General features: G+C 35.4%; 7 protein-coding genes and 2 pseudogenes across 14 annotated transcripts; 5 read left to right on the plus strand and 4 right to left on the minus strand.

The window, feature by feature from the left end:
- Positions 1-6,007: 6,007 nt before the first annotated feature.
- LOC140887661 (lecithin-cholesterol acyltransferase-like 4) lies at positions 6,008-11,384 on the plus strand. Its single transcript, XM_073295065.1, has 11 exons — positions 6,008-6,487; positions 7,285-7,376; positions 7,629-7,747; positions 8,339-8,474; positions 8,577-8,628; positions 9,061-9,161; positions 9,468-9,650; positions 9,940-10,097; positions 10,185-10,239; positions 10,433-10,486; positions 10,797-11,384. Exons 1-11 carry the CDS (start codon positions 6,238-6,240, stop codon positions 11,211-11,213), a joined length of 1,617 nt encoding a protein of 538 aa, XP_073151166.1. The 5' UTR covers positions 6,008-6,237; the 3' UTR covers positions 11,214-11,384.
- A 540-nt stretch (positions 11,385-11,924) lies between these two features.
- Positions 11,925-16,511, minus strand: LOC140886634 (protein NARROW LEAF 1-like). 5 transcript variants are annotated; one of them, XM_073293322.1, is made up of 9 exons: positions 16,352-16,511; positions 16,042-16,254; positions 15,396-15,436; positions 14,802-14,931; positions 14,128-14,634; positions 13,857-14,000; positions 13,385-13,625; positions 12,734-13,234; positions 11,925-12,615 (listed from the first exon to the last, which is right to left on the minus strand). In XM_073293322.1, exons 5-9 carry the CDS (start codon positions 14,620-14,622, stop codon positions 12,188-12,190), a joined length of 1,809 nt encoding a protein of 602 aa, XP_073149423.1. In that variant the 5' UTR covers positions 14,623-14,634; positions 14,802-14,931; positions 15,396-15,436; positions 16,042-16,254; positions 16,352-16,511; the 3' UTR covers positions 11,925-12,187. The 5 variants fall into 5 exon arrangements, with proteins under 5 accessions (XP_073149423.1, XP_073149427.1, XP_073149422.1 ...); XM_073293326.1 differs by lacking the exons at positions 14,802-14,931; positions 16,042-16,254; positions 16,352-16,511 and adding an exon at positions 15,866-15,985; XM_073293321.1 differs by lacking the exons at positions 16,042-16,254; positions 16,352-16,511 and having other exon boundaries at positions 15,396-15,761.
- A 6,877-nt stretch (positions 16,512-23,388) lies between these two features.
- LOC140890346 (uncharacterized) lies at positions 23,389-23,965 on the plus strand. The gene is made up of 3 exons (XM_073298102.1): positions 23,389-23,463; positions 23,550-23,633; positions 23,709-23,965. Exons 1-3 carry the CDS (start codon positions 23,409-23,411, stop codon positions 23,963-23,965), a joined length of 396 nt encoding a protein of 131 aa, XP_073154203.1. The 5' UTR covers positions 23,389-23,408.
- Positions 23,966-39,009: 15,044 nt separating this feature from the next.
- Positions 39,010-46,524, minus strand: LOC140890347 (uncharacterized). Its single transcript, XM_073298103.1, has 4 exons — positions 46,455-46,524; positions 44,547-46,207; positions 43,538-44,446; positions 39,010-39,723 (listed from the first exon to the last, which is right to left on the minus strand). The coding sequence occupies exons 1-4, from the start codon at positions 46,522-46,524 to the stop codon at positions 39,010-39,012; spliced, it is 3,354 nt and encodes a 1,117-aa protein (XP_073154204.1).
- An 8,156-nt stretch (positions 46,525-54,680) lies between these two features.
- LOC140890349 (heparanase-like protein 2) lies at positions 54,681-66,442 on the minus strand (annotated as a pseudogene).
- Positions 66,443-70,694: 4,252 nt separating this feature from the next.
- LOC140893345 (UPF0496 protein At3g49070) lies at positions 70,695-73,263 on the minus strand. Its single transcript, XM_073302400.1, has 2 exons — positions 73,110-73,263; positions 70,695-71,695 (listed from the first exon to the last, which is right to left on the minus strand). The coding sequence occupies exons 1-2, from the start codon at positions 73,156-73,158 to the stop codon at positions 70,695-70,697; spliced, it is 1,050 nt and encodes a 349-aa protein (XP_073158501.1). The 5' UTR covers positions 73,159-73,263.
- A 2,112-nt stretch (positions 73,264-75,375) lies between these two features.
- LOC140886187 (protein NAP1) lies at positions 75,376-87,337 on the plus strand. 4 transcript variants are annotated; one of them, XM_073292687.1, is made up of 24 exons: positions 75,376-75,652; positions 76,160-76,602; positions 76,701-76,775; positions 77,194-77,274; positions 77,460-77,540; positions 77,644-77,726; positions 78,528-78,615; positions 79,207-79,332; positions 79,511-79,618; positions 79,704-79,748; positions 80,045-80,187; positions 80,576-80,708; positions 81,436-81,546; positions 81,714-81,792; positions 82,213-82,406; positions 82,987-83,132; positions 83,472-83,553; positions 83,633-83,743; positions 84,172-84,297; positions 84,380-84,510; positions 84,597-84,693; positions 84,937-85,928; positions 86,157-86,369; positions 86,637-87,337. In XM_073292687.1, exons 2-24 carry the CDS (start codon positions 76,198-76,200, stop codon positions 87,115-87,117), a joined length of 4,131 nt encoding a protein of 1,376 aa, XP_073148788.1. In that variant the 5' UTR covers positions 75,376-75,652; positions 76,160-76,197; the 3' UTR covers positions 87,118-87,337. The 4 variants fall into 4 exon arrangements, with proteins under 4 accessions (XP_073148788.1, XP_073148787.1, XP_073148789.1 ...); XM_073292686.1 differs by having other exon boundaries at positions 75,377-75,652; positions 76,196-76,602; XM_073292688.1 differs by having other exon boundaries at positions 75,377-75,652; positions 76,196-76,602; positions 78,531-78,615.
- A 12,109-nt stretch (positions 87,338-99,446) lies between these two features.
- On the plus strand, positions 99,447-103,148 carry LOC140891180 (protein NAP1-like; annotated as a pseudogene).
- Positions 103,149-138,510: 35,362 nt separating this feature from the next.
- LOC140890789 (uncharacterized) lies at positions 138,511-142,062 on the plus strand. The gene is made up of 2 exons (XM_073298839.1): positions 138,511-141,325; positions 141,417-142,062. Exon 1 carries the CDS (start codon positions 139,661-139,663, stop codon positions 140,612-140,614), a length of 954 nt encoding a protein of 317 aa, XP_073154940.1. The 5' UTR covers positions 138,511-139,660; the 3' UTR covers positions 140,615-141,325; positions 141,417-142,062.
- The last annotated feature ends 2,117 nt before the right edge of the window (positions 142,063-144,179 follow it).

Here is a 144,179-nt window from a genome sequence, read left to right on the forward strand (position 1 = left end):
GTCTTGCAATATGATCGAACTTCAAAGGACGTATGAGTGAAAATAAATTGAAAGATTTATGTAATTATGTAGTATGATAAATTATACTGGTTTGGTGTTTTGAGTAAGTGTGAGTTGTGCACCATCAACAACCCTCTTATAGCCGCGCTCGCACACTTGGAATTTGGTAAAATTATATATTATTTATATTGTAATTTGTATGTTTTTTTTTTTTTTTTTCATTTTTGATTTTGTTATCGATCAATTCACTATCTTAGACCATTAAATTGCATATTTTTTTTTCTTCTTGACGGTTAGATGTAGACGTACGCAATTAATTATCAACCAGGACCAAGCTTAATTAATCATTATAAAATTTGATATATTACTTAAATACAACAAGTCTTTTTCAATGAGCTGATGATTTCTAGGTCTTTTGTCCAGTTTTAGTTTATTTTCTCTAAATTATTGGCGTAGACACATATGCATAAACAATGTTCATCGACGTCCGTATCAACATTGTTTCAATGACACGCAATCATTATGGTGCATGCATGGACTAAATTATAGGGAATTGGTGTTTGGAGTAAGTGCGAATTAATGGTAAGATCTTAAATTGACCGATAACAAGATTTAAAATATAATGTTAATTTCTTAGCAAACTTACATAAAATTGTGAATCGAATTTATTACATATTGTGAACGCGTAGAACAAAGGGAGGTTAACTTAATTATAATTATAATGCATTGTTTAAGACAAATTCAATTAAAAAGTGGTCATTATTTTTATTAATATTAAATTATAAATGTGAGTAGCATTTGATAATTACGGTTGCTTCTTCTTCTTCTTCCATGTGGACTTTTGTTAGTTTGTTTTTTTAAAAGAAAAACAAATGTGAAGTTGAACAAACCATCTAAGAACCTGTTATGTTTACATACATACACAGATACACACGCAGTACGTATTTGCACCTAAACACAATTATATCCACGGGAAAAATGCAAATTTGATCAGGTATATTTGTCACTTTGCGATTTTAGTCCTCTATATTTTCATATTTCAGTTTTAGTCATGCATGTTCCGATTTTTGGCAATTTCGGTCTTTTTTTATTCGAAAATGCTTACGTGGCACTGTACATGTCAGCTCCACATCATCACTGAATTGGTGCCACGTCGAAAAAATGACTAAAATTGCCAAAAAAAGTAAAGATAACGAATTAAAACTGATCAAATCTGAAAATATAAAGGACTGAAATCGCAAAATGACAAACATACAGGACCAAAAAAACAATTTTCCCTTATATCCGCTATATCTTGCATTCCAAAGTTTTTTTGCCCCACACAATCACTCAATCGAATAAATAAATCAATTCCACAACTCTCAAAGTTTTCGAATGGGTACGTACGTAGAATTACATTTATCTCAGACTGTGCATACTTAATTTATGTAATAATTCGACACTCTTGTCAAAAAAAATTTATGTATTCGACACTCATATCTCTTGACATACATATTATAATTTTTATGTTTGATAAAAGAGATAAATGTCGTGAAATACCGAGAAAGCTAAGTGAAGGTAAAGAACCCGTTTCTGAATAGATCATGGATGCTCCTTAATCAGCTCTCGCTGGCCAACTTAATTAATTGTGTTTTCAGTATGATATTCCTTCCAAAATTTACTTAATTACATATCTTAAAATGTACACGTCTTCGAAATCTTGTGAATTTTCGTGATGGATGGATACCATTTCAAATTGTGAAATGTGATGCGATTGACCATTAAAAATATTCATTGACTTTTAAGACCGAATCACGTGCGTATGCAAGCAATTAAACCCTAATTAACCCATCAAAAAACATTAATACTGGACCCTCTTAATTGGTAAAATAAATGCTGGTTTTTATTAATCACTAATAATTGATTGCATAAAGATGGGCAAATTACATGTCACAGACTCACAGATTCTGTTCTAGGAGAAAGTTAATTAACGAGGAATTAATTTAAACCAGATGATTCATATATATATAGAGTTTTGATCACATGGCAACCATCATGGACAACTACGTGAGCAAGAGCTGACGTGACACCTTGTACATCCAATGAGTGATTGTCACGTCAGTTGTTGCTCACATAGTTGCCCATGGTGGTTGCCCATGTGATCGAAACTCTATATATATATATATATATATACTTTCAAATTTACTTATGTAGAGTGTGCAATGGACAAAGATATATTTAGCAGTATATAGTACTATATATATATTTCTATCTAAAGATCAACAAAGAACTCAGATGATCAGCATGCAAATGAAACACAAACCGGGCCAAAAAAAGGAATTTATTTTGAATATATAATTTATGGAGTTGTGACTCAAGCCTGAAGGGATATAATATTCAGAGAACTTACAGCCGATGGCTATCAAAATATGCACAACTTCAGCCTACATCCGGCCGGTATCGTTGGAGAGTCGCTGAAGCTGCCAGATGACCTGATCGATCTCCGTAAAAAAAATGTCCCAAAAATATTTTTGAAACCTAAAACTTCTAGCTAGCTAATCATCGGATCTATATGTGTGTGTGTCATGTTTTTGACGAAGCTAAATTGGAGAATATATATTAGGCCAAACAAGAAAATGCCGCATCACAAAAATAACGCGAATCCCTCCAATTGAAACTTAATAATTGTACACATGATATGCGTAACAAGATGATCGATCTCGCAGGTTTGTGGGAACGACGACATGAATCGGAAAAAATGGGACCTTTTTACTAACCAGATCATGCTGGCAGCTTCAGCCTCTCATACCAACAACATATATATGTACATGGAGTAGCTAGAAGAACTATCATGTATAATTACCATGGTTTTATGCATGTCACCGTACACACTATACAATATATATAATTATATATATATATATATATATATGTATATGCGTGTATATAATACACGCATGCACGATGTTATATATATATATATATATGTGTGTGTGTGTTTGTATGTGTGCGCGCTGAGAATTTAAATATAATGGCTGTTATGCTGGGACTTGTGGTCTACTCTTAAAACTGACAGGTTGTGTCTATTAAAACCCTAGTATTTCCCCTTTAATTTCATAGCAAGAAAATGAGTGGGATCAGTCACGTATGGAACCACCGACAATATCATGATAATGTCAACTATTTTTGTTATCTGTCATTTTTTGTTTGTTAAGGGTAGTCATCGGGATCATATAATGTATTATACACTTTAAAATATAAATTAACTTAGAATGCGGCTCTGAATAAATATCCACTGTGAAAAAATTAATCTAACCACAAGTTTAAACCCACAAAAAAAGAAAAAAAAAAAGCCTGCCTGCAAACCAAATATATAAAGTATAACTTTCATATCTTGATTCTTCCGCCCTGTATATTATTAGCATATGTGTTTAATGTTTTCGATAATTTTTTTTTTCCTTTCGTAATTTAAATACCTTTCTTTAACATGAGTGTTTACATGACAATGGCACATCAGCGTCACGTAGAAAAAAACTAAAATTGAATAAAAAAATAAAAGACATTGATCTAAAATTGAATTTAAAAAGCGTAAAGGACCAATCTCCAAAAAAACAAATATGAAAAAACCAAACTTGTGATTTTTCCTTGATTAAAATTCGTGTGCGCAGAGAGTATTTGGAACGATGCGTCACATGGGCTATGTCTTTGGTCAAGACAAATTGCAGGGACCTTTTATAGGAACTGGTCGAACATATTGCCTTCTAACATGTTGTTTTCAAAACTGTTCAATTTGTACATAAAGTCGAACATTTCAAAAGCATAATACATAATCGCAAAGTCTCACTGTCTCGTTGAATAATTTTGTAAGACGCATTTTTTATTCGATTCGACAAGTAAAAAAATATTAATCTTATGTCAAAAACATTATTTTTCATTTTTTGTAAGTCTGTCTCAAACGAAACATACACACCTTATCCATATATAATGTATAACATTTTGTAATCAACCCACTCAAGGGTTATTTATTAGGACATGGTCCAAAACTGAGCCCATAATCAGTGGCGGACCTACATGGTCCCGAAAGGGTGCGACTGTCCCCCCTGAAATTATAAATTTTTTTAGTACTATATACATAATATATCTTTTAAATATAAATTTAATTTTGCGACCGTCCCTTTGAATATTTTTTAAAAAACTTAGTTCTATATATAATATATATTTTAGAATGTTGATTTAATTTTATATTGATTGGAATGATATTTGATTAATAAGATAAGAATGAATTTATTTTAGACTATAATAGTATGATTTGTATTGGCTCATATTTGTTTTGAGAAAATGAAATGCCTTTTATGCTTGAATGTGACATGGAAAATTTGATTCAGTTTACTCAATTTTATCCACCTGATTTCTTCTTGATGAATTTAATGCATCTAGAGTATCAACTTCATAGCTTTATTTTTGACATGCGAAGTAACAATCAATTCTCTAAGGCTGGGAGGGGGGATTAGCGAGCTTGCTAAAATGATGTTCCAATCGACTAAAGATCGATTATATCATTTGAGATATTTGCTTTTAAAGTTAACAATGTTATTACTTGTTGCAATTGCTACCGTAGAGAGAGTGTTTTCAACAATAAAAATAATCAAAATATCACCTCGTAATCGGTTGGGAGATGATGTGTTAGATGATGGTTTGATATCATATATTGAGCGTGATGTGTTTGATACAATTGATATTGAAATTATTATTCAACATTTTCAAACTATGAAATTCTGGAGTGTATTGTAAAATCATATGAAGTACTTAATATATGAATTTTTATTATATACTTTGTGGTGTAATATTTTTTTTAATTTATTGAATTCGCCCCTCTGGTTGAAAATCCTGGGTACGCCACTGCCCATAATAGTAGTTGATTTAGCTAATTAATTGGCCGATTAGCAAGTGAAATCTGAGTATTAATTAATGATGAATGAAATTGTGGGAAGAATATGTAATTTTGTCTTTAGGTTTAGGTTTGGCATTTTGTTCTTGTGCCCATGTTTGACAAAACAATGACATGGAGACAGACAAGGCTGGCATATATAATTAACACCAAGGACCACTATATACAGTGCCCTCATCTTTTATTTTTTTTTTCTTTTTATAATATAATTTGATGAATGTATCACATGCTTCTATTTGTTATTTTGCTTAAAAGAGTTGAAATCTTCATGTGATTATGGCCGGTGGTTGTAAATAAAGATATCTGTCCCCGTCGGATAAGCTTTTCAATTCAAATTATTATGCGTGGTATATTAATTATATTATTAAACTTGATGCATTTATACTAATCGATTTTGATATCGTGGTTCGTCTAATATCAAATATAACCTCTTTTTATCTGACCTTTTTTATTCAAGAATTTTTTTTATTATATTATAAATTTATCAGCACTCAAATCTATTTGAATCTTATCTAAATGTTATCCAAATTCAAATGATCATCGTGTCATCTTTCATTTAAAGTTATTATTAAAAAAAACCAAATTCATATACATAAAATAATATATGTAATTTTTTTTGACGAAATAATATACGTAATTTTTAATTTAAAATATTATGCATAAGAATTTTTTGTGTATGTATAATGCGTTGCAAGTGATATTTAATGCTTGCAACGATAAAATTAAAGTTAATATTATGCATAAGAATTTTTTTTTGTATGTAAAATGCGTTGTGTATGTATAAAGTTAATATTATGCATAAGAATTTTTTTGTGCATAGAGATGTACTTTGAAGCCCAAAAGGAAACAGGCCGGAATCTAGTAGTACATCGGTAGGATGATTTTTTTTGAAGGCCTGACTGCGTATATTTCCTGAATATTCAAATGGCCCAATGAAACAGGCCGGATTTTTTTTATTTTTGGGCTTTTAGGCCCAATAAAACTGGTACATGACAGCCCATGTTAAACGGTGTAGCCGACAAAGCCCACAAATAAGAGTGAAATCATAATCGTATATTCGTATTCAAGAACGCCACCAATTATGAAATATTGAATGAATATTGATGTGCTTACGTATGGTCTCCGCTTGCCTCCGCCACAAAATCCCTCTCCGATCGCCGTTTGACCTAACGACTTTGAAGAAAAAATTGCAGGAATTTTAGTAATTCTTCAAAATCTGTTCGAGATCTCGTAATAAATCGAGTCACGGTTGTTTTGTTCTTAATAAATTAGGGGGCGAGAGAAAACATCAGGAATTATTTTGACCGGCGATGGCCTTGTTGTTGGAGGACATAGTGAAGTCTGTGGAGCTGTTGCTGAAGCTGATCAGTAAAAAGAGCCAGGAACAGTCCTACGTAGACCCCGATCTCGACCCTGTTCTGCTTGTTCCCGGCATAGCCGGTTCGATTCTCAACTCCGTCAATGATAAGACCGGCAAAAAAGAGCGGATCTGGGTCCGGATTCTGGCGGCCGATCACGAGTTCCGGGAGAAGCTCTGGTCTAAATTTGATCCTGCCACAGGTCCACTTTTCAATAACTTGCTCATTTTGCATCAACTCTTGAATATTCATCACGTTTAATGAAATGTATACATTGATTGTTATCCTTTCATTATCTAGGTTGGTTTCCTATTCTTTGCTCTTTTTTTTTTTTGCTGGGTATTTGTTGGTATTATTGCTATTGCTTGATAATTCATTTCTATGGTCGAAACTTTTGTCCCGCATGTTTTTATTTCACCCGGTTTATTAATTTTTTAAGAACATATACGACCTGAATATATATTTGCGAGCAAAAGGTTAGAACAACAAGAATCCTGCAAACTTACTTGTGAGCGTAGTAAACTGTCTTTGTATTTAATTGCCTGTGTTTGATCTCTTCTTACTGTAATGAAATAAACCAAAAAAGTACCGAACTTAATCCTTCTGAGACCCAATGGTTTAGAATTCCTGAAATAACATTTTTGGGCTCGGTATTTGAGCTCGTTCGCCCATTTAACTAGAGTCCAGACAGGGATGTGCTAAATTTCTTTGACGAGGTGAGATGTGTCCAAAAAGGTAATTGAGATTGGAGGTTGATTAACATTAGATGAGCCATCGGTTATTATGTTCACCATTCCAGTTTGCTGTTTGCAAACTTAGATTATTTCCTGCCTGCCATGTAATCTGTTAATCTTGTGTGGGATGTTTGATGGATTTTTCGAAAACATATTTTCCAGTCTGCGTATATGATGCACTTTTTCAAAGCCTGATAAAGATGTGCTCTTTATTAAACACTTGGGCTTGGAATATTTTTGAGTGCTAAGGTAATATTTGATACAGGTAGAGCTGTAACAATGGATCCTGACACCCATATTGAGGTTCCCGAAGACAGATATGGGCTGTATGCAATTGACTCGTTAGACCCTGATATGGTGAGTCCTGCCTTGACTTTGTTCATCCTGTAGATTCATGTTTTCATGAATTCTCCTATTGGAATATTGTACCAAGTTTCTGCAATCATTCAGTGACTCCTTCGTTAACTTTGTTTATCCGGTGCATTCATATTTACATAGATTCTCCTATTTAAATATTTTACCAAGTTTCTGCAATAGTTCATTTTTCTCATACATGCTGATTGCGTTGCTGCATTGGACCTCTATTTGGTTTGTGCATTCTTTTTGCAGGTTATTGGTGGTGATTGTGTATATTATTTTCACGACATGATTGTTGAAATGCTCAAATGGGGCTACCAAGAGGGAACAACACTTTTTGGGTTTGGATATGATTTCCGCCAAAGCAATCGGTAACTACCTGATTTTTTGGCTAAAGTTTTTGGACGGATATTGGATTTCTTGTAATGTTGTTAAAATGTGGAATTCTAATCTATCTTACTATCATTGTTGACACAATGTTACATACTAAAATCTTTTGTTTCTCAGTAATTAAGATCCATATCGAGACATGCAATTCGCTAGAGAAAGTGCTGCTCCGGCCTCCGATTTCTGTTTTTGATGTAACTGTTGGTCAGATGTTCACTAAATTGTCAATTTACTAGGAAAATGAGTGAAAGATAAGTCTGAGACTCTTAATCTGCGAGATATTTCATATGCCAGTTGGCTGATCAACCATAACCATTTAGAGTTTTAGACCTATTTAGCTGGTTGGTTGTAAATGGGTAGGTGATGTTTCTATCACTACTGATTTAAGAACCTAGCATTATTTTTTACTTCATTCTCAGGAAACCATGTAAATTTAATCTAAATTCCCTATTAGATACGCGCATTCTTTTCAGGAACGATGACTTCTACCTGTTTGTAAATACATGTGTGCTGTACATCTTCAATAATTTTGATACTTTGACATAACTTTCTACATTCTGTTTCCATCGATCCAGGTTTCAGGGAACTCTTGAGCGACTGGCAGCTAAACTTGAGTCAATTTATACTGCATCTGGTGGAAGAAAAATAAACATAATAACCCATTCAATGGGTGGTCTTTTGATGAAGTGTTTTATGAGCCTGCATGCTGATGTAATACCCCCACTCTTCTTGCCCTCTAAAAGTTAGCTCGCCTGTATTTGTTCTGCTATCGTCTCTGCGACACAATCTCTGACTAAGATGTCTGCATTGCAGATCTTTGAGAAGTATGTGAAAAATTGGATTGCAATAGCTGCACCATTTCGAGGTATGCCATGGCTTTGGTGCATCACTGGGATAATGTTGTTTTCTGCAGTTATCACTTGTATGCGAAGTAAACCTTTGTCGTAAGGGTATAGGGAAAATTTTTAATTACCTTTGTTGTAAGGGGATAAGTTTTAATTTTCACAAGTTCAGAAATGCGCGAGGTATTTGTTTCCTACGTATAAAGAAAGAGGATTGTGCATCCTCATAGTATGTGTTTTTTTCTGCTTTGAAATCTATGAAAATTATGCATCTATGTGTGCTATTGAATTTCTATATTGTTTTAAAGAGATCATAGTGCGTGTTGTCTAATTTTTCTACCAGTTTGGTCTGCATATGGACTTCTTGAAGCAAGAATTCTTGATCGTTTAACCGATCTCAATATTGGACCTCCCAATTAATGTTTTCTGAGAACATGCCCTTTATGTTTTAACAGGTGCACCTGGATATATAGGCTCCGCATTAATGAATGGAACTTCATTTGTTGAAGGATGGGAACAGAATTTTTTTATTTCAAAGTGGAGTATGCAGCAATTGGTAAACTCTTATGTGCTAACTCCGTCAATTTCTGTTTGTTGTGTTTCCTCTGATACTTTCAAGTTTCAACCCCTTCTGTGAGTATGTCCATTGATATCCAGTTGTATTTTACACCCTAACAATTAGGGAACCTCCTTGTCATGCCTAATCCTAAAACTTAGTGTTAAAAACAAAGAATTTCAGTGTGTTTAATCCCACTACTTGAAATACTGAAAGGACTGCCTGAATTTGTTATCATAACTATTAAGGTTTTTCTTCTTTTCTTTCCTCCTCTTCAGACGATTAACTACTGTTGATTTGTTTCAGCTGCTTGAATGCCCATCAATATATGAATTGATGGCCTGTTTAGATTTTAAATGGGAACACGTTCCACTTCTTCAAATATGGAGGCAGATATGTGGTAGTGATGGAAATTCTACTGTGAAGCTGGAGTCATTTCCTCCAGTAGAAGCTGCGTCTGTCTTTTTGGAAGCACTTTCTAGCAACAAGGTGAGCCATAAATCTTATGCCATATATACGAGGGACTGGAGGAATAGATGTGTCTTCAGTCATAACGCATAAGTAGTGAATTCCTGGGTAATATATATCATGCAATGAGTATTTTTGTTTGATGACTTGGGGAATTAATCTAGAGCTTCAATTGCTTGATAGTTTGTGTGTGTGATTACTTTTATCATCGTTGATGAAGTATATCAAACTGCTACTTTGGCATTTTTTTAAGGAACGGCACTATTTTTGATGTAATTGGTTTTATATAATGGATTATTTTTCTGCGCAGGTAAATTACGAAGGTGCTGATATTTCTTTAACTTTTAACACCGAGATTCTAAAATGGGCTAATAAGACACGCGAACTGTTGAGTTGTGCTGAGGTTCCTGATCAGATTAAGTTCTACAATATTTATGGCACAAACTATGAGACCCCACATTGCGTTTGGTACTTGAAACTTTTTCATTTTTCATTCTTGTTCTTTTGTCTCGAACATGATAGGAGGTAATATTTTACCTTATAATGATGTTGCAGTTATGGAAGTGAAGATGTCCCCGTCTCTGATCTGCGGCAGTTACCAACTCTCCAGGTAAAATTCTTACCGGTCTTGTGACATGCTAGGCATGAAGAAGCACTTGGTTATCTTTTATTTTATTTTCCAGTCTTCAGTATACTTGATTTAAAACCAACTATATGTGTGTTTGATGTATGATGCGGAACACCCTTGTGAAGATTTTGATTCTTAGAGATTCAGATACTCAAACATTTATGTAAACTTGCAGGCAAAGTATATCAATGTTGATGGTGATGGAACTGTTCCAATGGAATCTGCGAAGGTAAAAGTTTTTGCATGCAAGATTTGATTTAGAAACTACTGCATAATGGTGTAAAATTCGTATGAGTGATATCGAGCAAAGAACCGCCGCAAAATTGCGTGGAGAATTTGGTCATTCATAGACTTTAAAATTTTAACCACGCTTGGGCAGGAAACAATTCATGTTATTCTTACTGTAGAGATTTATTTCTGCTTTTTCCTTGGTGGTTTATTCGTTCATTGAGTATGTTCAACGTTCACTGTTGTTTCTTCAACTATGTAAATCTGACATCGCGATAACTTGGTGTTGCCTGTGACCCCCCTACTTACAGGCAGACGGGCTTCGGGCAGAAGCAAGAATTGGAGTCCAAGCTGACCACCGAGGAATCATTTGCGATCGTCATGTGTTCAGAATTGTGAAACATTGGCTGAAAGCAGACCACGATCCTTTCTACAATCCAATTAATGATTATGTAATTCTACCAACTGCATTGGACATGGAATGCCACAAAATTAAAGGGTTGCAAGTTACTTCTCTCAAAGAGGAATGGGAAATCATAGGTGACGACCAAAATCTTAAAGAAGAATCGGCGGAGAGAAAGCCTTTGGTGGGTTCGGTCTGCGTCTCGCGTACGGGAGGTGATGAATCTTTGCACGAAGAGGCTTGTGCCACCATTATAGTTCAAAACCAACAGGGTGGTAAAAAGCATGTAAAACTCAACGCTGTTTCTATCTCCACGAATGCATAAAAACCTTGTGTAATTCGATGGCACCGTAAATATGTTTGTGCCATTCATGCGCCGATTGTCTGTATATAAAAATACATTGTGCCATGGTAACATGGTGTACAAGAATGGTGTATATATTGTAAATACGAAACAGTAATGTTGAAATTAAGCGTGCAAATTTTTTATTACTAATTAATTATGTTTTTTTTTTATCAATTTAAATTAAAATATAAGATTATCATTGTTACAATTAAGTTTGACAATTTATCTATTTTGGTAACAAAATAAGCATTCTAACACCTGGTTTAAGCTTACTATTTTATATAAATAATTTAAGTAAAACTATATCCCATTTACTAACTACATTTAAAATCAAATTGATGAAATCTTAAGATTCTTAACTAATTTTACATCGATATAACCAAATCTCATTTTCTCAAATTTATCACAAAAAATATCTCATCACTTATTCACTATTATAATATTTTATCCACTTATAAAATTTTTTAAATTACTAGATGTTTTTTTTAATTATCTTAATCTAAACTTTTGAACATTTATTTAATAATGTTAATATTGAAAATAACATTAAAATTAACTGCCAAAAAAATAATTATGTTTACGTATGCAAGGGACATTGGTTACAAATAATAATTGTATATGTAATAATCAATACTCGTATAAACTAACAAATTAATCCTTCTTATTAACTAATTTTTATACTGAAACAGATGAAGAATATAACTGATCATAATATATATTTATATGGACCAAAACGAATAACAAATGCATAACACGTTCAATATTCATTATTCTTACTGATACAAACGCATCCTTTTTAGATTGGCTTGGTGGTACAATAATACTTGGTAATAAGGTAAAAGAATAACATTAATTCAAACAATAGGCATGGTTCCAAATGCCCACCAAATGCCATGAAATAAAGAAAGACTTGAATGATATCAGATGGAATGGAGCGCTTTTAACTTGAAATTTTAGTGCCCACCCACAGAATTTGATTGCTTCCTTCTCTTTGGTTCTGGTTCCTCTAACTTCAAAGAAACAGAAATTTCACCTCCAGACTTGTTTTTCAACACAGAAAGGTTCCCCATTCCAACCTCGTTTTCTCTTCCGAGATTTGGATATACCAAAGATTTACATGAAAAGCTCGGCATGAACTGGTGCTCTATACTGGGAGGAGGTACATCACAACCACACTCTATACGAAACTCATCCTGGCTGCTAGGTGGCAGTAACTCCAAACCAGAACAGATATCAGCCGAGGCTCGTTGCACAAAACTTGGAACGAAGTTCTCTTCTGATTTATCTTTTGAGGTATTAGTAATCCACTCAAGTGAAGCAGATTCTCTGAAAGCAGAATGAAGTCCTGTTGCAGAGGCATTTCTCTGCTTCTGTAATGCAGCTATTTAAGGGGAAAAAAGAGCAAATTGGCTAAGAAGCACAGTGAAGATATTAGAAACAGAATAAAACTACATTTTGATGAGAGTGGATTGAATTTTACTTCAATTTAAAACACGAACCTTGAAGCCCTTCTGGGCTTGTGATGAGATCAAGTTCAAGAAGATCGAGAAGGCGTCCTAAATCAACTCCACTGGTCCAATTCTCCGGAGGTTGGCCAGCCTTCAGTTTCAACCGGCCTCTATTGGCTGTCCCGCCCCAAATTATTCCTACAGGCTGGTGTTTCTCCCCATTCTGGCCTGTCAATAAGATTAGGCTTCCACTGTCACCTTCGAGGTCAAAAGACTGTTGATTCTCGCCTACAATGAGAAAATCTGTGAAGAAACACATTCCTTTTTCATCATTGTATTCTAAAGCATAAGCCATTATAGTCCCAGTCGTCAAGCCCGAGCTTCTTCCAACTTTCACCACCTGCTTCCCAACCACACTATCTATGGGGGACTGCAAATCTATTATGTGAACATCAGCAATTTCACCTGCACCTTTAACTAGTGTCGTAATGTTTGCCATGTTAAAATCCTCGGCAAAAGGAATAAAAGCACCGTCCGCTCGAACAAATGTTTCTGCATGGGGTCACAAGGTTGTGTTCAGGATGTACAAGGATCATAATGTGATTACAAATCCAATATCATGATTATTTGAACTAGTTCCTTTGGTATTATTACGGCTCATTAGTAAATTGAAATTACAATCCAAGGCTGGGATAAGTATACCTGGATTTGTTCCAGCAAAAGTGCCGTACCAGAGATCATCCGCCACAAATGACGTAGCCCTTTCCACAGCACCTAAATACACCCCAGGACCAAGACTAGGTGGCAATGGATGAAACATTTTCTGGCTTGGGTAATCAAGATCAACAGCCACGTGCCGATTAGTGAGAAAACCAACCTCCCTATTTCCTGTCCGACTTTTGACAATAGCTCCTAATGTTCCGTAAGTTTCTTGGCTTGCAACCTAAAATGCATACAAGATGAGATTATTGAGAACTAAAAATAAGATTGAGAAAGAAAACCAAGAATTATAATGAGGAAGAGGACAGTCTACCCAATATGATACAACATGTTTAGAATTTCACATCTGTGCTGATATTGACCCAAAAAAGTACCATATTTGAACCCAGTAGCATAAGCAAGATTTGACATTATTTTGACGAACAAAGAATAATAGGATAGTAAAAATTATTGCCTGGGAACCAGATCCAATCAATGGATCACTTCCACCGAAGCCATCTACAAGTTCTGTGCAGAGTTGTTCCTTTGGAGCGGCTGCTGGTGCTCCATAGTAAGAGAATTCAACAACATCAACATCACACCAAACACCTCCAGGTCCCTGCAAATTGAATTCACTGGAGATAATTTTTACAGATAAAACAGGATAGCTCAACCAAGCGGATTCACCAAAAAGTAATATCCAGAAATACCAAAGATTGACAAAAAGAAGCAGTTAAGTGTAAAACCTCCAGAGCAGCAGGTAGACAGTGGGCAGGGCTTAGCCACTGCCTGTGAACTTTTCTGGCAACAAAGACGAGTATAGCCGGTATATCAGTCAATGCACCCCTTCTAATCCGAAAACCAATCGCTGTTCCAAGACTAAAGCATCGCAAAAGTTTGCTATGAAATGCCCTGATTGTCATCAGTTCAAGCAAGGTGGTAGCCCGCAAGCCAGTTGGCCATCGACCATGAGTTTCAGGTAGAACCCCCTTTTGAAGATTCCCGAAGTAGAGCAATCTAACTTCAGCAGCATCGGTTAACCTGTTGGGAGCCGGCCATGAAAAGTAAGCAGCATTGTTCTCAGATAGCTGACAACCTGTTGCAAAGGCTTGCGACCGAGTTGGACTCGCTTCAGGAACATTGAGATTGTCGCAGTAATTCCTTTCCAAATCCAAAGCTGATTCCTCAGATTTTGCAGAACTAGAGTGATGAGTTCTCAAAACCATTCTAGCCCCATCCATGCCTCAGCTTTCCTATTGGCAGCATACAGAAAATTCAATCAGAAACTACCTCCAAAAAAATAAAAAATCAATCAGAAAAAAAGTCAGAAAGTATACAAGTCAACCATAAATGAATGAGAAAACAACAGGAATACAGGATAATCAAAATTTCAAAAACGAGAATATAGAAATAGCCAAACCCTTTAGCCAAGCCCAGAGCTTGATAGTTCATGAAGAAGGTGTGCTGCAATTAAATGAGTTTCCCATTGCCTCCAAGTGGGAACTACAGTCTACACAACTCCGTCTCTTCAAGAAATCAAATAGAACCTCCTGCAAGGTAACTAGTGATCAGTAAAGCAGGGGAAAGGGTTAGCAGATTCACTTTAAAAGCAATTTCCCACTTCTTCCCATATAAAGAACTCATATTTATGACCGAAAATAACAACTGGAAACTGATAAGCAAAGGGTATTTTGTCTATGAAACCATGAACAAACTGTTATTTCACTAACCCCATAATTCCAAGGAACGTAAACATAACAGCAAAGATTGAAACAGATAAAGAAATTACGAACAAAAAAAGGGCAACTTATCCATTGAAAAACTGTAGAACAAGAACCTAGTTCAAAACACCGGGAGAAATCTTTAATAGAATGAGGATTTGCAGGCTCAACATCACTAGACTCCTGGAAGCCACACGCCCACACCCGTCTCTTAAGCAACTCAATACTCGGGCTGAAATTCGACTCGACTAATAAAAAACTGTATCATTTACTCAAAGTAAATCAACGCTAACCTGTCAGCAACTCTAACATAGATTTCCTTCACAAGCACAATCTGCCAAAAACAATCAATTTATTAAAAGAATGACTGAGTACTCATTGAAAAGTCAATACGGACATCCTTCTAGGCGATCATGAGGAAGCTAATATGTCCGCCAGAGAGTTCGTTTTCAATGTCAATATGTGAAAGAGATGGATGGCAGGGAAATACCGCTTCCCTATTTGTGATAGGAGGCTGATATTAGAAAATTATTAATACAGTAAACAATTATCAGCAACATATCAATATTGGTGGCCTATGATTTTCAATCATTTGAGTCCATTCACAGACGGTGCCAGAGATCAATCGGATGGAATGGCAATTGACGAGATTAATAATTCAAGAAAGAGACTTATTACATGATAAAACATGTAGCTGTTAATTTTTATTAGTATTATATACAAAATTTCCCGTTCTCCCACTGCTCTTTTTAGCAGTCCCTACCTCTAAACATTATTATATACAGTTCTTTCCCCACCATTATCATTTGACGGAGAGATCAAATGATGGGCGCACGCTTCTTTCTTTCAATTAAAAAAATCGAAAACTGGGACATGTATACAAATACGATAGAAGCTCCATTGGTGAGTGAAAAAAGGGTGACGCTAAAAAGACACTACCTTTTTTTTTCTTGGACTCCATTGATATAGTTATAGGTATCTGGGGGATTAGGGACCCATGGGAATTTTCTCCCGATCGAAAAGCCGCACTTTTGCCCAATAAAGAACTCATTTTCTGAACTGTCGGTTCCTCCCAGCTTTATACACAACACGCCCTCTTTTCAAGCATTTTATTTGTGCACGAAAATGGTGCCCGAGCAAGGAGATTTGATCCTTGAAAAAACGAAGAGAGAACGTGATTTGAATAGTGGAGATGATGATGTGAGATCTTTGACTGCAAGAGAATGGACATAAAGCGCTGTAAGTTCACCATAAATTTTTCAATGCATGATGATTCGAGTGTTAATGATTGTGGTTCTTGGAAGCAATAATTTTTCTTGACGCCATTCTGAATCTCAAGAAAAAATTAAAAGGCACAAAGCAAACTGTGCTTGTTTTGGTGTGTGTGAGGGACTGGACTGGAGACAGTGGGGGGCTGCTGCTGTCATTGTCTTTTCATTTCATTATCTTCACAGACTTTTGTCACAACGATACAAATTATGCATCTCATTTTGTCAATTTATCACATCATCATTGGTGTGGAAATTTCAATATTACTTTGCTTTCAAAAATAAAATTTTAATATATATATATTTATTATTTTTTTTGAAAAAAGTATTATTTTGAATCTAAATATGAATTGGATCGACAAGTTTCAAATGTATAAATCCGTCACACCGTTTTAGGTATCTGATTTCATATATAAATTCGTGATACTGTCTTATAGAAAACCTACTCTTGACTTAACTGGTTTGATTATAATTTATATCATGAATTGTGTCGCTGATTTTTGTTTTTAGGTATCTGATTTCATATATAAATTCGTGATACTGTCTTATAGAAAACCTACTCTTGACTTAACTAGTTTGATTATAATTTATATCATGAATTGTGTCGTTGATTTTTGTTTTTTTTTAAAATATTTAGAACAAACTAGGGTGAAAAAGATTTAAACCATAATCGTCTAAGGACCGAAATCGGAGCCATCGGTTTTTGAATCATGTAAGACCTACTTTTAAAACATCATATTTATTATCAACAAATTTTTTCTCACTTTGGTAGAAAGTCATGCAAACAAATATACAATTCAAATTCGGGATGATACAAACAAAAAATAAAATAAAACAGAGTGCAAAAATTCAATATTATACATCATATTACATATATAAACTAATCACTTGGTCTTCTAACTTATACCTTGTAATAAATTTGTTTTACTTTATATTTTTTAAAAAAATTAAATACTACATGAAAAGAAATATATATTTTTAGTTTAAAAAATTAAAATGATAATTTTTCCCTATATGCTTCCATTATTTTATTGTTTATGACTAAAAATTTTTTAATTATACACCTAATACACTTAAAAAAAATTCCAGTAAATTTTTTTAACTCCAATTGAAAAATAAGTAATCCTAAAAATAGTAGGGGTTTAAAAATATTGTTAGGAAAATAGAAGAAAATCAAATGTATATACTATTTTCAACAATTTATTTATGAGTAATATTCATTTTGGTACAAGAACTATTGAAAAAATATCAGATTGATACATGAATTATTGTAAATAATTTAATGGGAAAATTGCAAATTTAGTCATATATGTTTGTCACTTTGCGATTTTGGTCCTCTATGTTTTCACATTTCAGTTTTAGTCCTGCATGTTCTAGTTTTGGCAATTTCAGTCTTTTTTATTTGAAAATGCATACGTGGCACTGTACACATCATCTCCACATCAGCACTGAATTGGTGCCACGTCAGCGCCACGTTGGAAAAAGAACTAAAATTTCCAAAAAAATAAAGATAGCGAACTAAAACTGAAATCTGAAAATATAAAGGACTGAAATCGCAAAGTGACAAACATACAGTACCAAAAAAACAATTTTTCCTAATTTAATTGATATATGATTAAATTTAAAAATCAAGTTTATCCTTAATCTAAATTGTTTCCAATTATAACTAATAAAATTTGATTATAGATACGTAAATTTATTTTCAATATTATTTATTGATTAATTTTAAAAAGATCATATTTATTTAAAATTATATAATAATAAAAATTTGTAACTCAAATTATACAACAATAAATATTGTAATATATTGATGAAAATATAATAAAATATATGTCATCGGAGTTCGTTGATCTAGTTTTTAAATTGTTGAAGTAAACATAATCATCATTTTAGTTTTTCCAAATTGTCATGTTGAGAATTCAAAAAAATGTTTAACATTAAATATTTAGATCATGAAAACAAATCTTATAAAAAAAACATCACTAATTATCTCAATTTACGCGATTTTATTGACTAAAATGTCTTTACTTGATTTAATAATTTGTAAAATATTATTTTATTATATATTTATTAATATTTTAAAAACATATTATGTTTAAATAAATAATTTATTAATGAGTAGAAATATAAGTATATTATAAAAATAGTAAGATACTTATTTATTATAATTTTCAAATTAATATAAATTTATTTGTACGCTTTTAATGAATAAAAATTACTGTGAAAAATAGAATGTGTACTTAGTTGAATTAATAAAAATAATTGGACTTAAAATCAATTTTTCTAAGAGATCAAATCGATTTTGTGGTTAAATCATGCACCAATTAAGAAGTCATCACAATAATTCATGTACAAATTTAATATTTATGAATAATTTTTATACCAAAATGAATTTTATTCGTTTAACGTGGATCTCACGTATGATTTGAGGTCACTTGGAGCCCTTGGATCAGATAAATTATATAAGGCCTAAGGGTAGCCACGAAATCGTTTTCTAGAATTAGCATGTTGGATGAATGGACGGGGCAGGGGAAATGTTGGGGTGGGCTGCGTTTAGTGGGGACTGTACGGATCGGACTGTGGAGATAAGATTAGGTGGGCCCAAAATCCCATACCAATTCGTCAATTATTGGGCCATGAGGCCCACTATTGCTGGATTTCAATTCAGACAATACGTGACAACAATTTAGCCAATCATTTCAGGTGCCGTTGGTTACCATGTTAATGAATGACATTATTTAATTTTATCGATTATTATATCGATATAATTTATAGTTTATTGTTTATTTTTAACGACATGGCTTATATCATCATCTATACAAAGTAAAAAGTCAATTTGGTAAGCTAACTATTTATAAAATTGATATATGAACTATTGCAAATTACTTAGCCAATATATGATAAACGGATGTTGTAAAAAAAATAAAACTAAAAAATAGCTAATATGATATTTAAGGGATGCTCGCAACTGCTAAAAATTCTTATTACTTATATCCTAAGAAAATATCTAAATTATTTTTTAGAGATTGCAAATAATCTTATATGATTGACCAAAGTGTTACCTCAAATAAAAATCATGTTTCCGTCTTCAATTTCTCGAATCACTAGATTTCTAACCATGTTGATAGTCATGACTCATGAAACCCAAGTATAAATGTTCTTCCAATTCATCCATTTGCTCGATGAAAATCTTTTCATTTTTATGTAGCTGTGTAGTGACCTTGCATTGAATCACCTATTAACTGGCAAATAATAACAAGCATTAAGCTTAATACAACAAAATACTTAACAAAAAAAAAAACGTGCGAAAACATAACCCATAATTTACATATCAGCTTAGTACAAAAGTTTCAAGCTTATTTATTAGTAGTGATACAACCATATCGAAACAACTAGAAAGTAAACATTTACATAGCTATATCGAATCCTGCTGTATAAAATATCCCCTGTAAGCTCCTGCTCCCTAGTCCTGCCTCGAACTACCAGCTCCGTCCATCCTGCGACCTGCCCCATGGAATGGGGTGTCCAAGATAATAACTAGGACGTGAGCGCTAACGTCCAGTACATAAACATGAGTAAACCTATGTATATAATGCATGCAACATGATGACTGGTAAAGAGTCATCTGAAAATTCATGCTCAGTACCGGCGCCACATGAGTGCTGCCACCGCATGGATCAACCTCTGGGTGCAACCACACTCGTCTAGTACACCAGAGAAGTCAGACATACATGTCCCCGCCGTCACGGTACTCTCAGTGACAGACTTCGAGTATAGAGCTGAGCGGCTCTATAATCAGGTATAACAAGGTATAGGCTCAACGTGTATGTGCACATGATATATGAATATAGAAAGAGATAAAACATACATCATGCCACATAATAATGCCAAATAAATGCAACATATAAACATGTATACTCGCTGGCAATCTCAGTCAATGTGTACGTAGCTCTAGGCTAGTTCAAGTATAGTAGGATCCTAGGTTCCAAGCCTACATCCAAAAGTTCACCGTATCACTACACAAGTTCTACAAGCCTTAACTAAGCTAAAAAGTACTCCCAAAACTTAAATAGATTTCCGGACCATACATTCGTCCGTAGTAAGCCCTTTGATGTCGCTGACTCTGGATGACTATAACAACTTCTTTGTTATTCCAAAATCTCACCAATATAACCGATAGGGTCCTCAAGTGTATATCTCACACTATATAACTGAAGAAGAAAACTCGGGAATTCATAATTCAAAATGAACTCCGGAGACCCCTATGTATAGGAAAATTTCCAATCAAGTTCGGATCCTCCGAACTCGGGTTCGGATCGTCCGATCCAACTCACTGCCTGCATGCGAGACATGTCGAGTTCGGACCATCCGATCACCACTTCGGGCCGTCCGAAGTGTCCTAAATCCGACACTTGTCAAAAACCATGACTGAGTAATCCTGCCTACTTGGCACAGGAGAAGTTCGGGCCGTCCGATCCTGGTTCGGACCGTCCGAACGTGCCTTAACTCCGAAGTCAACATGTCCTCTTCGGAGCCCCCGGTTTGCTAAGTTCGGATTGTCCGAAGTCCTCTTCGGACCGTCTGAACTGGCCAAAATATTGAAAGTTCAATTCTTAACTCTGAAGTCCGATTAAACCCTGTAATTGGTTAATTACTAACCTTTAATCATGTTTAACATATTATTATCTTAAAATAGAATCTGGGTTACTACAAGCTGGCTCACCACTTCTCCACTATCTTGGAGTCGATCTTTCCCTCTTTCGAGTCAAAACCGCATCATAGCATCCAAGTGTTCCAGATCATTATTTAGCCGAGCCACAAGCCGGCGGATGGTGTCCAGTTCTCGTATTAGTATATAAGTCCCTTTACCTGCGATGTCGAGCTAAGCTGATAACTTATATAGTTAGAAAACTGAAATTAGGTGAAATGAGGTAGCTATAATTCTAGGCGCAGCCACTACCATTCCCAACGCATGACCCGCGACAATCACAATCAACGAAGCTGTGACTCGTGAGAGACACGAGTATAATAGGCGAACCGCATTTAAGCTTCTTGAGCCGAATTTTGGACTGTCTCTCGTTGCGCTTGCCCATGACTCGAGCTGTGTGAGCAGGCTGGAGCACGGGGAATTTAAGTAAAAGGGAGTTCATTGTATCGTATTTAAAAGAAATGATTCATTACTTAAATTACCAATATGTCGTATTTAACTTATCAGAAATATTTATTAAAACTTAAATCTATTCCCTTTTTATAAATCTTTCATTCTCAAAGCAACCCCCCGTCTTCCCTTCTCCCTTTTTGTAGATAACTCTTTTCTTTCTCAAAATTTCTCCACAAATCTACATTCTCAACCCACACGTACCTTCCAAGTCAAGCACAAACTTCATCACTCAAATGCCTAACAATGATCTGGTAATATTCAAAATTTTTGTTAGCTTGGGTCTTGGGTGCCCTGGGTCATCATGGGTCAACCCAAGCTACCCAAGCCTTGGGTCGACCCAAGGCTTGGGTGCCCTGGTCACCCTGGGTCACCGAGGAGAGAGCAACATTTTTTGACCAGTCTCTATTTGATAATCTCGTTAGGTATCACCAAGATTTTAATGTTTTCAGTCAAATTATCTGATATCTAATGAGTTGTCAGATAGTTGATAACGGTAGTGATGATTTTTGGATGGTCGTGCGCAAAAAGCCCGTTAGATTTTCTATGTTAGAGTAATGTTTAATAACAGGTCTTGACTGCAATGTAGAGCCGACAAATTTACCAGATGGATGAGGTATCTTTTTCTCGAGACACTTTGTTGGAAAGTTTCAAATTTTTCTTAGTGATTTGGAGGCAAAGATTACTGCCTTAGGACAAAATGAGACTGAGGGGATGGATGTGGAGAAGTTGAAGATGGCTAGTCTTTACTTTTATTGTGCCGTATTCTGTGGGGGGAGTAGGAAAAAAAGTGTGAAGGTCGACCGTACATGTATAAGGCTTATAGATGATTTGGATAAGTTTAATAGGTATCCCTGAGGTAGAATAGCCTATCGTGATGCCGCCAGATCTTTGAAGAAGGACCTTTTAAAGAAATATACTTCCCAGGGACAGGGGTTCTAAAGAAGTTCATGGCAACTTTTTTCTCATTGGTTTTGTGCTGTCTCTGCAGGTATATAATTTTTTGAATGTTAAAGTGACTTTGTTATCTTTATTTATAATAATAACATTGTTTGATTTTTTTTTTTTTTTTTTTTTTTACAGATCTTGGCTTATGAATATTATCCTAGTGTGGCACAAAAGTTTGCCAAGAGAATACATGTGGTAGACGGTTTGATTTTGCCCAGGATGTTTAAGTGGGTGACAAACACGTGGCCCTCAAATCATGCCCCGTCTCATGTTGATGTTAGTGCAGCCTTTGGTGCCTGTGATATAAATGTAAGTAATATGAATTAATTTGATATAGTAACTGTGGACATAAATTTTTAATTTATCTGATACGATATTAAATAAATATAGGATTGTGTTGGATGTTTGACACCTACTTCTGAGGAGCTCGTGTCATCGTATTATACCACCGGTGTTTTTGTTGATTCTGCACCAGAAGTCAGGGTAAGACTGTTATATGTAGCCAGTGCCCTCTCTAGAATGATGTGGAGTCTCCCCTAGTCCAGCACACACCTTCTTATCACGATGGTTGCAACACCCCTTCTACTGAAGCCACTGGATCCAGCTCCAGCAACCCTTCTGCTGATGCCACTATATCCAGCTCTAGCACTCGTCGTCCCATTCCTACGGGTCTTAGAGTCCACTTTGGACGCAATCCTACCCGCCGCACATCACCACTGGAGCATCGTTTTGGGCGGCATTTGAGTGCATTGGATGATACCGTTAACTCATTGCGTCTTGAGATGAGAGCACAATTTATCGAGACCAGGGCTTGTATAAGGGCAATGAAAGCTGGTTTTGATGAGTTGAGATCGAGTCTGACTGAATAGATTAGAGTAGGTTTGACTGAGATCAGGTCTCAGACGGCACTGCATATTCAGAGAGATTATAACATGGTCTATAGTAGAAGGAAGAAGAGGAAATCATCTATACTTGAGGCAGACATTGGTGAGTAATTTTTAATTAAGTTCACATAAGAGAATTATGTATTAGAATTGTCATTTTAATTTTAATTTTTTGATGTATGCTGTTAGGTGTGGATGATAATATGGTCAGGGAATTGTTTCCCAATAGTAGCCGAGCTGCGCTGCCAACTATACCAGAGGAATCCTCCGAAGGTGAGTTAATGCATTTTTTGACATATATATTTATGTATAGTATAATATAATAAACGATCAACTTGATGTTTTTAGATATTCAGGTGACTCCTGATGCAGTTATGTCAGGTGCCGAGACATCCACGTCGAGAGGTTGTGACAGTGTGTGGTCATTTGTGGAGTGCGTGACTTTCAAGGTAAACAACTCGTTGGCTCGAGTTAAGGCATCGATGCTCATGAGTTTGTCTAGCAGTATTAAAGGGTTTTATGACGATTATGACAATTCGTTCTACAGTCCCATGGAGATCGCGAATTCGCCCGTCACAATTTGTGTAATCATTTACGATTTGTGAATATTTGTAGAGCACTTATTTTTTAAATTTGAAAACATATTATTCTGTCGAATTCAGCACATGGGTGAAGCTCTTCATGGATTACTCAATATTCAGCTGTGACATCCTGAAGTGATGTCACCAATCGTGTCGCTGATGGATAGGTATTTCTATCTGTCGATGTCAGTACTAGCTGAAGATAAAAACTGAGTTCTCAACACAAATCTGATGGGGGTGGTGAAAGGGATTGGTCCAGAATGGCCCTGCGTCTCCTGGGAAAAGGCGCGAATAATTCTCATCCCAGTCCACATAGACCGGCGCTGGTTTTTACTAAAACTCGTGGCAGGGGTCAATAAGTGCACTATATTTGACTTGCAGCGAAAGTAAGACCCTAACTGCAAAGATCTGGATGAGGACATAGGGTCTATGCTTATCAACGTTGCTCCTTTGCTATCCTTTGTTGGGAACAATCCACATTCTGAGATGTCATGGTCTATAAAGATATATGATGAATTCAAAGCCGGGATTAAACAGTACGTTATCATATCTCTAATATGTAATATGTTTACCATTGACAGATGACTAATAATTTCATAACTCTTTTTAATTGTACAGTGAGGATTCAGGAGCATTTGTTCTGGCCGCTGCTGGATATGCTTTATCCAAGCAAAGTGATCACCTAGTATTACAGTTAGATGACAGACTTGTAACTGAGTTTAGATTTTTTTTACTCTGTAATATGTTTGATAATCAATGGACTGTGTATTGATCTTTAATTTCTTTTGAATTGATGAATTTAAGGTTTTATGGTCGAATGTTTGATATATAATCGTGCAAGTTATATAACATATTTATCCGCTATTTTCACGAGTATGTTATATAATGATAAATGTTTTAACAGTTGAATCCACTAGTTTAACGATTTTGATATATAATCGTGCAAGTTATAACATATGTATCCGCTATTTTCACGAGTATGTTATATAACGATACATGTTTTAACCGTTGAATCCACTAGTTTAACGATTTTGATATATAATCGTGCAAGTTATAACATATGTATCCGTTATTTTCACGAGTATGTTATATAATGATAAATGTTTTAACCGTTGAATCCACTAGTTTAACGATTTTGATATATAATCATGCAAGTTATAACATATGTATCCGGTATTTTCACGAGAATGTTATATAATGATAAATATTTTAACCATTGAATCCACTAGTTTAACGAATTTTGATATATAATCGTGCAAGTTATAACATATGTATCCGCTATTTTCACGAGTATGTTATATAATGATACATGTTTTAACCGTTGAATCCACTAGTTTAACGATTTTTTTATATAATCGTGCAAGTTATAACATATGGATCCGTTATTTTCATGAATATGATTATGATCATACATATTTTAACAATAGAATCAAGAAGTTCTCTTGGTCTACCCAAGAACAAATAAGATCTCATGGTCGACCCAAGAAAGCTCTTGGTCGACCCAAGTTTTCTTGGGCCGACCCAAGAATTTTCTTAGTACAATACATTAATTTTAATTTTACCACAGTATGTTTACGACCCAAAAATTTTCTTAGTACAATACATTAATTTTAATTTTACAACAGTATGTTTACATAATTTTGATATGTTTACATAATTTTGACCGATAATTTCATAACACAAAGGTTGCTTCTACCTTCTCTTAAATTCTCCAATCGAAGGAATTATATTATGTTTATTTTCTACCCACTCTCTTTTCTACACAAGGAGGTAATACCACTGGAAAATTAATGTTATGTGACCATTCACTTTCTTCGGGAACTGGATAGACAGTCTCTGAGTAAGCCATGCACCATGTCATCGTAGAATAATACTCTGAACACAATTGATACAAGTTAATCTTCACTAACCAACTGGCTGCAATGGCATGGGCACATGGGAATCTATCAATATCAAAAACTCGTATGAGACCTCGGTTCTAAACATCTAATATCGGATTAAACAACAATTAAGCATACAAGATCCAAGATTAAAAGCAATAAATTTTTTTTTTGAAATAGTGTCTCGCTCGATCGGTAAGATTCAACCGATCGAGCAAGACCAAAAGTTCCAACTTTCTGCCCGGGTAAATAAACAGCTCTGCTCGATCGGTCATTTGGGCCCGGGTAAATAAACAGCTCCGCTCGATCGGTCAAAAACCACCAATCGAGCGGGCACCCTGAATCAAGAACAGAAACATGGCAAAATTGTCAATCGCTCGATCGGTCAAATCTCACCGATCTATCGGTGACAGTACATAAGAAAAAATACAGCAAAAACTTGATAAAACTCTAACCCAATACATTCAAATCATAATCATGCATTACAATCACAATCTCTCCAAATAATAAATGAAGTTTTAGAGTTGATCAACTGCTCAAAAGGATAGAACATGCAACGACAACATTTAACCATAAAGCTCGCATAATTGATACAGCATAAACAATGAAGTTCGAGATCTAAACATGCTCCAACATAAACTAGGTAGACATGCTGACACGACTTCTAAACCGAGTCCCACTACTATCTCTCCCTCTTGATGCTAACCAGGTCTTCGCTGACTTGATCCTGCACCACCTGTTGTCAACTACACATACAAAACAAAGCAACAACCAGATAACTCCGGTGAGAATGATATTCCCAGTAAAAGCAACATAACAAGCAATATAAGTAATATATCAACAACATGCTTTCAAGACAACATAATCAAATCAAAACAAATGATATGCATGTCTTTAAATCAGGATATCAATTCTGATAAACAAGAGATTGCTGCTATGCTTTTGGGATCCCGAGGATGAGATCACGTAACAACTCACCGACTCTTCCAATCGAGGTGGTATGCCACATATCCCACTCCCCAAGACTTTGGTGCGACTATAAGGAGTATGCTGGCATTAGGTGAACCTCTACACCCAGGCCACTCGCAGTATAGCTCCAAAACATCTAAACAAAAAGGGCCGTTATGCTCGCTGAAATCAAAGGTTTGGCTCAAGATGAATGCATAAGTAAAACATAAAACATTAAGCCATATAACAATTGCTCAATTAATAACAAAATATAAGTTCCACAAGCTAGAGCGAGTATTGATGCAAGTATGTGATTTTAAGGAAAAACTCAAGAACCAACTGTCTCGAGTATGCTATCCCGCTAAACGATGATTGTTTGTACCTTTCAAAGCAAGTAGCTCCAACTCTGGATACTCTACAAAATAGGTTATATCAAAATCTACACAACCTAAACAACAACAAGGCTCAAGGTAAACTTTTTACCTCTCTTCGTCCAACTCTTCGACGATCGAATGCTGCTAACACAGGGCTCAAAAAACTCCAAACGATTTGTCAAGAGGCAAAGACGATCAACAACGATGATCAAAACTCAATAGCCAAATTTCTATAACTCAAAGCGGTTCAAAATCTCAAAAACTCAAACCGGCGGCATAACGGCTATAAATTGATCAAACCGAAAACACAGACAACAGTACAATATCGATATTGTTACGCCTTAAACGCATATAAATCTCGAATTATGAGATTAATGTTTTTAATGCATTAACAAGTCTTATTTCTCTATGTTTTAATGATTAACAAAACTAGGTTAAAATGTTACTAATATTTACATTGAGCTTATTACAGAGTTAAAATTTTCAAAGATGAATTAATACTAAATTCATACTCAAGATCAGAAACAAAATTCAAAGAAGTTTAATACTACGGGATCGGAAGCTCCGATTGGCGATCAGAACCTCCGATCATGATCAGAAGCATCTTCGGAAGCTAAGGGTAGATCGGAAGCTCCGATCTTGGTTCGGAAGCTCCGATCTATTTCAGGGATTTTTTTATATTGGTCGGAATGAGGAACGGAAGCTACGAAGAACAGGTTCGGAAGCTCCGATCGTGGTTCGGAAGGTCCGATCAGTTTCTATGTAAAATTATATTGTTCGGAAGCAGATCGGAGGCAACGAAGTGAAGCAGATCGGAAGCTCCGAACAGGATCGGACGTTCCGATCCTGAACGGCCGCCTGATAATCTTGTCCGGAAGACTTTTGCCCGACACCATATTTATTGCGCCGATCGGAAGCTCCGAAGTGGATCGGACGTTCCGATCCAGTACACCCGCGTGTCTCAGAATTCAAATTTCGGAAGCTCCGATGCAGGGATCGGAAGTTCCGATCGATGTCAAAATTTCAGCTATAAAAGGAGGCATTCCGAGGCCATTCAAATCATCCCAACATCTTCAAGTCTCTCAATCCTCTCAAGCATCATTCAAGTCATTTGTTGAGCAATTTGTAGCCCCTTTTTGAGTGTTCAAAATATATTCACATATCGAGTTGTATTCGGGGTTGTAATATCGAGGGTTGTTAGTTTGTGAGTTGGTTGCTCGGTTTTATAAACACTTGTGTGTGAAGCCAAGTGTATTTTACGAGTGTTGAGGCTATCCTTGGAGCCCTAAAGGCCAAGAGTGTTGAGTTGTATCGGCGCGGTGATCGTGTCAAGTTGTAAGGCTATCCTTGGAGCCATCAAGGCCAAGACGTTCGAAGTGCTAGTGGATCCTTGGTTAATCGACTTAACCAAGAAGGGGAGACGTAGACGATTTATCATCGAACTTCCATAAACATCTCTTATCCCTTTACTGCTTTATTTACATTACGCATTTATTTACCGCACTTATTATTTGATTGCTTAAGTCTTCCGCTTGCGTACTTGCATAATCGCTTTAAATTGCTAAAGTTGCCAATAGAACCTAAATCCCCCCCCCCCCCCCATTAGGTTCTAACAAGTGGTATCAAAGCCATTTGAAAATACTTTTCAAAACCTTTTTATGGCAAACCTAGCAAGTGATTATGCTCAAGGGCAATCTACTAATCGTCCTCCTCTTTTCAATGGCATAAACTACGGGTATTGGAAAAATCGTATGTCCCTATATATCCAATCCGTAGACTATGACCTATGGAAAGTGATGGTGAAAGGTCCCTATACACCTATGAAAATAGTTGATGGGGTTGAAATTCCTAAGGGAATGGATGACTTTTCAAAAGAGGACATGAAATTAATTTCGCAAAATGCTAAAGCTATGAATATCTTGCACTGTTCCTTAGATATGAACGAGTACAACCGGATATCGATGTGCTCATCTGCTAAAGAGATATGGGACAAGCTAGAGATATGTCACGAAGGCACCAACCAAGTGAAAGAAACAAAGATCGACTTACTCCAACTCAAATACGAAACATTTGAGATGGAATCCAACGAAGATGTTGACACCATGTTCCGAAGGCTTACTCAAATCATCAATGAGTTAGCACAATTGGGAGAACAATATCCTACCAAGCAAGTTTGGAGGAGAGCTCTTCGTGCCCTACCAAAATAATGGGATGCCAAGAGAACCGCCATCATCGAATCCAACAAAGGGGACACTGCCGCCTATGATCTTGATCAACTACATGGGACCCTAAAAACCCATGAGTTAGAAGTGTCCACAAGAAAAGAATCAAAGAAAGAAGATGTCAAGCACAAAGGGATAGCCTTGACTACACAAATCGAAGAAGATGACGATGATGACATGGCTCTCTTCGCAAGAAAATTCAAGAAATTCATGCGAGGAAACAAATTCAAAAAGGACAAGAAACCTGAGAAAGAAGTGACCTGCTACAATTGTCAACAACAAGGTCACTACGCCAATGAATGCCCACTCAAGAAGAAAGTGGACAAAGGAAAGAAGAAAGCCCTACTAGCTACCTGGAGTGATAGCGACGACGACGACGAGGAAGCAAACCTCTGCTTAATGGCTAAAAGTGATGACATCGTCTCTGACGACGATGACGAGGTACCTACTTACGATGAACTCTTACATGCTTATAAAGATATGTTTGATATGGTTAAGGTTCTTAGAAAAGAGAATAGAAATCTTAAAAAGGAATTAGAAACTAAGGAGCATGATAACCTTAGACTTAAGGATGACTTAGATCACTTAGAAAAATCTTTCGATAAATTCAATGTGAGTAGCAATAAATTAAACAACCTACTTAGCATGCAGAAATGTAGCTTTGATAAGGGAGGAATAGGCTATGGTAAGAAGTCTATAGACTTTGCTAGTCTAATAGCTAAGGCTAAGATGAGATCACCCCCTACTTGTTCTTATTGTTGCAAATATGGTCATGTTAGACATAAATGCAGATCATTGAAATATCAATATGTTCAAAAGAGCTATATGAAATGGAGGCCTAAGAGTACTTAACAACTCATTAGTCGACATTATGAGATCACAATCTAAGGGAGTTCAATATAGACCGGCTTAAAAATGCCTTGACTTGCGGCTGGTCTCCCTGTTGACGTTGCTCTGTCCAAGGAAATAGGTTTTTAAAGTGGCCATATGCCCTACCTACTACTGGGAGCACTCTTGGAAAGTGGCGATGATGTTGCTATGAGAGACTGAACTCTTAGAAGTCTATTTTGTATCTCTCTTTTCTAACATTGTGGACCCAAAAGAACTAAAGGGTACCAAAATCAATTATTTTCAGGGAAACAAGAAAAATGCTCTCCCTAGCATATGGTATCTAGACAGTGGATGTTCTAGACATATGACGGGGAACAAGGATCTTCTTCAATCAATCAAACCAAAGGAGAAGAGGACTGTCACTTTTGGAGACAACAGCAAAGGAGTAATTGAAGGCATCGGCTCAATAGGTATATCTAATTCTTGTCTAATTGATGATGTACTCCTAGTGAAAGGACTTAAGCATAATCTACTAAGCATAAGTCAATTGTGCGATAGAGGTTATGAAGTCAAATTCACTCCCCAACACTGCACTGTATCATTTATTAGTGACAAATCCATAAATTTCAAAGGATATAGAAGTGAGAACGTTTACAAGGTCTCTTTAAATAATTTATCTTTATCAAATATAAAAAGCCTTGTATCCGTGAATGTTGATGATAACATTCTTTGGCATAGACGATTGGGTCATGTTGGTCCTAGTACCATCGAAAAACTTTTAAAACTTGACTTAGTCGTTGGTATGCCAAAACTTGATTTGAAACTTGATTCTGTTTGTGATGCGTGTCAATTTGGCAAACATACAAGGGAATCTTTTAAAAGCAAAAATTTTGTATCCACTTCTATGCCCCTTGAACTTCTCCACCTAGATCTATGTGGTCCCTCGAGGAACGCTAGTTTAGGAGGAAAGCTTTATGCGTTTGTCATTGTAGATGATTTTTCACGTTACACGTGGACATTGTTTTTAGCTCACAAAAATGATGCCTTTGAGTATTTTAAAACTTTTGCTAAACGAGTTGAGAATGAGAAAAATCTTTCAATAAAACAGATCCGTAGTGACCACGGAACTGAATTTCAAAATGAGAATTTTTCAAACTTTTGTATAGAAAAAGGCATCGGTCACAATTTTTCTTGTCCTAGGACTCCTCAACAAAACGGGGTCGTTGAGAGGAAAAATAGGACACTAGTAGAGATTGCAAGGACCATGTTATGTGAGCATTCTCTACCAAAATATTTTTGGGCTGAAGCAATGAACACTGCCTGTTACATCATCAATCGCGTATCAATAAGGCCAATTCTCAAGAAAACTCCATACGAGTTATGGAGGGAGAGAAAGCCTAACATTTCATTCTTTCGGGCTTTTGGATCTAAGTGCTTCATTCACAACAATGGTAAGGACAACCTTGGCAAATTTGATGCCAAATCCGATAAAGGTATTTTTCTTGGGTATTCTACTACAAGTAAGGCTTATAGAGTATTCAATAAGCGCACCTTACTTGTTGAAGAATCAATGCATGTTATTTTTGATGAATCTATGTCTACTATTGTTCGCACTAACAATGATGATATAGAAATACTTGAAGAAGAGATGGTTTTCTCAAGCTTAAATGATATAGATGCTACAGTTGAGGAAACACCACTTCCTAAGGAATGGACACATCACAAAGATCATCCTAAAGATCTGATAATTGGAAGTCCATCAAAGGGAGTATCTACTCGCTCTTCTCTCAATAATATTTGTAATCATCTTGCTTTTGTTTCTCATGTTGAGCCAAAATGTGTTGATGATGCTTTACTTGATGATTCCTGGATTATTGCTATGCAAGATGAGTTAAATGAATTTAAACGCAATAATGTTTGGAATCTTGTTTCTAGGCCGCATGATAGACCTGTGATAGGTACTAAATGGGTGTTCAGAAATAAACTTGATGAGCATGGCACCATCACTAGAAATAAAGCTAGGCTTGTTGCTAAAGGATATAGTCAAGAAGAAGACATAGATTATGATGAAACTTATGCGCCTGTTGCTAATCCATTCGCATGCTACTTGCTTTTGCTTGCTCTAGAAATTTTAAATTATTTCAGATGGATGTTAAAAGTGCTTTCTTGAATGGTGATTTGAAAGAAGAGGTCTATATTGAACAACCTGATGGCTTTGTTGATAATTTGTTATCTGATCACGTATATAGACTCAACAAAGCTTTGTATGGATTGAAACAAGCTCCTCGAGCTTGGTATGAAAAACTCTCTTCTTTCCTTATTACCAATGGCTTTACTAGAGGAATTGTTGATATTACATTGTTTACTTTATCTAGAGATAATGATTTGCTTATTGTGCAAATTTATGTGGACGATATCATTTTCGGTTCTACTAACGAAGATCTTTGCCAAGAATTTTCTAAGCTTATGCAAGATCACTTTGAGATGAGCATGATGGGGGAACTTAACTATTTCCTCGGATTGCAAATCAAGCAGTGCAAGGATGGGTTCTTTGTGAACCAAAGCAAATACATTAAGGAGATTCTAAAGAAGTTTGGGATGGAAAACACCAAATCATCATCCACACCTATGAGCACAGCAATCAGACTCGACAAGGATGAAAATGGTAAAACTGTAGATCAATCTTCCTTTCGTAGTATGATTGGCTCCTTATTATATGCTACTGCTAGTAGACCAGACATTATGTTTAGTGTATGCCTGTGTGCACGATTTCAATCATGTCCAAAGGAATCACATTTGTTCGCCTTAAAACGCATTTTCAAATATCTTTCAAATACTCCAAATCTCGGCTTGTGGTATTCGAAAAATTCTTTCTTTGATTTAAAAGCATATTGTGATGCCGACTTTGGTGGATATAAGGTGGACCGGAAAAGACTAGTGGAACCTGTTTCTTTTTAGGAAACTGTTTGGTTTCTTGGTTTTCCAAAAAGCAAAACTGTGTTGCGTTATCAACGACCGAAGCCGAATATATGGCTGCCGGTAGTTGTTGTGCGCAAATTCTTTGGATGAAGCATCAATTGCTCGACTATGGCGTCTCTTTTTCAAAAATTCCTATTTTCTGTGACAACACTAGCGCCATATGTCTTACAAAGAATCCGATTCAACATTCGCGCACCAAACATATTGACATTCGTCATCATTTTATTCGTGACCACATCGAACGAAATGAAGTTGAACTTCAATATGTTGACACTAAAAATCAAATTGCCGATATTTTTACAAAACCACTAGATGAAAATACTTTTATTCGTTTGCGTGGTGAACTTGGCATGATTGAGTTGTAATCACTTGTGGACATAAATAAATTTAATGTCATATTAAGGGGGAGCTTAATATTAAATTCGAGCAAATTAATTTTGGATAATGCAAATCAAATTGTATTTATTCAAAATTAAGAAGCTCACATTCTTATGTGAATTATTTGCTTAAATGTTAAATAAAATAAATTTTAAAAGAGTAGAAATCATGCATTCTTCCTATGGCAGATCGGAACCACCGCTCCAGATCGGAACCACCGATCCAGATCGGAACCACCGATCCAGATCGGAACCACCGATCCAGATCGAAACCACCGATCTGTATCCCGCCACTTTTCATCTTGCGCGGTAATTTTTCCCTCCTAGATGCGGATCGGAACCACCGATCACGATCGGAACGTCCGATCCCCATCTAATCCGACTTTTCAAATTACTTTTAACCGTCTTATCTTTAATTACCGCCTTAGGATCGGAACGTCCGAAGCTTGTTCGGAGCTTCCGATCGACACGTGGCCTTATCTCAGTGGACCGCACGATCGGAACGACCGATCCAGATCGGAGCTTCCGATCGTTCCATCCCCTATAAATATCAGATCGCTCATTCTGATTTCTTGCACCTAAAATTCTTCTCTTATCTCTATTTTATCCGATTCCAACATATTAAAATGCCTGTCAAACGCCGTCGCGATCAGGCGAGTTCTAGTCGTCCTATTATTGTCCGTGATCCTACCCAACCAGCTGTGTCTAGGCCCATACCTGATGATTATTTACATCGTCAGATTCATCCGGGTCGTATCTTAGATACTATTTACTTGGCCCAATCCCATCTCCTACTGTTGAACTTAATCAATGTTCAACATTGGGAATCCTTTTTTCAGCCATCTGTCCCCGACCGAATCTTTCCTCCACTAATTCACGAGTTCTATGCCAACCTTGAACTCGAATTAGGGCATGGTGATATCACCATTGCCACCATCGTTCAAGGTAGGCATATCATTTTTTCTTCTGCTGATCTGTCCTCCTGGTTTGATCTTCCCAGGAATGGACCCGGTGAATACTTTTCCCAAACTTGGCCACAAAATGATCCAAACTTTGATCGTGATCTCTTTCTTTCTACTATTCTCGGTCGTCAAGCCACTGCTGCTGACGATCGAATCCATCTCAAGAGTCTTTGTCCTGATTTTCAAATCATTCAAAAACTCATCACCACATCCATAGTTCCCCGCAGTGGAGACCTCTCCACTTGCAAATATCTGGATTTGTATATTCTTTTTCATATCATCTCCTCTCGACCTTTTAACCTTCCGCGCCTTGTTATGCAGACTATGCATCACACGGCAACGACGGCTAAAAAGGTTTCCTTTCCTTTTGCCCGGTTTATTAACCGGATTTTGAGTCGTTTTGATATTGATTTTGAGGGGATCCCTTCTCTTGAAATCCAGTCGAGTCATATCATCAACCATCAGTCTATTATCAGGATGGATTTATCTTGGAATCCTGTGTATTCTCGATGGGTTGATGATCCTAGTCGAGCTTTTTCTAGATTTTCTCCTATTTCTGATTTTCATCGAGACTTTTCCTCTCTTCCTCACTCTATCCAAACCAAAGGCTTTTCGACTGGTCCGCCCAACACTGATATTCCATCCTCTTCCAGTTTTGAGGCCTTTGCGTCTACCATTGGTGATCTTCCTTTCCAGGCTCCTGAGGTCCCTCCTACACCAATAAACCAATTTCCTAGCGACCGACTCTTCGAGGCTCTTCATCGCATTGAGACGAGTATGCACACTCATTTTACCGAGTTGACTGCTAGAGTTGCCTCTCTGGAGACTCGATTTGATGACTTCGCCGCTCGCTACCCTCCTCCGCAGCATGATGATGACTCTTAGATTTTTATTTTATTTTTATTTTTATTTTTTTCTTTCTTGCATTGTATTAAAAATTTATTATTGTAAATGAAATTGTTGAGTATTTTTTATATGTTTCATTACTTTTTGTTTATCACAAAGGGGGGGAATTAATGGTTAAAATATTAATTAAGATAAAATTTGTTTATCTGATAAAATTTGTTTATCCGTTAAAATCTGTTGCTTAATAAAAATTGTTTATGATTATCGTATATTTTATCTCCTGTTTTTAACCAAGTTTTGTGATCATCAAAAAGGGGGAGATTGTTACGCCTTAAACGCATATAAATCTCGAATTATGAGATTAATGTTTTTAATGCATTAACAAGTCTTATTTCTCTATGTTTTGATGATTAACAAAACTAGGTTAAAATGTTACTAATATTTACATTGAGCTTATTACAGAGTTAAAATTTTCAAAGATGAATTAATACTAAATTCATACTCAAGATCAGAAACAAAATTCGAAGAAGTTTACTACTACGGGATCGGAAGCTCCGATTGGCGATCGGAACCTCCGATCATGATCAGAAGCATCTTCGGAAGCTAAGGGTAGATCGGAAGCTCCGATCTTGGTTCGGAAGCTCCGATCTATTTCAGGGATTTTTTTATATTGGTCGGAATGAGGAACGAAAGCTACGAAGAACAGGTTCGGAAGCTTCGATCGTGGTTCGGAAGGTCCGATCAGTTTCTATGTAAAATTATATTGTTCGGAAGCAGATCGGAGGCAACGAAGTGAAGCAGATCGGAAGCTCCGAACAGGATCGGACGTTCCGATCCTGAACGGCCGCCTGATAATCTTGTCCGGAAGACTTTTGCCCGACACCATATTTATTGCGCCGATCGGAAGCTCCGAAGTGGATCGGACGTTCCGATCCAGTACACCCGCGTGTCTCAGAATTCAAATTTTGGAAGCTCCGATGCAGGGATCGGAAGTTCCGATCGATGTCAAAATTTCAGCTATAAAAGGAGGCATTCCGAGGCCATTCAAATCATCCCAACATCTTCAAGTCTCTCAATCCTCTCAAGCATCATTCAAGTCATTTGTTGAGAAATTTGTAGCCCCTTTTTGAGTGTTCAAAATATATTCACATATCGAGTTGTATTCGGGGTTGTAATATCGAGGGTTGTTAGTTTGTGAGTTGGTTGCTCGGTTTTATAAACACTTGTGTGTGAAGCCAAGTGTATTTTACGAGTGTTGAGGCTATCCTTGGAGCCCTAAAGGCCAAGAGTGTTGAGTTGTATCGGCGCGGTGATCGTGTCAAGTTGTAAGGCTATCCTTGGAGCCATCAAGGCCAAGACGTTCGAAGTGCTAGTGGATCCTTGGTTAATCGACTTAACCAAGAAGGGGAGACGTAGACGATTTATCGTCGAACTTCCATAAACATCTCTTATCCCTTTTACTGCTTTATTTACATTACGCATTTATTTACTGCACTTATTATTTGATTGCTTAAGTCTTCCGCTTGCGTACTTGCATAATCGCTTTAAATTGCTAAAGTTGCCAATAGAACCTAAATCCCCCCCCCCATTAGGTTCTAACAGATATCAACTCATATCAATGCTAAGACAACAATAACAACTCAAATTCAACACATCTCAAAATCCTCATTTTTGAATTTGGCTTCCAAAAATCATAAAAAAACCGAACGTCGCTCTATTTCAAAACCGACTGAGAATTAACGATCAGAACTCGATCAAGAACAACATACTCAAAACTCAATCGATTCTAACAACATCCGAAAAATAAAATGTATCTGATCGGAGAAATACTTATGATATAATGGAGCTCTCGTTGCTGTGATCGTTAAACTCTCTTCAGAAATAATATCCAACGGACGGATCGAGCTCGGACTGAAATCACAAAGCTTGGGAAACTCAAATGGCCCTTCAATAGTGGAACACGGTTTGGAGAAGGAGATGGAGTGATGATAGTAATTCAACTAGAGTAGATAATATATAAAATCCAATATTTTCATTTTAGTTCCTGAAATTTCCAAAATTTGCAAAATAGACCCTGATCAAAATCAAGTCGACTCTTGAACTCTGTAATCTCCGATTAACTCAAATAAGCTCAATTAAGATAAAATCGAGGCGTTATAACTCGAAAAGTGCATCTTTTAGATTCCAGGTCCACAATGATCGAGTGTCGACCACTCCGAACATCAAACTCAAGACGGCAATTTAAAAACTTGCATTCCTTGGACATCAGTGAATCGGCTGCGAAGAATTCCCTCGATGGTAGGGGTCAGATTAGTGTTAGCTGCAATTGATGCATTGTGATATCGGACAAACCAAGATGATGTCAGTCTCTGCAAAGAATCTAAAAGTGAAATTATAGGAAGCTTTCTCTCTTCAAGTAGTCGAGCATTGATTGATTCAACCCCGTTTGTCGTCATAATATTGTAACGGTTATTTGGGCAATATGCTCGATTTCATCGATCAAGTGTATCTCTCTCGTCAAAAAACTGCGCAGCCTCAGGATATCTCTTCCTAAAATCACTGTATGCAACATCAAACTCGTTTTACTTATATATTTTTTCAATTTGCAGAAACATTTCTGTTGCACCCTTCTTTTTGCACCTGGTTTTCAAGTTTTGGGATAAATGTCATGTACAATGGCCATGATGCACATTTTTATATACACTAGAAACCGCATTAATTATTCTCTGATGTCTGTCTGAAATTATCACCAGTTCAGTCTCGTCTGGTACTAATTCTAACAACTTCGTCAAAAACCAACTCCACGAAGAAGTAAACTCAACATCGACGACTCCCCACGCCAAAGATATTGGTGATAATTTCCATCATGTGCAGATGCCACGAGTAAAACACCATTGGACTTTCCCTTCAACCATGTACCATCAATTGATACACATTTCTGCATGCTCCGATATCCCCTGACACATGCACCAAAAGCAAGAAACATATAATTGAATCGATTTTCCTCATCAACACATATGACTGTAATGCTTCCTCGATTCATCTTCTCAACCATGTGCAAATAACAAGGCATTAGAGTAAAACTCTTGGTAGGATCACCTTTCATAATATTGTCTGCTAGTTCTTTCCCTTTACAAGCCTTGTAATATGCAATGTTCTAAAAAATGCTAGGCGGTAGGCAGGCGGTGACCTACCGCCTAGCGCCTATCTGCCTAGGCGGGGACTAGGCGATTTTTTTTAAGCTTAAATAATAAATATTTTGAGATATTCATAAGTTTTATTAAAAAAAATATAATTTTATGTCTTATATTTTGTATGAAATTCTTATAAAATTGTAATAATAAAATTATTATAATAATAAATTTAAAAAGAAATATATCTAAATCCAATCTACATATAAATAAAAAATATTATATATTATAATAAAATTAAAATAATGAATTGGAAAAAGGGTTGACAAAATGGTTGTCCCACATTGCTTTTGAAAAAGAAAAAAAAGGAATCTTGAGTATATATATACACCAAAGCTACTAATATTTCTTACTCACAAGAGATGGATAATTAAGGCCTAGGTGGATTAAGCCCATTTGTATCCGCATAGGCCCATTTGAATCCGCCTAGGCGACGCCCGATCCGCCTAGGCGGGCGATTAATATGGCGACGCCCTTGGAAGAAAACGGGGCGGTGGGCGGCGCCTTTTAGAACACTGGTAATATGATATATTAGCATTCATATTATTGTGCATCATCGCCATAACCTCTTTCGGTGCTATTGGCACTGGATTACCTTGGAAATTATTCACCAACATATCACGGACAACAACCAAACTAGATCCGTGGATTCTCTTACGTCTCCTCGTCAAATCACAAGTGTGTGTATTGCAATATGTTCGAATGGAGAATGCATGTGAATCTTTAATCTTTGAGGTCCATATTCTCCACTTACAATCAGCCACTTTACATTTTACAACATACACTATCTGGCTACTTTTTACTGTCTCAAATTCAAAACATGCTTCCAAACTGATTCTTCTTAACACCTTTTTCACCGCAACTCTGTTTGAAAATTCTTGACCAACAAACAAGTTTGAACCATCTGTGAATGAAAATGTGTCATTAGCAATATCCACATTTGCAACCACATCTGCCTCATTTTTTGCAATCACAACTGCCTCATTACTTGCAATCACAATTGCCTCGCTATCAATATCCACATTTGCAACCACAACTGCATCACTATTTGCAACCACATCTGCCTCATCAAAAGCCTCACTGATATTATTACGATCCAAAGAAACAATATTCAAAATAATCATCATAAGAACTTTGATCGTTATAATCAGTACTTTCTTCATCAATAACAACTTCATGCACATTATCAGAAACATCCAAAAAACCAACAACATGTTCGATTTCAACTTTAAGCACCGGCCTCGTTTTGGGACAACCAAAATACAGATATGCTTTCAAATCTTGATCATTCTCTATATAAATCGATTGAATGTTGCACGGAAACTCTAAAAGGTAACTCAACCTCAGGTTGGCAGACTTTTCTATTTTCCCAATTCTATATAGTTCACGATTTAAATTTTCAAGAAGAAAAAAAATCATCATCTACTGGAATAGCAGCAAACTTTGAATTGGGCCTTGGATTCCATTTATATATGCTATCTTCACTCGCTTCTCATCTACCATCGAAATGAACAACGATAACTGTAGGCATAACCTACAAAATTCACAAAAATTATGAGAATAAGACTATTTTAATCACCGAAAATAACAAGAACTCTTCATGGTCTACCATGGTCTACCCATGGTCGACCAAGAGAGTTTATGGTCGACCAAGAGAGTTTAGGGTATACCATGGTCGACCCAAAACTCTCTTGGTCGACCATAAACTCTGGGTCAACCATGGTTGACCAAGAACTCTTTGGGTCGACCAAAAAATTCTCCTGCGCTGTATCACCAATAAAATCAAACTCAATTTATTCTAACACATCATTTTTTTTATCCACACTTGCTAAATAAAAAAATGACTTAAATCGGATTAATGCTTACATTCAACAACAATGGAGAAAATTTACTTGCCCTTGCATAGAGATAAGTTTTTGTTTTTCTTCAAATACAGATGAATCAGCAATATACGATGTTTGAAATAGATTAGGTCCTGCTTCACATCTCAAGGATAGAACTGGATGGAGCAGCCAGGTGAAGAGAAAAATAAAGCAGCCAGGTGAAGAGAAAAATGAAGAAGATGACAGGTTTTTTCTTGTGGGAAAATAGGGCACGACAAATTGTGGGGAAAAATTAAATAAACTGATAGGGGGATTGTTAATTAGTTTAACTAATTGACTTATTAGGTTTAATTTTAATTTAAGTGAGTCAACTCCCTTTTTTAAAAAAATATGGAGTCAACTTCCCTTTTTTTAAATACTCCCCAAAGGAATCATACTTTTTTAACCAGCCCGCTGGAGCACTCGGCTTGCACGAATTGAAAACGGGTCGGAGATGGAGCTGATGACCACAATGGTTTGATCTTGCGAACCAGTTTGTTTTCGGTCAAGGCCTTTTTTTATGGATTGGTATTCCTTCCAGATATGGTATAGGTCTTTTTTTTCCCGTAAAGATGTATATGGTCCAGGTCTTTAAGGAGTAGCCCACAAAAATGAGAAGCATCGGTTGTGAAGAAAAAATAGAGAGATAAATTGTCTTTACGGGTTTGGGTCAGGCCCAATATTTGAGAGACAACGGGTTGATCTGGATCCAAGAGTTGCTCCACGAACATCCGATTAAACGGAAGCCGATCCACTGTAGTTAGGGGTGAGTATTCAGTTGGTTCAGTCACTGATCGAACCGAATTTTGAATAATCGAACTGAACTATTTTTGCATAACCAAATGATCGATTTATTTATTATAACCGATCAAAACCAAAACGAATAAAAATTGGTTAATTCGGTCGGTGGCCGAGTTAACTGATTTTTGTTTTTTGGAAAAATGAAAAAAAAAAATCTGAAAAGTAAGAGAAAACGAGAAACCTTGTAAGATTAAAGTTTAGAAGCAAAATCGTACAATTGTTATAAAAAATCTCAATCTCGGTCCAAAAGGCAGTCATATTGTTTACGAGAAAAAGCACAAGAGTTTGGGAAATTAATGGAAGAGGTGCACCGATAGTTTAAAATTATAGAAATGGGTAATTTGACTATTACCAAACAGTTTATAAGCTGTTAAAATAAGTTGTTTTTAAAAAAAGTAAGATCACTCCTACTTTTTTTAATAAAAGATTTTTTTTTGATATTTTACTTTTTCATATTATCTTTATATATTTTATTAAATACTCACCATGCCCCCTACCCATCCTTTTACATAATTTATCAATTTTTTTAAAATTAAAATATAAAATAGTTTTATTTTTTAATATATGTTTAAAATTTATGATAAAATTCTAAAACTATTATATATATATATATATATATATATATATATATATATATATATATAACTATTTACATTATTTTTGTAGTAGTATACCCTTTTTGATAATTTTGACAATAAAAAGATCTTATAATACAAAACACATCAACATCTTTAAGTCGTTAAAAATAAGTTCATCCAAACACTTTAACATCTTATTTTTAAAATTAGACTGACAGCTTATAAGCTCCTAAAATAGCTTAGTCAAATACCATCTTAATATGGTCAATATTACTAGAAGACATGTTGTTAAACCCCAGCCCAGAAGAGAGACAAAAGCCCATATACAGGAGCGGCTCCATTAAGGGGCAAGGGAGGGAAGTTGCCCTCCCTTGATTTTATTTTTTTTAATACCCTACATGTAAAATAAATTTATAATTTATGAGTATAGATTATGAACCAAATACGAAAATACAAGAAAGGGTCAAAAAACCTTAAGTTATTTTTTGTTATTTAATGTGTGCAAAGTGATCCAAAAATTTGTGGCTCATAATTTTTTAAAAATTGAAACCCAAACACTAAGTTTTTAAACCTAAACACAAATGAGTTTAAGTTTTTTTAAACCTGAAAACAAATTTTTGAAGCAGTAATTGTTAGCTTACGAGCTTGTGAGTTTAAATTTGATTTTAACAGTCGTAACAACCGCAATGAAGAAAATTTGTTTTTGCTGTGAAAATTAACACGAATATTATAAATTAATTATACTGAAAAATATATATTTTGTAATTTTTCGATTGAAGTTATTAATAATTTTCAAAAAATGTCAAGTTGTAGGGGTATATTGTAAGTTAAATTGGAAATCTAACAATATTATTGGAGTACTATATTTAAATTTTTCGTCTGCCCTTCCTTGGTAATATTTCTGAATCCGCCCCTGCCCATATATGAGGCCTAATCCCTTATCTCACAAGTGGAAGAGTCGAGACTGTGGGAGAATGGGATAAATAGAGGGGGTCGGTTGTTACGAATAGGGGACATGGTTATTGTGTTGTTAAGCTAGCTTAGATAGATGAATGCTTCTTATTGAGTGAGAGTGGGTTAGTATAGTGGAAATATCCCACTGTGTTCTTTCATATTATTTCAATTTGGCTTGTTGCTACTGATCAATTGCTCCAATTCTTTATTTTATGTTTATCAAATTGGGTTAATCGCTTGAGTTCAAATCAATGGTCAACCTATGTTTGACCATTTCTTTATCGTTTTTGGTCGAAGCAAAAAGTTTTGGGAAGCTTCAAGTTTAATCGAGACGAGACTTAAATCAAGATTTTTAGAACCTGAGTATGATACAAATGAAATAGAAATTATTAATCACGAATACTATAAATTTTTCATGGGTGGTCTGATTAACTCCAACCACATCTATGCAGACAGTCTAATTACGCTTTCATGAGTTTCAATAGGTCAATTCAAGTTTCGATCCTTTTACCATGTCTACATACATTCATTTATTCATTTTCCAATATATTTTTTCACCCATGCCCGTATTTTCTGGTTTATCAAAGAATACAAATTCGAACGCTTTTTACTGTCATCAAATAAAATAATCTCGTGTATGACTAGTATATCTAGCTAAAACACTTATCGTTTCAAATAATATTTCATCATAAAAGGAAATTATGATAATGTATATTTATCTCCCTGAATTTTATTTTATTTTTGACAAGAAACTTGTAATTTTATTTCATATTAACAAGATCCGAAATTACAAGTTTGATCAACCAACGAGGAAAGCTCCCAGACACCCAACAAAAAGGTGTAGGGGAGGAACAAGCAAATTTAGATAAGGAGTGCGCCACTTCATTGGCCGATCTCCTAACATGAAATAAAGAAATATTTCCAAGCTCTACCATAAGCAAATTAATCTCTGAAGCGCATAGACCCACATAACTGAGATCATCTTTTGGCGACGTGACTGCTTTCACTGCCAAAAGTGAATCCGACGCTATTACTACTTGATTAAATTCTTGTTCTCGCACCATTTCCAGACCTGCTTTAATCGAATGAAGCTCACCCATAACAACTGAACCTGGCATCATAATATTATTTCCAAACGCCACCAATGGTTGACCCTCCTGGTTTTTCACAATACCACCAATTCCACACATATTATTGTCCTCATCAAAGCTCGCATCAACATCTAGCCGAAGCTTTCCAGTCGGCGGCAACGACCATGAATGAGGAGAATATAGCGGCCCTACAGATTTGGAAATTGCACACCCCTGCACTGCACTTTGGTAATCATGAATCATCACCTTACCATTCAAAGCAACATCACGCAACTCCCTTTTATCATTAATATGAACTACCCGACATCTTTCCCCCCAAATGGACCATGTTTGACAAATAAACTCCTCAATTTGGCCACGATCTGGAAAAGTTAGCAACCAATGGCATACATCCTCCGAGCACAATAGAGTACAATGTTTCAAGGCAGCCCACACATCATTTTTCTTCCATAATCTCTTTATCACCGGACAAAGGAACAATGCATGGCACAATGTATCCACAAAAGAAAAGCAAAGAGGGCAGCAAGTAGTAATCGGAACATGATGAGCCACAAGATTAACTCCGGTTGGCCAAATGTTATGGTAAAAATGCCACCAAAACACTCGAACCTTTGGAGGGATATCAAGAGCCCAAAGAAAGCAACCACCATTTCTTAATTACTGAGAAAGTCGAGTGATTTTCTGGCGGTTCCTCTAACCCATAACCAACCCGATAGCCACTTTTAACCGAGTATTTACCTTTTGTATCAAATTTCCAGAATCTCTTATCTTCGGTACTCCACCCAAAAATTGGAATAGACAAAATATTTTGAATCAAATACGGATTACATATATTCTGCACAGCCTGCTCATCCCACTGGCCGTTCGAGATCAAAGAGCTAACTTTCGCACCCTCATGAAGATGGATCAAGCTCTGAGATACCTTAGCTCGCAAATTCGGGATCCATATTTCTTGCCATACGTCAATAGACTTCCCATCACCTATCCTCCAACAGATTCCTTCTTCCAATAGACTTCTACTCCAGACCAGAGCGCGCCAGATAGACGATGGATTGCTTCCCAAGGATGAGTGCATAACATCCAAATGTCTAAAGTAGCGAGCTTTGAGAACCCTCGCCACTAAAGAATCAGGTTTCTGGATAATTCGCCAAAGTTGCTTTGCCAACAAAGCTTTATTGAAGATCTCAAGTTTTCTAAACCCAAGACCACCCAAAATTTTCGGTTTACATAAAAAATCCCAAGTCTTCCAATGCATCTTTTTTTTATCATTCTCCAACCCCCACCAAAAATCTGCACACTCTTTTTCAATAGACGAACAAGTAGCCTTAGGGAGGCGAAAACATGACATGGCATAAGAAGGGATAGCCTGCAGCACTGACTTGATAAGTATCTCCTTACCTCCAACAGAGAAAAGATTACTCCCCCAATCATTTATACGCCGAGAGACCCTTTCCACTAAATATCCAAACTGAAGTTTCTTACTTCTCATTGAGAATGTTGGAAGGCCCAGATAAACTTCATGACCCTGAACAACTGGTATGGTAAGCGCTAATTTAATATGATCTACCATGATAGGGCTCGTGTTTAGAGTGAAAGAAAGAGCCGATTTCTCAAAATTAATAACCTGGCCCGAAGCTCTTTCATAAGCTCTCAAACAATCAACTACACACAGATAATCCTCTTTTGTAGCCTTAAAAAACACAAGGCTATCATCTGCAAAGAAAAGATGGGTCAGGATCGGACTTGAGGAAGCAATACGAACCCCCTTAAGCCGACCCTTTACCGCCTGCATAGACAACATCGATGATAAACCTTCAGCACAAATGGTAAACAGATAGGGAGATAGGGGATCACCTTGACGGATACCCCTACCCGGCTTCAAATCACCCACCAAATGTGAATTTAAGTTAAACGAGTATCGGACACTCGTTACACACCTCATAATTTTACCAATCCACTCGTCGCAAAAACCCATCTTCATCATGATTGCCTCAAGGAATTTCCACTCAACTCTGTCGTATGCCTTGCTCATATCTAGTTTCAGCGCCGCATACCCCTGTTTACCTTGTTGTCTATTCCGCATCCAGTGCATAGTCTCAAAACCAAGAATTACATTATCTGTGATTAGTCTACCTGGAACAAACGCACTTTGAGTTTCATCAATAACATGTTCCATCAAAGGCCTTAACCTATTCGTTAAGGCTCGAGCCACAAGTTTATAACACACGTTGCACAAGCTAATAGGACGAAATTCCTTCATAAGAAGAGGGTTCTGCACTTTAGGAATAAGATTAATAATGGTACTGTTCCAATCATCCATAGGGGCTCCATCATTAAGAACTGATAATACTGCCTTCGCCATATCCTCGCCTATTATATGTCAATACTTTTGATAGAACATGGTCGACATTCCATCTGGTCCAGGAGATTTATCCGGACTCATATCAAATAATGCATTTTTTTATATCCACCATCAAAAACGGCGCACACAAGAGCTCATTCATCGAATTAGTAACTGTAGTCTTAACACAATCAATCACAGATCTCATCGAGTCCAAATCGGGAATAGAAGAGGTGAATATTGTATCAAAATAATCCAAAATAATAGGAGCCATACCTCCCTGATCTTGAACAAGATCTCCATGAGACGACATCAGCCCACGAATTTGATTATGAGCCTTCCTCATAGTTGCCTTTCTGTGAAAAAATTTTGTATTCTTATCCCCCATGGCAAGCCAATCTGCTCTAATTCTCTGTCGCTAGTAAATATTTTCCTGACTACTAAGTTCCTCAATCTCCCCCTCTACCTCCCTAATCCGATCAAATTCAGTAAACCAACTCCCCTGAACTCGGATTTTTTTCAGCTCATCCCTTTTCTTCTTAAGTTGACGAGGCATAGAGCTGAAGTGGTCTCTCGCCCAACTCTGTAGCCTCTCAGCACAATTCTTAATTCTAACAGGCAACTCCACCTGAGAATTACGAAGACCATACCACCCATCTCGGATCACCTCTTCACAATCTTTATCCCGCATCCAAACCGCTTCAAATCGAAACCTCCTAGCACAAGATCCAACTGATAGGTTATCAGTCGAAGACAGCCCCAGAGACATAAATAAAGGCCTATGATCCGAGTGATAGAAATCCAATGCTTCGTATTTGACAGTAGGAAATAATAATCTCCATTCAAAAGTGCTAACATAACGGTCAAGCTTCTCAAATTAAATCTTCTTTTTGCTGCCGATTTACCCAAGTAAAAATATCTCCGCTCCCATGCAAATTTTGGAGATTACACTCATCCAACACAATTCGGAACGCCTCCATTTGCCCAGACGGTCGCCTATTACCACCCATATTCTCACTATCGAAGCAAATTTCATTAAAATCCCCTCCCAACAGCCAGGGAATCCCAGAAAATTCAACAAGACTCGCAAGTCACTGAATAAGAGACCAAGACTGATGCCGAAGATGCGCACACGGGTTGCCATAGAACCCCGTGAACCGCCAAGACTTCCCTTCATGATTCACCAAACAATCTATATGCCCTAGTGAAAAGGATTGAATCTTCACATTCAATGGGTCTTTCCAGCATAAACACAGCCCACCACTTCTTCCTCTACTTCCCACTGAAAAGCATCCCTTAAAACCAAGCATATTCGACCACTGCGAGTTATTAATGTCTCTCTTGCGCGTCTCGCACAGGAACAAGAGAGAGGGTTTCTTTTCGGCGATAAGCCTCTTCAATTCACGGAAAGCCCGTTGGTTTCCAAGCCCCCGGACATTCCAAACTATACAAATCATACTGATCGGCGGGGTTGCTGCGCAACCACCGCCGTTAAAGACATTAAATATCCTTCCACTGAATCCTCCACTGCCTGCTTTTTACCTCTATTTGTGCTATCAATATTTTCAACTCCTTCATATACAGAAACTGAACGTTTAGCTCCCACACAAGATAACTTCTCAGGAGAGTGTAACGCTTTCTTGTTTTCTTTAGCACGGGCCAAGCGTTTCCATTTAATCGGACTCCGTTTTGGCTTGGGAGATAGTTTACCCTCCATACTCGGAACTCCTGCAGATCCTGTAGCGTCCACCATGACCACATTTTCCTCCCATCCGACTCCATGCAGACCACTATCCTCTCTTATATTGCTGCCTCCAACCGCTTCCACTGACTCAAACCCCTCTCCTAAAGAATGGTTTTTATCCCGCTCTTGAAAGTCTGAACCTCCATCCTCTTCCCTGTCTTTCCCCTTTGAACTCTCCCTTATGACCAAAGTCGTACTAGTTTGGCTAGGTTTAGGCCCTTTCGAAGGTGAAAATCGATTTCTATTCTTATTCCCAATTGTATTAGCTCTCAGCCAGACCCCAAACTTCATCTCTTCATTTCCTTCTGAGCTCTCCTCACAAGTTCGAAATGAATGGCCAATGACACCACATCGATAACAAAAATCCGGGAGTCTTTCATACGTAAGGAGAATAATCACGTCCTCCTCATCTTCAACCCCAACACAAACAAACTTTTTCAGTGGTTTTCGAATATCCAGAAGTACACGAATCCGAGTATTACTCCCCATAAATAAACCAGAATCTCCTTGATCCACTTCTTCCACTACTCCAATTTGAGCCCCAATTTGCTCCAATATTTTCCGATTCAAGAATGCCAAAGGCACATTATGACACTGTACCCAAAACGAAGCCTCATTAAAATTCAGAAACCGAGGATCTTCCATCCTCTTAGGCTCCATGATGACGATCAGATCCTGGAAAAAACTCCAAGGCCCTTCCATCAAAGCTCTACTTCCGTCCTCCTGCGACACAAAATCCAAAATAAAAGTATTGTCACCCACAAACTCAATCTCCACCCTCTTTTTAAACTGAAGAATACGAGGAATTTGTGTACAAAACGTTTCCCGATTAATGGATTTCGGCGAAATAACTCGAGCAACAAGGCACTTTGCTACTCTGGCCTCCCCAAATTGCAAGTCCGCATTACTGATATTGACATTCTTCTCTCCTTTATTTGTAATTTTGATTTCCTTAACCAGCCTGGATATGTCTTCTAAATCCATGATGATAACCAATAGCCTGAACCCACTCAGATCAATCCTCCCGATCAATCGAGTGAGAAACCTACAATGCGTAGGACTAAGCTCTTACAGGGGTTCCCACAGAAACCCTAGAAGAGATGCATGTTGATCTCCCTGAAATTTTGGTTCTCCATGTTATCACGTACATTTTAATTTTAGTATGTTATTTTTTACACTAACATGGAATGTGGTGCTGATGTGCATAGTATCACGTCAATTAAAATGAATTAAGACTACCCAAATTCAAATATTATACAATTAAATCTGAAATTTAATAACAAAAATGACCAAAATCGTAAAGTGATAAAATTACATAACCAAGAAGAAAGTTTTCTTGATTTTTTAAAATAGTTTTTATGCCAAAAAAGCTCAAAGAGACGGGAATCGGGAGATATTCATCTCTTTTTAAATCACTTGGTCCCGAACAAGTCCTTGGAGCCCTATCCCTTAGCAATGAAAACGGTGGCGGTTTCAAGCTCGCAAATTGATGCACTATTTGTATTCCAATTGTCATTGATTCATTGAAATTTCATCAGTTTCTTATGTTCTTTTGTATCGTTGTTGCCGTGTTAAGGAATAATTGAAAGATGGGTTCACATGTTCCATTATGTAATTAGCTGATTTCGAGCTCACCGTACAACATTAGGTTCATGTTTTTTCATTGTTTAGATATATGACATGATTGAGTTATGGTCTGATGAAGTGATTTTATAGCAAATGGAAGCTTTTGATAAACTATACATATATTATTCAAAACCACTCAGTTGCAAATGGAACTATCATAACTTCTACTTTCATATATCTTGTTCATTTATTCTCTCCCATTGTTTGTTGGAACGATTCTATGTATTGTGTCATAAATTTACTTTTGTGTCCTCTTAATAAGCTCAAATTTTACTGCAGTGAAAATTTCTAAGCTGACAACTTAAATTTTTCTCAATAGTCATAGCCATATGGGAGATAGCTCTCATTATTATAAGGCATGGAGCAGACGTGGATGCTAAGGACTTAGAAGAGTACACGGTTCTTGGTCAAGCCTCTGATGATCTACGACCAATTCTAGTTGAGGCTGCGAAGTCCATTCTGGAGAATTGAATGAATAAACATGATACTCTGTCTAAGAAACAAAAATACAAATTAGTTACTTGTGTTATTAGTCCATTCCTATAAATATATATAAATATATATATATATATATATAAATCTTAAACAAAAAGCTGAAGAAATGCTAAAACTTAAAAATTTTAAACAAAAAACAAAAACTGATGATCGGTGAAAATTTTAAACAAAAAAAGAAGTATAAACCAAAACTTTTCTAATTGGAACATGCGGGAGAATTGAATCATTTGATGGTAACAAACACTATCAAATCAGGACCCACAGATATGGGTGATGAGCCGATGTCGACAAGCTGCAGATTTATGTCGAGAATATCAGATGATTGAGTGAGCTTCAGTGAGTTCCATTGAACAGCAAAACATCGCTCTAAATATTTTCATCTAGTGGAGTCAAATGGTACTCTTCCCGCGGTGTATTGTCCCCATGATCTGCCAACTTGAGTATGTTGGGGTGTAAGTTCACGTCATTCATCACCTAAACGTCGAATGTTGTAGAATTTGACATGTTGATGAGCATCATTGTTATCCCATTCTACAAATCAAGAACAAAAATTTAGCCCATGCTTAGGAATTAAATAAATTGTGGGTTCGAAGAAAATCTAGCTTATCGAGTTTTTGGAGCACGAGTATAGGCGCGCAGGTAAAAAGAGCCATGGTGGGAGGTACTGAGCACGTTCTTCCCCATCAAGCGGTGCCACAAAAGACACTGCAAAAAAAAAAGTAAACAAAAGAGAAAATGTTAAAATTATCAAATGAATATTTATTTTCTTTAAAAGGCTTTTGTTGCATTCTCACCCATAGTAATCTGGAAGACATGAATGTGGTTGTGTCTAGAAAATCATGCGTTTTTATTAAATTTAATTTTAAAAAAAAATTAGTTTAAAAAATAATGCATGCACGGTGTAATTGCAAAACTACTTCAAAACGCCATGGTAAAGAGCGGACGCTGGCATTTTTTAATGTCAGCTTCCGCTCTAGAAAGCAGCGGACGCTGCCTACGTGGTGGCATCCACTGCTGATGCGCATGCTCTTAATATATTATTATAATACCAGCGTCCGCTTTTGCTAGAAGCGGATGCTGATTACCCACCGTCCTCCTATCCTTACTGCGGACGTGATTCGAGACACTAAAAAATAATTAAATTATCGAGCACGTATATAAAATCACCACAATAATACACAACCTCCCGACAAAATTAAATTATCGAGTACATATATAAAATCACCACAATAATACACAACCTTCCGACAAAAAATCGTGATCATTCCAGCAAGATTCCCGGTTTGACAATTGAACAACATGATCCTGACAAGATTTCCACATAAATTTTGACCACATTGAATAACGTGTTTAAGCCTTACAAAATTTGAAATTCAATTGTTCAATATTCTATATAACAATTGGTTGAATCTCAGTGTCTCTCACTCTCTTTTATTTGAAGAAGTTCTTCACAATTTTTAAAAAATATTATTTCATTTCCTTCTTTCCTCCTTCTGTCTTTGTAATATTTTTTCTGAAATTTCATCTTCGGTATGGATAACATTGATGTGCTTCTATATTTTGGTGGTCACGTTAGTATTGAGAATGAGTCGGTTGAATATACTATCCCGTATATTAGACCGATTCGAGTATTGAGATCAATTTCTTTGTTCGATTTGGTTGAATATGTGCATAAAATATTGGTCATTGATCCGATGAATTTTAATCTGAAGCTGTCGATGAAAACTCATTCATGGAGAAATCAAAATGGCATGAAATTCCAGTCGACCTTGTTGATGCTGATGCTCTGGAGTTTGTAATGCAATGCCCCAATATAAATGTATTGCATTTGTACGTTGAAACAAATCAAATTGATCAAAATTTTGGTCATGATGATGATGAATCATATATTCCACATGTTACAGAAGGAATAAGCAATATGCAGTTAATCAACATATCTCTGGCCCTTTTGAACATGTTCATCCATGCTGGCCAAATACGGGTTTGGGTTGGGATCAAAACGTCGGTGCAACAAATTTGTATTCAAACAACCAGAATTTTGCTCCACACTATGATGTTCCTAGAAGTGATAGTGATACTGAACCAGAGATGTCATATGGGGAGTCTGGAGAAGAAAATGACAACGACGCTGATGATTTGAATTATGATGAACGTGTGAACACACATGCAAATATCGATGAAGGGACGTCATCTCGTCCACCACCTCGTCAAACATTATAGAGGCAAGTCGTACCATTTATCTCCACCATTTCTGAAATGCCATCATTTTTCAATAAATACTTTGGAGAAGAGACTCCGGATTCCATCGGTGTACCTCTCGGGGCACGAGCAAGTTATTACAATCCAGAAAGAGGAGAACTTGATGTAAACATGTTATTTAAAGATAATAATGATCTCATTGCTTCTGTGAAATATTATTCAGTCAGAGTTTCTAGGCGTGAGTATCGTGTCGTTGATAGCACACGCATTCTGTGGAAGGTACAATGTAGAAATGATTCTTCTGCCGCCCGGTGTCGTTGGGGTCTTCGAGCTTGTTTCAAATAGAAATCAGGTTACTAAAAAATAACTAGATATGGCGGTCCTCACACGTGTATATCTACCAACGTCGGCATAGACCATCATAACTTGAATAGCGATATGGTCGCACAAACGTTGTTGGGTATTGTACGTTGTGATCCTTCGTACGAGATTAAATATATCATGGAGAGTGTGAAGGATAAATACGGATATCAAATCTCGTATACGAATGCATGGCGAAGTCTGAAACGTGCGGTGGAAATTTTTTATGAGACTTGGGAGAGTTCTGTGCAACTGCTTCCGAAATATATGTGTGCTCTGTGCAAATATAATCCCGTAACAGTTGTCAAGTGGAAGCATCTTAGATCGAACAACGAATCAATAAAAATATTGAACTATGTTTTTTGGGCATTCAGGCCTTCTATAGATGGATTTCGTCACTGTCGAAAAATCATCAGTGTTGACGGCACACATTTGTATACAAAATATAAGTACAAAATGCTGATCGCAGTCACTTTGGATGCAAACAATCAAGTGTTGCCGTTGGCATTTGCAATCGTGGATGAAGAGACATCGGATTCCTGGAAATGGTTCTTGGAAAATGTTGGTCAGTATGTTGTTTGTGGTGAAAGTGGAGTATGCCTAATTTCTGATAGACATGAGGGTATTGTTCGAGCAGCTGAGGATCTCCACTATTTTAAACCTCCGCATGGTGTGCATCGTTTTTTTTAGACATGTGTGCTCAAATTTTAATGCGAGATTCAAAGATGTGCATTTGAAAGATTTATGTCGGGAGGCGGGTAAATAACATCAAGTCTGTAAGTTTGACGCAACAATGGAGGTCATCAAAAACAAAAATATTTTAGCACACAGGTACTTGGCTGGAATTTCAAAGGAGAAATGGAGTATGGCCCATGACGGAGGTTGGCGTCATGGGGTGATGACGACCAACATGTCTGAATGCTTGAACAGTGTATTAAAGGGAGCTCGTAGAATCCCTATATCTGCGATAGTGCACTTGACCCTTCTAAGATGTGTACAATACTTCATTGAACGTGTGGCAAAAGGTCAATGCATGGTTCAGGAAAATCATCTGTGGTCAGACTATGCATGTCGCAAATATGAAGAATGAGCAAGAAAATCTAGCGAGTATCGTGTTGTCAAATATGATGTACGGACTCAAACTGCTTCAGTTGCGACCGGGGGCAGACCAAGTCGCAGCCAACATATACAAGTGGTGAGGTTATCAACTACTGATTGTTCATTTGGTAAATGGACAATTTTTGGAATCTCATGTTCTCACGCTATTTGCACCGCGAAATACCATTAGTTAGATCCGACAACCCTAGTTCAGTCATGGTACAACATATCGAACTACCTCGCGGCGTATGCAGGTAGATTTGAACCTCTTGCCGATGAACGATATTGGGATCCACCTACCATTGAATTGCACTACAACCCGGTTAGACGTGAAAAAAGAAGAGCTGGTAGGGATACAACAACTAGAGTGAGGAATGAGATGGACAGACCGGTGGTCAGGAAGAGACAACGACGAGGCACTAATAGGTATACATTATATTTAATTTATCGCTTATGATATTATGATATGTATCTATTGACATTGTAAAATTAATTTTCCTCCGTTTTTTTTTCAGGAACATCGGATGAATGAGATATGCAAGACTGCTGCATCGTGTGATATTAATAATAATAATTTTTTTCCTTTGTGTTTTTATAATAATATTTATATCTAGTTTTATTGGTAAAGTGTTCGTGTATGAGTTTTAATTTAATAGATGTGTGTATTTTATCTCATTTATATGTCTGTTTTTTTTTAATTTATTTAATTTATAATGTAATAAATATAATACAATAAAATAAAATAAATATAATATAATATAATAATATAAAAATATAATATAATATAATATAATACAATATAATATAATATAATATAATTTCAAATAATATATTTCAAATTTATTGTTTATTACTACATATAATAAACATATAATATCGTAATATATATATATGTCAATAACACAATATATTATCTTAAAGTGTAGATTAAAATTATAAAATTAAACACTCAAATATTATTATTACATTACACAAATTTATCATGATCGATGGTTATAATTACAATTATGCAAGTGACCCTCGGTTCCACAACCACGTGATCTACGTCTTCGCGAACCTCTACGTGGTACAAAATCCTGAGGATTGTTTTCAACCACATCATCATCGCCTTCACTGCTCTGGGTTTGTTCATTTGAATAGCCTGGGAAAATAACTGGTGAAACAATATTTCTTTGAGCTGCCGACGTGTTATAAAAACCATGTGGGTGAGGGGAAACATTGATCAGTTTTGTAAAACTTTGGATGTTGTTCCAAAATGGAGTTCGATAATCCTCATCAACATATGCACCAGATGGCCCCATATTTTCAAATGTACCTGATGGTCCTGCATTGTATAGCCCACTAGATGACCCTACATTTTCGAAACTACCAGATGGCCCTGCATGGGCATGCCAACCAGATGACCTTGGAACATATCCTAAAGATGACTGATGTGTATCATTAGCAGGAGTATTGAAATGTTGTGGAATATCATGTTGTCCAGCAGCAAATACATTGTGTGGATATGGACGAAAACCAATCCCAATGACTGTTGGAGATATAATGCGAACAGTTATGCGCTAATACCATGGAAAGTAGTCATCATCTGTTTGCCTAGATCTTTCATGCAATTCACCTTGGACAACATACCGCATCCTTCTATTCCAAAAATTAATGGCATTTTCATGATATTCCCTCCAGTCTGTGTTGCGATGACCTATTCTGGTGATGTTGTGGAGGTCATCATTGTCAACTGCAGGTCTTGGAATAGGTTGACGCATTTCAAATTGCCTCAACACTCGATTCGGACGATGCATCTCTACAATTTCAAAGAATATCACAGGACAAACACATCGCCAAATATTAGTATCGTATGAATCTATTATTGTCCTGACATCTGGATCGTTTCTCTTGTACACTATCCAGTTAAAATGCAAATCTTAATTAAAATTTTTTATAAAGAATTTCATTGTTGCATTGTTTATATATTTTAGTATTATACCTCATCATGATTCATACGATCAAAACAATCCCTTATAATTCGAAGAGTGTGTGTCGGTGCATGAGTATAACTGAAAACATTGTTCCACCTACAATAAAGAAAATAATTAAAAATCAAGTAAAATAATCATAATTCATATTATGACAATAAATTTTTTACCGTGCACCATAGGGAGAAAATGACATAATTTCATCATCAGAGTTCGGGGCCACGACAAGAGATAAGCCAGTCCGATCAGGATTAACACAGTTAATCCTGCTCCATGCACATATCTGTCATTATTTAAAAAATATAATTCAATAAATATTAATTTAGTCCCAGTTAAATAAAATTAAATTATACCTGTAAAATATGTAAAGGCCCAGATATTATTGATTTTCCTATATGTGTTGCATTGCACAACTCATGATATAGGAATGCTAAAACTGCACCTCCCCAGCTGTAAGATTTTATTCGATCAATGGAGCAGTTGTAAAAAAATCAATCTAGCCGATCCTCCTTGATAATTTGATAGCATTATTCCTCCGATAATAATCAATGCTACACATCGACTATATTTTACAACATCCACCTCAGAGCTATTATCTTCAATATGGGTGGAGATTCAGTGTTCGTATAAAGCGGTCATCGACAAGTGACCACCTTTGAAATGTGAGGCTAATGGCGTAAATCCCAATAAATTGAGACATATGTGTTGTCATTCTCCAACTTTGTGTGAAGCATCTACACCAGATACAGGCTCACCATCAATTGGTAAACCCCAAATAATTGAAACATCCTGCAATGTGATAGTCGCCTCACCGTATCTAAAATAAAATGTGTGAGTTTCACGTCTCCATTGTTCGACCAGAGCAGCAATCAAATAATTATCATAAACACAAAATCCACATTGAAGAACACCTAAAAATCCCATACGGTGTAAATATGCTTTCACACGGCTATGCAAGCCATTCTCCAGATACAATTTCCAAATCAAGTTGTCCGATCGTTTGGCTCGAACAATTTTATCGATAGTTTGCGAAGAAACTACTGATGATATAAACACGTTGGGATCTTATATTGTCGACATTCTGAAAAATAAAATCGACAATCATTAATCAACAAAAAAATTATATAATAAACAATTGATAAAAAATTTTCAAATATTATACTTATCACATAACAATAAACGTACCTGAATAAAAAAGAAGAACTGAAAGATTTTAAATGGGATGCGGCCGAATAAATGCTTCCCAAAGCTTTGCAACCAACCAAACAAAGAAGACGAGAAAATGCTTCCGAAATCTTCGCAACCAATTGCCAAACAAAGAAAAAAAAATAATTTCCAAAGCTCTGCAGACAACAAAAAAAAAAAAGAAAAGAAGCAAGTTATAAGGCAGAAAGAAAAATCGAACATAGAAGAAGTGAAGTTGTGCGAGGAAAAATAAAAAAAATAAACCAACATATATAATAAAAATGTCCAATCCTCCATTATTTTCATGTATCACGGACATGCAGGGTCTGCTCTTCCCAACCGCGTTTTGAAGTATTTTTTCATGCCTTCAACACACGCATTATTTGTGCGATTAAATTTTTTTAAAAAAATTAAATATAAAAAAACCCAACAAATCATAGTTTCCTCCAATCAATTCTTGCCTGCAGAAAACCTTGTGGTTGAATGTTGCGGTCATACCTAATTTGATCCAAATACCTATTTTGTGGATGGACAATTGACCGGCTAAATCGGTGTGATATAAATCTACTGTCAAGCGCACCAGGTCAAGTAATAATAAAATGAACAGAGATTCCAAGTATCGATCTCACAAGGACTGCAGTCAATTTTCAAGAATTAATTATTTAGCTTAATCTAGAAAAAAATCATAAAGAGAAATTTGATTTAAATAAAATAAGAAAACAAAATAAAAACTGCTTAAGAAATAATAATAAAAATAACTGAAGATAAAAATAATTAAAACAAAGACAACCAAGACACACGTAGGTATCGAACAAATTATGTAACAAGTAGTCGATTCAGGACTCAGATTTAATCTTAAATTACGGGAATTCTACTATCTTGTTCAAAGAACTATTTCTAGAAAAATCAAACCTATTCAAATATTAATGAACTAATCTTTCGTAATTCTAATCAAATTTGAATGCATTAAATATTTGTGAAAATTCAGTTTACACCCAAACCGCACACTGAAACAGAATTCTATTTCTAGTCGATTTTACAATATATTGATTATCAGAGTGATCAAAATCAATACCTCCTCTGTCGACTTGGAATCTATTAACATGCAAGCAAACAGTTGATCAGACTATTCACAGGACAAATATAAATTTGACAATCAATAAAATAAAATCAACTCTGAAAAATCCCAAACAAACATCCAAGTTTTCTACATAAATTTGTTCGGCCCAATCACGCCGTCTTAGTTGAAAATAAACTACTCAATAATTAAAAATAATAATTCAAAATAAAAATAAGAAGAAGAAGAAGAAAAGAAAAGAGAAATCTTCTCTCCCAAGCCTTGTAGCCGCCTCCTCTGTGTTGTCTGCGCTCTGGAACTTCGGAACCCTCAAAAATATGTTATATCTTGTATATGTATGGTCCGGAACGCCTACCAGTTAATTTCCTCTTAAAACAAGGATTGTTTGGAACACATATGACCCCGGAACACACGCGCGCGCGCAAAAGTAAAAAACAGAGGTCTGAACATGCAACTCGCGCGCGTGCGAGCTTGATTCTCGCGCGCGAGCAGTACAAATTTTTTGCGCCGAGCGACGATTTTAAAAAATTCATATCTCGATTTCTAGCCGTCGGATCGAGCTGAAATTTGGACAGTAGCTTTAAAACATCTTGAAATTTAAATAAAATGGTAGAGATCGGATTTGGATTTCTCTAAAATTAAATTTGATTTTTCGAACAAAGCTACTCCGTAATTCATACTTCAAAAATCAATTTTCCTACAAAATCAATCCGAGGAGTGAAATACACACACATGCACTACAACACATAAAACACATAAAAATAATATGAATGCACACAAAATAGACATAAAAATATCACAAACTAATGCATACAAAATGCACTTATCAACATCCCATACTTAAACCTTGCTCGCCCTCGAGCAAGACATGCAAAAACAACATGCAAACAAAGACATAAGTAAGAATGAATCATAAACAACATAGCCTCCGACAAGTTTCAACTTCAACAACTAAAAAAACCTCAAACTTCTGAATTGTTCACAATACACTGTCAGTTTAACGTAAACGTGTGTGTGCTCCATGTCATTCCAGTTTCATGCAACTTCAAAAGAATCTGTCCTAAGAATGCTTAGCGACCTATGAAAATTCAATGCAAGTATCACAATCCAACACTCCTTCATCCCAACAATCCCAAACAAAAACATGCACTTTCTTGAGATTAATTACGTAACTCCGGATTTTGCATCCGATATTTTTTTATAAGCCCCAATAATTACCCGCAAACTTAGTTATAACTAAGATAGGATTCGGATTTCAATCCCCTCGTCTATAGCCCGGATGGAGCATCAATCTCATTTAACCCGCAAACTTAGCTATGGAAGAATGATTAGGATTTCAATCATTGTCCAAGTCCGGATTGAATTAACTTTTTTTTTTCACAAAATTTTTTTTTATAGGTACGCCCAAGATCATACATGCAATGTCTAACAATCATCGGGAATCCAAAGACACTATCATGATCAACAAACACCTATTGTCATGCAATGGTCAAGTAAACACGAACTTCATCAATTACATCGCTACACTACACCAGTCTAACATGCGTGCTTAAAATGATTCACGATTCAACCAACAGTTTCAATCAAAAGCAACATTTTCCAAAAACAAATTTTTTTTTTTACAACTCTATCATCATCGGCCAACATTCATCATTCTACTTATTCACACAAACACAAACACAAAACATAATGATATGCATGAATACGAACTATATGCATAAATGAAACCAAATAAATGCAAAAGACAATGATGAATGAAACAAAACTAAATAACACCCCCCCATACTTATCCAAATCATTTCCCCCAATGCTCTAGAACAATGAACAAAATTCAAAACAAACACACAATGAAAACAAAAATAACACTCCCCTGGTTGCGTATTCGTCCTCTTCCTTCTTGACAGTATCAGCTGGGACAGCAGCAGCAGACTGTGTATATCGGCAGGCTCGGAAAACTGGAATGGGAAAGAATTAAAAAATTAAATAAAAAAAACAAAAAATAAAAATAAAATAAATAACAAGGGAAAGAACTCTGGGTTGCCTCCCAGTCAGCGCTAAATTTATAGTCTACAACCCGACTATGCAGAAGAAACCATCAAAGAGCGACTGCCGCCCATAGTATGAATCATACGACTCTACGTATGGGTGGGTCTTGATTTTCTACGCCCTCAAGCTTGGCGTGATATTGACTTTGTAAGCTCGTTGGTCCAGCAATACTTGGTATGAATTTTTTCTTTTTGAAGGAGGCTCCGAATCTAGGCTGAAGCTCATAGAGGATGGAATATGCTGGAAGTGGCATCAATGGCAAGAAATAATCTTCTAACGGTGTACATGGAACGACCATTGACGAGGTAAAATATGTAGCCTTGTATGTTTCTTCCTCCTCCAAGTCCACTATTGGCTCTTCTTCACAAAAAAATTTCTCAAAAATAATTTCCTCATGCTCTGGCTCAATTACTTCACGCTCTTGGAAGAGCTCAAAAACTGGTTCTTTATGAAGCGCAATCTGTTCATCTAAAAGACTCAAAAATTTGATGCGGTTTTCGAAGAACTGGTTTGTCTCTTCCTGCCTTTTCACAAAATTCTCCAACTGAGTCACATGATCCTAAAAATACCCTACACACTCTTCTTGATGCTCCGGTGGTTGGTTCGCAAATTTTGTGGAGTTGAATTCTGGAGGATATTTGTGACTTCAACCTTGCAATGAAGGATCACAATGCCAATGGTAGTCGAAATCTGCCGTATCATTTAATAAGTGCATAGCACTGTCTTCATCTCTTCTGAACAGGTGACTGCCAGTGGCCAAAGCTTCATAATCTATCCAACTTCTTGTAGTCTCATCCAAACCACCACAAAAAATTTGAACTAGAGTGTAGTTCGAAAAATCATGACATCTAAACCTGTTAGCCAAATCATTGAATCTCCCCCAAGCAGCATAGAAGGGCTCCGAGTATTATTGGCCAAACCTTGTGAACACCTGTGGATGATCCATCTCCAAGTACCTCACAAGTAAGAAAAAAATAATTAAAAATTAAAAATAAAAAAAAATAATTCAAGAAAAAAATGTCTAGTCTCAAGCAAATAATCTATCCTAATATTAACTGAACAGTCCCCGGCAACGGCGCCAAAAACTTGACCGACTAAATCGGTGTGATATAAATCTACTGGCAAGCGCACCAGGTCAAGTAATAATAAAGTGAACAGAGAGTCCAAGTATCGATCCCACAGGAACTGCAGTCAATTATCAAGAATTAATTATTTAGCTTAATCTAGAAAAAATCATAAAAGCAATTTGATTTAAATAAAATAAGAAAATAAAATAAAAACTGCTTAAAAAATAAAAATAAAAATAACTGAAGATAAAAATAATTAAAACAAAGACAACCAAGACACACGTAGGTACCGAACAAATCATGTAACAAGTAGTCGATTCAGGACTCAGATTTAATCTTAAATTACGGGAATTCTCCTATCTTGTTCAAAGGACTATTTCTAGAACAATCAAACCTATTCAAATATTGATGAACTAATCTTTCGTAATTCTAATCAAATTTGAATGCATTAAATATTTGTGAAAATTCAGTTTACACCCAAACCGCACACTGAAACAGAATTCTATTTCTAGTCGATTTTACAATATGTTGATTATCAGATTGATCAAAATCAATATCTCCTCTGTCGACTTGGAATCGATTAACATGCAAACAAACAGTTGATCAGACTATTCACAGGACAAATATAAATCTGACAATCAATAAAATAAAATCAACTCTGAAAAATCCCAAACAAACATCCAAGTTTTCTACATAAATTTGTTCGGCCCAATCACGTCGTCTTGGTTGAAAATAAACTACTCAATAATTAAAAACAATAATTCAAAAATAAAAATAAAAAGAAGAAAAGAAAAGAGAAATCTTCTCTCCCAAGCCTTGTAGCTGCCTCCTTTGTGTTGTCTGTGCTCTGGAACTTCGGAACCCTCAAAAATATGTTATATCTTGTATATATATGGTCCGGAACGCCTACCAGTTAATTTTCTCTCAAAACAAGGATTTTTTGGAACACATATGACCCCGAAACACGCACGCGCGCGCGGAATAGGTCTCGCGCGCGCGCAAAAGTTAAAAACAGAGGTCTGAACATGCAACTCGCGCGCGCGCGAGCTTGATTCTCGTGCGCGCGCAGTACAAATTTTCTGCACCGAGCGATGATTTTAAAAAATTTATATCTCAAGTTCTAACCGTCGGATCGAGCTGAAATTTGGACAGCAGCTTAAAAACATCTTGAATAGAACGGTGGAGATTGGATTTTGATTTCTCTAAAATTAAATTTGATTTTTCGAACAAAGCTGCTCCGTAATTCACACTTCAAAAATCAATTTTCCTACAAAATCAACCCGAGGAGTGAAATACACACACATGTACTAAAACACATAAAAACACATTAAAATAATATGAATGCACACAAAATAAACATAAAAATATCACAAACTAATGCATACAAAATGCACTTATCAACAATCATCAGTCACATTTTTTTTATCGTGAAGATGTAAATTTCCATACATAAACACATAATACAAACCAGAATCCGTTCACAAAAGTGTGAGAAACATCTTTTCCGCCACTGTTATAAGCTCCTCCTGCTTCGCCGACTCATGCCTCGAACCATGGCCCGAATATATTGACACTGTTGGAAGCATATTTATATGTTTGAGCAACTTGGTCAAGAAAATAGGGATCTTGGATCTTGTTGATAAGAGTGGAGTCAACACATGAACAAATGCAAAATATGATGTGGAAATATTATCATCAAATTCAATATTTGTCTCTTTTAATTAATAGGGTACCTGCAACAAGATTGTATGTTTGGTGGGTTAATCCATCGACCACATTTGGTCCAGTTGTCTGAAGGAATATCTTGAACCATTGTTCGGCGTAGCACCAGGACCTAAGACCTTAGGTTGTGTAGAAGGGCTAGGGTACACGTCTCGGACTATCCTCTTGCGTTCAATCATATCCTTCCCATATTGATCTGCTTCCAGAGCCGTACCTGAGTTAGAGGGAGCCTGAGACGAAAGATAAAATATGGGTCCTCTTATTATAATAACTGTAAAGTTCGATTCTCAAATAACAAATATGATAAACAATACATAAATACACCATAAACAATATATTATATCAATAATATGTCAACAAATATTGAAAAAATTATATAAATATTACTCATATAGATGTTTTAGATGCGATAATATTTTTCAAATTTGTGTAATCTAGTTGTGAAATCATTTATTTGTCAATATACAACATAAATATCCTTTTTTTATTGTAGTGACTCGTTTCGTAATCACCTACTAATCAGAACTAAGTATGCAATAATCTTAATAAAAAAACAATCAGAGTTAACTATGGAAACTGATAAAGTTATACAATCTCAATAGAAAAAATCTGAAACTTAATTTATTACAACCAAATCGAATAATTTGCTATCAGCACTAACAACCCTGCAAGGATAGAACTCCACATGCCAACACCACAATGCCTAGAATCTCCCAGCATCTCCTGCACCATCCAACCTAAGGTCTACCCCGTCGAATGAGGTGTCCAATAAACACAGAAATATGGACGTGAGCGAACTATGCTCAGCACTAAAGTATGAGTATACAAGTATTAAATGTGCATGTATGCAAGTGTACGGGTTACCAAGAATCAGGGTCCAGAATACTGGTCAACAAACTAGGGCCCTAGGTATGTAGCACTCTGCGTCGTCGCACCAGGAGGTGATTCACATACCCAACTATGGATATATGTGACTTGATCACGTGACTACGTGTCCAACCATCCACTAACATGATCATGCATGAAGCATAATAACGTGACATAATATATATGCAGATAAAATCATGTCATATAAATAATGCAACACATAATGCATGAATACTCAGTCAGAGTATCTCGAATAATACCTTCGTACCTCAATACTAACAGGCAAGCTACACCAGCTCTACTGTCCAAGCTTATAATCACAAGATTACTATATCACTGAACAATATCTAAAAGCCTTAACTAAGCTAATAGATACTTCCAAACTATTTATAGGATCTAAGGTTATACCTTCGTCCGTCGTTAGCTCATTGCTGTCGAACGCTCCCAAAACTTGGGCACCACTCCTCTACGACTTACGGACGCCTCGCCAAGACCCGCCCCTAGCCAAAGAAGGCTGGAAAACTCCCAACTAAGCTAAGAAATGATAAAGTAATTATGTGAATTGGCAAGTTGAAATGGCTCTCGGATGCTCTATTTATAGGCGGAGATCGGACGGTCCGATCTATGGATCGGACGATCCGATCCTGCATGCATGGCCACGTGTCCGAAAGCTTTGATCGGATGATCCAAACTCTTCTTCGGACGATCCGATCTCTGCATGCAAACCTCGGTCTCAAAATCTATGGCATGCGTTGAGACACATCTTCGGACGCTCCGATCTTGCACTTTGGATGCTTCGATCGTAACCACGTGTCAATCCCAAGTTAACAACACATCAGTCACCTAACTGATGGGGTTCGGGCGCTCCAATCTTTGGATCGGATGATCTGATCTTACTCACATTCCGAAGTGAAATCCTAGCTTCCGAACTCCTGGAGTTCGGACCATCCAAACTCACCCGAGTAGAAATTTCTAAATTTCTTATTTAATCACATTTAGATCCTTAATAAATTCTTTAATAATGATCAGTCACTTAATCTTCTGAAATTGGAACTGGGTTACTACATTGGTATACTCTGTAACTTTTTTATGAAAGATAATTCTTAATTACTTCAACTTGAGAAGATTTTTTTTGCTGATATAAATGTTCTGGATATGGTTAACAAAATTTTATAAGAAATATTAGTATATAAAAATAAAATATTCAGTTTTGTCAAATATTGTAGCATATCAGTTACTCTTTTTTTATTTGTTTAATTGCATCTTACGACAATCAACTCCAAACACAACTCATCACCATTAATGTTTGAACATCCATTGTTACTAAAAAATAGTTGAAGCTTCATACAAAAGAATCTTAATATTTATTTTTTAGTTTCTCCAATTTTTTTTTAAAAAAAACCCCAAAATTTTATTGATATTGTTTAAATTATTCAAACCGAACAACTTGAAAATAAAATTAGGCTTGAAAACTAATATATATCAAATTTGGTATTATTTTTATTTAATATAGGTTATATTTTTAGTATATTCATAATTTTTTTAAAAAAAATTGGCCCCTTCCAAGGTCGGGCCCTGAGACGGAGGCCCCTTTGGCCTTATAGAAGGTCCGGCCCTGTCTGCTTCTATTCTTCTCAACACCCCACTTCCGCAAAGTTTCGTTACCTGAAGAAAATATAGTCTTTTAGATCTAAACAAATTATATATTTTTTAGTTAAAAATCCAATTTTTTATTGCTACCTAGTTCGTATGCTACATCTTGTATCCTTTAGAGGCCGTGTACTACATGAATTCTTGAGCATTTTTTTTTTGAGTTCCAGTCACCCACAATAAGCATGTTATCTCCTTCAGCTCTTATTCTTCCGATTAGAGCATTCAAGCCAAAAGTTATTTTAGCCCTGGAAAAAATCGACCTTGTTATTTTTTCTGCGAGTCAGCATCTAACATTTTATAGGCTTACCCCATGGGTTCAACTTACCCGGTATCATTGAACAATTTGTTGAGTTGATCCCATTTGTCCATGTGACAACAAACTTCGGTGAATCCAAATAGTTCGTAATCTCTTTTCTTGAAGTGTGGGACTTCTTGATATAGTCACCAACTTTGTATAGAACTTGATCTTGCAGTGATCCTCCAAGTTTGATCTGAAGAGGGTTAAAGACTGGTGCAAGTCACACAATTTTTAGCAATTCAAATATCGTTTAGAAAACAATGCACAAATCATTCGACAACCATTGCTACTTAGGGCTTTTCTATTGTATCATGTATAATATGATCACGTAAATTCCATACCCAAATTGTATTCATGCAAAATATGAATCTCTTATGACATGGACAAAAAAAAAAGCAAAATTGAATTGGAAAAACCAAAACAATGATGAACTTATTAATTGTAATTTTAGTTAACTAACCTCTTATGGCATTAGCAAGGATCTTGTTATCCAAATCATGCGAAGTACGTAACAAAAAATACACATATCAAGAATTAGAGTCAAGTTTTGATTAGATATACGTAATTAATAGTGTATGTAAGCATGCAACACCAAATTGAGGAGGTCAGCTTGTCCCCATGGACATTGACTGTAGTCGTACTTGTTTGAAGACTACCAATCCAATGTTGCACATATGAAGTTATCCTCTATTTTTGCGATGTTGGTCACAGACTCCACATTCAACTTCACATGTTCTGCAAAATCTATGTTGATCATCGAATCCGCATTCAACATCACATCATCTGCAACAAAAGCTAAACAAAAACTTGACAAAAGAACACAAAATATTATCATCTTTGGGACTACTTGAGTCATGGCTTCGTGAAGATGAAAACTAAACGTTATTTTTTGGTTGAAGAGAATATGAATCGGTTGATGACCGTGTGGTTTAGGCTTTTTATGGAGGCAGAGTCCGATCGAGCTTTTGAAAAGATTATTTGAAAACTAGTTGATAGAGTCGAATATTTATCTTATAAAAAAAATCCGTAAATTGGAAAATAACATGTTTATAGGACCAAGCTCTTGCCGCTTTATCAAAAACAATAGCTGGTGGTAATGGTGTAACTCAAATTTTTTAAACCGCACAGCAGTCCAAGCGTTTCGATCGCTCTATCAAACAGGGACAATTATTGCATCCCAATACTCTATCTCCCAATAATTACACTCCATGCGATAAATGGGAATCGAACCCATGATCTTGGCTCTGATACCAATTATAAGACCGAGCGCTTGCTGCTTTACCAAAAGTTATAGCTGGCGGTAATGGTGCAACTCAAATCTTTTAAAACACACAGTAGCCCAAGCGTCATGGTTCGATCGCTTTATTCAGCAGGGACAATTATTACACCCCAACAATGTCATTATCTAAAAAGATCGTTCCAGATATATATCTGTAAGAGATCTGAGTTCAACTCGGAGTCTAGTATTTTGAATTTTGAATATTCTGATGATCGGAAATTAAGGAAAAGTGGTTGGATGAAAAACCAATATATATATATATATATATATATTGAGTTATAAGTAATAGAAGATAATAACACAATAATGAAAATTGGAGACAACGGATTATTTATACTCTTGCAAAGAAATATTTTCAACATAAAAAAAGAGGCTCTCCCAAATAATAAAGATATAGAAACAAAAATAATTGATGAAGACCGCACCACAGGTATTAATATTGAACATGGTGAGAAATTTTTTTTTTTTACAAAGAATAAAAAACTGATGGCAAACGAAAAAATGCCATTACATCAAATTTTATATTTTTCCAAATGCCTAATTTTTACAAAATTATAATATTTATTAAAACCATGTTTTGAACAACATAGATTCAGTAAGATGTGTAACACATAAAATTTTTGAACAAATATTGTTACACTTATTTTATAATACATGTTGCACAGATTATGTTGGAGTGCAATAATTTTCTCTGCTGGTAGAGCGATCGAACCATGACGTTTGGGCTGCTGTGCGGTTTAAAAGATTTGATCAATTGCACCATTACCACCAGCTATAGTTTTTAATAAAGTGGCAAGCGCTTGATCCTATAATTGGTATCAGAGCCAAGGTCATGAGTTCGATTTCCATTGATTGCAAGGAGTGAGAGAGACTTTTGGTGTGTAATAATTATCCCTGCTGGTAGAGCGATCGAACCATGATGCTTGGATTATTGTACAGTTTAAAAGATTTGAGTTGCACCATTATCACGAGCTATAACTTTTGGTAAATCGGCAAGCTCTCGGTCCTACAGATTATATTATATTGAATTTTACTATTGACTAAATACTATAAAAGTCATTAAAAAAATTAGTTGGTGAGAGAATTTTTGTTACAATTGAGTTTCGAACTTATCCCACACTTGAGACCTTGGTGTCAGATGAACTGCACGCCATCTGCATGAAAATAATTAATTAACTGCACACCAATCTCTTCTATTCACATCTTATTTATTTAACAACGTTTATCGAGTGCATCACACGTCTCTTTTGTTAGTCTAATTTATACGTATTATTATAAAAGTATGAACTAAGGTCAAAATTTTTTTTATTGTGTATTATCAACTTGATCCTTTGTTTATACACACTTGATAAATTCTATGAGATTTTTTTTGTAAAATAAATTATTATGATAACGTTTTATACTTTTTTCTTCTCTTAAATTTATTTTAATACCACTATTACGATATCAGTCCTATATTATATTTTTTCAATGTTTAATTTATATAAAATTATAATATTGATCAATAATATATTTTTTAATAATTATAAATTCATTTAGATTTGCCACAAATAAAATTTTTTGAACGCATATCATTTGCACACATTTATAATATATATTATAATTAATATTTCGAGCTGCTATTACACGCTTATTGTTATATTAGATCAATATCAGTGATCAACTTATGATACTCAGTCAAGCTTCAAATATCATTCTTTAGCATTAATATTTGTTATAATTCTATCAGAAAGTGTTTTGATTTTGAGATAGTTTTGATAGGACATCTAGTCAAGAGTTGATTGGATTAGATTGCGCTTGTGTAAAGTGTTGTATAAATCAAATTATTCTAGTGAAAATCTTTCTAGAAACAGAAGAAGGGGATACATATAAACTTTGACTTCAAACTTCCATAAAAAATCTCGTGTTTCTTACTTTGACTTACTTTCAGTCTGTCTAGCTTTCCTGTTCAATTTAGTGTGTGAGAAAAGTTTTTGCCTGACCAGATCAATTCTCACAAGTCAATTTTGTTAAGCAATTTTTTTTGACAATCGAGCTAGTAACTCAACTCAATTGTAAGACAATTTTTTGAAAATATTTTAAGGTTTATATTCATCCCTTTTCTATACACATTTTCGATGCTAACAATTGGACTTATTAAAGCAATTTAATTATAGGGCAAAATTGAATTTTTAGTTTGATCATATGTCAATTAAACTATTTTCAATAGTTCAAGTACCAATTTGACATTTTATCACTAGTTCGTATACCAAAATAATTTTTACTCTTAAAAAAATGGACCATTGCTTTGGTTTAATTAATAATTGAAACAATTTAAGTTAAATTTATGGTTAATTTATTTTGATATATTTACAGCGATTATTTTTAAAAAAATATTCTTTAATTAATTTATTTTGGTTCTTTATTTTCTCTAAAATATTGAACATGCATGTTAAATACACCTTCTTTTTTTTTTTTTTGATAAACTTGCTCTTTATTGAGTAAAATCGTTCGATACAAGTTCAACCAACAACGAGAAAAACTCATCATTCATCCAAATAAATAATGAATGGGAGGAACAAATAAATTGCGCAAGAGTGTGCGCTACAAAGTTTGTCGACCGATGTTCATACACCCATTTTTTTTAAAAGTGTGCTATATATATATATATATATATTTAATTTAGTAATTTTGTTTATTTGAATTTAAATTTTGTATAGGAATCGATTAATTTGAAAATAATTAATATTAATTTGATCGTATGTTTGTATGATATTTTAACTATCATTATTGTAGTGATTAGGTTTCTTGTGTACATAGTCTCATGTATCAATATATATCTATAAAACATATTATAAATCCAAGTTATATGTTGAAAAATAGTATTTTTGGTTTAAAAAACGATATTTTTTATTAATCGGATCAATTAGAGATCCATCTCACAAAACGATCCGTAAGACTATAATATACGAGTGTTTGTGTATTGTAGCACGAAGAAAAAAACATGCTAAAATAATTATATTTTATCCTTTTGGTATCGTCACTCAAAAATTACAAACACAACCCCTTTTCAGTTAATTAACAATTATTATACTAAATATTTTATAATTTAAAATATATTTCATGATATGTAGAAGAAGACTAAATGAATAAAACTGTCTCTTAGCACACCACTCAATCGTATATTTTATTTGTCACAGTATCATAATTTCACTATTTATTTAAATTTAATACAAAAGATCAGTTTCTTTTAGCACACCACTCAATCGTATATTTTATTTGTCACAGTATCATAATTTCACTATTTATTTAAATTTAATACAAAATATCAGTTTCACTATAGGTTTCTTATCATGTTCAAACCATGAAATGTATTATTTTTTATTCCAAATATGGGTTTAATCGACAAATTTCATGGATATTTGTAAAAGCGTCTCACAATAGAGATGTTATCATTTCTTATGTCAAAAATATCACTTTAATTTTAGATATGAATCGGATTGACTATCTCACAGATATAGATATGTGACATTATCTCACAAGAAATCTACCATTACTTAATTAGTTTGATTATATCATGATTGTATCGTTAATTTCCTTTTTTTAGAAAGATAGTTGAATAAAATTAGGTTTAAAAAGGTTTAAGCCATAATCATCCAGAACCGAAATTGGAACCATCGGTTCTGGAATCATGTCAGACCTACTTTTAATACATTACTATATTTTTTTATCAACAATTTTTCTTTCTTTGGTAGAAAGTCATATAATATAAGTACAAACAAATATAATTTAAATCCTGGATGATCCAAACATTGTCTTACACGATAGACTAAAGTGTTACCAAAGAAAATCATGGTTCCATCTTCAAAATTTCTTGAATCACTAGATTTCTAACCCTATTGATAGTCATGAAACCTAAGTATAAATGTTCTTCCAATTCATCCATTTGCTCGATGAAAATCTGTTCATTTTTTTGCAGCTGGCTCACCAGTTCTCCACTAGCTTGGAGCCGAACGTTCCCTCTTTCGAGCCAAAGTCGCATCGAAGCATCCACGTGTTCCAGCTCATTATTTAGCCGAGCCACAAGCCGGCTGATGGTGTCCAGTTCCCGAATCAGTATATAAGTCCCTTTAGCCGCAATGTCGAGCTGAGCTGACAACTTAGACAACTTAGACAGCTTGACAGTTGAAATCAGCTCATAGGAGGCAGCTATAATTCCAGGAGCAGCCACTAACATTCCAAACGCATGAGCCGCCACGACGATCACAATTAGCGAAGCCGTGAGAGTCACGATTGTAACAGCCGAGCCATATTTAAGTTTCTTGAGCCAAATTTTGGACTGTGTCTCGTTGCGTCTTGACTCGAGCTGTGTGAGCAGGCTGGAGCACTCGGCTTGCACGACTCGAAAATGTTTCGGAGATGGAGCTGATGGCCCGAACGGATTGGATCTTGCGAACTGGTTTGTTTTCAGGCTAGGCCCTTTTTTAATGGATTGGTATTCCTTTCGTATATAGTCCAGGTCTTTAAGGAGTAGCCCACACAAATGAGAAGCATTAGCTGTGACGGAAAAATAGAGGGAGAAATTGTCTTTACGGGTTTGGGCCAGGCCCAAAATTTGAGAGACAGCGGGTTGATCCGGATCCAAGAGTTGCTCCACGAACATCCGATAAGAAGGAAGTCGATCCGCTGTAGTAGAGCCCACACTAGGAAGGGTAGTGAGATGATGATGATCTCCTTTGTTCAAAGATAGGACCCGTATCCAAAATTCATTGTATGATTCGGTTCGAAAGGCATTAGCATACTCTTCTCGAAGATCCACATTTATCGGATCCGGATCATCTATTTGGGCCGCTGTGAATCCAATATAAATATACCCATTCTTAATCACCTTGGTACATGTGATATGATTATTAATGTAAAGATAAATCGTGAGATACATATATTTTTTAATAAAATTTTAAAATATATTTATAAAACTTTAATTTGTTTGTTTGGTTTTTTGTGTGTAGGATTAAAAGTTGGACCATCATTTATTTCCAAATTTGCCCCTCATTGTACACGCACGTGGGTTTGTGTAATTATTAGGGCTAAGGTCAAAATCGTCATTGCAATTTCATTTCTCAACTATTGTAGCATTGTGGACTAGCAATACCTTGTTCAACTTGAGTTTCATTGTCAGCCCTTTTCCGTGGGCCACAAGAAATAATAACGGGCCCGGAGTTATCCCACTCATGTCTACAAACGAGACAAATATGAGACTCCTTACTTAATCAGGCCATTATCATGGCTACCAAACATGGCCTAAATATGATAGAGGAATCACGGTCCAATAATCCTTGTTATCTCGGGTGACATTCAAAAGTGGAATTTTAAAAAATTGAATATATTTCACTATCGGATAATCCAATAAATCTAGTCCTAGAACCGAGACTTAAACCAAGAATCAGGATCCAGCCCATGATCTTGCTGGCCATTGGCCCCTTGGATTTGGGGCAGTATCTGTATCTCTGTTCAACAAAGTCTTTTTAATATATACTAGTAAAAGTGCACACGTTATGTGTGTATGGTCAATATAATATAAATCAAATTTATTTCAATTTCCTTCAACATAGGAGATGTGGGTGTAGTTATTAATAATGTTTTTAGAATGCAGTTTTCAAAATGCAAGACAATTTTTTTTGTTTTTGTTTTTCACCTATTTTTACCTTTTTTTTCAATGTAAATATATTAAATTTTAAATAACTACCAAGGGTTAAATTGTAAATATATTTTGGTGTCATCAAAACGTACCAAAACAGTTTTTAAAAATGGCTCAAGTTTTATAAAATAGTAAGATACACTGTACACACACACATAAAATATCAAAAAATATTGTCTCTTATTTTGGAAAGATGAAACAAAAAGGAGTAATTATTATTTCACAAAAATCCCAATGAAAATGTTTATCAATTTTGTGAAATAAATATCTTGTTTACATATAAAAAATGTTACTTTTTTATGTAAAAAAATATTATTTTTTATAAGTCGAATCGACACGTCTCATAGCAGACCTAACTCATTTCACGTAATTTGATTTATAAATGCTTGTTTAGCTTAAGAGGAATCACCCGACTCATATCTACAATGAAAAGTAATGTTTTTTTAATAAAAATTAATATTTTTTATGAGTCAAGTCGAATATAATATTCATCTCATAAAATCGACCTCTTAAATTGTCTCATAAAAAAAAATTTGTGGAAAGAAATAAGCAGAAATAATTACATACCTCCGCAGACAAACAACTTTCTGATGATAACACGAAGTCTGGTCTTCATTTTTTTTTTATACGTAGTAATCACCCACCTTGAAAAATCAAAGCAACATACTCCAAGAATTTAAAAAAGGTTATGAAGTACGTAATTACACCTCTGGTCTGTAGTAGGCTGATATAATCGATCAAGTGGCAAAATCAATCAAACGATGGAAAAGTGAAAATATATAAGTAGCAGTACAGAAGCTTTCAAATGATTTTTGTTTTTCGCTTGCACGGAAAACTAAGGTGCTTGATAGTTATCAAAGGAATGGGTTAGACAAAGTTTTGGTTTACACAATCTTAGAAGATAAATAATAATATATATCATGTATATAAGGACAACGGCTGCGGTTCTCATGTTATATATATATATATATATATATATATATATATATATATATATATATGTAATATTTAAGCAAGCACATACATGATACATAATTAGAACAATATGTTAATATTCACACAATTTTTTTTAAAAATACAAATTAACCTCGACTAAATGACTATTTAAATTACGCATAAAACTTAAAAATTTTTGCGCCCAGTTAGCATTTTCTTTCATGTTTTTTTCTTTTTGGACTTAAGCGAATGAAGTTTATTTTTATTTTTAAACAAAAAAAACGTAATCTCATAAAGACCTTAGCAAATCATCAGATACAACGTTTTTATAAACCACATAATTGTTTTTGACAACAATAAGTTGTTAGCATTTACAAAACATCTATACACTATGTCATGCGCTACACGATTAACGTTTCTCAAACAATGTGTTATAGCACTCCTGAGATCTCCATAGAGCGGTCTCCGAATGGCTTATGAAGGGAGCAAAGGAGGGTTTTAATTTTAAACATTCGTGTTCATTTATTTTTTAAGAAATAAAGATCTCTTTTTCCATTGTGTAAAAAAAACCAATAGATAATTCGTTTCTAAATTTTATCACGAAAGAAACAATTTATTTTTGGTATTTTTTGTATGAATCCAACTATGATTCCACTAAACACTATGGTACCTTGTAATATAAATTTCAAGCTTTTAAAACTAAGTTGGTGTCACATTTTCAATTTAATTTGTATCTTATTTTATCATGAAAGAAATTCTTTGGACGTGAACATCTCTATCCAAATATTGAAATACATCTTTTATCATATTTATATATGTTATATGTAGAAACTCTAAGTTTCGCGAAGCAAATGCCAAACACAGATGGAGAATTCTTATTATTTGGTAGTACAATCTATTAATTAAAAGGAAGCACAACAGAATTAACAGCTCTGTTTCCTATTAATTTTACTTGTTGTGGCAAATTTTGTTGCTGATCTTATATAAATTAGTGACCTGCGGCTATGCTTCTTTCGGAAGCAATATTACATGAAATCATAATGAGTGCTGATTCGTGAAGCAATCGTTTTTTAGTTTGTTGTATTGCATCCTCCGTAACACTTATTTTTTTTTTTTTTTAAATATATCGATTCCATCATATTACTTGGAGTGAAAGTGGAAGGCTACGCCAATAAATGGTAAATGTGACATGATTTTGATGTCATATTTCCCCCAATCTTGTGAAATTTTGAACTTAACGGTGTGCATTTGAAAATCAAATTAAAATATGTGTTTTCAGATTTAACGTTGATATATTTAGTTCCATTTTCTCCAATTTTTCAAGTCATCCGAGAATTTTGAATTTTAAAGTAAAAAGTTTAGGCTTTTACGGCTCCCATTGATTTATTTATTTCTTTCTTACTTACTATTTTTTAAAAGTGTTGTCTAATAATTCTTATCGGAATTTTAACGTTTATTGACAGATTACTTAATAAAAATACTTTTTTTCCATAATTGCTAGAATATATAGTTTATTGATTTTTTTTTTTTTTTTTTTGTATTCATATCTCCTTTACATAACATGTTATAATATTTACATTTTATAAAAACAAATGCATGAAGTACAACGGATCTTGAATGTAAAAAAAAAAACTCAATTAATCAACAAGTTTATATGTTGCCATGTTGGTGTCTTGAAAAAAAATTGATTTTTTTTAAAAATTCCTAAGAAAATTTTACCAGTATAGAATATAATTTTCCACATATAACTTTTTAAAATCTTAATTTAATTATATTAAACAATTCATTAATCTAATTTTCTGGTTGCATTTCTTATAATAATCTCATCAAAATATTAAGAGATGCGAAAAAAATATTACATTAAGATTTTTTTTAACAAAAACTGTTCACGCGATATTAGTGTACAAATGCCCTGAAATCAACCTAAAATAGAAAAAAAACAGAGCTTCCTCAGGCACATCGTCAACTCCCCTGTGCCAGAAACTGTGTAGCAGCAGATGAAAACATCTATATACGACATTTACCTGTAATTATGGCCATTAAATCTCACTAGCTGGGTAGATAGTGGTAGTTTCAGTAGAAATTGGCGGATCTGAAGTTGAGAGGAAGCTCTACCATTCTGCTATTCTTCTACTGCTTCAGCTACTCTTTTACTCCTGCATTTCGTCCTCGTGGTACTGTTTCTATTTTTTTGGGTCCTAATTCTTTGATTATTTGTTTTTAATTTGGAATTCCCAGATGTTCTTTTGGGTTTATGGAAACATAACGGCGATCAATTGCTGTCAATAATTGGAATTTAGTTGCGCTGTGTGAGTTTTATGATTCAATCACTGATTTTGGAGAAAGTGAAAGGATATGATCATTTGCCGTTTGGGAGTAATCGATGCCGTTATATGCTATATTTGTCGTTGTAAATGCGAGAATGTGAAGCGGCAAGAAAATGGGGGAGAACGTTGGAGTTCATACATTGATTAACGTAGCATGCGCTCTTCTTTTGTCTGTAGTTTTACTTTCGTTTATAGGTGAAATGATCTTTATCTATTAAGAAGATACGAGAATTAGTTTCAATTTCCAGTTGTGAGCACATGATCACGGAAACGGGGTTAAGGATTCAAACGTTCGTATAAAAAATTGTTCTCCCCCACATGACTTTCTGTAATTTTTCTTCCCATGGAAATTAGAATTCTGGAGTGAATTTTTCTGTTAATGAGCAACAGAAATGGCAAAGTCGAGGCCGCATTTTCCATCTGAAGAAGTGTTATCATCAGCTCAGGCAGCAGTTAGGTCAAGGGAATGGGAGGGGCCAGCAAGGTGGACTGAATACTTAGGTCCAGAATTAGCCTCCAGGAATAAGAATAGAGATGAAAGTGCAACTCCTCAAAGCAGTAGCGGCTCAACCCTGAAGGGCTTCAACATGCAATGGGTTTACCAGCTCACACATGTAGCTGAAGGGCTTATGTCAAAATTGTACCGGCTGAATCAGATTCTTGATTACCCTGATTCCGTTGGTCATGTTTATTCCGAAGCATTTTGGAAAGCAGGCGTGTTCCCGAACCAGCCCAAAATCGGTATTTTACTCGACAAGAAGTTTCCTGAGCATCACAGCAAGTTGCAGCTTGAACGGGTAGAACTTTTATATTCTCCATCTTAAATTATATATATTAAACTTGTATATCTTCACTTATTTGGAATTGTACAATGGATTCTTCCAATTGCTTCTAGGTTGATAAGTTTGCTTTGGATGCTATGTGCGACAGTGCTGAGCTTCATTTACAGAGCTTAGAACCATGGATTCAGGTGTAACATTACTATACATAGCTTGAATTTTGTATTATTATGGTAACTAACAGAACGACGCCATCTACGTATTGTTAATTGTCGATGTTAGTTTTTGGAGTTGATGGCACATTGCCTTGTTGAAATTTTCCACCAATCTATTTTTATTGATACGAACCTGGCCGTGTACATTTGTAAAAAAGTAAATGCCAACTTGATTCTAGAGTTCTTCCGCAACCACTGCAATTTATTTGAGATAGAGAACTTTATGCATAACTTCTAATATGGCAGTTGTCAGTTATATCACCCTTACAAAAAAGTAAACACAGTGAGATAAATAATTTTTTTTAAAAAAGGTGTTCATAATATTTTTTTTTTTCCGAGATTACCTCGTGAAAACTTTTATTATATAACGAAATCTGGTTCATCTCTTGAACAGCTGCTTCTTGACCTGTTGGCATTTCGAGAACAAGCTTTGCGGCTCATATTGGATCTAAGCAGTACTGTGATCACCTTGCTGGTGAGAAATGTCTGACTTTATTTTATTAATTTGTAGAGAAGCTACAGATGCACCAATTCGATGCTGTAAAAAAATAATAGTACTGTTTTTATACCCCATGGAATAAATTTTTGGCGATGACAGTGACAGAATGAGGAGCAATAGTGTCTCAAATAACTTTTGACTTGATTGAGCTTTTTTCCTAGCCGCACCAGAACTCTCTCATACTACATGCCTTCATGGATCTCTTTTGCTCATTTGTTCGCGTCAATTTACTTTCTGAGAAGGCAAGTTTTACAGCATAGTTGACTCATGTCCCTCTCCTTTTTTCTAGATGAAAATTTGACTTGTTTTTTTATTTTACATGAATGAAAAACACTTGTTCAACAGGTACCTAGAAAAATGATTCTGCAAATGTACAATCTTTTGTATTCCATGGCACGAAATGATCGAGATTGCGATTTTTACCATAGGTAAGAGAATTTCCTCTATTGTTTAGATTTATGAACCTCGTTCTATTGGAATCCAATCCAGACACTCTATGATTTGGAATTAACAATTTGAATGTTATGCGTAATAGGGATCACATGTTGAGGTAATTTATGCCAGTCATATAGATCGTAGAATACTATGTTGAGATACTTTATTACAGACATAGTTTCTAAGAGATACATCTCAAGCTTCTTTGTTGAAAAAAAAGCAAGATAATGATCATGCTACTGGAAATAAATATGGAACAATAAGAAGTAACTCGTTACACAGCATTTTCACATTCGAAAGTTTACTGATATATTGCTGTGGAAGTGTATGTCCTTGAAGAGAAATGAAAAATGATGTATGAAGTTCAAGTGTGAACCAAGCAAGATATGCTAGAAATACGAGTGTCAATGCTTGGTTGTCAAGGGACAACTGATCATTTTATACAGATTTCCTGCACCCTAGGGTGCAGGTGAATATATCTATATATATATATTATATATATATATATATATATATATTTCAAATAATAATAATAAAGATTATTCATTGTATTAATTTAGGCAGCCTTCTTCTGCGATTCCTTGAACTTGACTTCTTCAATTCAGTTGGTGTATGTGTCAACTTCACGGTCATGTTGTTCAACCATATGGCCTTTATTGTGACTGATGAGAATGAGAAGTAACCATTCACTATTTACATGTCTTTAGGTGATTCTTGTATTTGATAAGTTACTTATGTATATGATTGATTTTAAACTTTTAAGTATAGCTAATTCAGTTATGTTGTTTTACTAGCAGATTAACTCAATTTGTAGATTCGTATGATCCACCTCTGAAAGGGTTACATGAAGATCTTAACTTTGTCAGCCCTCGAATTGGAGAGGTTGTAGCTCTTTTTTTTTCTTTTTTTAATATATATATATATATATATATATATATTTTTTTTTTCTTTTTCTTTTTCTTTTTTTTAAAAATATATATATAAATTTGGCAAACATGATCTTACTTTAAAGTTATTATGTTTTAGAAATTTTGTTGTGTCATTGAGCAAGATTTAGTTAATTTTCTTCTTCGTAGTTGACCTTAATATACTTGGATGTGACAAATTATTGCACATGGAAAGTCCTTTCGTATTGGCTAAGCGCCTAAGAGCTTCTGGTATACCTTGTAATTTTGCTAATGTGTCTCATTCGCATGAGGTAGAAGCATGTCTTGATTTCCGACCTCAAATTCCTCAAATTTCTTTCCATCTTAATGCTGTTATAAGTAAATAAATAATTAGCATGAAAAAGACCTACCATATTTTGTAGCAAAAAATTCTATTTCAGTTATCTGAGAAGCAGAATTTATGCATGCCGTTAGCATTGGTCACATGTAGTTAAGATGGTATCTTGATCTATAATCTTTTCTTTTTACATGGACTGCGGTAAGCTAGAATTAAATATAACATGTTTCCGTGTTGCATACTTATCAGGTTTTAGAGGCTGTGGGTCCCGTTATCTTTTTATCTACAGATACAAGGAAGCTGCGAAATGAGGGTTTTCTGAGCCCATTTCATCCTAGATATCCTGACATACTGACGAACTCTGCTCATCCAATGGTAAATGAAGTTTTGTATATGTTAATAGTCTTAGCAGGTCCTATTAGGATTTGGTATGCCCATGCCCTAATGCAAACTTATACATTTCATATGAAGCTATGCTCGATAAGGATCAAGCCCTTTCCATTTTCCGTTGCATAACCATTTTCAATTTCTAACATTTTTCTTTTCTTTACAGAGAGCTCAAGACCTGGCAAATGTTACTTCCTATCGAGAATGGGTATTATTTGGATATCTTGTTTGCCCTGATGAGCTTCTTAGGGTCACAAGCATTGACATTGCTTTGGTACATCGCACTCCTTGGAATCTCATTTCTTTAATTTTCTTGCAGTTATTAGCTTTTGATACCTGTTGCTTTTATTGCCTTTCAGGTTGTGCTGAAAGAAAACCTAGTTTTGACAATATTCAGGGATGAGGTGAGTTTTATATACGATGCTCCTGACAGATCCATTTTTAATTTCGCACTTGATCATATTAAAAAGAAAAAAACGATCGTGTTCCTTAGAAAGTTTGAACAACATTGAGAATTCAGTCCCAGTTAGTTGAACATGCTAGCACTGAGCGCTGCTGTAATATATATAGTAAAAAAGTATTGGTTTCAAAGTTCAATCAATAAAATACTTGGGAGGTCCTCTGACCTTAGTGACTGGCCTGATTCAGAATTTTATTCTGTTTTTAAAATGACTGGTTGGTTTTATTTTTATAACTGCAGTATATACTATTGCATGAGGAATATCAATCATATGTCTTACCAAGAATTCTGGAATCAAAGAAAATTGCCAAGTCTGGACGAACAAAACAAAAGGAAGCAGATTTAGAGTATAGTGTTGCCAAGCAGGTAGAGAAAATGATCAGGTACTGACCTATTTGAGATAAAAACTTTTTTATTTTGGTTAAATGTTATAGGGAAAAAACGTACATGGCTGATGAAATTCTATGATTTGATTCAAATGATATAATTAACACTAGGTAATGAATGACTCCAACAGTGCATGTTCAGTTTGTAATGCTGTCATTTTATTGGGAGATGCCTACAAGGACTGCGATGATGCATTGACATCTCTTTGGATTATTTACAGACTTACCATTTTACTCCTTGAATTTAAATGCACTGAGACAGGTTTAATAGCCCATCTTCGCTTTAGTTTATGATGGAATCAATATTTGGTTCTTGTTGTATGCCGTAGCTTATAGTTTTTGGCGCTATGCCTAAGTTACATTTAAGCTCATTTGATCATGGCAGTGAAGTTCACGAGCAAGCACTGAACTCCTGTGATGCCATACACCGTGAGAGGAGAATTTTACTGAAGCAGGAGATCGGAAGGATGGTTCTTTTCTTTACTGATCAGCCTAGTTTATTGGCTCCAAACATCCAGGTATGCTGCACATTTATACATCCATATGCCTATTTTTCTACATATTCATGAAAATGTTATATGGGTAGGTTGAATGATAACAAGGACATGAGAAGCCTTTTACAGGCATGATCAGTTCTATATAGGCAGAGGTTTGCTGTATGATGAATCAAGATCCTTAGTAGTACACTGAACTTAAATATGTATTTTTGTCTACGGTAATTTTACTGATAATGCTTTTTGTGTGATTATGAGATGCTTGAAATGTTAGATTTTGATCTTTGACGGCTAACCTGTCAACCATTTGATTACTCAGAAGTTGCAAACTAGAGTTTTATGTTACAGTGCTTACCTTGCTGGGCACCAGGGCACTGATAATGTGTCTTTAAACCTGAACTTATCTGCTAGGATGGGCTTTGCTTCTTAAATCTTAAGATACATGCTTTGGTTTGATCTCATATCAGATATATGTATGGTTTCAAATTATTTGCATGCATACTGATCAAGTTAGTGAGTTCTGTGGAGCATTGGAGGTATGGGGATGATAACTGCAGAAATGAAAAGTCTTGATTATTGATACGTGGGAACTAATAGTTGTAGCTTTGGTTATAATATTTGACGGAAACTAATTATTGAACTGGTGACTGAAGTCAACAGGGAATAAAAGAAGTTGCTCGTTCTGTGCTTATAACTGCTCATTGTTTTCCTGTGGCTTTACACTCATGCATGGCTATTGGTGTTTGTGCAGATGGTTTTTTCTGCCTTGGCCTTTGCCCAAAGTGAGGTATTATGGTACTTTCAGCATGTGGGAGTAGCATCTTCTAAATCAAAAGCAGCTCGAGTTGTGCCTGTAGAAACTGTAAGGAAAAAAATCAATGGTATTTATTGCCAAAAAGATCTCTTTTTGTGGATGCTATACCAAAGATACAATAGATGACTAGGAATATTTCTTTATCTTGATTTATTCAGAATCTCAGATGTAACTTATCACTTTAATTTCGTTCCTTTAAATGTTCTTGACTGCAGGATCCAAATGATCCAACAATTGGGTTTTTATTAGATGGGATGGACCATCTCTGCTGTCTAGCCCGAAAATACATTGCAGGTTTGGTTCCTTTCAAGAAAAAATTATTAGATTTTATTGATAAGTCCGTGTTTGTATATGAAATATTAAAGTTTCTAGCTTGATACTTGTGTCAGCTTGCAAAGGGTTTTAAAATATAATGTTTTGTTCGTCTAATGGAATGTTCTTTGGTACAATGGTTTACTTAGGTGCTTTAGGTCCACTAATCAGTTCTATCGTGAGAATAAAGATGAATATCTGAATTTTTGACTGAGCTAAAAATTTTCATTCTAACATCATGTGGAAGCTTGTACGGAATTTACGACTTAAACCTTAAATGCAGCATAAATACTGCTTCTACAATAATTTTTGTTGGTTGATGCAACAAAGGGATGTAATTTTTGTATTCTACTGGTCATTTGAAATTTATACTGAAAGAGAAAAGGTGTTATTTTCTCTCAGCCATTAGAGGCTATGCCTTGTCATACCTATCATCCTCTGCTGGTAGAATCCGCTTTCTGATGGGCACTCCGGGGATGGTTGCTCTCGATTTGGATGCTACCTTGAAGGGGCTTTTCCATCGGATTGTTCAGCATTTAGAAAACATACCAAAGCCTCAGGGTGAAAATATTTCTGCCATCACGTGTGATTTATCAGTAAGCAGTTCATCACGTTTTTGGCATTTTCCTTGCATACCTACTAGGCTACTATTGTTCGCTCTTTTCCTTGTCCGGACAATTTTTTATCATTTGTTCATGCCCATTTATAAATGTAATGATTTTAAGTATTTACTGAACTGAAGTTTGGCCTACGCTTAACGTCTGAAATTATAAAATTGGGACTATTAACTTGAGTTTCTCCAAATATTGATTGCATGACTATGAGCTTCTAGTAACTATCACATGTCTATTTTGGTCGCTTGATGCTGGCAAATCAATATATGCGTCCCTTCTGTGGATAATTCTGTATTAAGAGTGAATTGGCTTGAGTGTGTTTCTTGTTTATTTTTTTTTCCAGCGAGTAATTTACTTCTTTGTGATATGCATTCTTGGCAAGCTAGTGCATTACTGATTCTGAACTCCGATGACCTTTCCAATTTTCTGATCCAATGTTGAAAGGAAGTTTTTTTAAGAATAAATTTTTTGCTCATGGAAATGTTGCTTCACCTGTCTTGCTGTTATTGTAGTTTTTCCTCATTGCTAGTAAATATTGTGTTTTCATTTTTGAAATTTGCAGGAGTTACGGAAGGAGTGGTTGTCAGTATTGATGATTGTTACTTCTGCTCGGTCGTCTATTAATATTAGGCATTTGGAAAAGGCTACGGTATCTACTGGAAAAGAGGGGTTGTTGTCAGAGGGAAATGCTGCATACAATTGGTCCAGGTTCTTGCATTTTCTGTAACAAGATTTGATATAATATACTTTTAGGATTCTTGCTGCTAGAGTTTATCCGTCCTGGTTAGATTGTAGTCTAAGCTTCCAGTTTTCAACAATTGGTCCAGGTTCTTGCATTTTCTGTAACAAGATTTGATATAATATAATTTTAGGATTCTTGCTTCTAGAGTTTATCTGTCCTGGTTAGATTGTAGTCTAAGCTTCCAGTTTTCAATGATCTGAATCGCGCCACAACAGCTCTATGTATATCAAAAGAAAAAGCAAGTAAGATGATTTTTTCTTCATTGTGCAAGAAGACATCACTAATAAAATTTTTTCCTAAAACAGATGTGTCGATGAGCTTGAAACTCAGTTATCGAAGCATGGGAGTCTGAAGAAACTTTACTTCTACCATCAGCATCTCACCACCGTAAGTATGCTGTATGTCAATATACAAGTCCTTTAAGATCAGCATATGTAGCTTTCATTTGACTTATTCGGTATTATAGGTTTTTCGTAACACCATGTTTGGGCCTGAAGGTCGTCCGCAACATTGCTGTGCCTGGCTTGGTGTTGCTAGCACTTTTCCAGAATGTGCAGCTGCAGTTATTCCAGAAGAGGTATTGATTAACAACTTCGTAGGCTTAATTTCTCACTGTTGTGGAAATCATAGTTTGCGAACCATACTTTGAATTGTCTTAGATTCATACTGTGCGCTCTTACCAGATGGAGGGTAAAAGATAAGTTTATCAACGTGAAAATTTTGAACTTTTTAGTAGGGCATGATTTGTGGCAAATTTTAAGTTTCAATATGGATTCTGACCTCTAGATTACCTACTTCCAACTAATGACAAGGAGCACCTCCCTGCTTTCGGCTCGCTCAGGGTGGAGAATTGGACATCATATTTGATATTCTATCTGGTGTAATTTTTGCAAATGCAATTGTTTTTAACCTAAAATGCCTTCAACTGTTTGGGTGGTGGTTGTGCTACAATGGTTGTTGCTGCCTTCAACTTTTTTTTTTGAAAGTTCAACTTTTGGGTTTCAGTTGACTAAAATCGGCCGTGATGCTGTTCTATATGTTGAATCCCTTATTGAATCCATCATGGGAGGATTGGAAGGTTTGATAAATATTCTTGACTCAGAAGGAGGATTTGGATCTCTGGAGATGCAGGTAGGTCATCTTCTCCATGCTGCCAGGATTTGGCTCAAGTTTTAGCTGGGTATATTTTTGGACTAACTGTAAGGAATTTCAGCTTCTTCCAGACCAAGCAGCAAATCTCATGAATTTGACATCCAGATTGCCGGCAAAATCTCCAAAAGCTTCATATGGTTTTCATTTGCCAGGATACGAGAGCTATCCTGAAAATAATAATGCTATCAAAATGTGATTTTCCTACGTACCCTGCCCTGGAAATATATGTTTGTCACATTTATTGCTCTCGTTTGACTGACTAACTGGTTGGATGATAGGTTGGAAGCTGCAATCCAACGGTTGACAAATCTATGCTCAGTATTGAATGACATGGAGCCCATCTGCGTTCTGAACCATGTTTTTGTTCTTCGGGAGGTAAACGACTGCTATAATTTTTCTAAATTGCTCATTTTATGCCGATGCTTAATATCCTGCTCAATGATAAATGTAAAGTTAGAAGATGGATGAGATTGTAAACCGTTGGATAATTCAGCTTGTCAGCTTGAGAGAAGTTCTGAATCTGACCTCTGCTGCTGCTGGATAATTCAAATGTCAAAACCTCAACTACTTTGTTTGGTTAGTTCAAATTTTATCTCAAGTTTAATTATTATGATGCAGTACATGAGAGAATGCATCCTGGGGAATTTCAAAAGGCGGCTGCTCACTGTGCTGAAAACTGATACTGATCTGCAGCGGCCTTCTGTCTTAGAATCACTTATTCACAGACATACCTCGATCGTCCACCTAGCAGAACAACATGTCAGTATGGACCTCACACAGGGTATTCGTGAAATTCTCCTCACAGAAACCTATGCTGGTCCGGTTTCTTCATTACACTTGTTTGAGAAACCTGCAGAGCAGCTGACTGGGTTGGCTACTGAAGCTGTGTGCGGTTGGTATATCGATAACATTATTAAGGATGTATCTGGTGCTGGCATACTCTTTACACCGATTCATGGATGCTTCAAGAGTACAAGGCCTGTTGGTGGATATTTTGCAGAGTCAGTGACGGATGTTAAGGAATTGAAAGCCTTTGTTCGCACCTTTGGTAGCTATGGAGTTGACAGATTGGACAGGATGCTTAAAGAGCATACAGCTGCACTTCTAAATTGCATCGACACATCACTGAGGGTGAATCGTGAAATTTTGGAGGCGGTAGCTGGGAGTATGCATTCTGGTGATAGGATTGACACAGAAGCAAATATTAAGCAGATTGTTGATATGGACACGATGGTTAAGTTCTGTATTCAGGCAGGGCAGGCCATCACTTTTGATTCTCTTTTAGCAGAAGCTTCGGGTGTTGTGCTTGAAGAAGGTGCACCTTTAATATATTCGTTGCTAGCAGGTTCTGCTAAGCATTTGCCTTCTGAAATACCTGAAAAGAAAGAAATAAGGAGGATGCGAAGGGTCGCAAACACTGTAAACATAGTTGGTGATCATGATTCCAAATGGATTATATCAATATTAGAGGATGTTGGGGGGGCAAGTGATGGTTCATGGAGCTTGTTGCCATATTTGTTTGCAGCATTTATGACTTCTACTATTTGGGACACTACTACCTTCAATGTAGGCACTGGAGGCTTCAGCAACAATGTTCACTGTTTGGCCAGGTCCACATAAATTCACTGTTGTGATTTGAAAAGCATTATTATAAGATTAAAAATGCATGAAGTTTTGTCATCTGCCTGTCTCAGTTAACGTTTGAAGTTGTGAGAAGCATTTTTTGCATGGTGTATGACCGAAGATATGTTCAAATGAATTGTGTGATTTTTATTCTTTGTGTGTACATTGAGAATAGTTTTGATTGTTAAATTTGTCCTCTAAATGTCCTTTATCAGGTGCATTTGTGCTGTGATTGTGGGTAGTGAATTTGTCAGACTTGAAAGAGAATATGAACAGAATCAATCACTTTCAAATGGCCATGCCGGCGAAACGTTGAATCCTGCAGCACAAAACTATTTATCAATAGAAGCAAACATAAAGTCGGTAATGCAGCTCTTCATAAAGTTCTGTGCGGGTATCATTTTGGATACCTGGAGTGAAAGCAATAGGTGAGTTCATAATCTCAACATGAGAGGCAGAAGCTATATCATTTCAAGTTTTGGTTGCCTCGCGTAGAGATATTTGCAGTTATGAGTAATTATCACTAATCGGATTAAGAAATCATCATCATTTGATGTTATGAAGTATCTTCAAATTTTCGCAATACCAAAACTTTTGTAGTTGATTCTTTCTTGTGACTTTTTATTTATTTATTTTTTATTTTTGGTTGCATGGTATTGCTTATAAACTTGAACGTCTGCTCAATATTTGAATAGGTCTCATCTTGTTGCGAAGCTCATCTTTCTTGATCAAATATGTGAAATGTCGACGTACCTGCCGAGGAGTGCATTGGAATCTCATATACCGTATGCCATTCTCCGTTCACTCTATAACCAATACTATTCAAATTCTGCCACTCCTCTCGCATTATTGAGTGCATCTCCTCATCATTCTCCTGCTATGTCACTGGTGCATGCATCTCCATCAATGAGGCAGCCCCGTAGCGATGCTTCGCATTCTAGCGCCCACGATTCCGGTTATTTCAAGGTTACATCAGCTCATAATCATGATGATTCCGATCTTTTCCATGCAAGAAACATGGACCACAAACAGAGGAATGCCAGGCGGTCTGGGCCCTTGGACTACAGTTTAAGTCGGAAGACGAAATTTGTAGAAGGATCAGCGTCAGCCAGCACTGGTCCTAGTCCGTTACCAAGATTTGCAGTGTCAAGGTCTGGTCCCATATCATACAAATGAGACAAGAATACTAAATTCATGAAGAAAATGTATGTTTCTCCGGCAAACTCCAGTTGTAAAGTCGAGTTTCCCGGCAACTCCAATTGTAAAGTTGATCTTCTAGAGAAAAGTGTTTTTATACATGACGATTATATATTATCTGAGAAATAATATCAACTTAGTGGGTGTTCTGGACACAATTCTTTATTTTTGCAATGAAATTCTGTGGCGTTTCTATGTTGTCTTTATATTGCAGCTAAATTTACATCACTTAGAGCATCTCCAACCCAACACAAGCTACTGTTGCACCATGCAACACTGTAGCGTTCAAGTTTTTTTTGTTTATTTGTTTGTTTTCATTTATTAATTAATAATTATAATTGTTACGCTTTTGTTTTATTTATTTAATTATTGTAATTTGTTTAACGTCATGTATTTTAAGTTTAATAATGATTTTCTTACAATAATTTCATTATTTTTTTTTCGTAAATTTAACCTTTTATTTAAATTAAATTTATCTATTAAATTAAATAAATTAAGGTATAAAAAAATTATACATACCATGTCATTTTAAAATTTATTATATAAATTTCTTAAAGTAATATTTTTTAAAATTTAATTAGTAATTTAAATTAATTAATTGTTTAAACCATTGTCATTATAGAAATTAATTAAATATATAATTAATTTATTGATATTTAATTATGTTAATAAATATTTTCTGGAATAAATTATTAGTTTTAAATAAAATAATAAGGAATATTATGAGAATATTTCTTTTAGTGTAGAGTTTAATGTTGATGATTTGAAGATAAGTTTTGTATTTGGTGTAGAAATTGCACTATCTTGAAATTAGTGTTGCGCTAAAATAACGAAAAAGGTTTGTTGATGACCTTATATCACATTTTAAACATGTAAATAAATAAATAAATAAATATATATATAGAAATATATATATCTTTTATATTATATTCTATCTTCTATTATTATTAAGTTTGAGACATAGATAATACCTACTTTTATGTCATACCAATTTTTGTTTTTGACCCTTACCTCATAGCTATCATAATTTCCTTTAAATAAAATAAATAATAATAAATTAATAGTAAAAAAATCATAAATTAAATATAAATACTTAAATTTTAGTATATTTCATATAAAAGTATGTTATGTACAAATATAATTCTATATTTTAAATAAAAAACTAATTTATGTGACAACTTGCATCATTCCAATCGGGCAATCGGGCTGTCGGCCACCCCACAACCGAGCCGTCGGAGTGAGAGCAGGTTAAGGGCCACGGCCGGCCACCCCAGGAGCGGTGGCGTGGAGGGTGACTACTGACTGGCCGCCGGCGTGCAACGCTTGCGAGGATTTTAATATGAAATCGAAGTTGTTCCCACTTATTTTATTAGAACATATGATTTGTTTTGGTAAGATCGAAGCTTCGCATGCTCACAAAAATTTGCAAATCCTATGGTTTAATGGGAATTAATATTCTCGTGCACAAATCATTTTGATAAATAAATAAAATTTAATGGCTAAGAAAAGATATAGTCATATAAAACTAATTTGTCTAATATTTTTGATTTTGTTGTGAATTAAGTTAGAATGCAAACGTAATTTTATCTCAAACTTCACCAATTAATTAAAAGTTGGTTAATTAAAAGATCTATATTATAATAATATAATAAGATATGCGGAATTCATCACAAAATCAGCAAACCATCCGTGTAACACAGTAACACTCAATCAAATTAGTTCTAATTGTGGTATTGTGTGTGTGTTGTTTTGTTTAGCTTAATCTAAAAGCAAAACCAATTGAAGAAAAAGTCCAAGGGTGCTAATCGGGCAGCATTTCATGTAAATATGGATCTAATTACGTGCAGTTTTTCGACCTTGTCCACCAAGAAATATATATATATATATATATATATATATATATATATATATATATATATATATATTTTATCAGCCTACACAATAGATCTCGAAATCAAATAACATACTAATTTATTCTTTTAAGTAATTTTTAAATAGGTGACCTTGCTTGCTATAACTTTCGAGTGCTAAATTTTGGGGAAATATTTAATCATCCCAACAATTTTAAATTATTAAAAGGACACGTGGTGGCTCAACTTCCGACGTGGTTCTGTGGAGGCACAATATGACTATTGCCCCTCCAACAATTTGCCGCCAACTCCTTGGGACTTCCTCTTTATTTAGAGGATGCAGCTATGTCAAGCAACTTATAAGATGTTTTAAAGTTTTTAGGCTCTCAATATTTGTTTGACAAAAAAATTTTAAAACAGTAAGCTGTTTTTAAAAAGTAAGGGGATGTACTTTTTCAATAAGATCTTATTTTAATATTTTATCTCTCTAAAATATCCTTAAATATTTTATAAATCTCCATCATATCTTCTACCCATTAAATATTAAATATTATTTTTTTTAAAAAAATAAAAATCAATAACTTTTCTAAAGTAAAATATTAAAACAATTTTATATTTTTAATACTAAAACTATTTTCGTATATGTATAACTCGAAACATTACTTTCATATAATTATACATTTTTTGGTAATTTTGACAATAAAATGATCTTATAATACCAAACATATCAATATATTTAAGTTGTTTAAAATAAGTTTACCCAAACACTTTAACAACTTATTTTTAAAATAAGTTTAACAGCTTTTAATACTCATTACTATGAGTCTATGATTTCTAAAATAACCATAGTATAAAATTACAAAGTAATATTATTATCTTCCATTGTAATTTTCATTTTTAATTAAAATTAATTAATAATATCTATACTAATAAAAACCATCCTATATATTTATTAAAGAATATTCTAAATTTTATCACCTATATTTTTTTACACAAAAATTACAAAACGAATGAATCTGAATTAATGTACGCCTTTTTAGTTTGCACCATGATCAGATTAATATTATATAATGATACTGTTGGCTGGCTGACTCAATCCGCGTCATAAATATTAATGTTGCAACTTGCACTTGCTTGCATGATTGAGTAATATTGTTAAGCAAAATATATATTATAATATACATAAATATTATATATTGATCAGAAAAATATCACGTCTATATATGAATACCGGACATTTAATTTACATTAATTATATATATATATATATATATATATATATATATATATATATATATATATATCAGTTTTACTAAGGGGCCCACCAACCGTACCAACTCAATGTATCCACCTGCATGATGTGTCACTCAACTATTGGATGTGATGAATTGTGCATCAAATAGTTGAGTGACACCTCATGCTGAGCACATTAGTTGGGCACGGTAGTTTGACATCATAGCAAAACTATATATAAATACACACACGATCACACACAAAACCTTACAAGCTAGCTATACTTTTCTTGATGGGATCGAGGGGTACTTGTGCTGCTGAGAGACTGGGAAGCTGGATGGTATCAAATCCCACCGATATTAATCGTCATCCTTCTCAATCCAAACCCGACACAGTTTCGCTTGTTACCCGTTTTCGCACCGGCGATGTTCGTAGAAGCGACAATACTCCTAAACGACCTAGTGTTGCAGATTTGGCATTTGCCAGCACTGGTGGATCAAGTGCATATGCCATCCAAGACAGTACTAGCTAGTGCATGGACTTGGCTCCGGTCGTGACCAGTCGCATATATACGGTCCATGTACGATGAAAATATATCATTACAGATCGATTAATATATACGTTCTATATTTATTCAGTTGTCTTGGTATGTAGTTACATATGAACGATATATAGTCTATATCGATGACGCGCACATGTTGTTAGTGTTCTAGTTAAAGTTTGTCATGTGCACATGATCATATTTCTGTTTATGGAATAATATTTGATAACATATAATAACAGCTAGCATTAATTAATTGCGTAGAGCTAGGTACGTACTTGTGTTGAGTTTCATTGATATTTTATCCCCTAATCATTTATTTATTTTTAATGGTTTTTTGAGATCGTAATAACTAATAACAGCCGTTTGTTGGATTTAATTCAACCTAGCTAACTTAAAGAATATTATCCTAATACATACATAATTAATACATCACATTACATATAGATAAGATAATTATGTTTGTGTATGTGTACGTTCCTTTATTCGTGAATGGGTCGTAAATTAGATCTGTCATGTCATGCTCGGTAGATGAGATTCTAGCATATGAGTAATATCCAAATTATGCATCCACCGATTCGTATTTTTATACATAAACGTAATTAATTATATATTGTTCACGTGACAAATCATTAAACATTAAATTTATTATTGGGGTATTACTCATATGCTATGTTGAAATCTACCGTCATGCTCATGTAGCTCCCAAGAAAATCAATTAATGTATGTCGTTATGTAATATATATTAATGTACTTAGCTTGCATTTGGATAAAAGTTTTTTAAATTCCATATATGTTATGCATGTGTTTTAAAGAATCCGATCACCAAGATTATATACTATATATTTGCATGCATGAGCCCCCAAACAACAAAAGTAAAACCAATCATGCATTCACGCACGAGTTTGGGTACTTTTGTTTGATTGATCACCAAGAATATTATATATACTATTTTGCATGAGCCCACCAAACAACAAATTAAGTAAAACCAATAATTCATGCACGACTTTAGTTCTTGGACTTTTGTAGAAATTAATTAATTTGGTTATTGTTATCTATGTTTGATTCTAATAGAGCACACTAAAATTAATAAAGATACATATCGGGATCATGTTAATTAATCTGGTTCCATAAATTTATGATTAGTATTTAATTTCACCATTTCCAACAACTTAAATCAGACGACAGTCGTCGACAACTAATAGTCCTACAGACACCAAGTCCCAAATTTCAAGACAAAAACTAATATTCGAAATCTAACAAAAACAATGCTCTCTCTCGACTTAAATAAAATAAAATCAAAACGAGAGTCGATTGAGTTAGTATTATATAATTAAATTAAAAAGTAAGTCAACAACTAAGCTGCCAAGGGGGTTGGTGTCTAGTTATATACGCATATATACTATGAAAAGTACGTATAATGGATTACGTACATATGTAAGGAATCATCCAATTATTAATTAATATAATTAACTGGCAAGCATCCCTAACAAACATGTAATTATATTTATTTCCCTGGCGTGAAATTTAAATAATCAAATGAATATATTTATTAATTACAGGCTAAAAAATATGGGAAAAGTCTCGATAAATCCCCATGAGAAATCTCAAATGATTCCTCAGTCTATGTGTAAGAGTTTATGTGTTCTAGCTTCCTGACAAATGCCTGCAATATGTTTGAGATCCCTATTCATGACCAATTGACAAAACTACCCCCAATTTCTTTGATAACCCCACAATACCCTTTCTTCATTTTTAAAATACTTAATATTATCAGAGTTTTATTTTCCTTCTTCATCAACCAATTCTTCTTCGACGACAGAAAGCACTTATCTTTAGCGACAATCTGCTTAGTCTTGATGATGGCACCGATGACGAGAAGAGGCAAACATTCGAAAGAGAAGTCAGGTTCAGGCACTGGTAAAGTGAGGAAGGAAAAAAAATCGCCAAATATGATGAAGAAGAAGAAGAAGAAATCCGAAACAGGTTAAACATGTATTCTATTATTGAAATCGACCACAATCTATTATTTTTCGCGAGTAACCCACAATTTTATCATTTTGATGAATAATTTTGGTCTCAATTAATTTTTAAAATCTTTTCTAGTTTCGTTTTGTCCCAATTTTTTAGGGTTTTGTTGTCAAATGTGTTGGTACTTTTATTTTTTGCATAATTTGTTATGTTTTGATTGATATTTTTGTCGAAAAATTGAAATGATTATTCTGAATTTCGTATTTATTTGTTACAGTTCTTCATGATATATATTTTATCCCCAATTGTTAGGGTTTTGTTCTTGAAGATGTTTGTTAAAGTGTATCTTGGTTTAGAACATCAATCTTTGTCAATGAATGACATTTTGTTATGAAATTTGACGGTTTTATTGTTGTGAATTTATATTGGATAGTTTTATATAGCTAATTCCACAAATGACCAGTTTTTGGAAATATATTGTAAATTATTCCCAAATATGATTGGGTTGTTCTTGACCATTCCATATTTTATTATTTGATTTGATAATGATAATATTTTGTACAAATTTTTAAATATTAGAAATGGCCGATGAAGAGGAAATAAATGATGATGTTGAGTTGATGAATAGTGGAAAGGTAATATTTACACGATGTTCCCCTGCTTATTGTAAAAAAATCATGGAAGAGTTGAAGCCGATTGTAGGGAACAAACAACTCAGTAGGATAAAGGATACTTCAGTTGGTAAATGGATAGACATGCCAGTTCTTCCTGTGAGTAGTGGCAGAGTAGACTATCTCTTTAAAAGATTTGATAGCCCTTCGTGCTCTTTTATTGTTGGTGGTGATATTTCCATTCCTTTCACGTCAAGAGACTTCTCCATCGTGCTTGGTTTGCATCAGAGAGGTCAACAAGTTGATTTGGACCTCAAGCTTGAATCAAGCTTCCTGTCTCGACACTTTGGAGGAAAAATAAACAACACTCACAGGATTGTTATAAAAAAGAAGCTTGTTTCACTTGCGAGTAGTAATGTCGAAGCTGACATTAATGATTTTGTTCGGATGTTTATTTTGTTTGTATTCAATTATGTAATATTCTCCACCGGTAATTATATTACTCCTGGTTTTATTTTTCCTTATATGGATGATCTGAGCACATTTTTTAAGTTTGCTTGGGGAGATGCTGCATTTTGGTTTCTTTACCTAGAATTAGATAATCAAGGAAGCAAACTTTACTTGGATGGTTGCACAGTTGGATTGATGGTGAGTATTAAGTTCTATCAATTATTATGCTATTAATTTTTTGAATTTGTTTAAATATATAATTTTTTGAATTTGTTTAAATTTATAATTTTTGGCTTAGGCTTGGTTTTACGAGAGAGTGTCATCATTAGGTGTACCACATGGTGTTCATATCTTTCCTCGTTTGTTTCGTTTTGGAAAAAGCAAGATTCATTTGGATGCTGTCAAAGCTGAATCGGTTTTCGATTCCATATCTTCAACCAAGGTATCTTTCATATTACTTATCCTATTTTTTTGAATGTAGGAGCATTAATATATATATTTATTTTTGGATCAGGTTTTGTCAATATATCCCTTTCCAGAGGAGGAAATGTTATTGGACAACAAGGTAATTCTAGTAGCATCATTTATTTGATATTTTTAGAAATAAAAAATCATTATGTATTATAATTTGTTTATTATTGTAGTTGGTGCTGCCGATTTTGAAGGAACAAGGAGGCAGTCCAGATAATTGTGAACTCGACAAAATGGTGAAGAAACAAATGACTGAGATAAAAATGTTGAAACACATTTGTGCACAATTGAAACGTGAAAGAGTTGGAGCGAAGAGAAAACTGTTTGATGTGAAAGAAAATGTAGTGTTGGAGAAGAAAGTTGCTTGAAATCACAAAGGAAAGGATGTTGTAGTTGACAATGATCCGAGTTCTGATGACGGTGTTGATGGGGCCGATAAGACAATTGAAGAAGAAGAGTTGATTTTGAGACATGACCAAGGTGGTAATTTTTTTGATGTGCCTATCCATAATTCTGTTGATTACTCGTTGAAGGAAAAAAGGGCAGATGATGACCAAATGGTTACGAGCAAAAGTGTTGGTTTATCTAAAAATGTGAATGCAGAAGGTGAGGTTGTTCAGAAATTGGTTGAGACCAAAATTCCAGATATTTGTGAATTTAAGAAGGGTGAAGATGTATGTGCTGATGGATTGGATAAGGGAAAGAGTGTGGCTTGTGTCGAATTTGAGATGAAAGAAAGTATAGGTGTTGATGACTTGGGGGATGAAAAAGGTGTTGTTGGTGCTGAGCTTGAGAGGGATAAAAATGAAGAAAGTGGTGACATGGAAATGGAAAAAAGCAAAGCCGATGGAGAGAATTCTCTTAACGGATCATGTGACGATAGTAATGAAGATCTGAATGAGATTGATAAGTTGTTGGATAATATTGTAACAAAAGTGGTTAAAGAGAATAATGTTTCTGCGGGTGATATTTCAACCAATGTGGTTGAAAGTCGTATTGATGATGATACTTCAGACAAAAGTGGTGGGCTGGATGAGACTGACGATAATTCTGAGAAGGTTGAGAAAGTCATTAATTTCCAATCTTCTATTGTCGATAATGTTAGAACGAAGGGTGATCGGGTAAAGAAAAGAAAACCGTCAATGTTCGTGACTCCACCCAGTACCACGCCAAAGAGGAAGGGCAGAAAAAAGGTGTGACTTTGATAGGAACCTACTTTAACCTTGATTATTTGATATTGAAGTCTTATATTTTAATTCTTGGAAATCTTATTGTTTTTTACCATCTTTGTGTATTCTGGCGTAGGCAAATAAAGTAATTGATGTTGAGGAGCTACCTGATAACGACTTGAGTAAGGCTTGGACTGGTGAATATCAAGGTAGAACAGATTTCTGTGGACATGAAGAAGCCACTGACGATGAGAAAAATTTGCTGACAGAATATCTTTCGAGTGATGACATAGCGTATGACTTTTTATCTGAAAGATCGTGTATTTTTTAATTTTTTTTTTTTGGGATCTTTTTTGAATACAAAATAATTCTTATTTTCTTGTAGTGTTGATGTTTGGCAAGACGAAATTGTCCATTTACCAGGGTCCATTTTCTGTGATTTCTTGTTTGGTAAGCTTGTTAGTCATGAGATTATAAATGTTCAAATGCGCATGATGGAAAAATACAGTGTGGACAATGGAAATGAAATATTTTGCATGGACACTTTGGTGCAGGTTAGTAAAATTTAAATGTTTTACATTTGATATACTATACACTTGAGTTAGTTTTTCAATTTTCTTAATATTTTGTTTGCAGGCAGAATTGTTTGAACACCTCAAAAAATTTGGGAAAAAAATGAAGGTTCAAAACAATGATTACGGCTCCTTTTTTTTTGCGACTCTCTTCTACCTCGAAGTTATTTTTGCAGAAAATGAATGGTGATTTATTTAAGAGATGCAAATACCTCATTTTTCCAATCAATAGCAGAGTGCATTGGTTTCTGCTAGTGTTTCACGCAAAAGAAGGGATATTCAAAATGTGGAATTCACTTCCCGATTCGTTCAGCCTAGGGGCATGTAGAACTTTGGTGAGTCTTCGTTGTGTCATGTTATGTGAATTGTATAAATGTATTTTGATAATATTTATCTTTGAAGGCACGTTTTTTGGTTGGTTGGGTTCGTCATCATTCAAATTTCATCATACCCGACTCTGATGTGTTGAGGGAGCGTATGCGTCATCAAGGCAAAACACTTGACTGTGGTGTTTATGCATATATGTGGGTAGAGTGTCTAGCCCGTGACTCAGATGAAATGTGGACATATCAAAAGACTGTGAAGATGGACACCTACCGTGTAAGAGTAGCTGCAAGTATTTTATGTTACGAAAGGGGAATGCTGAAAAATAACTTTGATTAACATGTATAATCTTTCTATGCTTTTATGGTTTATGGAGATACAATACGTAAGTATTTTTAAATTATTTTGTAAAACTCTATTTGGGATGAAACAAGTTGGATTAAACTCATATTTTGTCAAATTCAATTTAGGATAAAAGTATCATAGATTTAGAAAAATTAAGAAGGAATGGTAAATAACTCAGAATCATGTACTTCAATACCACTAATCATATAGAATATGGTTAGTGAGTTCTGGCACAACTAGTACTCGGTAATAGGACACATTAGATTTAATCGAGAACAATTTGTCTCAAATTTGAGGACTATCATTTGGGTCATCAAGATCAGTCTCTCTTAGTGAAATTTATATCGGGTCTAAATGTTAGATATTTGGAACATATTGCAGGCATTTGTCAGGGAGCTAAAACACAAACTCTTATACAGGGACTGAGGAATCATTTGAGATTGCTCATGGGGATTTATCGAACTTTTACCAAAAAATATTCATACATATATTTTATTGTTCAAAAAAAATATTTTATATTTTAGTACTATCATAAGAATATTCTTTAATATATCAAATCAAAACTTTTGGTAATTCATTAATAAAGTCAAATTAGTAGCAATCGTTGTCAAATCTTAGTAGTTGCAGCTTTTGAGCACGTAACGTCCGTCCTCATCAAATCTTAGCAGTCCATCGTAGACTATTTACAACAGGTGATTTTATGCTACGTCGAGTGAGATACACTCATTTTATATTTTTTATTAAGATGTTGGCGCGAACATCTTGTTGAAAAAAAATTATGTAAATCCCGCCTGTACTTTTTTTGTCATTTAGCATGATATTTTTTGTCATTTATGAAGATGTTCGCGCAACCATTTCAAAAAAAATTAGGGAGTGTTTCACCGGATGTAGCATAGAATCACCTATTTACAACCCCAACAAAAAAACAAAAGATACTATCAGAGTAATTTGCAGGTTATTTTGTTAATCCAAAGTTTTATATTGTCTGTGTGTATTAAAAGATAATGACCTTGAGTTTTCATGTTAAAAAAAAAATCATGTTTAATAAATGTACCCAAACCAACCAAAATAATAAAATAATATGTCCAATACACATTAATTACGCATTGGAAAAAAAAAATCAAGTATCTGTATTAAACTATCAAAATAATTTGAAATTTAATTATACGGACGTATTTTTCTGGGAATTTCTCGATAATATGTATTAGAATTTAGATGTAGTCATGTATTGTTCTAAATATTAATTAAATAGTAAATATAAAAATGTTGATTTACGGATGTGTTGAGTATTATTTTTTTCACTTTTATTTCTTTAGCTTAATATTTTTATTAGTATTAAATTAAATTAATTTTAACCTGCAGATGAAATATATCTTTACGTCAAATATATATCACGATGATTTATGCTTAACTAATATTCCCTCATTAGTCATTCTCACTCAGATAAGCTGCATTTCCTTTTATACGTCCCGAATATATATAGTTCACTTTTTTTATATTTAACTCTCCTATTATTTTACCAACTTTATTAAATAAATATTATTAACTACTTATACAATTAATTACTTTATTCTATTAAAATATTCATTAAATAAGGAAAAAATGAAAAAAAAATCAATTTAATTTTTCAAATATTTTCTTAATTTGGGTGAAAACATATACTTGACGGGAATTATATTAACGTAAAATTAAATATAAATGTCCGGTGCATGATGGCTTGGTCCAGTTTTCAAACTTTTTCCACGAATTTAGCAACATCAACCTCGACTGACACACACACACATGCACACAATCTAGATAATTTGGAGACTATATTATGTGTGTGGGAATAATATTATATTATATCATGTAAATTAATTAATATTTAATCAATTCCTAGATTTAATTTGGATATAAATTGGAGGAATTTACGCGTTTGGTGTTCGGGTTATCGTGTTGCCACAACCCCACATTGCACCACATCACAATATGCAAACGGGAAATTGCGAGTGTGGTTGCCCCCTCCGCCTCCCCCTCTATAAAAGGAAGGGGCAACGGCTTGTTTTTGACATCCAAGAAATATTCATTCTCAAAACAAAAAAGGAAAAGAAATACACATATAATTAATTAATAGATAGATTAATTATTTATATACAATGAGTTCGAAGAGGTCTGCTGCTGAACTTGTGGGCATGGGATCTAATCCCTACTATGCTTCTGCAAACGTTCATCAACCCAAACCCGATTCAACCGCATTGGCTTCGCAATATTCAAACCCGGCTCCAGCTTATACCAACAACAATGCTTCAAAAAATCGCTCCGCCGCGGATTACACCCTCGGTCATAATAATGGGGCCAGCAAGAAGAAGACCGGCTCATCCACCAAACGCAACCTTGGCCTTTGGGGATAATCGCATCATGTTTTACAAGCACTACCCAATGATGTATTTAAGGGTGCTTATATAGATAGAATCTCATTTACCGGCTTTCGGTAACTCTAGTATGATGAATTTAATTCCTTTATTTGTTATATATGTATATATGTGTGTGTGAAAAGTTTGTAACATAGATTTGTTTTTTTTTTTTAGAGTTGTAAAATAGATGTGTTAATTAGGTCTGAAGAATATCAATGTATGAATATCATATTGTTATGTAAGATATCAATATATCATATATTTGGTTTTGATTTTATTTGAATCAAAACGTAATCTAATATATCATATCAAACAGAAACCTTTGCGGCGTCGAATGGTCCAAACTCCAAAGTAACAAATTGACCCCACTAGCACAACAAATGGAATCCCATTGATTGTAATAAATACAACTGTATAGATTCGAAGCCACTCGCTCGCCGCTAAGAAAGTGGTGGTGCTTTCCGTCGACGCCACCACCGGAGCGCCGTCGCCGTTCTTGTTCATTTCTCAGGGATCTTTGCGGGAAAGGGCTTCCGATCATCAGATCCCCATGGATCTAGCTTCAGTTCTTGAGGATGTCCCTAATTTTCCCTTTGTCGTTCGCCATCTTGTCCAATCACTCTTCACACACCTAATCCTCTCGCACCTTCAATCGGACCCCCTTCGAGCCTCCTCTGGCTGGTCAAAACTCCCCATTTTCCAGGTTTTCTACCTCATCTTCCTATTCGCCTTCTCTCCTCTCTCCATTGCAGCCGTCGTCTTCACCGTTGCGTCCCTCTACCCCTCCAAGCCGGTCTCGTTTTCCTCCACAATCGGTGCCATCCCTAGCGTTTTCAAGCGCCTCTTTATTACCTTCTGTTTGCCCCCACGTTGTTTTCGGTCGTGCACGTTTATATAAGCGGATCGGTGGATATCTGCCACTTACGAGCAGCATTTGGATGGAAAACTTGGACGCCTGATGATATTCTTTATTTGGTATATCTTTTGAACAGCTGTTTCTTGACCTGTTGAGTGTTGGCATTTCAAGAATAAGCTTTGCAGCTTTTGTATTCCATGGCAGGGAATGATCGAGATTTTGATTTTTTCCATATGTGAGATTTCGGCTACTGTTTAACTTTATGGACCTCATTCTATTGAGTCCAATTCAGACGCTTATGATGTGTTGTTAACATTTAGTATGTTATGCCTAATAGGGATCGCTTGTTGAGTTACTTTATACAGTCATAGCTCCCAAAGGCTAAACTCCTGTGTTGATCTACTTTATGACAGACATCTAAAAGATGTATCTTGAGCTTCTTTGTTGAAAAAAAAAAAAATCAACATAAAGATCATATTAAACATGCTATTGGGCATAAATATGGAACGATAAGAAGAAACACGTTACACAGCACTTTCGTATTTGAAAGTTTACAGATATATTGCTATGGAAGTGTATGTCCTTGAAGAGAAATGAAAAACGGTGTCTGAAATTCTAGTGTTCAACCAAGAAGATATGCTAGAAATGTGAGTTCTCAAGTCAACTTGCCAAGTATCTCGTCTTCATAATAAATGCTATACATGTGTCGATTCTTGGTTATCAAGGGTGAACTGATCACTTTATACCGTCACTTCCAAGGTATAGAAGAATTGGTGTTTAGTGTGCTGGAAAGAATAAACTCTAGATTTGTGTCAAATTCTAAGTTTCAATATAGATTCTGACCTCTAGATTTCCTACTTCCAACTAACTACAAGGAGCGCCTTCCTACTCTTGGCTTGCTCAGGGTGGAGAATTGGGCATCATATTTGATATTCTGTCTGTTGTGATTTCTGCAAATGCAAATGGTTGTTTATAACCTAAAATGCCTTCCTGTTTCGGTGGTGGTTGTGCTATAATGGTTGTTGCTGCCTTCAACTTTTTTTTTTTTTTGAAAGTTCAACTTTTGGGTTTCAGTTGACTAAAATCTGCTATGATGCTGTTCCATATGTTGAATCCCTTTTTGAATCCATCATGAGAGGATTGGAAGGTTTAATAAATATTCTTGACTCAGAAGGAGGATTTGGATCTCTGGAGATGCAGGTAGGTCCTCTTCTCCATGCTGCCAAGATTTGGTTCAAGTTTTAGCTCGGTATATTTTTTGGACTAACTGTAAGGAATTTCAGCTTCTTCCAGACCAAGCAGCAAATTTCATGAATTTGACATTCATGGATGCTTCAAGTGTACAAGGCCTGTTGGTGATATTTTGCAGAGTCAGAGTGACGGATGTTAAGGAATTGAAAGCCTTTGTTCGCACCTTTGGTAGCTATGGAGTTGACAGATTGGAAAGGATGCTTAAAGAGCATACAGCTGCACTTCTAAATTGCACCGACATGTCACTGAGGGTGAATCGTGAAATTTTGGAGGTAGTAGCTGGGAGTATGCATTCTGGTGATACGTTTGACACAGAAGCAAATATTAAGCAGATTGTTGCTATGGACACGATGGTTAAGCTCTGTATTCAGGCAGGGCAGGCCATCACTTTTGATAATCTTTTAGCAGAAGCTTCTGGTGTTGTGCTTGAAGAAGGCGCACCTTTAATATATTCGTTGCTAGCAGGTTCTGCTAAGCATTTACCTTCTGAAATACCTAAAATGAAAGAAATAAGGAGGATGCAAAGGGTCGCAAACACGGTTAACATAGTTGGTGATCATGATTCCAACAAGTGATGGTTCATGGAGCTTGTTGCCATATTTGTTTGCAGCATTTATTACTTCTACTATTTGGGACACTACTACCTTCAATGTAGGGACGGGAGGCTTCAGCAACAATGTTAACTGATTGGTCAGGTCCAAATAACTTCACTGTCCTGATTTGAAAAGCATTATTATAAGATTAAATGCATGAAGTTTTGTTATCTTCCTCAGTTAACGTTTGAAGTTGTGAGTAGCATTTTTTGCTTGGTGTATGACCGAAGATATGTTCAAATGAATTGTGTGATCTTTATTCTTTGCATGTACATTGAGAATAGTTTTGATTGTTAAATTTGTCCTTTAAAATGTCTTTTATCAGGTGCATTTCTGCTGTGACTATGGGTAGTGAATTTGTCAGACTTGAAAGAGAATATGAACAGAACAGAATCAATCTCTTTCAAATGGCCACGCTGGCAAAATGTTGAATCCTGCAGCACAAAACTATTTATCAATAGAAGCAAACATAAAGTCGGTAATGCAGCTCTTCATAAAGTTCCGTACGGGGATCATTTTGGATACCTGGAGTGAAAGCAACAGGTGAGTTCATAACCTCTTCAATTTTTGATTGCCTCACATAGAGATATCTGCAGTTATGAGTAATTATCACTAATCTGATTAAGAAATCATCATTGGATGTTATAAAGTATCTTCAAATTTTCAGAATACCACGACTTTTGTGGTTGATTCTTTCTTGTGACTTTTTTCTTTCGGTTCCTTTGTATCACTTATAAGTTATAAGCTTAAACGTCTGCTCAATATTTGAACAGGTCTCATCTTGTTGCGAAGCTCATCTTTCTTGATCAAATATGTGAAATGTTACCTTGCCTGCCGAGGAGTGCATTGGAATCTCATATACCGTATGCCATTCTCCGTTCACTCTATAACCAATACTATTCAAATTCTTCCACTCCTCTCGCATTATTGAGTGCATCTCCTCATGATCATTCTCCTGCTATGTCACTGGCGTCTGGCGCATGCATCTCCATCAGTGGGGCAGCCCCGTAGCGATGCTTCACATTGTAGCATCCACGATTCAGGTTATTTCAAGGTTACATCAGCTCATGATCATGATGATTCCGATCTTTTCCATGCAAGAAACATTGACCACAAACAGAGGAATGCCAGGTGGTCTGGGCCCTTGGACTACAGTTTAAGTCGGAAGACGAAATTTGTAGAAGGATCAGCGTCAGCCAGCACTGGTCCTAGTCCGTTGCCAAGATTTGCAGTGTCAAGGTCTGGTCGCATATCATACAAATGTGACATGAATACTAAATTTATGTAGAAAATGTATATGTTTCTCCGGCAACTCCAATTGTAAAGTTGTTCTTGTAGCGAAAAGTATCTTTTTACTTGACGATTATATATTATCTGAGAAATAATATCACCTTAGTGTTTGTTCTTGAAACAATTCTTATTTTTGCAATTTAATTCGGTGTTGTTTCTATGCAGTCTATTTATTAATTAAAGCTAAATGTAAATCACTTATATCACATCTTGCACACGTAAAATAAAATAAAAATGCAAGGCTTGCGAAGATTTAATAATGAAATTAAAGTTGTTTCCAGTTATTTGAGGTGGTCATTTTAGGAGAACATATAATTTGATTTGGTAAGATTGAAGCTTCGCATGCTCGCAGATTGTGCAAATTCTGTGGCTTAATGGGAATTAATATATATGCCCAATTCATCACAAAACCAGCAAACCAATTGAAGAAGTCTAATGCTGCTCATTGGGCGACATTTCATGTAAATAAGGATCTCATTGGGCATTTTACGTAACTTACCATCTTATATTTTTTCTTCCATATTTTTTTACCGGAAAATTTAATATTTTTTTTATATATATATATTAAACTACCGACATTTGTCAACATATATAATTTGAAAAACCCATATAACCTGATCTTGCGCGTGCAAGAAACTTGAGGCGAAATTACGCTGCATTAATATAACGTAAGCATGTATATGCTCAAACTGCAAACTTGCATGCATGTATATGTATGAATGACCATGTGATCATGATCTTAAATGAACATCCATCGTTCAACCTAATTAATGAAGCCTCTCCGAGTAAGCAATCGGGCAATTTCCGAGATACCGCGGTGCTCGATCACGTACACACCACCACTTCCGACTACTTTCCTTTACGGGTATATATGTATCAAATATTCAAAGATCATGTTTAATTTGAACGTCACCTAAATACATTAATTGATCATATATCCAGCTAAAGATCATGTTGAACGTAAATGAAAAATAAATAAATCCCCAAACATGCAATATTTTATAATTTCCATGTGTGTGTGTGTGTGTTTTCAACTTTCACACACCGACACACAATCCATCTGTTGACTAGCGTAATGGAATATAATTAATTAATGCATACATATATAGATATATATATAATATGATTAAGTTTGTGTCTCTGTATGTGTACGTTCCTTTATTCGTGAATGGGTCGCAAGTTAGATCTGTCATGCATGTAGCTCCCAACAATATTATCTAATGTATGTCTGTTATGTAACTTGCTGATATATATATATATATATTTTAATAAAATTAAAGTTGTTTAAATTTTCCATGTTGGTTCACAATGTTTTTAAAGAATATATCTCATGATCACCAAGATTATATTATATACTGTTTGCATGAGCCCACCAATCAACAAAAGTAAAGCCAATCATGCACGCACGAGAGTCAATTTGGGTTCGTACTATATGATTGAATTAATTAAAAGTAAGTCAACAACTAGAAGCTGCCAAGGGGGTTGGTGTCAAGTTATATACGATGAAAAGTACGTATACATAATGGATTACATGAAAGGAATCATTCAATTAATTAATATTGGGGGACGTAATTAATTAGTTGATTTAATTAAGTATTTAATTTCTGAATTCAAATTAACTGGCAAACATCCCTAACACACATCTAATTATATTAATTCCCTATGAAGCGCACACCCATACGATCTAATTAATTTAGAGGCTATTATATACGCAAATATTTAATTGTTTCCCTGGCATGAAACTTAAATAATCAAATGAATATATTTATTACACGCTTATAAGTATTTATACCTATTGTAAATTATATATTAAAATTAGATTGAAAATTATTGTGATGGTGATGTGATGATATTTTAATTTTTGATTATGTAATGGATGACATATTTATTTTTGGACATTTCTCAATTGAGGATCTATATATAGACCTCAACATTTGTGAAGAAATAACACAAGTTTAGAGAGAAGATTTTATAAGTGTTTGGTTTGATATATATTTTTAGTTTTAGAGTTTTTAGTTTTTACCATAAATTTTTACTTTTCACAAGTTATCAGCAAGATCGCTCGAAGGTTCTCTATAATTTCCGACGATCCAAAACACAAAGAGAAGACAAAAATATTTAACAAGTAAGTATATTTATTTTATTGTTTATTTATTTGTTGTGTATATATTTAATATATAATATCATGTTATTATCAGACATGATAAAAAAAAATAAGTTTTTAAAAAAACTTGTTATAAATCCTGGGAGGATGTTAAGACGACATCCCACACTCCCAGTAAGGGATACGACAAGTATAAAAGTCTCTAAGGTTTTTAAATAATAACGTGATATGATTATACATTACTGCTTATATAATTTTATTGTGTAATTATATTTGTATAATTTCATGTTATTATATAAGAGGCTGTCCATGACACCGACCTTATAATAACATGATATGATTATACATTACTGCTTATATAATTTTATTGTCTAATTATATTTGTATAATTTATGTTATTATATAAGAGGCTGTCTATGACACTGACCTTATAATAACGTGATATGATATATATTTTATTGCGTATATTTAATTATGATTATCATTATATGCATCACATGATTATCACAAATTTTTATTCAACACATACTTGATTTTTTTTCTTACCCCCAACGGTAACAAACGACTAGTTTTTGCCCTATAAATATGTTCACTCTAACTTATTTTCAATCACACCAAATTCACTCTTTCTCTCAAAATAATTTCTCCTCGATTTTTCGAAGATGAAGATGATGGCATTTATAAGGCTATTTTTCATAACGACTATGATCATCATGCTCACGAGTCTTGTACTCACCAGCGATTTTCCACCACATACTTTTTTTCTATTTGTACACGCACTTGTAATCTTCTTTATTCCATTATTTTGTATTGTCGTATTAATAGAAATTAACTAATAAAATGCATTGTTATTTTTCTAGTATCACCATGTCAAATTTGGCAAAGATTGAATTTGTTGCGCTCGATATCACTGGAAAGAATTATATGCCATGGACTCTCGATGTAGAGATGCATCTTGAGTCATTGGGTCTAAGTGATACTATCAAAAAAAATAATATATCATCCTCACAAGAAAAGGCAAAGTCTATGATTTTCTTACGTAGACATCTAGATGAAGGATTGAAATGTGAGTATCTCACAGAAAACGACCCAATGATTTTATGGAAAGGGCTGAAAGAAAGATTTGAGCATATAAGGGAAGTTATACTCCCGACCGCCCGTGATGAATGTAATACGTTGAGATTCCAAAACTTTAAAAAAGTCAGTGATTACAATTCTGCGATGTATCGAATAGTCTCGCAATTGAAATTTTGTGGGCATGTTGTTACTGAGATGGAAATGCTTGAAAAAACATTTTCCACATTCCACGCATCAAATATAACTCAACAACAACAGTATAGAGTGCGTGGATTTTCGAGATATTCTGAACTCATCGCATGTCTTCTTGTAGCGGAAAAAAACAACGAATTGTTAGTAAGAAATCATCAATCCCGACCCACTGGTTCAACGGCATTTCCAGAAGCAAATGTCGTAATTAAAAATGAAAACCAAAATCAAAGGCATAGACAATATTTTGGTCGTGGACGAGGTCGAGGAAGTGGGCGTGGACGTGGACGTAAAAATTATCGCGGTCGTGGTCGTGGTCGTGGATATGAAAATAATCGAGATAGTTATTTCAATAACTCATCTCAAAAGAACGTCACGAACCACCCACAAAAAAGGCAGCATGAAAATACGAGTGAAAATAAAAACCACTCAAAAAGATCTGAGAGTGTTTGTTATAAATGTGGCACTCCAGGACATTGGTCACATATTTGTCGAACCCCTGAGCACCTATGTAAGCTCTATAAAGAATCGACAAAGGGGAAAGGAAAAGAGACCAATTTTATTGAAAATATTGACCATTTAATTGGTTCAACTAGTTTCAATGCTGCAGATTTTTTGCATGATTTCGAAGACATTGATTAAAAGATTGGTGGGACTAGATTGTAACAAATTTGTATTTTTCATGCATTCTTGTATTATAAAACATGTTATATTTTGCATTTGTATTGTACTTAATTTTTCTTTATTGCATTTTTGTGAAGTTTTATATGGAAAATGCTATGAGCAAACATGGAAATAATATCATGGAAATTTGCATACCGGATAGTGGCACAACGACACTATTCTGCGAGATGAAAAATATTTCATGGAAATAAAACCAACAAAAACAATGGTGAATACCATATCAGGTCCTGTAGACTTGATTGAAGGTTGTGGTAAAGCACAATTTTTGTTACCAAATGGTACAAAATTTTGGATAAATGATGTTTTATATTCACCACAATCGAAAAGAAATTTGTTGAGTTTTAATGACATATATTCTCATGGATATGATACTGAGACGATAACTGACGGAAATCAGAAATATATGTGTCTTATCACATATAAATCGGGAAGGAAATATGTGGTTGAAAAATTATCAATGCTCCCTACTGGATTGCATTATACACATATAAGGTCAATCGAATCAAATATGATGGTTAATAATTCTTCAGTATTAACCAATTGACATGATCGATTGGAATATCCTGGTTCAATAATGATGCGAAGAATTATTGAAAATACACATGGTCATCCATTGAAAGACCAGAAGATCTTTCAGAATAATAAGTTTCAATGTAAAGCATGTTCTCTTGAAAAATTTATTATAAGACCATCACCAGCTAAAATCCAAACAGAATCACTCATATTTCTTGAACGTATTCAGGGTGATATTTGTGGGCCAATTCATCCACCATGTGGACCATTTTGATATTTTATGGTATTGATCGATGCCTCCAGTAGATGGTCACATGTATGCTTATTGTCAACTCGGAATGTGGCATTTGCAAGATTAATGACTCAAATAATAAAATTGCAGAATCAATTTCCCGATTATACAATCAAGAAAATAAGACTTGATAATGCTGGAGAATTTACTTCCCAAACTTTCAATGACTATTGTATGTCAATGGGAATTACTGTTGAACATCTTGTTGCTCATGTTCATACACAGAATGGATTAGCTGAATCATTGATTAAACGTCTACAACTGATTGCTAGACCAATGATTATGAGAACAAAACTCCCTATTTCTATATGGGGACATGCAATTTTACATGCTGCGGCATTAATTCGCATCAGACCAAGTGCATATCATAAATTCTCCCAATTGCAACTTGCATTTGGTAAATAACCAAATATTTCTCATCTGAGAATTTTTGGATGTATGGTGTATGTGCCCATTGCACCACCTCAACGATCAAAAATGGGTCTTCAAAGAAAAATCGGTATTTATATCGGTTATGATAGCTCATCAATCATTCGATATCTTGAGTCTCAGACAGGCGATGTGTTTACAGCACGTTTTGCTGATTGTCATTTTAATGAAGAAATCTTCCCAATGTTAGGGGGAGAAAAGAAACACATCGAAAAGGAAATCACATGGTATGTACCATCATTGTTACATTTGGATCCAAGGACCAAACAATGTGAGAAAGATGTACAACAAATTGTGCACTTGCAAATAATTGCAAATCAAATTCCAGATGCATTTGCAGACACAAAAGGGATAACAAAATCATATATACATGCTGTAAATGGCCCTGCTCGAATTGAAATTCCAAAGAAACAAATTGAAGACACTCATGATGTCATAAAACGCTTGAAGCGTGGAAGGCCAGTCGGTTCCAAGGATAAAAATCCTCGGAAAAAAAAGGCATAGAGAAACACGATGATCATAAAATAGAAAATGGTGTTCCAAAAGAAACACCTGTTGATGAAAATATTCTGTCAGAACCACAAACTGACGAGAATCGTGAAATCTCTATCAATTATATTAATACTGGAAAAATATGGAACCGAAAAGATATAGAAGATATTGATGAGATATTTTCTTATAATGTGGCATGTGACATCATAAATGAAAATGAGGATCATGAACCAAAATCTTTTGGAAAATGTAAAACTCGTCATGATTGGGCCAAATGGAAAGATGTCATCCAGGTTGAATTGGATTTGCTAAATAAACGTAATGTTTTTGGACCTATAGTCCTCACACCTAAAGGTGTAAAACCAGTTGGATACAGATGGGTTTTTATTCGAAAGCGAAATAAAAAAATGAAATAGCAAGATATAAAGCTAGACTTGTTGCACAAGATTTTTCTCAAAGGTCTGGAATTGATTATGAAGAAACGTATTCTTCTGTTATGGATGCAATTACGTTTCGATATTTGATTAGTTTGGCCGTGCCTGAAAATTTGAAAATGTGTCTTATGGATGTTGTTACAACTTACTTATACGGATCACTTGATAGTGATATATACATGAAAATCCCTAAAGGATTTAAGATGTCTGAAGCACAAAGTTCAAAACCCAGAGAATTTTATTATGTAAAATTGCAAAGATCATTATATGGGTTGAAGCAATCCGGCCGAATGTGGTATAATCGGCTAAGTGAGCACTTGATGAAAAAGGGATATGTAAATGATCCAATATGCCCTTGTGTTTTCATCAAGAAAACAACATCCAGATGTGTAATTATTGCTGTATATGTTGATGATTTAAATATCATTGGAACGAATAAAGAAATTCAAGAAGTTATGATGTACTTGAAAGAAGAATTCGAAATGAAGGATCTTGGAAAAACCAAGTATTGCTTGGGTTTGCAAATTCAACAAAAAGAATGTGGAATTTTTGTTCACCAGAAAAATTATACAGAAAAGATCCTTAAACGTTTTAATATGGATAAATCAAATCCATTAAGTACTCCAATGGTTGTAAGATCATTAAACATAGAAAAGGATCCATTTCGTCCATGTGAAGATGATGAAGTTATTCTTGGTCCAGAAGTACCATATCTAAGTGTCATTGGTGCCCTTATGTATCTTGCAAATTGCACTAGACCTGATATATCTTTTGCTGTAAATTTATTAGCAAGATTCAGTTCATATCCAACAAAGAGGCACTGGAATGAAATTAAACATATATTCCGTTATCTACGAGGAACGACAGATTTGGGACTTTTGTACTCAAAAGACACCAATTAATCAAAGTATCATTGGTTATGCTGATGCTGGATATTTATCTGATCCACATAAGGCACGTTCCCAAATCGGATATGTATTTACTCGTGGAGGCACAATAATTTTTTGGCGTTCACAAAAACAAACACTAGTAACAACTTCATCAAATCACGCCGAGATTATTGCGCTACATGAAGCAAGTCGTGAATGTGTTTAGCTAAAATCAATGACATATATCCAAACTTCTTGTGGATTATCAGTAAACAAGAATCCTGTGACGCTGTATGAAGATAATGCTGCATGTATTGCTCAAATGAAAGAAGGATACATCAAAAATGAGAGAACCAAACATATCCCCCCAAAGTTCTTTGCCTACACTCAAGAGGTTGAGAAGAATAAATATATTGATATCTGTTATATTCAATCAAGTGAGAACTCATCAGATCTCTTCACAAAGGCTCTTCCTACGGCAATATTCAGAAAGCATATATATAATATTGGGATGCGAAATCTACAGCGTATGTGAAGAATCGATCATATTAACATGAGGGGGAGTTTACGTGGCTGCACTCTTTTTTTTTTTGCTATGGTTTTTATCCCACTGGGTTTTTTCTAGTAAGGTTTTTAACGAAGCAGTATACAAACACGTAATATCACGATCATCATCACAAGGGGGAGTATTGGAAATTATATATTAAAATTAGATTGAAAATTATTGTGATGGTGATGTGATGATATTTTAATTTTTAATTATGTAATGGATGACATATTTATTTTTGGACATTTCTCAATTGAGGATCTATAAATAGACCTCAACATTTGTGAAGAAATAACACAAGTTTAGAGAGAAGATTTTATAAGTGTTTGATTTGATATATATTTTGAGTTTTAAAGTTTTTAATTTTTACCATAAATTTTTTCTTTTCACAACAATACCTATATTGTCACTGTTCAAAAATTTGAATTCACTATCATAAGAATATTCTTTAATATATCAAATCAAAACTTTTGGTAAATAAAGTCAAAGTAGCCATCCTAATCAAATCTAAGTAGTTAACTCCGCAGCTTTCGCGTACGTAACATCCGTCATCGTCATAATTAAAAAAAAACAAATTATAATTTATAAAGTTTAACAGTGTTTTTGTAATAATTAAATAAAGTGATTATGTATTTTTTTCGACAAATTTGTTAAAAAAAATTTATAATCAATTTTTTTTATGTAAGTTATGCGTGCATTGATCAGTTCAACACATTATTAAGTTTGGGTGAGTTTTTAATTATTTAATTTTTCAATTAAAAAATCTGGAAAAATACCCCGTATTTATACAGAATCTAAATTATATTAATTTCCCTCTCAAAAAAAAAATTATATTAATTTCCTATATATCAAGTTCACACCGGCACCACCACACACAATTACACAATCTACTCTAGAGTCTAGATATTACGCGTCTGGATGCGTGTCGCTGTGTAATAATATTATATCATGTAAATATTTTTATCAATTACGTGCAAGTAATTTCTAGCTTGTTTCCTTGGATTGAATTTGAACCTCCTCCATAATTTTTTTCCAGTGACACAAAATGAAACAATATATTATTTTATTCAGTTTTATTATTATTATTTTCTGTTTTTATCAAATTAAAAGTTTGAAATGTATAATAGAGAGACTTTATACTTGATTTAGATCATCACCACATAATATATAAATTTTGCCTATAAATACAAAACTTTATACAGGCTAGGTCGAAAATATTTATATATGTTGACTTTTAATTAGTTCATCTAATACCAAGATCGGAATATATGATTCATGCTCATGAATTCGAGACCCAATTATTATAATTCCTTCATGTCTAACCAAATATATATATATATATATATATATATTTTACTATCATAAGAATATATATACTAATAATATATCAAATCAAAACGTGTGGAATAAAGTCAAAATAGCATATCTGGGAGTCAGCAGCATTAATCGTTATCAAATCCAATATGTCAATTCCGTCGTCGTCATAAAAATAAAAAAATAAAAAATAAAATTGGTCAATTGGCATTCCAATTTCCACGTTTGATTTTTAATATTCTGTTGGTAAAATATATAAACATATTCAAGGTAACTATATATTAATACCCGTACACAGCCACAACTCACAACAATTTAAAATAAAACGTGCAGTACAACTCATACGATGACATTAATTACGCATTTGGAAAAAAAAAATCAGGTTTTTGTATTAAACAGTCAAAATAATTTGAAATTTATACCACCCCATTATTTTTCTTGGGAATTTCACGATAATATGCATTAGATCATTTGGTATATTATTATTGCATTTTAAATATAATATTATATGTAATATAAAAATGTTAAATTTGTACTCCAAGCTATCTCCAATTTAATTGTGTTGCTGCCACGTATACCACCACATGATCCGACATTCCGACTACTTTCAATTACGAATGTGTATCAAATATTCAAAGGGCAGCATTGCGTGTTTGAATGTCTCCTAAACACATTCAATCCTGCTAAAGACGTTGAACAAAAATTTAAAAAAAAATGATCAAGTGGGATGATTCATAAAATAAATTTTATGGGACGAATCTTTTAATTAGGTCATTTATAAAAAAAATATTAAATTTTATTATAAATATTTGAATTGTTGACCCATCTCACAAAAAAAAAAAAAAACCATACTCAATAAAAAAAATAAAAACTTCGGAAACAAGCAATTTAATGATTTCCGCGTGTGTATTGTTCATCTTTTCACACACTAGCACACACAATGCCCTCTGTTATATAATATAGCATGGGAAATTTTGATTTCAAAAAAAAAAAAAGGCATGGGAAATATTTTTGAATTTGTGCAGCAATTTACAATCGTCGATTATGGTGATGAATCCACGTGTCCATCCTCCCAATTAATCTTCATTATTAAGTTACGTACGTGATATATATGAATGAGAATATTGGAGTAATTTTGATGAAATTTTCTTGGTATACATCTAGCGCGTGGATCTTAATTAATTTGCCTATAAAAGGGGAAACGTTACGTTCACATGTTTCACATAAAACACATATACAAAACACATCTTTCTATCTTTTCTTAAATATTATCACCTTACATTAATGGGTTCGAGGCGATCCGCGGCTCAAATTCTGGGCGTGGGAAGTAATCCCTATTATGCTTCTGCCAACACTACTCATCAACCCAGATCCGTGGCTGGACTTCTGGGCGTCGGAAGTAACACCTACCATGCTTCTGCAGCCAACACTACTACTCATCAACCCAAACTCGATTCCGCGGCTTTAGCTTCCCAATATTCAAACCCCCCTCATACAAACAATGCTGCTTCAAGAAACCAGTACTCTGCCGCCTATTACACCTTCGGTGGGAATGCTGGATCCAGCTAGTAGACCGGCTCATTAATTCAACAAACGTAATGTCTTTGGCCTTTGGAAACAGTAGCATATATATATATATATATATGCATTTTGGGAGAACTTCTAAGAAGTACTTTCTCAACTTTTTTTTTACAAAATTTTGTGAAGAGAAAACCGAGAAGTGTTTCCCAAAATTCTCTCAAACACTGTCTATGTATGCGTGTTTATATATGCAGCTAGTGTAGTTATCGTTCCTTTATTCGTTACACGTACATGCACGCATGTGAATAAGTCGTAAATAATTACATCTGTTATATATGTAGCTCCGAAGAAAATAAAATGTATATATCGTTTTGTCGTTATGTAATAATATAGTTGTGTCCAAGTACTTTTAGATTTTTTATTAAATGTTTTTAAAATTCCATGTTGATGCAACATACCCAAATTAAAGGCAAACATGCATGCATGTATGTATAAGTTATGGCCATGATCTTAATGATCATCCATCATTCAACCTACATACAGATCAAGGTGTTCACTGTTCCCAACACCTACACATGCATGCATTTCCTATGCTATTTTGTATACCGTTGAGAAAACTAGATGGATGTGCATGGGTCGCAATTTAGAATACGTAATGGTGATTCATTAAGAAATTCTGATGGAATTATATTCTCAAGAACAATTGAATTTCGATATTGGTACTATTTGCATGGAGCTATATATGGATGTGATGAGTAATTTATAATAGATATGATGACACTGAGAAGATTATTGTATATATTTCGATTTTTTTATATGAAATAAAATAAATTTTTTTACCACCATTTAATTTAATTATTTAATTATGAAAACGTACACATAACCTCATCCAGCGAAACCAAAGAAACTTGAGGCGAAATTACGCTGCAATGTATATGCATGTATGCATAACCATGTTATGATCTTACTGAACTTCCATCGTTCAAACTATATATAGAAGCCTCTCCGCGCAAGAAATCGAGCAATTTCCGAGATACCGCGGTGCTCTGATCGATCATGCATGCACACAACCCCACACCTCCACACTATAATCAACATCTGAATGTGTGGGTGGCGACTTACGGCCGTCCATCCTTAGAATCAACGGAGTTACTTAAGATGGATGGTAATCAAGAAATTCTGATGAAATTTTTTTCTACATTTGAATTAACGACCATATTTATTTGTAACACCCCAAAAAAATTATTTTGAGGTGTTTATGTAAATTTGGAGTAATTGAAGTGTACAATAAGAATAATAATATACTACAACAAAAAAGCTAATAGACAAGGGTGAAAAAATATTGTTGAAGGGGGGCCAATTTGTTAAATAACCTTCTTAAGAAGATTTGTTAGATTTTAACCTTCTTAAATATTTTCTTTGTAACGTAACCTTCTTTTATAAATATAATTTTAATTTGTCAAAAATATCCTTAGCTCTTTAAATTCAATTACACTCACGTTTTTCTGATTCCCTCCGTCTCATACCCATTATTTTGGCGCCTTCCCCATTCTTCCAAATCCCTTGTCTTGTAAAAAATTTTCAATCAAAATTCAATGGCAGGAAACCCATAAGAATTGGCAGTGATCGAACTCTCCATATCATTTTATTCTTCACATTTCAACAGCTTTGTCTCCTCGTTTGCACTCCACTGTAGGTAGGTTTCTTTAATTTTTTTTTCTTCTAGTAAATAATTTGTTACTTTTTTCTTTTGAGTTTTCTTGGTTTATTAATTATTAATCGTGTGATAAAGAACAAATTTTTTTGATTTAATTGAATTAATTTCAAGCATGGATGATAAAGATGAAATATTTCACCTTCAATCAAATTGACTCCAAAATTAAGAGGTGTTATTCGGTGCTTGGGTATGAGATTAACTATTAGTTTGTTATTGAATTCGATGAAGGTTAAGTAATCTTCTATTGGCCAGATTGTTCTTGCTGCGAATTAGCTGTGGTTATTTGATTTTTGAATTGTGATATGTCGAAAGAATGAGTAAGTTTAATTGATGGAATCATTCTTGAATATCTACAGGAAATTAAAAATCTGCATTATACACATTTTTGCATACATATTGGCTTCTATTTGTATATTTCAGTATATACATTATTTTTTTTTAATTGTCTTGTATTATGAATTGGTTGAATTTCAGAGTGTTGTAATTGTAGAATCTGTTCGCATTTAATGAGTAAACCTACATCACATTACTTCATTTATATGTGTTCTTAGTATATTGTGATTCTTAGTGGTTATTATATGGTTTAATTGTATATTCTAATTTTATATATCAGTGAAGTATTTTTATTTTTTAATCTAACATGCATTGTTGTAATTTCCTTGTAACAGGAAAACGACACGAATTATTGTTTTATTTCGATATGATGGAGAATGGAAAACTAACGAGCAAGGAAAACTTGAATGATGTTCGGGATTCAATGGTGGTTATACAGCAGTAAGTTTTGATGCCTCTGAAGAGACTATGTCACGAATGAAAGATGAAGTATATGAAAAGTGTGCCTGGAACAAAAGTGAGATTGAATTAAAGTTCAGTTATTTAACATATATCTGTGATCATCGTATTGGCCCGATATATTTAAAGGATGAAAAGTGTTTGTAGACATATTTGTTAGTTGGTGATACAAATAATAGGCCTTTGCTTCATGTGAAAATAAAGAAGAAAGTTCAGATTCTTTGTGACAATAATGTTGGTTCAGAATTTTGTTTAAATGGTCATGCTGATTCTGGTGGTTTTCAACTTGGATTATTTGTTGATAAGGTTTGTGATGATGATTGTGAGTTCGATTTTTGTGGAGATAATATTTGTGGTGGTAATTTTTTTGATGATTGCTATGATTATGTTGATACTGAGCTTTACCCAGATGAACATTTTGACGGTGCTTTTATAGTAAAAGGGATTAAAGAAAATGATATTGTTGAGGAAAATCTAAATGATTATATCCATTGTACATAAACACAAGGTGTTCAATCGGACTTTCAGCAATGTGATGACCAGAATTTTGTGTTGGTTAGCTCTAGTAATGAGCAGAGATACAATTTTACTGATGAGTCTAATTTGTCAGTTGGCAAAGAATTCAACGACAAAAAAGACGTTCAAAGAGAATTGTATGATATTGCGATGAAAGCTTCGTTTGAGATGCGAGTTATAAAATCCACCAAAACTCTTTTATGAAGTCAGATGTGTAGATGAGACTTGTAGTTGGAAAGTACGTGCAGCAAGAAAAGTAGAGTCAACACGTTTTTCAATCCGAACTTATTGCAATAAGCACACGTGTGACTTCACAAATAGAAAGAGGAGGCATCGACAAGCAAGTGCAGTCGTAGTAGCTGACATGTTGGTAGAAAATTTTAGAGGGAAACAAAAAATGCGTGCCTTGAAAGCAGTACAAACAATGATGCAGAATAAGGGTGTCGAGATAAGCTACTTCAAAGCATGGAAGGGAAAACAAATTGCTATAATCCAGTTGAGGAGAGATCCCGTGGAAAGTTTCAAATTACTTCCAGCAGCTTGAGCAAGTAAATCCAGGGTCAACAACATATTTGAAGGTCAATCCAGATAATAGCTTCAAATATATGTTCTTGGCATACAGAGCATGCATTGCAGGATTCAAATACATGAGAAAGGTAATATCGGTTGATGGTACACATCTGACATGTAAGTACAAAGGTGTTTTTCTTATAGCCACAGCACAAGATGGAAACCATCACCAATATCTCATTGCTTGGGCAATTGTTGACATAAAAAGTGAAGAATCATGGACCTGGTTTTTTGAGAAGTTGCATGACTTGATACCGGATGACAATGAAATAGTTTCTATTTCTGACAGGTACAGAGGAATCATCAACAGTCTTGCTTCTGTATACAAGCTATCAAAACATGGACAGTGTATATGGCACCTTGGACAAAACATCAAGACAAGGTTGAAATCCAAAGCAGGTGGAGTTGCATTGTTTATGCGTACTGCTAAGGCTTACAAACTGACTGAGCTATACAATGAGATGAGGAACAGTTATCCAAGTATCACAGGTTATCTCGAGGGAAACATTGATCAACAGATAAAATGGGCTAGGGCACACTTTCATGGTTCACGTTATAATATCATGACGACCAATGGATCTGAGTCAATTAATTCAAAGTTGGTATTTGCACGTGAGCTTCCAGTTGTTGCTTTGTTAGATGCAATTTAAAACCTTATCATGTCGTGGTTCAATAGCCGCCGCAAAGCCACCGCTGCTTCAACACGACATCTCACTCCATGGGCTGAGAAGATAGTGAGGTCAAGATTTATTGAATCACAAAAAATGAAAGTTGTTCAAATGAATACGTCTGAATATCACGTCATCGGAGTTGGTCACGATTTTGTTGTGGATTTAAATAGAATAATATGTCGGTGTCGAGTATTCGACATTGATAGACTTCCATGTGCACATGTTATTGCGGCTGCTAGTCATCAAAATATGGATATTTATGAATTCTGCTCGCATTACTACAACACAAATGTATGGAACTTGGCGTATGTGGAAACAATTTATACAGTGTCACCTTCAAATGAATGGAACGTACCTGCTGACATTGGTTCTTTGATAATGCTACCTCCCAAAGTTAAAGTTCGAAAAGAAATAGTAAAAAAAAAAAGAGAATTCCTTCTATTGCAGAATTTGGAAGTAGAAAGAAAAAAAATTCATTGTTTAAGATAAAAATTTAATTATTATTTTTCTGTTTAATTAGACAATCATTCCACTGAACTTTAGTTATTATTTTTCTATCTTTGGATTTTGTTACTTGTTTTTTGTTTTATTTTTTCCTAATTATTGGATGTTGATGATTACTTACTAATGATGAGGTTTTACAAAAGAATTCTAAATGTCTTGGTGCAGTACACATCAAATTTAGACAATTTTTTTTTAAAACTTTTGGCTTGGTTGAATTAAGAATATTATGTCTCGAATCATAAATATATGTTTTCAAGAGAATATTAATTATAAAATTTTATAACATAAAATAAAATTTAATTATTTCTAAAACAAAATTATCCTTAGCTACAGTAGTGTCGTTGTTGAAGTCATTCATTCATTTATTTTATTTATTGTGTTTTATATGTTTGTTTGTGGAAGAATTTATGTAAAAGGGTAAATGAGTAAAATTAAATGAATTAAAAAGATAAGGTTATATTTCTAAGTGAGAGTAAAATGAAGGTTATTTTTAAAAAAATCTCGTTGAAGGGGTGTTTGAAATCGATGTTAAAGGTCCTGTTGTTAAAAGTTCGGTCAAAGAAAATGGTTTCACCGTTGTCATTTTGAGGTCTTTTGCTCAAAAGACAACGGTTAAACATGCAATAGACAACGTTTTTTCATCTTTGTATTTTTTCAAGTATACAACCAAAAAAGAATTAATATATAATTTTTAAGTATTATAAAGTACACAAAATTCGAATATAAAATTTAATATCCAATTTTTTTAGTAATTAAAAATTAGTCAAAATTCAAAATTCTAATTCTAGTTCCATGCACACTAAAAAATAGAGCTTAATATCATGATAACTTGAACATCTTCCTTCAGCATAGATTAGCAGTCGGCTCGAGCTAGTACTGATTTCACAACTACACCACAATTCAGAAAAACAGGACAAAATGAGCTCTAGTATATCATCGCACTAAACAACATTAAAATATACTCATCCAAAAAATTCCAAAATGCGGCAAAAATAAAGAAAAAAACAACTACTACGTTCTAGCTTCAATAACACATGAGAATTTAAATTACCCAAGCAATAGAACAAATAAAAACAACAAAGTAATGCAAGATCAACACTTTTCGTTAAGTCTTTAAGTAATTCCAAGACATAAAAATATTTAGAGTTCCATCTCATTCATGCATGATTCAGAAACATATTACTAGCAGTTGAAACGATGTGATAACAAAAATAATCATTTTATGTGAAGAACCAAAAAATTAGTAAGCAGAAATTCAAACGTCGTTCACGTACGACACAACTATTAATAAAACATCAAATCAAATGCCAACTCCAACACTAAAATTGAGGGGTAATCAAACTTGCAGAGAGTCGGAATGAAAGGGGAAGGCCTATCATTTTCAGTGATGATGATTCTTGCACAGTTCTTTCTCCTGATGAGGTTCTGAGCAAAAACTACCAAACCCTTGAATCTCTCTTGAAATCTTTCTTGCCCTGTCTCTTTCTTCTTTGAGAAAAGGCCTGTTTTCAAGAAGGTTCAATACCCTTTTATTCTTCCTTCCTCATTGTTAGACCCCAATTAAAACTACACAAACAAGCAATTTTTCAGTGCATAATATCCAAGAAAAAATAGAAAAAAGTGGCAAATAATCTTATATGAAATGAATAATCATATACCCTCTTTCATAAATATTGGATGAAGAATTTTATACCATCGGTCAACGCCAAGCAGGCAGTCTTGATCTTCTCCTTGAGATAGAAAGAAACATGCTTCTTGAATTCATGGAACAAAGGTTTTTTCATATTGTTGTTGGTTCTATTTATGCCTAGGATTGACATTTTCTTGATTTACCAAGTTTTAATCGTGTATTATTCTAATTCTTGTCTGATTTGTTGAAGGAAAGTGGAGTTGATATTAGCAAAATGACACAAGTAACCATATAAAATGAAAAGGGTGGTTGCATCATGAATACGACATATTATTTATTTTTTGACTTAGTAGGCAAGATAAAAGGATATACTCGACTGCAAAATAAAAGCTATAGTTAAAAACCTCTCTAAAATCACTTGTGGAGCCAATGTGGGATAACATCTAACTCTGACCCAAAGCACCAATAACTTGTTACAATGCAAATAAAAAAAATCAAGTTAAATTATAATAAGCGTACCTACACCATATGCTGTGATGGTATATCCTACCAAAACTCCACAAAGGATAGCATGTTTTACCACTATACAAGCCATACACATTATTTCACCTGATATATATGCTCAACAAAAACAGATCAATGTTTCAAGACATCTTTTTGTTTTTGGTAGAAATTAAGGTATATAATAAAATGTAATTATCATTACCTAGGTTGTTTTTGAAAATTTCTTTACATAGTTTGAGTTTAATGTGTTAGCTTATGGTACCTAACTTAATTGAAATCCAAAAGCTAGTCATATGGTGATTATGATTCTTCAAAAATGATTCTAATAAAAAGGTCAATGTTAAAATCAATTTAATCACTTTTTTTCAAACACTACCTAACTTTGATTTTTAGATTTTCACATTTTTTTTCCAAACACTACCTAAGAAATACACAAAAGTGATATTTTTATACAAAATCTAACGATCACTTTTTTTTAGTGATTGCAAACATTCCCTTAGTGTTGGTCACATGTTAGACCCAAAATCCATATCAATTTAGCAACGCAAGAAACAAAAGATTCTAAAAGAGAAACCGAAATAGATTTGCATAAAATGAAAACAAAAATCCCAGAGATAACACTCTGTACAAAGAAATAAATTACTCTCTTTAATTATCTAGCCAAAGCTAGTGAACAACTCAAGCAAATTAAAGAAGATAACTGAATGCATGTTCTAGTAGTACAACCAAAAATCAACACCAAAATTAAAGAGATCATTTTCCGATTAAAAATTTATGTTCTCGTAATTACAACCTGTTGAAGTATACTTCTATCAGATTGAATAAGAATAGAGAATAGATCAGATCAAATAGTGCAGATCAGATGAATTCATGGTTCAGATCGAATACTGGGATCAGATCGAAGTGATGGTCAGATGAGTCTTTGGATGAGTTCATGCAGATCGATTGCTCGAGTACTATGACTTAGTTAGAAGTCAGATGAAGTGTCCGAGAAGCTATAAACTTGAAGGCAGATCAAAGCAGATCAAAGTACAAGAGCAGATCAGACTGATGTGAGAAGACTTATCGGGTTGGACCATGTTGACTTTATAATTGGGCCGTAATTTGCTGTTAACCTAAAGCCCAAGATGAAAGTCGGTGTATTTCTCTAGATAAGCAGATGGAAGCTGTCCACAACAAACATAATAGAAAATTAAATTCTTCAGAATATATTGAGAGAGAAGAAGTAGATATTTCGGAGGAGAAAACCAAAGCAAAGATTGTGACAGGAAGAATTCAAGAATAAAATCTTGAATTGAGTATGTATCTAGCTTGAGATTTTATCTTAGTCTATCTCTGTATTAAGCTCTGTTCTTGAGCTTGGATTTGTTATGTTGGTGATTAGTAAAGTGGTTGTGTTGCTCTTCCATGGACGTAGAAAAATTTCTTGCCGAACCACGTAAATATTTGCGTCGTTTATTTGCTTTCGCGTGAGTGTTGAGTTTTGATCTGTGTTTGTTGAGTTCATCTGTTTCTGGGATTATTGGTCTTGTTACGGTGTTTGTGTCTGTGAATTCTCGAAATATCGTATTCTTTCGGATTGATTCCTAACAATTTGCGTCGTCTGTGGGAAACTAAGCAAAGATGGTGGGATCAATGAAGTTTGATATTGAGAAGTTTACAGGCAAGAACGATTTCTCGCTCTGGAAAATTAAGATGCGTGCAATCCTGATACAACAAGGATTGGTGGAAGCTCTTAAGAAGAAGGAGGAGATGTCTGATGATATAAAGAACATGGATGAATTACTCGAGAAAGCACACCATGCAATTATTCTCTGTCTGGGTGATAGACCTCTTCGGGAGGTGGCCAGAGAAGAATCTGCAGCGACGGTGTGGCTTAAACTCAAGAATTTATACATGACAAAATCTCTGGATGACCGTCTGTACATGAAACAGAGGTTGTACTCCTTTGTGATCAAGGATGAGAAGAACCTTGAAGACCAGATCGAAGAATTCACCAAGATATTGTATGACTTGGAGAATATTGAAGTAAAGCTTGAGGATGAAGATCGGGCTTTTATACTTCTGAATGCTCTTCCAAAAGCATATGAAAATTTCAGAGATGCTTTGCACTATGAAAGAGAACAGACAATAACCTTGGAAGAAGTTATGTCTGCTATTCAATCCAAAGAACTTCAGAGAAAGTCAAACAAAAACACTGAATCACATGGAGAAGGTCTTACGGCGAGAGGCAGAAGTGATAGGAGGACATCCAATGGGAAATACAGGCCAAAATCCAGATCTAAGAGTAAAGGAAGATACCAGAACAGAAATTTGGGTAATATGAAGTGCTATGCATGTCAGAAGGTTGGGCATCTAAGAAAAGATTGTCCAAAAAGAAAAGGAAAGCAACAAATAAAAACACAAGGGAGATGGTACTCTGGCCATAGTTTCGGATGGATATGACTCAACAGAAGTATTGGTGGTTTCTAAAGGTGATCAAAACCACGAATGAATATTGGATTCAGGATGCTCCCTTCACATGTGTAGTGACCCGTATCCGTAATTAATGATTAATGAGTATATTAATCATAGGATCATGTTTAGATTAAGTAAAACATGATTAAGGAAGTTTCTGTTGGATGAACGGACTTCGGAAATGGTTTCAGAATGATCGAAAAAGGCCCGAAGGGGGGCTCAGAACGGAAGCAACGTTCTTGAACGGAAGCAACGTTCTGGCAGCTGATGTCATCCATGATATCAGCAATATTACGTCATTTCTTACGCACTTGATGGGACATCGGAAGCAATGAAGAGGAACGGACGCAACGTTCGTCAGGCAGAACGGACGCAACGAACCCGAACGGAAGCAACGTTCCGTGTCTATAAATATGAGGGTCGAGAGTTCATTTGAGATGCACCAATTTCTCTCTTCTCTCTCGATTTCTAAGCCTTCTAACTCATATCTAGGGAGATCTAAGTGTCCTACGGGGAATCCAGAAGTGGCATAGCAATCTAGGCGTCGTAGCGGAGCTGTGGCCTAGTTTTGAGGCTATCGACAGCAAAGGGCTAACGACGGACGCAGGTATAACTTTGGCATCCTAAAAATATTTAAGAGTATGCAATAGCTTAGTTAAGGCTTTTAGAGCTAAATTATTTATGCATGGGTAATTGCATTGTAGTAGCAGTAGACTGAACTAGTAGGCTTTGAGTTTAGACCAGCGGAGCTAGGTTTTGACCAGCAGTTTTAGAGGTACGTAAGTACTGACCGAGATAGCCAACATGATATATTTGCATGTATGTTGCATGAGTATGTGCTATATTTTTTATCATGTTTTATCGCCTTAGCACATACATGATTTTACGTGTGACTGCATCCTGAGAGATGTGAGTCATTGACAGTCTCCATAGGGAACAATGATCTTATTTTGGACTCGAGTCAGACATGACAGTTTTCATATAGGACTTGTATCCTGTTTTGGATTCGGGTCAGGATGGGGTTAGCTCAGCCCTGATATAGAATATACGAGTACCCCGCGGAGTAGCTCTCTAGCCGGTACTGTATATTCCTGGCGCCATGAGCAAGCGTTTTACCTGGGATTTTAAAATCATTTTTGTGCGCATATTTGTACTTATATCATTGCTTTTGTATTGAGCGTTGTCGCTCACGCTCCTGTGTTTGGGTATTGTGGTGTACCTTGTGGCGGGGCAGGTTTGAGGCTGGACGGTCCGGGCAGCTCTCGGCAGGGTTGAGGATCCGCGAGTGTGAGGTTTTAGAGGGTAGGGATTTGTATACCCTGAACATTTGATTTGGTTGTATAATGGTATTTTTACACTTGTGTTATCGTCGGTTTTATTCTGCCGATTGGATTTGTTGTATTTTATTATCCGCTCCGTACGCTTTAAGTATTTTGCATGCGCTTTATTTATAACTCTGATTTGTTAGTGGATCCGGGTTGGGTCACTACAATTTTTGGTATCAGAGTGCATTGCACTGGGAATTTCGTAAACGGATTAAGTAATTATTTGTTCTTATGCAACAGATGGCATATTACGAAGAGAGCCATGATAGCGGAGGCGGCGTTCGATGGGGCGATCCGAATGATCGTAGACGTCATCGAGGACAGCCTGAGGAGCGCAAACGAGTGAGCATGCGCAGGTTTAAGGAGGTTAGCCCAAAGCCTTTGTCAGGAGGTGAGACGCCTGAGCAGGCCGAGGATTGGCTCGAGAGGATGGAGCAGTGTTTTTAGGAGTTCCGTTGCACAGACGAGGATAGGATGGAGATTCTTGCTTTCAAGCTTGAGGGACGAGCGAGGAAGTGGTGGAGATCGACTTCCGCACCATTTATAGCAGCGAGAGGAGTAGCTACGTGGGTTAAGTTCCGTACTGCTTTTCAGAGATTGTATTTTCCTCCAGCTCTGCGACAGACGAAAGCCAGTGAGTTACTGAGTCTTCGACAGGGTACGATGATGATCGAGGAGTACCAACAGAAGTTCTTTGATCTGCTATCTTATTATCCTCACATTGCTGATAGTTCTATGGCGAAGTACGACCATTTCCTTCAGGTTCTGAAACATGAGATTCATCGGATGATTGTTGTGGGTAGTGATATGACCTATGAGGTCTTAGTGGACCGTTGTCACCAGGCGGAGGACAGTATCCGGAGGAACAGGGGACTCTACTATTCTTCTTTCAGACCAGCGAGTGCTAGTACTTTGGGTCCGAAAGGACAGTCTTTCAAGAAGCTAGGAGGTACTTCTACTTCATATGGATCTGGTGGAGTGCATAATTTTTGTGGTCAGAGACCGAACCGATATCTTCAGTGCAGACGCAGGCATCCGCCATGGCAGTGTGGTCGATCGACCAGTGCATGTTTACAGTGTGGCCAGGAGGGTCACATGAAGAGGGATTGTCTGATGATGATTTGGGCAGCGAGTGGTTCAGGAGGTTCGCAGGCATCTGTTCAGCCACTTTAGTTCCAGCAGGCACCTTATCAGCAGCAGTATTCTCAACAGCCGCAGTAGTCTCAGCGACGGCCTACTCAGACTCCTTCTCGGGGTCATTCTTCTTTGCGGTCACGTGCCCAGGGTCAGGTCTTTGCGCTTAACCAGGAGGAAGCAGAGTCTGACAGTGATCGGATGACCACAGGTATCTGTAGTTTATGTGGTTTTCCTGCATATGTTTTGATTGATACCGGTGCATCGCATTCTTTCGTATCATCACGTTTTGCTAAGAAGTATAAGTTATCATTTATTCCCTTAGACGTCTTGCTATTAGTTTCTACTCCTATGGGTAGCGAGGTTTTAGCCAAGCGTCTAGTTGTGGGTTGTGTTTTGGATTTCAAGGGGCATTAGCTTAGTGCTAACCTGATGGTTCTAGCTATGGAGGATTTCGATTGCATCATTGGGATAGATCTCTTGACTACCTACCGCGCGATAGTGGATTGCTATCAAAGGTTTGTTCAGTTTCGACCAGAGGATGGCGAGTCTTGATATTTCTATGGTGAGGGAGCGCGACCTTCGATGCCAGTGGTTTCTTCTCTGAAGGCCCGGTGTGCTTTAGAGTCTGGCGGGAAAGGCTACCTTATCTATGCCATTGACGTATCCTTAGGGGAGCCAGATATCCAGGAGATACCAGTAGTTCGTGATTTTCCAGATGTTTTTCCGAAGGAGATTCCAGGCTTACCACCAGTGCGGGAGATTGAGTTTGGCATTGAGTTACTGCCAGGGACTGCACCGATTTCCAGAGCTCCTTATCGTTTAGCGCCATCAGAAATGAAAGAGCTGCAGAATCAATTGCAAGATCATCTTGATAAGGGCTACATTCGACCTAGTGTTTTGCCATGGGGAGCCCTGGTGCTGTTTGTCAAGAAGAAGGATGGTTCGATGTGGTTGTGTATCGATTACCGTCAGTTGAATCAAGCGGCCGTGAAGAATAAGTATCCTCTTCTGTAGATAGATGATCTCTTTTATCAGTTGCAGGGTACTTCTGTCTATTCGAAGATCAATCTTCGATCTGGATATCATCAGTTGCGAGTTCGGCAGGAGGATGTTCCTAAGACATCATTTCGTACACGGTATGAGCACTATGAGTTTCTAGTGATGCCGTTTGGTCTGACGAATTCTCCAGCTATTTTTATGGATCTGATGAACAGGGTGTTCCGTGACTTTTTGGATAAGTTCGTGGTGGTGTTCATCGATGACATCTTGGTTTATTCTCGTAGCATGGAGCATTCCTATCATATCTTTACTGTACTACAGGTCTTGAGGGAGAGACAGTTGTACCCAAAGTTGAGCAAGTGTGACTTCTGGATTGACCGAGTTGTATTCCTTGGTCATGTCATTTCTCAGGAGGGCGTATCTGTTGACCCAAGCAAGACAGAGGTTATTCTGAATTGGTCGCGTCCGACTACAGCTTCTGAGATTCGTAGTTTCCTTAGTTTAGCAGGATACTATAGGCGTTTTGTGAAGAACTTCTCTCAGATAGCTAGGCCATTGACACAGTTGATGAAGAAAGATGCTTCTTTCGTATGGTCTGATGCTTGTGAATATAGTTTTTGTGAGTTGAGACATCGTTTGACGACAGCTCCAGTACTTGCTTTGCCGTCTAGATCAGGTGGGTTTGTAGTCTACACTGATCTTCTCTCCAGGGTTTGGGGTGCGTGTTGACTCAGAATGGCCACGTGATCGCGTATGCTCCCAGATAGTTGAAGACTCACAAGGAAAACTATCCCGTACATGATCTAGAGTTAGCAGCCATTGTTTTTGCTCTGAAGATATAGCGTCACTATTTGTACGGAAAGCGATTCGAGATCTTCACCGATCATAAGAGTTTGAAGTATCTGTTCACTCAGGCTGAGTTGAACATGCGGAAGCGTCGTTGGATGGATTTGTTGAAAGATTATGATTGTGAGATCAAGTACCATCCAGGTTCTTCGAATCCCGTTGCTGATGCGCTTAGTCGCAAGGTCTATGTGAGTTCCCTTCGTACCAGTTTGGTTTTGAAGGCAGTGGAGGAGTTTTGTTCTTTGGGATTCACGTTCCGTCATAAGAAATAATAGCAGGGGATTCATGTTTCTTTTGTGCTTGCAAAGCCAACTTTGTAACAACGAATCCGAGAAGCTCAGAATTCTGATCTGAAGACTAAGAAGTTAGCCCATTTGACGGAAGGTTATAATACTTCTGGTTTTCATCTGCAGGGAGACGGTCTGTTATGTCTTTTTGGTTGAGTTGTGGTACCCGAGGATTCTGCTTTGAGGGATGAGATCCTATCGCAAGCTCACCGCAGTCGATGCTCTGTACATCCAGGCAGCATGAATATGTATAAGGATCTTCGCACACGATTTTGGTGGGAAGGGATGAAGCGCAGCGTTTACCAGTTTGTATCCCGATGTCTTGTGTGTCAGCAGGTCAAGGCATAGTTTAGACGACCCGGAGGGTTACTTCACAGCTTAGAGATTCCTGAGTGGAAGTGGGAGCATGTGACGATGGATTTTGTCACCCATTTGTCTATGTGTTCCAGGAATTGTGATGTTATTTGGGTTGTCGTGAATCGATTATCTAAGTCAGTGCATTTTCTTCTCTATAACCGCGATTATACCTTTGATAGGATGGCACAATTGTATGTGCAGGAGATCGTTCGATTGCATGGCATTCCATTGAGTATTGTCAGTGATAGAGATCCGTGTTTTACCTCGAGATTTTGGGGAAGCTTCCAGCGAGCTCTTGGCACTACTCTGAGTTTGAGTACAGCTTAACACCCGGAGACCGACGGGCAGAGTGAGAGGACAATTCGTACCCTCGAGGATATGCTTCAAGCGACAGTGATGGATTTTGTTCCAGCGTGGCATGACCACTTGGCATTAGTGGATTTTTCTTATAACAACAGTTACAACAACAGCATTGGCATGACACCATTTGAGGCTCTTTATGGACATCGTTGTCGTACACCTTTGTTTTGGGACGAGGTTGGCGAGCGTCAGGTTGAGGGTCCTCAGATGATTCAGCAGATGACTGATGCAGTGGAGTTAATCCGACTCAGGATTAAGGCGGCCCAGGATCGATAGGCTAGCTACGCGAACACTCATCGGAGGCCGTTACACTTCGAGGTAGGAGAGCATGTATTCTTGCGAGTATCACCTTTTCGGAAGGTGATGAGGTTTGGTCGCAAGGGTAAGCTGACACCGAGATTCATTGGTCCTTTCAAGATTTTTGAGAAGGTTGGAGATGTGGCTTATCGTCTGGCTTTGCCACCCGATCTTTCCAGCATTCATGATGTGTTCCACGTGTCCTTGTTGAGACAGTACGTGGCGGATGAGTCGCATATTTTGTATCCGACCGAGGTGCAGTTGGATCAAGATTTGTCGTATGTGGAGAGACCCCTACGGATTCTAGACAGGAAGGACAAGGTACTTCGTAACAAGCGTATACCGTTGGTGATGGTACAGTGGCAGCGCAGAGGTACAGAGGAAGCTACTTGGGAGCTGGAGAGCCGGATGCGAGCTGAGCATCCAGAGTTTTTTTGAGATTCTGTACTTTCTTGTATCGATTTTGTACTTGTTCAAGTGTAATAAAGAACATTCGTGTTGAATCTTGTACTTTTCCTCTGACTTTAATTTCGAGGACGAAATTTCTTAAGTGAGGGAGAATGTAGTGACCCGTATCCGTTAATGATTAATGAGTATATTAATCATAGGATCATGTTTAGATTAAGTAAAACATGATTAAGGAAGTTTCTGTTGGATGAACGGACTTCGAAAATGGTTTCAGAATGATCGGAAAAGGCCCGAAGGGGGGACTCAGAACGGAAGCAACATTCTTGAACGGAAGCAACGCTCTGGCAGCTGATGTCATCCGTGATGTCAGCAATATTACGTCATTGCTTACGCACTTGATGGGACATCGGAAGCAACGAAGAGGAACGGACGCAACGTTTGTCAGGCAGAACGGACGCAACAAACCCGAACGGAAGCAACGTTCCATGTCTATAAATATGAGGGTCGAGAGTTCATTTGAGATGCACCAATTCCTCTCTTCTCTCTCGATTTCTAAGCCTTCTAACTCAGATATAGGGAGATCTAGGCATCCTACGGGGAATCCAGAAGTGGCATATCAATATAGGCGTCGTAGCGGAGCTGTGGCCTAGTTTTGAGGATATCGACAGCAAAGGGCTAACGACGTACGCAGGTATAACTTTGGAATCCTAAAAATATTTAGGAGTATGCAATAGCTTAGTTAAGGCTTTTAGAGCTAAATTATTGATGCATGGGTAATTGCATTGTAGTAGCAGTAGACTGGACTAGTAGGCTTGGAGTCTAGACTAGCGGAGCTAGGTTTTGACCAGCAGTTTTAGAGGTACGTAAGTACTGATCGAGATATCCGGCATGATATATTTGCATGTATGTTGCATGAGTATGTGCTATATTTTTGTTGTGAAAATTCCTCGCAAGCGTTCGAGTGTCAAGTTTTAATATAGTGATAAAATCATATATCGATCCCACAGGGAGTAAAATGAAAATATTCAGTACTTGTAATTAAAATAGTCTAAACTTTATCTAGAAAATCAATATTTGAGAAATTTGCAATAAATAAAAATAATCAGGATATTTTTGATAGCACGCACACAACTTGCAGAAATAATTAATCAGAGAATAATGGTCTAGAGGTATAGATTTTACCTGGTTTCAACAACAGTCAATCCTAATTAATTAATCTTCATGAATTTCAATCGATTAATAGCCAAGAACACTTAAGTGTATTATTCCCTCTCCCGAGTGCCGAATAAAATATATCAACTACAATTCAATTCCAATATCCCTATTAAGAATCTACATGCAGTGATCAATTCAAAACAATGTTCTTTTTAAAAGCTCTGTTAGAATTATACACTCTCCCGAGCTATATAAATAATTAACAGTGTATTTTCTAATAGTCTAAACTTTATCTATAAAATCAATATTTGAGAAATTTGCAATAAATAAAAATAATCAGGATGTTTTTGATAGCACGCACACAACTTGCAGAAATAATCAATCAGAGAATAATGTTCTAGAGGTATAGATTTCACCTGGTTTCAACAACAGTCAATCCTAATTAATTAATCTTCATGAATTTCAATCGATTAATAGCCAAGAACACTTAAGTGTATTATTTCCTATCCCGAGTGCCGAATAAAATATATCAACTACAATTCAATTCCAATATCCCTATTAAGAATCTACATGCAGTGATCAATTCAAAACAATGTTATTTTTAAAAGATCTGTTAAAATTATACACTCTCCCGAGCTATATAAATAATTAACAGTGTATTTTCTAATGGTCCTACTCAAAATCTCCCTCGCGAGTGCCAGATTTTAAATAAATATAACAAATCAATTATTGATCAGATAATTGAAAAGACAATCAATTCTAGAAAAAACAATTAATCTAGAAGAAATTCAATTCAATAAAATCAAAAATTCATGAAAGCGTCTACACCAGGTTCCATCCGACCTCTAGACTATAAAAATTAGTTCATAACTGAATTCAAATAAAACCAAAAAATATTCAAAAATACAGACATAAATTCAGAATTAAATAAAGTATAAAAAACAAATCCGTTGTCGACGCCATGTCCGGTCGATCGAACTTCGTCTTCGTTCTCCAAGTTAAGCCCAGAAATTCCTTCAAAAATCACGATCAAAGCCCTAAAGTATTTCTCTGATATCTGCGTGTTAATGTGTGTGGCGGCCCTCTCCTCCAATTGCACGATCAGATCTTTTTATATGTTCACACCAAAAGCCCAATAAAAGAAAGCCCAAAATTTCATTTCCGATAATTAAAAGTCCACGCGTGGTTGCTCCAAAATCCTAGGCGGGCGCGTATGACGTTCTGCCTTCAGTCTGCAAATCTTCAGCAATCTAGCGCGTTTGCTCTTCCTTCTCACTCGTTAGCGCTAAGTCAAGCGCTAACAATCTCCTCCAAGCCCATCAAGAAAAAGCCCATTCCGTTTCTTCTGTTCATTCTTTCTTTTTTTCTTTTCCTTCCCAGCCTCTTTAAATTCTTTATTAATTTCTCTTCTTCAATCTCATTTTTCTTCCTTTTCCACAATAATTCAATAATTTCCTACAATCACAAAAACAACAAAACACCCACATAAATCTGCTCGAAACCAACAATTAACAATAAAACTCATAACTAAATTAAGTGTATAAAATACACTTATCAATTTTTTATCATGTTTTATCGCCTTAGCACATACATGATTTTGCGTGTGACTGCATCCTGAGAGATGTGAGTCATTGACAGTATCCATAGGGAACAATGATCTCATTTTGGACTCGAGTCAGGCATGACAGTTTTCATATGGGACTTGTATCCTGTTTTGGATTCGGGTCAGGATGGGGTTGGCTCAGCCCTGATATAGAATATACGACTACCCCGCAGAGTAGCTCTCTAGCCGGTACTGTATATTCCTGGCGCCATGAGCAAGTGTTTTACCTGGAATTTTAAAATCATTTGTGTGCGCATATTTGTACTTATATCATTGCTTTTGTATTGAGCGTTGTCGCTCACGCCCCTGTGTTTGGATATTGTGGTGTACCTTGTGGCGGGGCAGGTTTGAGGCTGGACGGTCCGGGCGGCTCTCAGCAGGGTCGAGGATCCGCGAGTGTGAGGTTTTAGAGGGTAGGGATTTGTATACCCTGAACCTTAGATTTGGTTGTATAATGGTATTTTTACACTTGTGTTGTCGTCGCTTGTATTCTGCCAATTGAATTTGTTGTATTTTATTATCCGCTTCGTACGCTTTAAGTATTTTGCATGCGCTTTATTTATAACTCTGATTTGTTAGTGGATCCGGGTTGGGTCACTACAACATGTGTCCTATAAGATCTTGGTTTGAAAAGTTGGAGGAATCAGAACAGGACATGGTATTGTTGGGGAATAATCAGTCGTGCAGGATAAAGGGCTCTGGAAACATCATAATAAGGACGCATGATGGGATTGACCGAGTACTCACTAAGGTGAGGTTTGTGCCCGAGTTGAAGAGAAACTTGATATCTTTGGGAACACTTGATGCTTAGGGATATTCATTCAAATCAGGAGCAGGAAGTATCTCAGTGTCAAAAGGATCTCTGGTCGTTATGAAGGCTGTCAAAAGGAACCTCCTATATGTACTACAAGGTGAAACAATTATTGGAAGTACAGCAAGTATTCAGGAAAAACAATTCATAATCAAGTTATGGCATCTTAGGCTTGGACATGTAAGTGAGAAGATATTACATGAGCTGTCTAAACAGAGTCTGTTAAGTGGAGATAAGATTGAATCACTGAAGTTGTGCTCTTGGGAAATCAAAAAAAATTTTGTTTGGTCAAGGAAGTCACACAACTGAGCAACCATTGGCCTACATTCATTCAGATCTATGGGGTCCTTCTCGGACAGAAACTCATGGTGGAGAAAGATACTTCATGTCTTTAATAGATGATTACTCAAGGAGATTATGGATATTCATCTTAAAGACTAAGGATGAAGCATATGACAAGTTCAGAGAATGACTGCTGGCAGTTGAGAACAAGAGTGATCGAAGAGTTAAACAACTGAGAACAGATAATGAGCTGGAATACTTATCAGATAAGTTTATGAAGTTATGTAACGAGAAAGGCATTACCAGACACAGAATAGTTGTAGGAACACCACAGCAGAACGGCCTAGCAGAGAGAATGAACAGAACTCTTTTGGAAAGGGTCAGATGTATGTTGATCAATGCTTCTCTTCCTAAGTCCTTCTGGGGAGAAACATTATTTACTGCGTGCTATTTGGTCAATAGGTGTCCATCCAGTTCAATTGGTTTCAAGACACCAATGGAAAATTGGAATGAAACACCTGCAGACTATTCAAACCTGAGGGTATTCGGATGTCTACGCTCATTTGAAACAGGACAAGTTGGAAGCAAGGGCAGTCGGATGTATATTCATTGGGTATCCGGATGGTGTGAAGGGTTATAAAGTTTGGAACCTGGAATCAAGAGGTCCAAAGTGCTTCAACACCAGGGATGTGAAGTTTGATGAATCCAAACTAGGATATAAAATGAATACATATGGAAATGACAGTCAGATCAGTATGAATGATAAACTACCATTTGAGGTGGAGTCTTCTGTGCCAGTTAAAGAATCAGAAGAGATGCAAGATGTGAATATGACAACAAGTGATCCAAAAGAGGATTTGAGTACTTATAATCTTGAAAGGAACAGAACCAGAATGGAGATCAAAGCCCCTAAGAGGTTTGGTGAAGCTGATCTGGCTTGGTATGCACTTTCAATAGCTGAGGAAGTGGAGTATTCAGAGCCAAATACATATGATGAAGCTATGGCGAGTAAACATAAAAATAAGTGAATAGAAGCTATGAATGAAGAGATGAACTCACTTGAGAAGAGTCAAACCTGGACGTTAGTAGACAGATCGAAGCATCAGAAGACATTGGGATGCAAGTGGATCTATAAACAGAAGAAAAGAACTCCTGGTACAGATCAGATCAAGTATAAAGCCAGATTGGTTGCAAAGGATTTTGGTTAGGTAGAAGGAATATATTTTAATGAAGTCTATTGTCCATTGGTCAAACATTGTTCCATCTAAATTATGTTAGCACTGGTGAACCAGCTCGACTTGGAGCTTGAGCAGATGGATATGAAAACTGCATTTCTACACGGTGACCTGGAAGAAACTATATATATGGAACAACCTAAGGGCTTCATATATCTTAAAACACATAACAAGGTATGCTTACTGAGAAAATCATTGTATGGGCTGAAGCAGAGTTCGAGGCAGTGGAACAGGAGATTTGATGAGTTCATGATTGGTATTGGTTTTGTGAGAAGCCAATATGACAGATGTGTCTATCTGACGAAGGATGAATGACAGGTTATCTTGTATCTACTGATTTACATTGATGATATATTGATTGCAAGTAAAAGTAGGACAAAGATATCATTCTTGAAACAACAGCTCAACTCAAAGTTTGAGATGAAAGATCTGGGAGAAACAAAGAGAATTTTGGGCATATACATATTAAGAAACAGGAAAAGGCAGGAGATTCATCTAAATCAGAAGAACTAATTGAAGAAGGTTGTTTTGAGGTATAACATGAATCAAGCAAAATTTGTCTTGACCACTCTGGTACAACATTTGAAGCTATCTGCGAATCAGTCACCTGAAAGTGAGGAAGACAAGATGAAGATGGCTGGTATTCCATATGCTAGCGGAGTGGGGAGTCTCATATATGGAATGGTGTGTAGTAGGCCTGATCTGGCATACGCAATCAGTGTTGTGTCAAGATTTATGGCTAATCTGGGTACATATCATTGGGAAGCTCTGAAATGGATTCTTCGATATCTCATTAACACAACTAAGCTGGGGCTGAAGTTTGAGAAACAAGAAGATGAAATTGATCTGATAGTGGGATATGTGGATTCAGATTTTATTGGAAACTTAGACACGAGAAAGTCATTAACTGGATATGTGTTCACCTTTTATGGCACAGCGATCACCTGAAAGTCTAATCTATAGTCAGTGGTTGCCCTTTCTACCACTGAGGCAGAATTCATAGCTGTTACTAAGGCCATAAAGGAAGGATTGTGGTTAAAGGGGATGAAAGCGAAGCTTGGTGTGAAACAAGATCAAGTTGTAGTACACTGTGACAATCAAAGTGCAATACACTTGACGAAACACCAAGTCTATCATAAACGATCAAAACACATAGATGTGAAGATGCATTTTGTCAGAGATGTAATTGAAAAGGGAGATGTAATCATCGTGAAGATAGCATCAGAAGAAAACCCTGCAGATATTATGACGAAATCACTGTCGTATGATAAGTTCAAGAAATTTTTGGACTTAGTCAATGTGGTGATTGGAAATTAGCCAATGAGGCTAGGATGGAGAGCAGCATTCAACCTGAAAGAATCAAGGTGGAGATTTCTGAAGTATGATTTTATCAGATTGAATATGAATAGAGAAGAGATCAGATCAAATAGTGCAGATCAGATGAGTTTAGTGATCAGATGAATTCATGGTCCAGATCGAATACTGGGATCAGATCGAAGTAATGGTCAGATGAGTCTTTGGATGAGTTCATGCAGATTGATTACTCGAGTACCGTGACTTGGTTAGAAGTCAAAGTGTTCGAGAAGCTATAAGCTTGAAGGCAGATCAAAGCATATCGAAGTACAAGAGCAGATCAGACTGATGTGAGAAGACTTATCAGGTTGGACCATGTTGACTTTATAATTGGGCCGTAAGTTGCTGTTGACCTAAAGCCCAAGATGAAAGTCGGTTTATTTCTCTATATAAGCAGATGGAAGCTGGCCGCAACGAACATAACATAAAATTAAAATTCTTCAGAATATATTGAGAGAGAAGAATGAGAGATTTCGGAGGAGAAAACCAAAGCGAAGATTGTGACAGGAAGAATTCAAGTATAAAATCTTGAATTGAGTCTGTATCTAGCTTGAGAGTTTATCTTAGTCCATATCTGTATTAAGCTTGGTTCTTGAGCTTGGATTTGTTCTGTTGGTGATTAATAAAGTGGTTGTGTTGCATTTCCGTGGACGTAGGCAAATTCCTTGCCGAACCACGTAAATACTTGCGTCGTTTATTTGCTTTCGCGTGAGTGTTGAGTTTTGATCTTTGTGTGTTGGGTTCATCTGTTTCTGGGATTATTGTTCTTGTTACAGTGTTTGTGTCTGTGAATTCTCGGAATATCGTATTCTTTCGGATTGATTCCTAACACAACCAAAATATGGGGAAAATGTTTTTGAATGACGTATTGGATTTGCACTTAAAATTATTACGCTTCATAAAACTGGGATGTCAGGAGGACGAACATGCAGTTCTGTCAATAAAGACTGATTGAGGCCACACCATTTCTTCAGCTGCATTCACAAGGCTCCTATATTCAGCCTTTGTGCTTGATCTGGATGTTATATATTGTTGTTTCTTCGAGCATAGGAGAGCTCCCAAAGAACCGACAGAAGCCGGAAGTATTGACATTCAGTCATCAGTATCACTTCCCCAGTTGGTATCGCAACATCCACGTAATGAAAACCGAGAAGTACTAGCAGATGATTGAATGCCAGAGTTAGATGTTCCATTAAGGTATCGATGTATTCTTTTAACTGCCACCCAATGAATATGAACAAGTGTTTGCGTGAATTGACATGTCCTGTTTACACTTTACATTGTAAGCTATATCAGGCCCTTGTGATAAAGAGCTACATCCTCAAATGGATCACCATCTTTTGCTGAAAGTTTTGTACCCCTGTATACATAGGCGTTGGAAAAGATTTTGCTTGTGTCATTTTTATCTATGCCAACAAGTCTCTTATGTATTTAGACAGTGTTTGGGAGAGCTTCTAGAAAGCACTTTTCAGCTTTTTCATAACAAAATTTTACAAAATTTCAAAATTTTGTTAATGAAAAGTTGAGAAATGCTTCCTAGATCGCTACCCTAGTTTGTGTAAGAAGTAAAAAGTTTTTGTCCAACTTGTGCACTTCAATTCCAGAAAAATAAGACGACTCTCCGAGATCATCGAGGGAAAAATGCTTATCAAGATGTTGTATCACTTTCCTTAACTCGATCACAATCGCTTCCTATTATCACAATGTCATTAACTTAAACAAGGTTATAAATAACCAATTTATTATCTCCCCGAATAAACAAGGGGGCATCTGCTCAAGAGGTGACAAAGCCCAAAATTCCTAGCACAACACGTAACTTTTCAAACCATGCCCCTAGCTAGGGACTTTATTATTATGGATCATGGGCCCAATAATCTCAAGCTGATGGAAGAATCTAGATGAACGAGGGAACGGGAATAAAGCATTGGATGAGCACGTAGTTTTTTGGGAAATTGTCGTTAATTATATGGGTCAGCTTTATTAATACTAGTGTATTAATGCACGTGCTGCGTGTTTGTATAATATTTTTATAATTAATTTGATTTATATTCAAATAAGAGTAATATCATAGTTGTAAAATTTATCGAGGGATTAAACTACAATTTGAAATATCAAAATTTAAAAAACAAAAACAAAAGAAAACGAAAGTGTAATATCTATATCACATAAGAAAAATTTGGGTAGAAAAAAAATGGTGTCTAAGGGACAGATTTTTTATATATAGGGGAATATATAATAATAATAATAATAATAATACTAATAATAATAATAATAATTCTTATTTCATCTTAAATATTCCGTAGGATTGGTTGGTACATACCTGCACAAAACAAAACTTGTGTTCCAAGTTATCTCCGCATATATATATCTACAGACGGTGACGGACGGAGGCACAATTTGCGCGTTTTGTTTTGTGATCGTGGGTCGCGGTAAGTTAGATTCTACCTATACAGACACTGTCTTGACATACATTTAATGGTCTTCATTCATCAATAAATGTGGGGTCCATTATTTTTTAGTGAACCTCACATATATTGTTAAATAAGGACCTTTAGATCTATCATGGGATAGTGCCTATAAAAATAGGTTGAAATGAACCGTGGATCGCTTCAAGTCTACAACACACCACCACAACATCCGACTGCCAGCTCTCCATTCTGTTCAATCTAAATAATAAAATTAAGTATTTCAAAATTAATTATTATTAATTAATCACCCCCCAAGCCCAAATTAATAATAATAATAATAATAATAATAATAATAATAATAATAATAATAATAATAATAATAATAATAATAATTTCCGAGTGTGGTGGTCTTATATAATATTTGTTTTCCATTCCATATGTTTGACCGTGGGAAATATTAGAATTTGAGCAGCCATTTACAACCGTCGATTATTGGACGTAAATCCAATCACACGGTCGCAGTTCCTCACCGGAACAATGGATAAGATTAATTTGGCAATTTTGACGAAATTTTTAATTACGTAAATGATTTCTTTTCTTTTTTTTAGAAGAATTACGTAAATGAGTTCTGCCGCGTTGGGATATTAATGGCAAGGATTCAAATCGAAAATATCACCATTTCCACCACCCCTCGTCTCCTATAAAAGCAGACAAGGTCCAAACTTATTTTCCACATCAAAACACACATACTACACATCTTTCATATATAATCAAGAACTATCAATCTCCATATATCCAACTTCATGGCTTCAAAGGCATCTCCGGCCCAACTGCTGGGCATGAGCACTAATCCCTACTGGTTCCTTCGACCCTGCCCATGGGGTATTACCCCATGAGTGATGTGGAAGCATATGATTGGTCTAATCATGTGGGACCCATATAAAATAATGTGGAACCCACATAATTAGACCAATCACAACACTCCACACCACCCATGTGGTATTACTCAATGGGTAGGTTCGAAATTTCCAATCCCTACTATATTTCTACCAACATTCATCAACCCAAACCTGATACAACCACATTGGTTTCCCAATATTCAAATCCAGCTCCTGCTTACACCACCAACATCAATGCTTCAAAAGATCGCGACTCCGCCGCCGACTACATCCTCGGTCGCAATGCTGCAGGGGCCAGCAAGAAAACCGGCTCATCAACAAAACGCAACTTCGGCCTTTGGAAACATTAGCGTAATAGTAATGCATTACGGTACTACAGATATGATAAAATTTTGTTAAAATTCCATGTTGGTTCACAAAGAATATTCAAAAGTTTTTTGTAGAAACTGATTAACAAAGGGGTCATGTCACCAAGATCATGTACTTTTTGCATGAGCCCACTAAACAACAAAACCAGTCATATTCATGGGCACGCACGATTCTTGGCTTTTGTTTATAATCAATCACACCATCCGAAAACTCGAAATCCACCGGGGCACCAGTGATCCAATTTACGTTTTTATAGGTCTAATTAATAATAAGAATAAGGTAATTGGTGCAATTTTATTTTACGGATTTGATAATAAATGCAACTGCTAGTCTACTGATATGATTGACTGACGGGTATCATTTTATTTAGGATAATAATTAACACAAGGGTTATGATTTATAATCATTAATCATATTCAGATGAATTGGTAGTAATAAAAGTTTTATGAAAGTATCGTAGCTGCCTTTGGTCTTTCGCCGCTAAGCAAGTGTCGGTGCATACCGTCGATAAGTACAACGCCGCCGCAACACAGCCCACCGCCATTTCTCTTCTGCCGCCTGTCATTCATCGGTTCCGCTGCTCTCCGATCTTGTTGATTTTCTTAGGGATCTTTGCGGAAAAGGGTTTCCGGTTATTCTTCGCCGATGGATCTAGCTTCAGAAGAGCTTCAGTTCTTGAGTATTCCGGACATCCTCAAGGAATCCGTGTCCATTCCCAAACAATCCCCCAAAACGTTCTATCTGATAACCCTAACCCTAATTTTCCCTTTGTCGTTCGCCATCTTAGCTCACTCGCTCTTCACACACCCCATCATCTCGCAGCTGCAATCGGACCCCGTTGGCGCCTCCTCTGACTGGTCTAAACTCCTCATTTTCCAATTCTTCTACCTCATCTTCCTATTCGCCTTCTCTCTTCTATCGACCGCCGCCGTCGTCTTCACCGTTGCGTCCCTCTACACCTCCAAGCCCGTGTCTTTTTCCTCCACGATCGCTGCTATCCCTAGCGTCTTCAAGCGCCTCTTTATTACCTTCTTATGGGTTTCTCTCTCCATGATTGTCTACAACATCATCTTCTTGGGATTTCTTGTGCTTCTCGTTATTGCCGTGGACACTCAAAATGTTTTCTTGTTTATATTCTCGACGGTGATTGTTTTCTTGTTGTTTTTGGGTGTGCACGTTTATATAAGCGCATTGTGGCATCTTGCCAGCGTCGTGTCTGTTCTTGAGCCTGTTTATGGATTTGCGGCTATGAAGAAAAGCTATCAGTTGTTGAAGGGGATGACTGGCATGGGGTTTGTTCTCGTTTTTGGGTACTTGGCGGTTTGTGGGGTGATTAATGCGCTTTTTGGGTCGATTGTGGTGCATGCTGGGGACGAATATGGGGTGTTGGCCAGGATAATGGTTGGCGGATTCCTAGTTGGCGTGTTGGTGATTGTGAATTTGATAGGTCTGATGGTGCAGAGTGTGTTTTACTATGTTTGTAAGAGCTATCATCATCAAGGGATAGATAAGAGTGCTTTGTATGATCATCTTGGCGGTTATCTCGGGGAATATGTGCCACTTACGAGCAGCATTCAGATGGAAAACTTAGACGTCTGATGATATTCTTGATTTAGTATATTGCAGTGATTTGTTCTGTTTTGTTTAGAAGGGGAAAAATGTGAAGAGAATTAAGAAATTTGTGTGTGAGTATGTTTTGGGACACTCCTGTATTTTCTTTTCTCAATTAAGAATGCTCTCTCGGTATTACTTCTTGTTGTCATGTGCACTCTATTTAATATCTTGCTGTTGAAGTTGACTCTGTTGGATGTGTATCTTTTGTGTTTGAAGATTGTAGTTGTTCTCTACTCAATTTATTGAGAGGTGGTGTTTAGTGATAAAGGGTAGTTAGTGTAGGCATGGTAGTATGTTGCATCTTTGCGTTTGATGATTGTAGTTCTTCTCTACTCAATAGTTCTACTGTCAGCCTGGCTTTGGTGAAAAATATCCTTGATGAAAAATGAGTGTAACTGAACCCTGTATTTCCTATGCTAAGGTAAAACTCTGTTTGGTATCCTATGTTGCTCGAAGAGGACATGGAGAAAAGAAACATAAATTGTTGAATTGAAAATCCCTTGATCATCTTTCTCAAGATCACTTTCACATGACAAGTTTGGTCATAGCTCAACCTCTTTTTCCTCAGCAGTCAGCCTAACCAACTGAATTTTCCTTGAGCAGTCATTTGTTTGAAAGTTTGAGACATTAAAAGAGATGAGTCTTTGGCCATAACGCTTCTTGTTCTCTGAAGAGAACACATATGGAAGGAGCAAGGTTTGAGCTCCTCGTGGTTTTGCTGAAGACTACTTTCTTCACTTCCATTGATCTTGTTGATTTATGTGCTGTACAAATATTTGCTCTGCAGTTGGTTAGGCTGACTGCTGAGGACCATTTTTGTATATATTGTGGCTCTGAGGCTGCACCTATTTTCTAGGAAATATTCGTAGTTCTGGGACTTGCAATTTCGGAATGTTAAAGCTGGTGAAGCTCTGGTAGCACAGGTGGTGTAATGCTGTTTGAAGTTCATGGTAGCAAAATGGTTGTTTCAAGCTTGCAACGCAAAAGCAAGTTTCAAGTTCATCATCTATGGACTTGATGCTTGTGCGCGCGTCCCATTACTCGCAAGATAGCATTCGATTCTGTTATTCACCTAGGTTGTTCCGGTTGAAGACGTTCGTTCATCTTTTGAGGAAATCGTTACTGCTGTCCCAAGATGAAAAGAAGGGTGTGTTCTGGTAAGGGGAAAGGCGAGAGAGCATTTTTTGAAGATGGATGATGTTTCTAAATTGGGCCGAAATAAGTTGGATCAATGAGATGGCCCAAGTCTATATCGGGCCCGCTTATCCATCCATCATTTAGCACGCTGGACATTTGAAATGTGGTATCTCAAGCGTGGGACTAATTTCTTTAATATTTGGATCAGCTCTCCTTTTCTTGGTCCCCTCATTTAATATTTGCCACTTACTATTAATTAAAGTATCGTCTTCACCAATTCATTGTTGAATAATAAGGGAAATTATTTGTCGAGCCTAGCCATTTAATGCAGATAATAGTAATAATAATTTAATTGATAATACACTTTTTGAGTATGTTACTACTTACAAGTAATTGTTTCCATCATCTTTGTTTGTTAGTTTAAAGTTTAACTTGCATAGTTGTACATGTTTTGTTTTTAAAATTGTCATTTCTACAAGTTACTTTCGAATTTTATATAGTTGTATAAAATATTTATCTTTACAAATAGAAATGGACTGGATTTATTTCATATAATAAATTGGTATAAAAATTCTTGTGAGATAATCGATACGGAAATTCTATTTGAGTTATTCATTATTATTTTATTATTTATTATTATAAATATAGACAAAATTAATCCGTCGTCTTATAGATAGATAATGGCCTTTGAGATTGTTTCGCGAGCTAAATCTTTGTTTGGACCACTTTAAATGCCAAAACAAAAATGTCCTTGGTTCCAGCTAGCGCATGAGACAGACAGGTTGTACTACGTTAGGAAACCCAATGGTGAATGGACTGGTTTTATTGTAAATTTGTGATGTATTAGATGGAAATAAAATATAACAAGATTTCTGGAAATATTTATAATTTTGACATGTTTTGGTCGTTAAACAATAGCAAAATTAATACAAAACTTTATTACTTAAATTTTTGTGCCATATAAATATTATAATAATATACTAATTATATTTAAGGTACAACTTTAATTATAAGTATATTATAATTCAAATGTATAAATACATATTAAATAAATCATAGAAATTAACTTAAATAAAAAGAAAAAAGAATAATCCCTGAATATTCCATATAGAGTGAGATTTTTTTTTTTGAATCCTTACAGAGTGAGATTTGAAATATAGATAGGTTTGAAATAGATATCATGCTCGTGCATAAATTGCTCTAAAATAATATTATGACTTTTGAGTCGGCCTAAGATATTTTAAACCTTTAATTTTATGATAATTGAAAATATTTAATTAAATGTTTAAACTCTGTGACGCTGACATACCATATATTAAACAATATATAGTTATAATAGGCACACTAATATTATTAATTATCATGATTCTTATGTTAGATTTATTTTATAAGATAATCACAAAATGCTTATAAAAAGATCATAAAAATTAAAATTACATAATTTTAAATATTTTTTATTTTTTAAAGACAATTTTTGTAGGAAAACAAAGATTGGTCGTACAAACAAAGAAACATAAATGCCGTGCGGGGCTGCTGCAAGCAAATCAATCAATCAAACCCATGTGTTCTCCAAAATATCAGGTGGAAAATAATTAATTAATGGATTATGAAACAACATAATAATCCATTGTGTCACTATGTATTTTTTTTTTCCTTGGTTAAAGCTCCCCCATAAAATAACAAAAAAAGCTGTTCAATTTTTGCAACTTTTTTGGGTTTCGCTTTCTTCATTACCAATCACTTCAATCCAATAATTTGAGACTAATAATCACCATTATTCAGAATAGGAGTAAAGGGCCCATAGTTATTATATGGTATAAAATAATAAAAATTTTAATTTGCACCTTATTCTGTTTTCTTTCCATTTATTTTATTTCGTTAAGAAGACAATAAAAGGAAGATTCAAATAAATTTCAAAATGCATATTACAGGTTGTTTATTGTTTTCTTGCTGCATTTTCTTTTTCTTCTCCAAATGAATTACTTGACTATGGTAGTGTTTGGGTAGTATTTCATAATGATTAATACAGTTCATGCCCGACAATTAACATCGAATTGATTTTCCATGTATTAAGGCTCCGTTTGGTTCGATAAATATGATAATGTATGAATAAAGTACATTGGGATTATTGAAGAAATTGGATATGATTGAAATAATAATGATATGTTTGATTTGAATGATTAATATTGGGATTGAAATAATGTAGTAAGCGAAAGTTACGTTTATCAACATGAAATTCCAAGTTATCTTTTTCTTTAGAATTTAATTCTATAGAGGATAGATGTATAAATTAAAGTTGAATCGAGCTTGTACTTAATGTAACATAAATTAAAAATTATTACATTGTACTATTTCAATCAAGTTGTGCTCTATAATTAAGGATCGAGTTTGAACTTTAAGGATGTGTTAAAGA

Source organism: Henckelia pumila, chromosome 3, assembly GCF_033568475.1.
Source record: "Henckelia pumila isolate YLH828 chromosome 3, ASM3356847v2, whole genome shotgun sequence".
In the NCBI taxonomy this organism is placed as follows: Eukaryota; Viridiplantae; Streptophyta; class Magnoliopsida; order Lamiales; family Gesneriaceae; genus Henckelia; species Henckelia pumila.

Coding starts and splice junctions, on each gene's coding strand:
- LOC140890347 (XM_073298103.1), bottom strand. CDS start 46,524: ATGAGGAAGGCTCATAATCAAATTCGTGGGCTGATGTCGTCTCATGGA. Junction 46,208..46,454: donor TCTTGTTCAAGATCAGGGAG/GTATGGCTCCTA, acceptor GACATATAATAG/GCGAGGATATGGCGAAGGCA. Junction 39,724..43,537: donor CTCGTTGGTTGATCAAACTT/GTAATTTCGGAT, acceptor ATGTGCATGAAG/TTGTTATTGATGAAGAAAGT.
- LOC140890789 (XM_073298839.1), top strand. CDS start 139,661: ATGGATCTAGCTTCAGAAGAGCTTCAGTTCTTGAGTATTCCGGACATC.
- LOC140893345 (XM_073302400.1), bottom strand. CDS start 73,158: ATGAAGACCAGACTTCGTGTTATCATCAGAAAGTTGTTTGTCTGCGGA. Junction 71,696..73,109: donor AAAGTTGTTTGTCTGCGGAG/GTATGTAATTAT, acceptor TTGGATTCACAG/CGGCCCAAATAGATGATCCG.
- LOC140886187 (XM_073292687.1), top strand. CDS start 76,198: ATGGCAAAGTCGAGGCCGCATTTTCCATCTGAAGAAGTGTTATCATCA. Junction 79,749..80,044: donor TGACAATATTCAGGGATGAG/GTGAGTTTTATA, acceptor TTATAACTGCAG/TATATACTATTGCATGAGGA. Junction 84,511..84,596: donor AATAATAATGCTATCAAAAT/GTGATTTTCCTA, acceptor GTTGGATGATAG/GTTGGAAGCTGCAATCCAAC.
- LOC140890346 (XM_073298102.1), top strand. CDS start 23,409: ATGGTCTATAGTAGAAGGAAGAAGAGGAAATCATCTATACTTGAGGCA. Junction 23,464..23,549: donor TATACTTGAGGCAGACATTG/GTGAGTAATTTT, acceptor GTATGCTGTTAG/GTGTGGATGATAATATGGTC. Junction 23,634..23,708: donor ACCAGAGGAATCCTCCGAAG/GTGAGTTAATGC, acceptor TGATGTTTTTAG/ATATTCAGGTGACTCCTGAT.
- LOC140886634 (XM_073293322.1), bottom strand. CDS start 14,622: ATGGATGGGGCTAGAATGGTTTTGAGAACTCATCACTCTAGTTCTGCA. Junction 14,001..14,127: donor GTCTACCTGCTGCTCTGGAG/GTTTTACACTTA, acceptor TTCAATTTGCAG/GGACCTGGAGGTGTTTGGTG. Junction 13,235..13,384: donor TTTTGCTGGAACAAATCCAG/GTATACTTATCC, acceptor GACCCCATGCAG/AAACATTTGTTCGAGCGGAC.
- LOC140887661 (XM_073295065.1), top strand. CDS start 6,238: ATGGCCTTGTTGTTGGAGGACATAGTGAAGTCTGTGGAGCTGTTGCTG. Junction 10,098..10,184: donor GAGACCCCACATTGCGTTTG/GTACTTGAAACT, acceptor ATGATGTTGCAG/TTATGGAAGTGAAGATGTCC. Junction 10,487..10,796: donor TTCCAATGGAATCTGCGAAG/GTAAAAGTTTTT, acceptor CCCTACTTACAG/GCAGACGGGCTTCGGGCAGA.